This window comes from Protomyctophum bolini (genome assembly GCF_963924005.1).
Source record: "Protomyctophum bolini genome assembly, chromosome: 8".
Taxonomy (NCBI): Eukaryota; Metazoa; Chordata; class Actinopteri; order Myctophiformes; family Myctophidae; genus Protomyctophum; species Protomyctophum bolini.
In genome coordinates, this window is record NC_137869.1 from 25,885,448 (window position 1) to 26,007,876 (window position 122,429).

The 122,429-nt window shown below is 44.1% G+C and overlaps 5 protein-coding genes across 9 annotated transcripts; 2 read left to right on the top strand and 3 right to left on the bottom strand.

Annotated features, from left to right (window-relative positions):
• Window positions 1-688: 688 nt before the first annotated feature.
• suco (SUN domain containing ossification factor) lies at window positions 689-62,578 on the bottom strand. Of its 3 annotated transcripts, XM_080769365.1 has the most exons (24): window positions 62,298-62,578; window positions 39,082-39,196; window positions 36,110-36,232; window positions 30,370-30,776; window positions 29,132-29,287; window positions 28,528-28,687; window positions 26,790-26,901; window positions 25,351-25,478; window positions 24,658-24,725; window positions 23,869-23,976; window positions 22,989-23,094; window positions 20,923-20,943; window positions 20,308-20,363; window positions 17,142-17,233; window positions 16,633-16,698; window positions 15,320-15,403; window positions 13,062-13,149; window positions 10,873-12,261; window positions 10,216-10,303; window positions 10,011-10,115; window positions 9,174-9,328; window positions 8,499-8,587; window positions 5,608-5,663; window positions 689-4,508 (listed from the first exon to the last, which is right to left on the bottom strand). In XM_080769365.1, the coding sequence occupies exons 1-24, from the start codon at window positions 62,348-62,350 to the stop codon at window positions 3,900-3,902; spliced, it is 4,434 nt and encodes a 1,477-aa protein (XP_080625491.1). In that variant the 5' UTR covers window positions 62,351-62,578; the 3' UTR covers window positions 689-3,899. The 3 variants fall into 3 exon arrangements, with proteins under 3 accessions (XP_080625491.1, XP_080625493.1, XP_080625492.1); XM_080769367.1 differs by lacking the exon at window positions 29,132-29,287; XM_080769366.1 differs by lacking the exon at window positions 20,923-20,943.
• A 1,359-nt stretch (window positions 62,579-63,937) lies between these two features.
• tmed5 (transmembrane p24 trafficking protein 5) lies at window positions 63,938-70,954 on the top strand. Its single transcript, XM_080769402.1, has 4 exons — window positions 63,938-64,298; window positions 65,250-65,347; window positions 65,472-65,655; window positions 67,631-70,954. The coding sequence occupies exons 1-4, from the start codon at window positions 64,107-64,109 to the stop codon at window positions 67,847-67,849; spliced, it is 693 nt and encodes a 230-aa protein (XP_080625528.1). The 5' UTR covers window positions 63,938-64,106; the 3' UTR covers window positions 67,850-70,954.
• A 784-nt stretch (window positions 70,955-71,738) lies between these two features.
• Window positions 71,739-74,235, top strand: pigc (phosphatidylinositol glycan anchor biosynthesis, class C). The gene is made up of 2 exons (XM_080770980.1): window positions 71,739-71,791; window positions 72,390-74,235. Exon 2 carries the CDS (start codon window positions 72,394-72,396, stop codon window positions 73,279-73,281), a length of 888 nt encoding a protein of 295 aa, XP_080627106.1. The 5' UTR covers window positions 71,739-71,791; window positions 72,390-72,393; the 3' UTR covers window positions 73,282-74,235.
• A 1,167-nt stretch (window positions 74,236-75,402) lies between these two features.
• Window positions 75,403-121,496, bottom strand: dnm3a (dynamin 3a). 3 transcript variants are annotated; one of them, XM_080770976.1, is made up of 20 exons: window positions 120,940-121,496; window positions 117,834-117,907; window positions 116,260-116,409; window positions 115,707-115,910; window positions 113,481-113,579; window positions 111,943-112,103; window positions 111,371-111,513; window positions 111,058-111,193; window positions 109,993-110,060; window positions 109,286-109,424; window positions 109,045-109,131; window positions 108,855-108,931; window positions 108,708-108,756; window positions 95,538-95,651; window positions 85,801-85,910; window positions 81,456-81,567; window positions 80,184-80,348; window positions 78,746-78,969; window positions 78,261-78,458; window positions 75,403-76,707 (listed from the first exon to the last, which is right to left on the bottom strand). In XM_080770976.1, exons 1-20 carry the CDS (start codon window positions 121,098-121,100, stop codon window positions 76,668-76,670), a joined length of 2,511 nt encoding a protein of 836 aa, XP_080627102.1. In that variant the 5' UTR covers window positions 121,101-121,496; the 3' UTR covers window positions 75,403-76,667. The 3 variants fall into 3 exon arrangements, with proteins under 3 accessions (XP_080627102.1, XP_080627103.1, XP_080627104.1); XM_080770977.1 differs by lacking the exon at window positions 116,260-116,409; XM_080770978.1 differs by lacking the exon at window positions 75,403-76,707 and having other exon boundaries at window positions 78,338-78,458; window positions 78,736-78,969.
• On the bottom strand, window positions 114,910-115,140 carry LOC308319624 (zinc finger protein 706-like; the record flags this gene model as incomplete). Its single annotated transcript, XM_080769729.1, has 1 exon — window positions 114,910-115,140. One exon carries the CDS (start codon window positions 115,138-115,140, stop codon window positions 114,910-114,912), a length of 231 nt encoding a protein of 76 aa, XP_080625855.1.
• Window positions 121,497-122,429: the final 933 nt, after the last annotated feature.

Genomic DNA, 122,429 nt, shown 5'->3' on the forward strand with positions numbered 1-122,429 from the left:
ATTGGGTCCTCACTGAGATGATCTAGTCACTGTGTAGCTGTTCCTATTCTGGGGGGGTGGGGACATTCAGCGAAAGTACAGAGCCCACTGGGACTACTGTCAAGTACATAGGGTCACATACACTGTGACCGGAGGTCGCATTTACTTTGAAAACCTGATTTTCATCCATACCTCCATATATGGTCACGCCTCATGACATCATGGATCCTAAGCAAGCTAAGAACCTAACATCCGTCTAACAGTAGAATATCTGTACATTGAACCTATGAATATACACTATATAGAGTGAGTATAGGTCTATATAAAATGCTATCTAAATTACATAAATTTAGCCTTTGCCTACACCTGTAGGGTTGTCGATGGAGTCTGAAGAGGTGCCCTTTCAGACTACGGCGGACGATTGGGAGTGAGTCTGCAGTTCTGATTGCAATGGGAAGATCATTCCATAGTTTTGGAGAAGGGAGATGAGTCTGGGAAGTGTGGAGAAAAACATTATTTATCTTAAATGTAATGCCTCAAATTCTACAGTTCCAAGTGTTTCTTCTCACTAACCACATGATACTTTAATACCGCCTTCTATGCCGGCTGGCATGTAGGGCAGCAACAAAGGATCTCCACTCCTGTTCTTGCATACAGTACTACAAACTGGGCATGCTGCTTGCATACAAAATAAATGCAGGCGACAGAGTGAAAGACAACAAAAAGTTTTATTTAGAAATTCACAGTTTCTAATGGCACTACAGTTTTATTTTGTAGTTACACTCACTCCTGCTCAAAAATACTGTGCAGCTCTTCCACAAGAGTGATCACAGAAAAGAGACGGAGAGAGAAGAAAGGAAAGGAAAGAAAAGGGAAGCTTGGAAAAAGGAAGGTAGCACTTGACATACACGGTAAAATAGAAAAACAAAAAGGCATGAGGAGTTATACAAAGTGCACACTGGGCTCCTAGGGTTTCTCACCCAAGGATGTTCTCCCTCTTCACCATGTTAATGGTGGAGAAGTAGATTTAAAAAGTAGTCTTTCTCTCAACACACAGACGACAACGTAAGAGCATTTAGGAAACACGCTCACATGCATACATGTTTGCACACTCAACAAATTCATACACATTCAAAATAAAAATAAACAAAACGGGTCATGATCTGCTGGGTGTGGGGAACAATACCGAATCACATTAATATATTGTGTTCCGCTATCACATTAAAATATCATTTTCCTATACGTTCCCTTTTTACATTAGTCCATCGACTCGTGTCCAAACTCCTCAGAAACCACAAACCTTCATTCAAGGTGGCGCAAACATGTACCAATCGAGCAACAAGCCACTGAGCAAGTGAGCGAAGTGAAAGTTTAGATACATTGATGAACAGTAAAATCAGCAAAGTGACTGTGTGTGGTGGTCCAATAAAGCATGACAATCTCTCAATGGGAACTCAAAGTGGTAACTGAAATGGGGGTTTTCACAGCCAGAGAACAGCGTAGATGACATCAATAATAAGAAGAGAGTGAATATGTAGAGGAAGAGGAAGTTAATATGTAAAGAGAAAGGGGGGACCTTGGAGGTTTGTCTTTGGGGAGGTAATTGGGTTCTAAATGGGAGTGTGATTTATTTAGATTGCAGGTTGCAGACCCATCTCTTTGTCTCTCTCTAAGAGCCAGTTATTGAAGCCAATCCAACATAGAGAGCCAGTCAGAAAATATCTGAAATAGTCTGAAATATCCCGTTTTCACATTTGCAACTCCTCATGCAGTCTATCTATTAAAATGACTTTTCTTTGTCAATTTTCTGACGAGGTAAAGTTTATTATACAACACAAGTACGCCAACAGGCACATGACAAACGAGACAAAAAATATGCTAACAAAAACCCAACTTTAGACTTTTTTTCTTTTTTTCATTACTTCCAAGTGTCTAAAAGTTGTAACACTTCAAAAGCAGCAGTCTCATAATCCTCCTTATTAGCTTCAGATGTGTGGCTGGTCGTAAGGTAAAATGCTATTATTTTGTCTTTTGTGTTATGAGCAGTTTGCAGGACAAGTGACTGATACAGCATCCTGCCTGACTAAAATGTCTGATTAAGATGCACACACCAAGTGAAGAGGTTTTGGTGTTCAACAGATTCACAGACTTGACTGTCCAACCGTTTTCTAGCAAAACTGTTAAATAAATTAGAAACACATAAATATATTGACTACTGTGTGTGAACAAGCCACCAGGAAAACCATCCACAAGAACTAGACAGTACTGGTAAAGTGTACTTTATCACTGGAAAGTACATATATTATTATGGACACACACACACATTCCTGGGACACTGCAGGTCTGGGTGACTGGGACACCAGCGTCTGTAGCAGACAGTATACCAGAATGATACATCTGTATAGGCATTTAAATAAATAAATAGATAAATAAAATGGAATCTCAGGCCCCTCTGCCTGCAGGGTCGCAGGTATGTGTGTCCGTGTGTGTTTGTGTGTGCTCGCACACACACAAGTTAGTGAGACTGTAAACATTAAGCAAGGCTAAAACATGGCCTTTGAAGGCCATATTTTACCAGCAATGGGTTGTGTGCTGCATATCCTTCCAACCACACAGACCATCATCTCAGAGCATCATGGCTCATTTACACGTATAAATACAACAACAGGAAAAGGCAGGGCTAATTCAAGTCTGTTTATCGTGGTTTAACCTGACTCACAGTTACAATTTCCACCTTTTATAGCATGCAAAACCTTCTTTCTTCACTAGAGATGTGCATGAATGTTTTGTATCTACACAGTATATGCATGAATGCAAGTCGTTTGGGCCCAGCCCAGAGACGACTTTACAGAGGTCTGCCTGATAAAGGCGAGCATATCTTTGTAAACTAAGAAGGATAACAAGACTGCTTCCATTTGACTTGCGAGGTGGGCTGAACAAACAGAGACGCTAAACTGACAACAAAGAAACACAATCATACTCCTTTAAAACCCCCACAATTTCTTCATTCAGCTCTGCTAGCTAGGCCTAGAGTAGAGTGGCTGACAGAGAGATCCAAAGAGAGAGCAAGTCTGGCGTATATGAGAAGTCATCACTCTGGTCCCATACAAACAACAACATGTCATGTTAGTTTGCCACAGAATGAGTAAACGTAAAGAAATGGAGGACAGAAGAGAAGTGGAGTAGAGAAGCAATGTATTCTGCTCCGTAGCTCCGTCATAATGAAAACTAGTCATCCATGGGAGCAGCTTGGTACTGTACTTGTCCGGGTCCCTGAAGACGCAAAGGGACGAGAGATGGAGCTCTCCTCACCGTGCCCCCCCCCCCCCCCCCCCCATCCCCCAAAACGGTGATGGAGCGATGTGCTTGTCCAGTAATACATCTCATCCACACTACAGTGGGGCTATGTGATTTGTATTGAGGTTCCACTCCCCACCATAGTGTCTGTCCATTTATCTGTCTCTCTCTCCAAATAAAAAGTAAATGAGGTGGGAGGGGGGGGGACAACAATCCTTCCGAAGTCTTGATTTCATCACTAAAAGCTCTAGAACTAAAAAGGCACAAGACCATAAGGGGCCTCTCATGGGAGGGTGTGTGAGTGTATGCGTGCGTGTTTGTGTAGTTTCTCAAAGATAAAGTTTATAAGGATGCTGAGCTAATGTTGCCATTGCAACCGCTTCAGTTCTACGGCACACCTGGGCAGTGGGTGCTCATGGGAAACGCAGTTCAGTGAGAGGCATCTGGGCCTCATCTCTTAGCCACTGGCCCGAGAAAGTCTGCTTAGTCTCCGTTTAGGGGCGAGCGTAAGCTTGTGTACATTAAGTGCCTGAATGGTGTTTAGAGTGGAAACACGCTCCAGTGGTGTGTCAGACAGACACTGTGGGTGTGTGTGTGCACATGTATGTGTGCAGTGCACGTGTTCAGACAGGTCCGGTGACAGCTGTCACTCCTATGGTCCCGACGCTGATCTCCTTGTTTCCCTTCATCAGCTGCTGCAGGCTGGCCAGGGAGCCCATGCCGTCCCCCCCTGCAGGCACGGAGGAGAACTGCAGCTCCACCTGCCGAGACCTCCGCCTCTTCACCGAGCGCTTCTCCTGACGGGAGAACTTGGAGGTGGGGGGAGGGGCATGAGGGGAGGGGGAGGGGGAGGGGGGAAGGGCGTGGCCGTTGCAGAGGCCCGAGGAGGGGGAGACGGGCGAGGGAGGAGGCAGGCGGCTGGCGTAGGACGACTCCTCGGAGTGGGTGGACGAGCAACAGCTGCTGCTCTCCGACGGGAACTCCTTGGAGGAGGAGCACGAGGAGGAGAGCGACGACACCTCCTCCACGGAGGCCTGGGGGGGCGGAGGGAGGGGCAGGGGAGGCAGAGGAGGAGGAGGAGGGGGAGGGGGAGGGGGAGGAGGCAGCAGCAAGGGAGGAGGACAGGGGAGGAAGCCGTTGCACTTGGGACCGCCGTTGGGCAGCGCAGCGAAGGAGGGCTCCAACTTCAGAAGCTCAACCTTGTCCACCGATTTCGACTTGCCGCGTTTCTTCTACAGGAGGATGAGGGGGGTCAGAGAGAGAACTGATCAATAAAAAGGTGCAGAGAAGACTTTCACAAATAGTATACAATATGGTTTTAAGAGCTTTTGCAGTATACAGTTAAATCATAAATTAACAGTCAGGATTATTAGATTGTCTCAGTGAAGATGAATTTTGTCTAAGATGAGGTGACACAAATGGGTCAGAGAAGGGTGGGAGAGAGTACAGTTGGGAGGTGATGGAAAAGGAACACACCGATATATAAATATAATTATATATGGAACAAGTGACCAATTTCATTACCAACCCTTCTCCTTCCCTGTGCTGTGCTGTGTGCAGTTTCAAGACCACATTATCAGCAATTAAGTGGTTAACAGGCAACACTCAACACTCATATGCAGCATCCTCATAAGCAGCACAACTGCTTAGATTAGTGGTAGTGGGTCCCAAGTTGACTGATAGTTGGGAACCAAAAGGACCCTTATGGGCTTTTAACTAAAGAGTGTACAGATTCACCCAAAAGGGTCCATTTGGTTCCATTTGTACGTTAACAATGATGATTACAGCGTATGTAATCAGGGATGAAAAAAACAAAACGAAAAAAACTCAAATATAATGCATATTATTAACTCATTAAAACTGTCTTTTTAGATTTTAGCTGCATATATGTGTTTTTCAGATAACTATTAGGATTTAAAACAGTGGTTTAGAACAGTAGTTCTAAACCCCTGTTTATATTTTTGAATAGATATTGTTTTAATTTCTTAGTGTTTGAAAAACACACAAATCTTCTCTTCTGGGCGTCTCTCTGGCACAAAATATTTTCAGATGGGTCTCTCTGGCACAAAATATATATCCAGGGCAAAATATATAAATTTGGGGGTCCTTCATGGCACAAAACGTTTGAGAACTACCGATTATCTGCCTCGTGTCTTAATGGGTTAAATCACTGGCTTAGAGACACTGTATAGCTCACATCTAACTAAGGGAGGAGATTTAGGCCACAGCATTGAGACCCCTCCCTGCAACTGACTGACAGACAGCAGAACACACAGCACCTAAAAGTCCAACCCTAACTCTAACAGCAGCAGGTTGGAATGGTCACTGTACCTTTTTCTCTGGAGAAAACCTTAGAGGTTCTACAATGTACAAGTCATCTGGACCTACTGAACAGGGGAGAGAGGGGCCAGGTTATTGATGGAATGGTCAAACAGGAACACAAACATGTCACAAGCATGAAACGACCTTGCAAGTAGTAGTATTATTATAAATGTTACTCCTGATTTTTTGTTTCGCACCGGTGTCTTGCATCGAAAATAGACAATCTACAAGCTCACAAGCTTCTAGATCAGCTATTTTCTGTGCGATACACAATGTGCAGCCAAGTATAAATCAATAGCCTAATCTCAATTTCAATATAATGTAAACACTATGTGCCTGTTGGAATAGCCGAGCTACAAGCATCGTGACAGGTTGTGAGCTTGTAGATCTTCTATTCTTACAAATAAAATATTTTGTTCTCGCCGAGAGGAGAGTGGTGATCCCAAATGGTAACACGCTGGATTCAATGTTTTATTCATTAAAATACGTTGCGGATTGCAGCTTCAGGTCTGCGCTTTTCACTGAACTTGAAAATGCAGTTACTGTGTGACTTGTTATTACTACTTGCAAATGTCTACCATTGGCCAGCCCAAAGCATTATTCAGCATTAATACACCCCTTTAGACTGCACACGGACACAAGCTGGCAATGACAACAAGCTCTCAGCCCCAAGGGCAAACACCCGCACCCACCACTTCAGGGAGAGCAAACGATAGGCAGAGTTTTACATTTCATGAGTGAAAAGCCTTTATTTATTTTTTTAGACCTTTGCAGCAGCCACTCCCCACACTTGGCACATGAGTCTCAAATGTCACTTTCCAGAGAGAGAGAGAGAGAGAGAGAGAGAGAGAGAGAGACAGAAAGAGGAAGAGCAAAGAGGAGGCTGAAGCCTAATTTATGCTAAATGTATAATTGGTTGAAGGCCGGTGTCGTCTTGTGCCAAAAAGAACAGATCTACAAGCTACAAACGTGCTCACGTTGTGAGCTTGTGGATCTGCTAGTTTGGGGCATGCAACACCAGCCCACAATTAAATCAGGCATTATACTCCAATGGACGTGGTGAACGTCGGTATCACACACAGATTTCGTAGTTAAAAATGCGATCATGTCTGATGTCACTCTATCTTCGGTAAATGACACAATTAAGTGCAATTAGCCACCTGAGTGCCAGGTCAGTAGCATTGCAGTAGTTTGATGTACGTTCTGGAACGCGGGTGTTTTGTACTATGTAATTCATCTCGACTCTTAGGGCTGGATTTTGAAGGTGCGTTTTACCATGTGGTATTACATAAATTGGCCTCGCTCTGCGCACAATCGTATTATGAAAGCCTTATCGTCCCGTGTTGAACGCACACACATATGGAATACGACGTTGCTGAATATTTTAGCATTGTGGGAGTGTCCATATGTTAATTATTTTCGCTTTGCGCAATTTGCTATTAAGCCCCTTGACCTGCGCATAACGATTAGACGTGGGTCTAGGCACCTCATAAACGCAAAAAGAAGAAAAAGCACTGTTTGATTTTACACTTGAGCGGCTCTGGGACGCTGCTGGAGTGTTGCCAAGTCTGTTTATTATAAGCGGCTTCTTTTTCTGTAAAGTTGCTTGTAAATATTGGTAGTTGTGGTTGCTTTTCTTGTTTCTAAAGGTTTCTCCTAATGTTGTTTAAACCAGTGATCCTCACACAGGACATTCCCATGTCAAGGATCCCCAGATGAATGCTTTTGCCCAACTAAGGACGGCTAATACAAAAATGTAATTACATTTTTCCAAGATTACTTTTGAAAATAGCAGATCTACCAGCTCACAATGCATCACATTCATTCATTAAAACTATGAACTCTGACTGCAGGCGGATATATAATGATCATTATAACAATGTGCAAGAAAATATTTAAAAAGATGTAAGAACTTTATATTTGTGGACAATCAAAATATGTTTTTTATTTTAATGTGGTGTCATTAAAATTAATCTGGATATGGCAGACTCAATATCTAGAAAATAAAAACATGGCACTTCATTTAAAATAGGTTACAGACCCCTGTTATATGCGCTTATTTTGGGATTCTTTTTATAGACCTATTTACTTGTTTCTCTGAGACATGGCAACAGCGTCTTTTTATTGCGTCATTTTATTGGGAATGTTGAGATTAGAAACGGCCATAATTCTTTCATTTCTCAACCTTAAAAAAAAACAAAAACATATGCATAATCCTTGGGAAGTTTGCTTTCATACGCTGTATCACACTTGATTCAAGTCTTCTTCAATAAAATGCTACGAGCGAAGACCATACCATCACGGGACCATACCGCATCACGGGCATACGCACCAGGCATTCAACTCATTACTCATTTCAAATATAACATAATTATAATTTAAATTAAAATATAATTTCACTGTTGTTTCTCAATAGAAACAACTTATTTTGAGGCATGAAGGTGACAGCATGCAGTGCAATAGGAATAATTAACCCAAATGTGACAAAGTCATATATGTCATGTCTTCTATGGTGCCAGCCTGAAGAAATGTAATAATAACGATCCCCAAAGTGCGCATTCCGTATGTGACATCAGCTGACTGGTAAAGAAAATAGTACGGACATGTTGATTGGGTAACTCTCAAACACGCCTTAAACACTCCCATGACTAATTCAAGGCCGTTTTGCGCACTCCACGGGGTGTCGAAAGCGCTTCTTAACATGCTTAAAATTGCAATATGACATACCTCACGCCCCCAGCTCATATTACTGTAATAGGTAAAACGCACCTTCAAAATCTAGCCCTTAGACTCTTAGCTTTGGCCGATAGTAGATGAGGGGGATAAACACAATAGTCGGGGACAATATTCAGAAGGAGAGACAAGGGTGTGTGTGTGTGTGTGTGTGTGCGTGTTCATACCGTCTGTAGTGAAGTGAAAAGACTTGGAGCGAACAATTGGACAAAACTCCCTGCGCTTTAGGCTCATATCATCATAAGAGGAGAAGCACCTGAGAGAAAAGACAAAACGAAGAGAGAACACACACACACACTTTTAGACCAGTGGTTTTCAATCTGTGGGCCGGTGGACCGTGAGATGTCGTCACATTGATATATTAATATAAAATAAATAATAAAGTGGCATGGTATGTTTTTTAATCTAGAACTCGAATTATACTAGGTTAGTTCCATTGATCTAAAACGGAACACAATCGGTTGAACGTTAAAATAAAAATGTGTTTATTTCATTGCCTGCTTTTGAGTTCAAGCCATGATTTATTAACAGGGTACAAGTAATAAATGACTGTCACTTATTACTTGTACCCTGTTAATAAATGAAGGGCCTAAATTGTCTGAGCTGCCTCAGTGCCTCCTTTTCTCATGAAGCAAATGACAATATCAACGTTGACGGGAACCACCAGCACCTTCTATTATTAGAAGGGAGAGTATTAAAAACTGGGCGGAGGGGGGTCATTAAAGCTAAAACAGTGATCTCTCAAAAAAGAACAGTTGACTCACGTGAATGCCTAACACAGTGTTTCTAATTATACGCATCACACTTTGTTTGTGTGCATCATTAGGTGTATAGGTACATACCTCTTGGGGCTGGGATAATGGTTGCTCTTGGGCAGGACAGCGGGGATGGGCTGAGTGCTGGGAGGGGAGCTGCGACAACACTGCAGACACAGCAGCAGACCCAGAGACAGACACAGGACCAGCGACACCACCAGGTAGCTCTGCCGGTCCGACACCTGGGAGAAGAAACACCCAGCACATTGAAACGTCATACCGCTGCTGTCGGGCAGAAACATCAAAAGCATCAAAAGTAGCAGATCTACAAGCTCTAAAAAATACTTACCAGAACAAACTTGCCTGTGTAACCAACCCAACAAGGCTCTCAACACCTTAGGGGCTGGGTGAGAACAGCAGGCTCTCCGAGTAAAACTACATTATTCTTTTCATGTATCCTATAGATGTAGCACGAGAGACTGCGGTATAAATATCTGCTCTGACTCAGGCTGAGTCAGAGCAGATAGCTGTATTGTGTGTCAGTGTTGGGGCTTAACACAGAAGCAAGGCACACAGAAGGATATGTGTCGCCATTGTTTGCTCCGTCTCAATTTGACTTTTGATTGATTGATGGAATACTTTATTAACAGTTTGCAAAAAAGGGTACAATTATAGAAATGGTGCTGAAAGGACAACAACAAAAGCCCTGAGGGCTTATTTCCGTAGTGGTCCTGTGTATTCAATTCATCGAGACATGCATTCTATTGTTGATTATCACCATCATCATTCCCTTCTGAGTGGTTCAACCAACATTGAACCAAAGACAAACATTAAACCTGTATATAGGAGGGGCTAACTGTGTGGTGTGGCTGGCCCACTGTGGTGCAGAGTGAGGTCAGTGGGTGGTGTATGCCTGTATGGTACCTCTCTCTGCAGCTGGCTCATTGTTTCAGTGAGGTTGAGCATCAGCTTGGTCACGTTCTCCAGCTGACTCTGCAGAGCATGAATGGAATCCGTCTGCCTCTGGTCCTGTACACAGAAACACCAAAGCATAATGGTTATCCAGCCATCATTCTACATCATCTCAAGCTGATACAACTATGTTTGACTGTCTGCAGCTCCAACAGACCTGCTCCTCAGCGATACGGGAGGTGTTCTGCAGCTTAATGATGGTCTTGTTAAAAGCTCTCTGCATCTCCTCCATCTGCTTGCGGTACCTGAACACACACACACACACACACACACACACACACACACACACCCTCCCATGAGATATGTGGACTCACAGGTGCAGGAGAACTGGTGACCTACTCGTCAGTACTTTAATACATTAAGACCTGAATCAGTAGTTCTCACACCTTCAATATTTTTCAAAAATGTTCAAAAATAGATGTGGAAAATTTAAATAAAATCAAACAATAAAAACACTGCCCCCTCACGTATTCTAAGGACAATAGTTTTTTGATATTACAATGGGTTTGTATAGGAAGGGGTTGGGGCAGCTAAAATGAATATCAGATATCTAAATACTAAATCAAGCAACTTAAGAACTAACTAGGGTGTTCACAAAAGCCAGAGTAGACAGTAAAAAAGAAAAGAAAAACACGTTTGAAAGTGAAATACCCCTTTAAGTGCAAGCCTTAACCTTATGTGATATTTTTTTAATCAACAGCTAATGTGACAGAGGTGTTCCTGGCTTGAAAGGTATAACAACGTATAGGTATTTCAGGTCTAAATGGATAAAGTATTGTGATTTTCAATCAGTGATTCTAGAGTTGTTGTTCACCTCTGGCTGAGTTCCTCCAGGTATCTACTGGACAGACTCATGTTCATCTCCAGGGCTTTGATCCTGTTGTTGAGCCTCATGAACACGCTCTCCTTCTGACTGGAGCCGTGCAGCCCGCCCCCGCCGTTCCCGCTCCCCATCCCCCCGCCATTGTAGTCCCCGGAACTCTGCAGCTCCGCGTAGAAGTCTGTGGCGATCCGGTGGATGTTCCCGTTGCCGCTCAGAAGGAGGTCGTCCACCGAGTCGTCCCCTCGATGGGGCTCTCCGGTGTGGGCGAGCGAGTCGCCCTGCTCCCCGTGGTGGGCCGTGTGGGACGCCGGGGGGCTGTGTTTCTGGGACTCCCCGGCGCCGTCCGAGGCCGATCTGGTGGCGTCCACGTGAGGCTCTGGCTGCTGTGGGACGGCCGTGGGCAGCTCGGTGGGAGGGGGGATCATGTCTGTGGGCTTGGTGGCCATGGGAAGAGGCTGGACCGGCTGCTCCGTCACGGGAGGAACCGGGAGGTCCGGGGAGGCCGTCTCAGAGGCCAGAGGTTGGAGGGGAGAGCTGGGGCTGGGGGTCGGGGTGGCGCTGCTGGCCTGCTGGGTCTCCGGCACCGGGAGCCTCTGGAGGGTGGGATAGGGGTGAGGGTCCAGGGCCGCGTCCTTGATGGGCGGGAGGTCCTTCTCCTCCTGGGTGGGAGTGGGCCGCGTCACGGAGGCGTGGGAGAAGCTGTGAGGGGGGATGGTGGTGGCCCTGCTGGGTTCCAGCAGGATGGGTGCGTTGGTGTCGGGGGCGTGCTCGCCGGGGTGCTCGCTGGCGGCATGCTCCTCTGCAGGGTGCTTGCCGTCAGGCTGACCTTGGAGAGGCATCTCCAGCGGCGGGACGCTCTCCGTGAGCGGGAGGGCCTCCTGCTGGGTGGGCGTGGTGGTGGGGGCGGCGGGGAGGGAGAGCTGCGGAGGAGGTATGTGCGTGAGCACGGGGGTGGGGGGAGCCTGAGCGGGGGGCGTGTGGGAGGGAGCGCTGAGCGCACTCCGCCGCCGGAGGCTGCGCTGCCGCTCCCGGGCCAGTCGCGCCGAGCACCAGCGATGCAGCAGCTCCGGCAGGGTGGCCATGCAGGAGAGAGACAGAGACGACAGGCCCGAGAGAGGACAGTGCACCTGGCTCTCCCTCCGTCTCCTCCTCGCCTCCCTCCTCATCTGCTCCTCCCGCTCCTCCTCCTCCTCCTGGTCTCCCTCCTCCTCCTCCTCCTCCATCAGGGTGACCGTGGACTGCCTGGACGACTCCTCCTCGTCCTCGTCCTCCTCCACCAGGGTGACGATCTGTCTCTCCTCCGACGAGTCGGGTGAGGAGTCTGCAGAGACGTCAGAGACCTCCTGGGAGACGGACTGTCCTGCCTCTGTTGTGGACAATCTGACGGAAGGAGGAGGTACACAATGGCTTTACATGTTGTCGTTGAGAACGTTAACATTATTTTGTATCACTTTTCATCAAAAGGCCTTTCCATAAATACATTTTGAAATTCCCTTATTGGTCTTGTTTCACAGTGCATTATATCCTGTTTTTGTACATGTTATGTCTTCAGTTTTATGTAAAGCACTTTGTTCTGATATGCACTATAATATAATATATAATATAAATATACATCGTTATGTTGTGTTTTGAAACACAACATGGAAGGAATCTTGTTTTGCATGAATGTTTTGCAAAAGAGACCTTGCAATGTTACGGAAGTCATATTACACTGAAAACAGATCAGCATCAGTACTGTCAGTATGTCTTAGTATGGTGTGTGTGTGTGTGTGTGTGTGTGTGTGTGTGTGAGAGAGAGAGAGAAACTACTTCTCACCCACAACACTAGAGGGAGCAACTGTGATCTGGTACTACTTCTACCACCATTCTACTACTCTGCCACTGAAACGTGGAAGGCCCTGACACCATCCATTAAAGGTTGTGTAACACTCAAAATTGGATGGAAAAAACCCATCTACCAGCGACTTTCAGTACTTTCAGTGCTATTGTATGTATTATTATAATCATCATCCACAAGGGGAGGTAAATGTAATTTGCTTTTGTACATATAGTTTGTATTTGTTGATAATGTTTTATGCTATGGTGATGAATTTAATACAATGGTCCACAGGACGTTTTTATGTCATCCTGTGTGTGTGTGTGTGTGTGTGTGTGTGTGTGTGTGTGCATGCGTGTCTTACATAGCATCAACATCCAGTGTTGCTGTGGGTGATATTGGAACCTCCGAGCTACCTGCCGTCTCATTCTGCACCCCTGTTGTCGCGTTGGCTAGAAGTAACAAAAACACTAATTAGAGTCAGAAGAGGGCTGGTGATATGTCGCACACACACACACACACACACACACACACACACACACACACACACAGGTTGTTGTTCATTGGGGGGGGGGGTTAGTGACTGGCACCTACAGGTTGGTCAGGGCACCTGTTCAGCAGGAAGCGCAGGGAACTGGGAAGTATAGCTTAATTCCTCCGCCTACGTTTCGCCCTCCCGGTTAAACTCCTCATTGTCACATGAAAAGAATATAATAGCAACTACGTATAGCAACTTCAGAGACTGGACCAAAGAGTAGAGGCCAGCGGTGACAGGGGCTATACACAATTACACAGGGAGGACATTGGCATGAGAGTACAACTTGGCAACCAAGTTGTTTTTTATCAAATCTTATGTGGAGTTTAAATAACAGCGAGGAACACTCTGGGCCAGCTCTCTGTGGTTGTTGCTGAACCATATTTGGGAAAAGGCAGGAACAACACTTAACCGGTCTAGTCCAGTTTAAGTCCACTCCCTCCCTCTCCATCTCTCTCTACACTACACTTTCTCTCTGTAGATATAAATAAGTTAACAGGGAACCAAGTTTGTGAACTTTCTTTCAAAACCATGTAAATCAATTCACAGGGAGAATAACCAGGGAAATCAACGCCAACGGTGTTTAGTTAAAACCGCACAGGTGATTTTACCGTCTAATTCTGAGTTATGGTGGTCTAACTGGTCTTCCACTAACATTGGGGTCAAGAAAGAGCGACATTTTGACTGGACTCCCTTCGGGGCGAACAGGCAGAGAAGAGCAAGCTTTGCGTCATAAGCCTCTGTCGGTCTACATAACGACCCAGCTCTGCTCGTCTATCAGGGAGCACAACAAAGAAAGACATTGTTCTGTGGAAGTCTGATGGAGACCTCCTGCTGGCCACAAACACACACTTTCTCTTTCTCTGAAGGCATACCACACTGTATACATATGCTCACAATTCAGGGGAGAAAAAAGAAAATGACCCAGTTTTAGAAGCGAGCTAATTTAAACAAGATGTGGTTTCATAACGCTGGGAGAGGAGTGAACACACTGTGGGCAAATGGAGGAGGGGAGTACAGTTACCCACCGCGAAAGGGAGGTGGACGCCAATGTCCTGATTTATACTTGCCACCAAAACTAGATGATCTACAAGCTCACACACGATGCGTTGTGAACTTGTAGGTGCACGACACTGATGCACAACTGCGTATAATCAGGCTTAACCAAAGCTTAACCAAATCCAAGCATAAATCTTTACATCATATCTATATATGGCCTGGCTGGTATCAAAGCTGTCTGACTCATTTCTGACTGATCATAATCAAGTGAATCATTGTCCAACGTGGGTGAACCAGTTATTTGCGTTTGACAGTTTCTGATGGTGTTGTGGGGAGCTACTGGCTGACAATGAGACTGGATGCCCTGGATGGTTTGTCACCAGGGAGAGTCACAGTAGATTCTAGGGTTTCCTATAGGATCACAGATGTATTGTATGTACGTACGCGCAGTACAACAGCATTATGTTATTTTGAGCGTGCAGGTTGAACTTCTGAAAACAATACACTGACTGTAAAGTGCCTTCTGTGGAGCATGATGGGGGAGACAACAAGTAGGAAAGTGTAAAAGTGTGTGCGGTGCGCGTGCACGTTCAATTTCCGGACATGTTCCTGTTCCACATTACACAAAATTACTATTTGGAAGGCAGAAGTCTTTTGGGTATAAGAAGTTCAAGTTGTACCATATGCCAAGAGAACAAAAAATGTTGACACGATTTAACGGGTGCCGTGGTCAGTATCCATTTAAATTGGTCCCAATGTGTGTGCGTGCGTGCGCTTTACTTTGGCAAGTGCAAATCGTGGTATGCAACTGTGTTTTAGTCAGTCCAAACTGGTGATTTATTTTAGATTTTTTCATAACTTTTTGCTGAAATCAGCCAACAGCTTAGACAAAGTTTAACTGTTTGAATGTCACCATGCAGGCATTTTAACAGCCTATCAAGTGGCAGAGTGGGCCCTGGAGCGCTTTGGTCTGAAGAGAGTAACGTGCAGGGAAGAAAGGTTCAGAGGATGGAGCAAGGTAACGGTAAACATTTGAAGGAGAAGAAGGAACAAAAGGTAAAGGTAAACGTTTGAGGGAGTAGGACTACCATCTCTGTGTGCTCCACCCTCCAGTTCTGGCTTGCCCCCCAGCACATTGGCAGCAATGTTGTTGACCATGTTCAAGATAGCATCTGCAGGAAGACAAAAAACAAACAAACACACCATTTGTTTAAGTACTTTGGAAGAAAGTGGTTCAGGGAAAAGCCGACGGGCAGGTATCGGCATGCACGAGAACAGCATTCTGCGAATACAAGCAAGCTCACGCCGGGTCAAATCCAGCGACCTCGGAACGGTCGCTACCAGTTATTCCTAAATGTAACCTCAGTAAAACTATGCCCAACACTAACCTAATTCCTAAAAGTGGGGGTTCCGGTTACCCATTCTGCAGCCGTGGTTCTCGGGGTTCTGTGAGGGGCTGTCAGCGGGTCCCCAGCTAAAATGGTTAATCGATAGGAACCTAAAGGACCCTTGTGGGTCTGTAACTCCGAGTGTGTACAAATGGATTCCATTTGTGCACTCTCAGAGTTAAATAAAGAATGTAATATAGACACGATGTTACCGTGTAGAATGGCCTAATCTATATCAAATTGGGGGTCTTTGAAATTTACCAGGTTGAGTGAACTGTTCTAACTCAATTTCCCGCCTCCCTGCTTTCTACACGGCTTCAATATACAGTACTCTCTCTTACTTTTCATTTATTCTTCCAGGAACTTCCAGGAACTTGCCTTTCCCCTAATTCCAGCTCTCTTACTGCCCCCTGCCCCCCCCCCCGCCAACCTTTCTCCGAGCCATGCTGAAGAAGAAAACCCAGTCTGTCTCTGCAGCTCTGCTTACGTTCTTACAGCAAACCAAACGTTATGTTTGACCCCTGTGAAGGGGTGTGTGTGTGTGTGTGTGTGTCGGTGCAACTAAATTTGTGTGCAACAAGGTTTCTAAGCCAATCACACGGCAACCTCTTAACCATAATTCTCCTCCCCTCTCTAAATGTGGAAGAGAACACAGGGCCCCTTGTGTACAGTACGTGTGTGTGTATGTGTGTGTACGTGTGTGTACGTGTGTGTGTGTGTGTGTGTGTGTGTGTGTGTGTGTGTGTGTGTGTGTGTGTGTGTGCACACACATGTGTACATGTTTAATGCCATGTGGGGGGAAACAAACCGAGGGAACATTTAGTAGTTTCTGCCTCCAAGCAAATAACTGTCCTAAATCTGTCTTATCCATTGAATACATAAAGTGATGCAGGGTGACACACCTGTGTCAGTGACAAGAGTGCTGCTTTGATGTGGTGTTGTTCACTCACACCCATTATAAGTGTTTTTATAAGTGTTAGAAAAGGGAGCAGGTGTACTGTAACTGTACGTACTGGTGGCTGAGCCAAGCAGATTCTTAGCGGCCTTGTCCTCAGGTAGTTGGTATCCAGGTGGGTAGTCTACGGAGACAGGAAAACAAAGCCGCTAGTTAGACTGTGGCAGCACAACATTCTTGAAGACTATTTTGATGTATTTGAAGTATTACCATGTTTTGTTCTTGCGTACTGTAAATCGCTCTGGATCAAGAGGTTTGCTAAATGCCTAAATTGTAAAACATTGCACATTCAAGGCTGGAACTTAAGCACTGAAATGCTGTAAAGCCCGTTATGAATTTAGGCAAATAATCAGGAAAGTAACCATGTCAAGTCGGTCATCAGCTAACTCTGATTTAGTCATTAATTCTACAGCGCTACCAATACTGGGTGTCTTCGTTGTACAGCTGCAATGAGAATGCTTGACGATACCTAGCTTAGCCGTCAAGGCTGCATACTGTATGCTGCCCTCATGCAACTGTATTTTCATCATTACAGCATGTAGGGGCGCAGACAAAACAGGGTCTTACCAAAGTCTTCATCCAGGTACTCCAGTCTCTCCGAGGGGTACTGGGAGTCTGCTATCTCGTCGTACTCCTCCACCATACTGGTGCCAAACACCCTGCACAGATTACAAACATGCATTCACCGTTACCTCGTCATGCACGACGACATGGTGAAAAAACATCTAGGCTCCATAGTCTACAGAAGAATCCATATTGAAAAGGCCGGCTGTGCACTCAGACAAACAACCTTAGTACTCCCTTTACACAGTACACAGTAAAATCCTTAAGTGTTCACTTGGAGATAAAGCTTTAATCAGGAACTTATTTTAACGAATAACATTTTATTTTAACCGAATTAACTCATCCCTAATTCTGGACATGACAAAATAGGCTGACATTCACTGAAAATAGTTGAGCATTTACCAAAGAAATAATATGTATATAGTATTTCACTGACAACTGACAACGAATAAATTATAATCTGTATTGTATGTAGAGTATATTAATACAAAATAACTAGTACATCTGCAGTTGGTTGGAGGTGGTCTGCCTTCTCTTCCTTCATTGAGCAATGCAGACCCTGGTGTCACTGTCAAGAACTAGTACACCCTGAGGCTCATAATGCAATGTCTCCCTGACGTATTGTAAAAGTCTGTAGAAATGTAGTCTCTCACGCAGGAGACCTGGGTTTGATTCCAGGGTAGCACAATAGGACATGGACGTTATTGACGGCAGCTTTGTATATTAACACTGTGGTTTTACTTTGCAGCAAGGTAATGGGACGAATACACCATGTTCTCTAATCGCTATCTAAGGTAAATAGGACCCGGCCCACTGAGATAGAAGCTCAAGGCTCTCCATTCCACATGCCTCTTCATGTGAGCGTTCTTCAGCAGCTCTTATCTAACGTGAAAGGAACGTCGTAGTACGATGCACATCCACATTCTGAACTACGACCTCCCTTTGAGGGTTTTACGGCTTCCTTAACCTATGCCCACCTCTTTAGTCACAGAGGCAGATACGCCTGGCTGTCATTGTTTGTCAAGTTAATCTATTTTAGGATAACTTTTTTTTGTTACCCTAATTTAAAGTATACGGTTTTATTTATTAACTTTGAAACTGAAATCATGTTTTTCAACGTTTTGCTGCCTGTCTTGGCCAAGACAGTTTTAATCCCTGCTTAGATGGTTAAATTAAAATAATTATTCAACACAGTATATCAGTACCATCCCAGCCACACACACACACACACACACACGCACGCACACAACTAGCCTACAGAGCCACGCCGTAAAAACAAATAGCCTCCACTGAAAGCAACGGTCCAGGCACCTTGGCTGGTAATCCAGTCTGGCAGTGTGCCGCGGGTTCGACTCCCGATACCGACGGCCTTTACTGAATGTCACCCCCCCATCTCTCTCCCCATTTCCTGTCAGCCTACTGTCTGTTCCTCCATAAAAAATATAAAATAAAGGCAAAAGCCACAAAAAATAATAATAATAAAGAAATAAAGATAATCTCTTCACTTCACGAATGACGATTTACATACTCTAGGTACCGCTAAACAAAATGCATTATCCATTAAGTAAGTCTATTGTGCTCAAAACGTCTTGAACACAAACAAGTCTAATCTGCAAGTTAGCACGGAGCCCTGTGTCGCAACGGCGGCACCAGTTCTAGACGGGCCTTTTTTGTCTTTGTGTTGACCTAGAAACCCTAAATGCTCTGCGTGCGCGTATGCTTTCCATATGAGGAGCATTCCAGTCAACCCTGGCTTCGCTCCAGCCCAAAACCAGGCAGAGGAATTACCGCACGGAGCTGCAGGGGATGAATAGGAGGGACTGTGTGTCGAAATGCTCCCTACGTACAATCATGTAACCTGATATCATGATCAGAGACATATACTGGTCTGTAGCAGTGGTTAGATAACTCTACTCCAGGCCGCCACAACTCTTAGTGTGATTCTTGCAATATGCATCTGTCCAACTCCATCTGATGCAAATCGTTGCTTACAGACAGACAGAGATGCACAGAGAGACAGGCAGAATATAAAAGCATGAACAGATCGAGAGTAAAAAGGTGTCTTTCTGTTTTTTCGTTTTGACATTTCACTTGAAGGGAACGAGAGCAGAGAATTCCCCAGCCAGCCAAGTAAAGCATGGCTCAGTTCCAGAGTGAACAAAGGTTTCCTGGAAATCCTATAGGCTCCAAATGACTCCTCCCCCCGAGAGAGAGAGAGATAGACACACACACACACACACACACACACACTTCCAAGAATTACTGTACACTAGGGTACAGTATGAACTATGATTTTTGACAAAGTACTATAACAAAGTAATGGGACAAGTATTCATTTAAATAAAAGTGGATTCTGCATAAGTGTCTCCTTAAGGAGTAGTTCACCCAAAACATGACTTATTTTCTATCAATCACACACCCAATGAAGCCTTAGATTCATGGAGATTTATCCGTTTTCGTGGCATTCCTGAGCCAATAATGTGATAGCATCTTTAATGTGATGACCTTGCGTTGCGGTGTCTCCTACTGGAGACGCTAGCATCTTTAATGTGATGACCTTGCGTTGCGGATTGCGGTGTCTCCTACCGGAGACGCTAGCATTGTGATGACCTTGCGTTGCGGTGTCTCCTACCGGAGACACTAGCATAATGTGATGAACTTGTTGCGGTGTCTCCTACCGGAGATGCTAGCATCTTTCCGCCGGTCATCAAATTATTGGCTTAGGAATGCCACAAAAACAAACAAATCTCCATGAATTCAAGGCTTCATGGGGTTGTGATTGATAGAAAATAAGTCATGTTTTGGGGGTGAACCACTCCTTTAAGCCAGTGTGAAATCACAGTCAAATGACTCCACGGTGTCCAATGTGTTGTGTGACAGAGATTTTAGTCTAATAAAGCAGCGTGTTGTTTGGAATGCTTCAGTTCCTGGTATGCTCTCTATATTTAGCCACCAGAATAACTGCCAAGCTACCTTGAAAGAAAGACGCCTGTAGAAGAATCTACTTGGACAATTTGCCAGACACGTCATGGTCAGAAGATATAAAATGCAGTGCAAGGTCAGACCAAGGTTAGTCCAAGCCAAGGCTAGCTAGATCCTATGACGCTTCTTATAAATGACAGGATTTAGCCAAATAATGGTTCCCTAACTTCCCTTTGGCTGGTCTTACCTGATGAGACTGAGGGGACAGAAGTGTTCCGACCCGAAGTGAGAGAGAAGCTCAACCTGCAAGAGGGACAACAGCAACCAGTTAAGATCAAACAGGCATGATCCCCAGTTGTACAAGACACCAGTCTCAATAAGAATTATTACCATTATACACCCACTCCAAAAACAGTCCATCAAACATGGGTTACGTAATCGTGAACATTGCCAAGCGTCGACAGTCTGTACTCTGTGTGTGTGTTATAATGCAATGGTTCCCAAACCTTTTAGCTTGAGACCCAAAAGCTAGTGAAAATGGCCAATCTACAAGCGACGTGTGAGCTTGTACAATCGGCTATTTTTTCTCTCGAATTAATCATTTTTGTATTTAGAAAACAAATGTTTGAATTTGTTTTTAATTCGTGAACATTTTAAAATTGTATTATAATTAAAAAACTAAATGTAGGAAATGTGGTCGACTCCTGACCCACTTCTTTGGGAAACAGTGTTATAATGGCTTCATCTTCCACATGCATTACACTATGTGTGCTGTGCCACCCAAAGCTCAATAATCGATGCATATTATGCCCATTAAGGTGTGCTTTATTACACATCATATTCATAGAGAGAAGGGCGCTACCTTGATGTACTTGATGAACATCTGATGTGAGAAGAGGACAAGGCAGGGAGAAACAGAGAGGGGGGGGAAAGAGAGAGAGAGAATCAGTAAAAGGTTGATTCATGCCACAAGCAAGTAAAGTATGTGCTCACAGTTTGTCAAATGTCTTTTTTACTCATAACACACAGTTGACTCCGTTTGTACTATTAAAAAAAAAAGTAGGGTAAATGATTTTCTTTGATTAAAATAAGTGTAAAATAGCTCTATATTATGACAGTACTCATTGCTATAGAGTTCAGCAACAGGGGTCCATGTCCATGTCCATGTCCAGTCCCCACCTCGTTTATAAAAAAGAAAATGCATATTCGGGTCGGGATATACATTTTATCCGATCAGGATAGAGACCTCAAACAGGATACACATTAAACAAGTGAAATTAGAAGTGATGACACCAAAACATTTGCAGACAAATCTGGAACACAAAAAAATGGAAGCTGATAAATGGGAAATCTGCAAAACCTGATTGGCAGAAATGTTGTCACCTACCTGAAAATGTATGTTCTGTTAAAAATCTGGACAGACAGGGATCCTGTTACTGAACAAACACTCTAGCCATGATTACTAGCATAATACAGAGCTTTAAACTTTTAACAAATAAAATGAAAACGTTTTGCTTTAACCACAAAATATCACTTACCCCACATTTAAGACTCTACAGGCAAGATACTAGCATCAGTTAAGGTGCAGTTAAGGTTGAACACTGCATGGTTTACTTTAGGCCATTTTACGATATGATCATGACATGCCATGTGAAAAGGGTAAATCGTGATTATTCACCTTATCAGACTGTGCGAGTTGAATCAAGGCCAGCTATAAATTATCCTATGAAAATAGGCTACGACCTACATCAGCCGATGGGGCAATGTTTTACCTTTAGTAAACACAAAAGGAGGGGAGGAAAAGTCTCTCCGCTTGGCAGAAGAGGACTGACATCATTCTGATATCATTTTTATCTGAAAAATGACTGCAACTAATTTATTGGTTTCAAGGGCTAAAGCAAAAGAGCTAACAATTATGTCTATGCGCAGTCAATCTACAACAGATTTTGCCACATCTTTGTTATGAGGTGGAAATCCTAATCAGGGATGAGACAAATTGCAAATGGCCAATCTCGTGCAGTTTGGTCAAGTTTGAAAGAGGAGCACAAAAGACAGAAACACAGACACAAACACGGACGGGCAGGGACAGACGAACAAGTCGAGGACAGACACGAGACATCAGAACAAGACATAACAGGTTTGCGTAGGTTCAGTTCTTTAGAGGCGACTTAAAAGGAGACAACAGTTTATGTAATCAGGTTCTTTTCATGTTGTAACAGATCACACTTGGTGCAAATCAAATCAACGGCCACATACACATCTACGGGATTATTAACATTACACTTTAAACACACAGCGAGCAGCCGAAGCAACAGCGAAGGGACGAATGAGAGAAGGAGGGGACAGTTGAATGCAATTAGTATCCTAATTTGTTCGTAGGAACACTTCAAGGGCGAAGATTCACAAATGGTCAGCATGGCTTGTCCGTCCTTAATGCTTACAAAACACAGCTCTGTCAGAGACACAGCCTTACAAAAACAAACACGTTTCTGTGTCCAGGCAAAGGGATATTATACATGGATAAGTTACCATGAAGTCACGAGCGGGTCCCCTGAGCCATGTAATGTAGAGACTAGAGTATGTGTGGGTGTGAGAATGTGTCAGAGGACTAGAATGCACGTGATGTGTAGTAGGCCTCATACGGTTACCAACTAGGGGTGCACCGATAATGGTCAATAGCAGGCTGAATACACACCGCCGTTACCCATACCGCACTCACACACGGTTATCTACTTTTTATTCTTGAACGTACTCATTTAGAATGTAGGTGATTTGAGAGTAAATACTATACTATACTGAGAAGCATTCTGCCACGTGTCGTCGACTGTAAAAACAACGTATGACTTTTCAGAAGAGCCCTCTACCAATGAACTATAACAGCATACATGAATGTAGTGATCAATTTACACAGAAGAACAAGGCGCTAACCTTCACATATTTGGCATAGAGCTGTTCGTCCAATGGGAAGCTCTGGACGGTGCGCTCGTCGCGGCCGTGGAATGTACCCAGCTTCACCCACTTGTTGGTTGGATATCTGTGGAGAGGAGAAGGACGGTGGAACCATGTGTGGGGGTTAGAGAAGAAGTGAGAGGCTGGTTGAGGTATACCCGGTTGAAACTAACGTCTTCAAGTGTGCAGTATTGTGTGTGTGTGTGTGTGTGTGTGTGTGTGTGTGTGTTATTTGTGTGTTATGTCCAGGGGTGCACTGGTCACTTCACCCGACACCACAGTGTTGCTCCCTATTTTGAGGGAAAGATAACACGCAGGGCAGGCACATGCATAGATGTGCACGCGCATGCACGCTGGAACCAGTTCCCCTTTTCGCCAAGTTACCCAAATGGCTACTTTGCATTAACAGGTTTACAGGCGAGTGTGCAAATGTGTCCTCAGGACTCCTCATACACCTTATATAAGCAACACAGCATTTTGTCTACAATAGCGCTGCCAGTATCCTAACTGCACGCAACAAGAATGCCTCAAACTTTTCAGTTTCTCAAGGCATTCCTTGAGAAGATTTACAAAGACTAAAGCTAAACTAGTACCGGTAATTTAATTTCCTATACAAACATGTTTCCTACTATTAATACCCGTAAATCTAAGTAAAAGTAATCACTGCAAATGTCGTGAGGGAAGTTGAGCGGCGGGGAATCAATGTGCGAATGAGCGAGACAGCCCTCTGGAGCGAGGAACCGCTTTTCCCCCAATCCACTCCACTCACATGCTCTGGTTGTGTGTGTGTGTGTGTGTGTGTGTGTGTGTGTGTGTGTGTGTGTGTGTGTGTGTGTGTGTGTGTTGCATGTCAGTATACCTGTCACTGATTGACACCAGGAAGTCTTTGGGTGTGGATGAGAAGAGCTCAAAGTTAGCAATGTCCAGCTGCTTCACTTGAATAGGCTCACAGAGCTCTATGACAAACCTGGAGAGAGACACAGACAGATACACATCAATGAGTGCATCCTGAAAACCTACGTGCTAATGCAGGGGTTCTCAACCTGTGGGTCGTGACCCCTCAGGGGGTCCCGGAATTATTTTGGGGGATTACTTTGAAATCCAGACGCTTTTCAAAAAAGCATTTCCCCAGCCAAAAACGTTGAGAACCCCTGTGCTAATGTACAGCTTTTTTGCTTACACAAGTTTTCAAAAAGTCAATTTCCAGCACATTTCAAGCACCTTCAAGACAACTGCAAGTTTGTGTGAATCAGTGGTTCAAGTAATAATAAGCATAACAGTACGACGAAAGAGAAGTGATGATGATGATGAAGATGCTAGTTAGTCATCAGGTACCAGGTACCTAAAGACAAGTACCTAAATATTTCAAGTGAGAAAGAAAACCCTTTCACTTGAAATCCAACCACATTCCTGGCGGTTTAAAAAAGATAACATGCAAATATAACTGCCCTCAAGGCTTTCCGGCTCCTGTGAAGAAGAACCCTGATAGACTCGTCCTGTCAAAAGTCCCCTAGAGTGACTGATGTTTGCGTCAGAGAGAGAGGCGTGTGGGAGGGAGCGAGGGAGGGAAGGAGGGTGCTCACTGCTGGTACATGTGCTCTACGTGTGACAAGGTGCTGGTACATGTGCTCGTATACATGTGACTCACCAAATTTTGTTGCTGCAGGGATTCAGCATATAAAGATCCATGTTCTCCATTAGAATAGCCGAGGTACTCTGAAGAGACAAGAGGATTGACACAGAAAGGTGTTCAGTATGGGTGGGTGGCATAAATTATATTTGGCACAACACCTTCAGGGGTTTATGACGTACAGTATGTGAGTGTTACATAACAATACCTGGAAATTTAGTCACTTGACTTTGACTTGACAGCATATTTTGGTTCAACAAACGTGGTTACATAATAATTAGAATACTGTGAGGCTGCCATGACAACTGAAATCCCCTTGCGGGATCAATAAGGATCTATCTGGATAACAGTCGCCTGCATTGTTTAGCGGGACATGCTTTTCATCACACGGGGCAAACCGTCACCATCATGTTTTAAATACACTGTCGCACATCACTGAAATTGTTTAGTCTATCAACAAAATTAACACCGTCTATAAGAGATCCTAAAAGTACTAAATGAGTGCTGGTGTCCACTTCGACAAAACCCCACTTTTTCACGATTCTAGCAGATCTACAAGCTCAAAACATAGATCATGTATTTTTGCTAATTCATCGTAAAGACATATGCAGCGCTTAAGAGGTTATAGAATGCCGGTTTGTTTTGCAAGTGGGTTAAACATTAAGATGTCCTCACGGCAACAGAAAAAAATAGACTTGTGTATTGTCGTACCTTGGCTTCATTGTTGGCCGAGAGTATCTTTGCGCCACACTCCACGGAGGCGTAGTTATTCTTGAAGCTTTTCTGGACTTTCTTCACGGGGTGGGGGCTGCCGTTGGTCGACGTATGGAGAGACTGGCCTAAATTAACACAACAAACGGGGGCGTTAGAGCTGTGTCTGTGTGCAGGAGGTTTATCAACTAGGTTATGTAAAGACATGTCACCTTCCTTTAGGGTGAATAATACATACAGGGCTTTATCACTGATGGCATCGCCTCTACTGTCCCCTCCAGGCAGTGGCGTGCACAGATAGACACTAGGCTAGAGAACCTGCTCTTTGCCCTCTGGACAGCAATGTGCCCTTTGTTTTTGTACAGTGAACACTGTGGAGTATGTGGACCATGGTGACATTGATCAATTCTTGATAAAAAGCTTCTAATATATTATTTATGCGCCAAAATCTATACATCTCACACTATTAAGGCAACCGGCCGGTTCCACGTGCTGCACAAGGTGCCCTTTTTTCACTTCAGCACCTGCCCCTCTAAATGTCTGTGCACGCCACTGCCTCCAGGTATGTTGCCATGTGTACTCAGTTATGCACAGAATGTAGGTCATCTATGGGAATGTCAAGGTAATGTTTGCAAATGTACTTGCTGTACCCTTCATGTCACAGCACTGATAAGATGTTCTTTAGAATGAAACCACACACACACACACACACACACACACACACTTTTAAAAACCTGGTCATCTGGGATGCCATGTGACAAAAAGGGTATTTTTCTGCCAATGTGCACAGCACACATATGTAAACGTACAGTGTGCCAACATCACTTTGTGTGCAAATGAAAAAGATGGTGGCTGTGACAAAGTTTCCTTCAAGACACTGAACCCATAACAGCTCCCCATGATGGCGATACCGTACCTTGCATGGTTGCCTCTGCCGTCAGTGTGTGTGTGTGTGTGTGTGTGTGTGTGTGTGTGTGTGAGAGAGAGAGAGAGAGAGAGAGAGGATGTAATGCAAATTGTACAGCACGTTGGATAAAAGGTGATATAGAAATGCATATATGAGCAAAAGTATAGTTTTTTCTTTGAAAGGAATGAATGCTTCGTCAAAGCATACATCCTGGTGCGTGCGTGTGTACTTGTCCGTAAAAGTGTGTCCATGAAAGTAAGAGAAAGTGTGTATCTATGAATAACATTAAGCAAGTGGTATGTTAGGTAACCGTTTGAGTGTTCACAAGTGTTTGTGTCGCTAAAACCCTTTGATCAGGAGCCATTAGAGGCAGTGCAAAATGAACAATAGTCACGACTCACAACTCACACACCAACACATGCTCCACTGACCACACACACACACCACCGATGCAGAAACATTAAGAGAAAGAGTTGATCAATCAGTGTGTGCGTGCGTGTACAGTATCAAAGTGTGTGTAGTGTACCCTTACTCTTTTCCTTCTCCACCTCCAACACTTGCTTCTTCCACTCGTCAAAAGTGGGGATGTCTTCTTTAGCGGGCACTGAGGGGTCTGCTTCTGTTCCCACGCTGGCATCCACTGCCTGCAGCACGCGCACACACATACATATCAGTGTTAATTTTGACAGCAACTTTTGGGGAAAAAAGATTTCATTTTTGTCACATTTTAGTCTAGTTTTAGTCAACCATATATTATAAGATTTTAGTCGATTAAATCTACAGTTTATTTTGTGGACAGTGTATTTCGTCGTATGGGCTAATGGCTGATTTTACATTTGGTTGCATGCTGACAATAGCGCTGCATGTAGATCTGCTATTTTCTGAGCGCAACACTGAGTGCGACCAAGCATAAAATGACTTTAGTCTTCTACTGGATCTCTTCTCCACTAGTCTCTCCCTAACATTTTAGTCTAGTTTATATTTGTTAACTAAATTCGTTAGTCATCATAGCTTTGTTTATATTTCGTTTATATTTAGTTTTCGTCAGTGAAAAAAGGTAGTCGACGAACATTTTTCGTCATAGTTGGACTTAAAATATATCACTATAAATGATAGAATCAGCCTTCTAATAGGTTTATCTCTTGACGTTGGAGCTACAAAGTGAGGACAGATAATCTAATATGACTAATATGTTACTTCTATTTCTAGCTGCACTGAGTCATGGAGGTAAATTCTAACTCCTCACGCATGACATGAGTCATGACAACACACACTATATGGTAGGGTTGTGAGTGAATAGATGACTGGACTGGAAAAACATACCGTATAAGCGAGTTCGACACAATCTGCTCTGCATACTGAGATGATATTAAAAGGGATGCAGTTTGTGAAAAGATACAAGCCATCAATTGCAGCCGTTATTAAATGGTCTTTAGAGTTTTGCACTAGGTGGATATTTGGTTATAAAACCTTGTATTGAAACTGCAGTAATTCTAGAGACAAATGCCATTCATAGCACACGGCTAAGCTAGCAGCTAGTCTAATGGCCTCTGCAGCATTGAGGTGTGTTGGCCTGTGAGTAATGTTAGGTTGGATTATATAAGCAACACAGCTAGAGCCCAGGATGAACTACTATGAGCCTGCAATGCCATCAACACAGAAAGCTGCTAATGTGAACACAGAAACGGTCAGACTTACAGACCGAAACAGTCTGACTATACCGCTAATTTCAGCACTCACATAGTCCAACAATGAAATGTTCATAATCGCACTACACTTACAGACATGAAGTCCTCCACACCAACCGTCCATTCCAGAAGATTGAAAGCAAGTAGTCAGTTTTTGGCAGCTTAAACATTCATGAGACTGTTCTTTGGTAGGGTGCGTGTGTGACGTACTGTGTGTGTGTGTGTGTGTGTGTGTGTGTGTGTGTGCATGCATGCATGCATACATAAAGTGGTTCATCAGGGCTAGCATCCAAGCAAAGCTCTGCATCCCTCGTTAGACACATACTGTATACTGCAGCGATCATCTCAACTCAAAACCACAACTGCACTCTTCCTTCTGCCAGTCACTAGCAGCAATTTATTTTCCCAGTAGATTAGATATATTTTTGGGGTTTTGGGGGAAAAACATGAAAATGTTTGAGACATAGAAACATTGGTTTTTCAGAAAACTGTCAGGATTTAGAAGGCATTTGTAGAATCTTTTCTCTGGTCTAAATGGGTTAATTAGTAAATGTGAAATAAACCGAGGCTGCCGTAGTGTACCTGCTGCTCTTGGTGTGGGTGGGAGGCGTTGGCTCCCTGGTCCTGGTCCGACAGGCCACCATGGTCCTGGAGCTGCTCCTGATCCACATCCTCCACGTCAGGAGCAGAGCCACCGGGGAGCAGCTCTGACGACTGGCCGTCTATGCTTCCCACATCCACGCTATACAGGGCAGAGGGGGGGGGGGGGGGGGGACCGATGGAGAGAAGAGAACGGTGAGGAAACAGTCAATTTGAACACACACACACACACACACACACACACACACACACACACACACAGAAGAAAGACAGCTCATTGTATTCACCTGACAATATATCAGTTAGTACTTGTTGTGAGCGAGCAACTCGCCCGAAAAAGAAAAGTAAAAAAAAATAAAGTAAAAACTAAATAAATAATAAATAAAAAGCTTATACAGTAGGACAGGAGAGCAAGGCCAGCGGACGATTGGCTGAGCGTAGCAGAGGGAGGTGTGGCTTTGTTGTTACCTTGTTTTACCCATCTCTGTGTTCCGATTGGCTGCTGTGGGGTGGAGGAGGCGGGGGGGGGGGGGGGAGAGGCAGAGGGAGTGGGTGGGGTCGGGGGTGGGGGTGTTCCACAACTCACCTGGGAAATGGGCTGCCAAAGGGAGTGTTTTCACAGGTTGCCAGTTTTGGGGGAATGACCCCGCACTGCGAGTCAGTGAGCTCAGCAGAGACAAAGCTGTCTACAGGGGGGGGTTGGTCTCCAGCACTGGCAACCTCTAGAGGGGCCCACACTGCACTGAGGGAAAAGAAAGGACATGATGCCGTTTACCACAGCTCCTCCGAGAGAGGAGGATGGAAGGGAGAGATAAACGGAGAGAGGGAGAGAGAGAGAGAGAGAGAGAGAGAGAGAGAGAGAGAGAGAGAGAGAGAGAGAGAGAGAGAGAGAGAGAGAGAGAGAGAGATGGGGACAAGGAAGGATTTAGGGCATGAGAATGGAGCGACACGGAAGGCCGATTGAGACAGAAGTAAAGAGCAGGAGGGGGTCACAGTGGATACACACACAGTGAGGGACGAATGACGAGGAAAGAGGAGATGGAAAAAGAGGGAGTTTGGGGGGGGGGGGGGTGGAAAGAAAGGTAGGGAGGGGGTGAGAGTGAGAGAGAGTGAGTAGTGGGGGGGGGGGGGTAGAGAGGGGATGTTGTAGAGGTGTCTGGTAGGGTAGCTGAAGAGCAGGGCTTAAGCTGAAATGTCTGAAATGTCCTGGAGACGACGGCCATGTTGAAAACGCATTTGAACTGTAGACGTTGGTGTTCTCCGTACACCAGGGAGGCATCTCATCTCAACTTTCCACCAAATAACCAGTGAGGGGTCCCGTGTCCGAATAAGTCACCAATTCCACCAATTGGTTACTTGTGTGGGGGGGTCAAAGTCCACAAGATCTTAAGATAAGGGCGGTGCGTGGGAAATCACCGAACCGCGCAGAGACTCCACAATGTCCGAGATGAGGACCAAGATAACACACCTTGAAAGTCCGAACCCAAACTCTTCCGTTTGCATTCAGGCATACTTGCCGGATAAACAGTTCCCCCAGAAAAGTCAATCAAATAAACAACTGAAAGGGAATAAAAGTTAAGCAACAAAAACTCAAAGAAAACAAACAAAAACTCAACAAATGCTAATCATTAAACATAAATAAAATCAAAACTTAAATGAATCGTACTTGGGGGTTGAGGTTGGCTTTAACCACCATAAGAGGATCAGCATCACTCAATCATTTAAAGTGGAAGTGACTCTTATCTGCAGTTAAAGCCAACCTCTTCCAACAGCCCAGAGACCCTACCAGAGGGCCCTGGTGTCAGCAGTCCGAACGCAGCTTACCCTGTGTGGGGCGGCCTGCTGCTACTGTGTGAGGTAGGTGTGTCTTCTTGGTGCTCTTCTGGGTCTGGGAGCGAGGCCGAGCCGGGGATGGGTTGTGTGGGAGGTGGGGCTTCGCCGGGGGGCTCTGCCGAAGGTGGAGTGGGCGGGGGTTCTGTAGAGCCCTGGTCCTCCTGGGCTGGAGGCGAGTCAGGGGCCGGGGTCTGGGTGGGGGTGGAGGTGGTGGGGGAGGCTGGAAGTGCCTGGTCCTGGTCCTGTGTCTGGTCTTGGCTGTGGTCGTGGAGGTCCGAGTCATTGTGGAGATGTGGCTGGGGCTCTGGCTCAGCAGTAGCAGCAGGTACATGTTCAGGTTCTGGGTCAGATTGGACTTCCTCCTCCAACACCACCACAGCCTCCACTGGATTCACAGTCTGATGAGAGATGACACAAACACATGCATGGATTCATAACGGATCAAAATAACTATTTGATCAATGATTCTTTCAGGGTTTTTACAAAAGTTTTTTGTAACCCATTTTTTCACCCAGTGTCAATTGTCTAATCTAATGTAATCCTGGGCACTACACTCCCTCTACCAACCTGGGGAGAGCAACGGACTGACCTCATGCTTTGCTTGTTTTTTTACCCCCTTCTCTATTTATTAGTTATGCCAATGAATTCCTCCCCACACACAGTGTTGTCACTGCCATCATCCTACTGACTCACGTGCCAGTGAGGAGCCCCATCGGGAGGATGTAGACTAGAGCCTTCATCCTACTCCTCCCGCCCAACACTCCCTGCTGATCGGTGCATGCCGTCCCACCGGTCTCTTTATTGCTATAAAGGGTCGCTAGCCCCTCCTACATATAGCTTTTGATGTGTGTGCACAAACTTGGTCCTACACAAACCTTAAATTCCCATTGACAATGAAAGGAGAATTTTACGTCCTAGTGTCTGAGCAAATAGACACAGTGGGCTATATGTGCGTGCGTGTGTGCATGCGTTAAATGCCATGTGGGGGAAAACAAACCGAGGGAACATTTAGTAGTTTCTGCCTCCAAGCTACCGGCAATAACTGTCCTAAATCTGGCTCATACATTAAATACATAAAGTAACCGGTATGACAAATAACTGTCCTAAATCTGGCTTATACATTGAATACATAAAGTAACCGGTGTGACAAATAACTGTCCTAAATCTGGCTTATACATTGAATACATAAAGTAAGTTACCGGTGTGACAAATAACTGTCCTAAATCTGGCTTATCCTGCTACCCTAATAGACAGGGGTACATGAGCACCTGGCCGTTCATTCGTGCTCTATCTCCGACCAAGCCACACTTCCACCACACATCTCTCTATGCAAAATAAAACCTGCACACTCCCACAAAAGACATAGACTACATTGCATTCGCCAAAAATGTCTTCTTTACTGTTTAAATATTACTTTTCTGAAACACGCTATTCTTGCTCAACCTCAACAGCCTACGTCAGAATCGTCATGTTGGCGTCTACTACGCCAACTACGTTCACTTAATGGGGCCAGTCCTTCACAGTGACACACGCGTTAGATCAACCACGCGACCGGGATGGTTTCTACCCCTCAATGTCGTGCCTACTCTACACTGCCATCCGAAGGCCCCTCCCCCTTTCACTGCTCCTGTGTGTGACCTGTGAACTACTCTCTGACTGCACTGTGGCTTGATTTATATGTGCGAGGTTGAAATGTAATGCACATAAATTAATTATAGGTCCAGCAAGCAAATCATGATTGTCTGTTTGTGCTCAATAGGTCACCATCACATTCCGATTTTAGGTGTTGTGTTTTCTATGACATTTATTTGGGCCAGTAGTTTCATATCTATCCTTTTTCCGACCAACACAGAACATGCTAACGGTGTTAGCGCGTTAGCATCCATCTTGCTTTTCATTTATATGTGCGAGGTGGAAATGTAATGCACATAAATTAATTATAGGTCCAGCAAGCAAATCATGATTGTCTGTTTGTGCTCAATAGGTCACCATCACATTCCGATTTTAGGTGTTGTGTTTTGTATGACACTTTGGCCAGTAGTTTCATATCTATCCTTTTTCCTTTGACCAACACAGACCATGCTAACGGTGTTAGCGCGTTAGCATCACACAGCTTACAGCGTCAGTGTTGCATGAATACTTTCAACCATGACAATGCCGACTACTTTTGCTACACACACTTCCCAAGGATTATGGAGATGTCTTTATTTTTTTTTTAAGGTTGAGAAATGAAATAATTATGGTCGTTTCTAATCTCAGCATTTCACAAGAGAAAGACGTGGATGCCTTTCGCTGCGCTGTTGGCGTTGCCATGTCTCATAGAAACAAGTAAATAGGTCTTTAAAAAGAATCCCAAAACAAGCGCATATAACAGGGGTCTGTAACCTATTTTAAATGAAGTGCCATGTTTTTATTTTCTAGATAGTGAGTCAGCCACAAGCTCACATCACAACAATAATCCATGTAATAATCACAATAACAATACTAATAATAATAATCATAATAATCCTGCTACCCTAATAGACAGGGGTACATAAGCACATGGCCGTTTATCCAACAGCTTTCTCCGACCCAACCACACTTTCACCACACATCTCTATATGCAAAATAAATTCGGCACACTCCCAGAATACATATAGGCTACATTTCATTGAAAGAAATGTCTTAATTACTGAATAAATATTACTTTTGTCAACCACGCCATTGTTGCTCAACATCACCAGCCTACGTCAGAATCGTCATGTTGGCGTCTACTACGCCAACTACGTTCACTTATTGGGGCCAGTCCTTCACAGTGACACACGCGTTAGATGAACCACGCGACCGGGATGGTTTCTACCCCTCAATGTCGTGCATTTGCTGCGCCCTTCTAATGCTGCGCCACGCCTACTCTATACTGCTCCATGCGACTCGAACAGCGTCAGCAGCAGCAGCTCCGAGCCTCCGTCAGAAAGGCTGCCCACAGCACTGCACAGCCCCACACCCAAATGAATCGAATGAATGAATAAGGCGCTTATATCGCTATTGCTCAGTGGATGGGACATTTACATTAAAAGCAATCGGATGGACGCGTGGATAACGGCATGGTTGTGTGCAATCGGAGGGAAAGCTTCCATAATCCATATAGCTTCCATGCTAGCTGCTTCAGACACAGGGGAGGGGAGGGAGAAATAGTGCGAAATAGCGCTTATGCAACAATTACCCTAAAACACAAACACCTCAACTCGATGTCATTGTGAATAAGAATTTCGAGCGAAATAATAATTTTTGGAAGGACACTTTCACCCAGTATGAAGCTAAATGTGGAAGCCGTGTGTGTCACACCAAAACGGCTGACCTATAGAATCCTGTAACCAGCCTCTCGCACTGCCTGCGAGTTGGCTCCGTCTAAGGCTCCGTCTTATGAGCAAATTTAGAACTTCCGGTCTGACAGCTAGCAGATTTAAGACATCCGGTTGCTTTCAGAATAAAATAAGATTATTTAATTCGTTAATTAAATAATTTTTACATTACATTATTAGTATTATTATTACATTACAGTTATTGTAAAGACACACATTATGTTTCTGTGTAAAAATAAGTAATTAAATAACATAAAAAAGTTATCTAAATGGATAAATGCTATTCACTGGAGTGCATGGACTTTATAAAGTGGACACTGGACAAAAGACGGCTCCGCCAGGCAACTATCTGGACATACCCACGCGTTTGGGAAGATGTCCTCTACCACCCCACAGTCTCCGCTAAGCGGGAGAGGTGTAAAATTCACAGCAGCAGAGCTTCTACTGGGGTCAATGCAAAAAAATGTACCGTTTCCGGACCCAGAATGGACACTGGACAAAGAGGCCTCCGCGAGGCAACTATCTGGACATACCCACGCGTCCGGGGAGATGTCCTCTACCACCCCACAGTCTCCGCTAAGCGGGAGAGGTGTAAAATTCAGAGCAGCAGACCTTCTATTGGGGTCAACACTCAAAAAAGTGCCGTTTCCAGACCCAGAATGGACACTGGACAAAGAGGCCTCCGCGAGGCAACTATCTGGACATACCCACGCGTCCGGGGAGATGTCCTCTACCACCCCACAGTCTCCGCTAAGCGAGAGAGGTGTAAAATTCAGAGCAGCAGAGCTTCTACTGGGGTCAATGCAAAATAAATTACCGTTTCCGGACCCAGACTGGACACTGGACAAAAGACGGCTCCGCGAGGCAACTATCTGGACATACCCACGCGTCCGGGGAGATGTCCTCTACCACCCCACAGTCTCCGCTAAGCGGGAGAGGTGTAAAATTCAGAGCAGCAGACCTTCTATTGGGGTCAACACTCAAAAAAGTGCCGTTTCCAGACCCAGAATGGACACTGGACAAAGAGGCCTCCGCGAGGCAACTATCTGGACATACCCACGCGTCCGGGGAGATGTCCTCTACCACCCCACAGTCTCCGCTAAGCGAGTAAATGGGTGCTTATATTTCTATGTGAAATGTGGTGATGCTGGCATCACAATAGATGCCAGCATCACGCTGCCTCCGTCTAATAAGCACATTTACAACTTCCTGTTTGGAAACCGAAACAGATGCTTCTGACATTTGCCTGTGCGTGCTTAATCGTTGTACTTCTGAACACATTTCCCAAATCTCAGTGATTTATCCACACATCGCTCTGTGTGTGTGTGTGTGTGTGTGTGTGTGTGTCGCGTCGCCCTCCAGCTGCAATTGCGAGTGTGCGCTGTGTGCAGGGCACACTACTGAGTTTAAAACCACAGCTGAAACATGAAGTGGAGTCTGTCAATTCCCGCAATTTCCTTCTTCCCATATTGCGCTGCAACGACACTAGGATTGAGCCCCCCGAAGGGGGGCGAAATTCTAGTACATTGAATACATAAAGTAACCGGTGTGACAAATAACTGTCCTAAATCTGGCTTATACATTGAATACATAAAGTAACCAGTGTGACAAATAACTGTCCTAAATCTGGCTCATACATTGAATACATAAAGTAACCGGTGTGAAGCAGGGTGAGACACCTGCGTCAGTGACAAGAGTACTGCTTTAACCCATTCTAGGCGGGAACCCCTTTTGATGTTTTAAGCATTATGTTTTGTTTAGCTGTTGAAAAAAAGCAGATCTACAAGCTCATAGCGTGGCACCAAGTGCCACGCAATACGACCTTGTAGATCTGCTATTTTTGAAAAATCGTGAAAATGTGTCACAAATCTTTGAATATATTCTTTCAGAGCGAACATTTTTAACTCAAATCTTTGCTTCTGAGGGGTTCCTGGAATAACATTTTCAGATGGGGGTCGGCAGCCAATTACATATAATTTTTGGGGTCCTTGACATGAAATATTGAGCACCACTGGCACTGATACAGAAACATGAGGAATTTCAGAAAACGGTCAGAATTTAGAAGACTTTTTTTTTTATTCAGGACCAAATGGGTTAATGTGGTGTTGTTCACTCAGACCCATTTTAAGTGTTTTGTACTGTTAGAAAAGGGGGCAGGTGTACTGTAACTGTACATACAGATGGCTGAGCCAAGCAGATTCTTGGCGGCCTTGTCCTCAGGTAGTTGGTATCCAGGTGGGGGGTTAAGGGTGACACAAGATAGGGCCCAGTCTATTTTATGTCATGATGATAAGAGCGCACCTCACTTCACACGGGTGTGATTTATTGTTTGGCATTTAGAATGAATGATGGTTATGTGAAGGCTAGCTGTCTGTCTGTCTGTCTGTTACCTGTTCATTATGGTCTTGGTGTATGTGGTGTGCTGGCAGCTGTTCTGATACAGGTACTTCAGCTGCCCCCTGCTTCTCCTGTCCAACATCGTCTGTTATGTGTGATGCCCATTCTTCCACCGCCTGGATGAAAACAATTTGACAAACCGTCAGACACAAGCACAATATATATCCACCAATACTTTCAAGATGAACAAATCAATTACATTATGCCAAAGGTTGAGTTTCTTCTATATATACACCCCGAGGTCGACTTTAATCCGAAGATAATGGGCCATTTAGTTTAACATTTAAATAACGTGTTCAAAGGAGCAAGACGATCCAGTTGGGTTAGAAGTCACGGGAGGAGATCAAGTGCTTCAGGAAACACAAGCACACATACAGCTACACCTCGACACAAACGCAGGGCATCGAGTTTGCATCTCAAGTTGTGAAATGGCCTCTTGTTGACTGATGGGAGGGAAGAGACAAAGGCAGCGCTATTGTAACACTGACAGCCTGACGGGCCCGTTCGATTACCCTGGAGCGTCAGTTTGCTGCTGGCTGGCCCGCAAACAATGAGCCCCCTTCATGTGTGTACACATACCTATGCATACACACACAGAGAGACCCCATTCATGTACACTGAGGGGACTAAACCCCAATTATTTCTAGGCTACAGCACTAACACGCCTTCATTTCAATATGCTTTTTGCTACATTTATGCCACTCCACACATCCAAAACGGAGACTTTTGAAAATACCCCGACTGCCAACAATTACATTTAGATATTCTTTCTTGAAGTTAGTCAGTCTCATTGTGCAGAATTGCCGATCTGCCTGTAGTCCTTTGCCGACCATTTGTGATACTGGCCCTGAAATCTTGCAAAATGTAATTAAACCACACCTTTGATGATGATCTAAACCTTTTGCCATCAAAACATTTGGTGAGCCATTCCCACCGTCAACTTCCTCTGCAGCTAGGCGTGTCATCCATCTAAAGCTGTGATCACACTACAAAAGCTACAAAGTGTTGCCACTCGCCAGCTACAGTACACTGCTGCCGAGTCACCTTTTGAAGTGTTGCGCAACACACTCATTGACATCCAGCGTGTGTTCCGACATGTGAGAAAAGCGAGGAAAATATCAAGGATTGGGTATTAAAGAGAACAGGGAACTGGCTGACAGCAAGGAATATTTCCCCTCATTACAAGCAGGAATTCTGTGGAGAGGGAAGGTGAGTCGAAATGGTTTAACAGCAGATGTCAAAAGTGTCGGCCATCAGCCAGTATCTTCACTTAACGTCCAGTGGAGTAAAATAAAGTGTTGACAATCTATCAACCTAGCCAACCGGGTAGGAACAGCTGGAATTTCATCCAGGGCGTTGGCATTATTGTCTTCGCCTACGTGGTCTCTTCTCCTATCTGTTCTGAGCCACTATTGGGGATTAACCACCACTTAAAGACGAGCACTGACCTCGCATCAGCTCCACCCTCCCTTCAAGACCTTAATTTGCTTAGCTCTGGAACAGAACCCATAGACGGAGCTGAGATGGATACGTTTCCTGCTTCAGTGGGTCAGTAAAAGCCCAGAGGACTGAGTGGAGAGCAGGGAGAACTCGCTGAACCGTGATCCCACAGAGCTAATTATGACCCAATACTGCCACCGCCGGAGTCACTCTGAGAAGTCGTGATGGCAAATCTTTCGCACCTTTTTCTGGCTTGCCATTGGAATTGTAGTACATTAGCGCTCTGTGTACGTGATTTGTCACATAAATATCTAATGTGTATGTTATATGTTGTGATAAAAACATATTTAATGGATATTGGTTACCTTTAAAAAAAAGTATTGTTGTGCTGGGCAGAATCCCTGGTATATCAGGGAGGGTCTTTCATTTTTTGGTGGGCATAAAAACACTTTACATTAAGTCTGTCATTAAAAAAAAACTGTATAAGAGAAAATAATACATACATATTGATATTGAAGTTGTACGATAATTTCAGGAAAAGGGATTTTTTACCAACATGGTGCAAATAAGGCACACTACATGACAGCCTCTCTGATGTACATGTCAGATAAGATGTGTTACCAGTGCCTTCTTGTTTGCATGTGTTACTACATGTTGGTTAGAGTTACAAAGACTTAAGTAACCTCCCTCTGCTAGTGCTAACGGAGCAGCTTGCATGCTGCTCCCAAATGAATGAATAGAATCAACACACACACACACACACACACACACACACACACACACAAACACAAACACACCCCCCATCATCACCGACACATCTGACACGCGCCCTTTTCAGTTTTGCTACTCACACCGTCACCACAGGCAGCCAACACGGCAATGTTATGAAATCAGGTTGCACACTTCACAATTTGGGCCATGTTGTTCATTACATCCGCAGTGTGATAGGAAAAAAGGTCATGACATGATGGATAATAAACCATTTTCATTTCAGACGGTGCAAGTTGAATTGAGTCTACTGTTTTGTGTGTTTTTTCAAAAAAAAAAATCATAAATGAACGCTGGTGTCGACATTGATATTAACCAAAAATACCTAAGGGCTTCTGGTATGACATTATTATTACCGGTACATAATATTAATTACACTTATACACAGCAGAAGGAAAACAATGTTCCACCCACCCACACAACGTAGTACTATAAATAAACAATACAGTGTGAATGCAGGTGTTTGTATTTGTAAGTGTACATCACACACAGCACAACAAAGAAAGACATTGTTCTGTGGAAATCTGATGGAGACCTCCTGCCGGCCACACAAATAAACATGTGGACCCCCCCTCCATCACACACACACACACACACACACACACACACACACACACACACACACACACACACACACACACACACACACACACACACACACACACACACACACACACACACACACACACACACACACACACACACACACACACACACACACACACACACACACACACACACACACACACACACACACCTTGTGCTGCGTGGAGTCCTGCTCCTGGTGTTGGTCACGTGGGTCAACGTCGCCAGCAGACTGACCCGGACCAGTGGAGATCTGCTCTGAACAATGCACATGTTGACTGGGGTACCTGAAGAACACACACAGTACAGAACGTTAGCACGGCACACACACATCACACACAGTTATTGAAACCACAACTGAAGCTGATATGCAACAGGAGTGTGCAGGAGGCAGACATGGCAGAATTCCCACAGTGATAATTAATCTCAGAGTGTGAAAATCGTTAACAAAGCACGAGAGGGAGTGCGTTAAGGTGAATAACATCCCAGCTGGCAGGTGCAGGGCTGCCAGAGAGTTAAAGCGACATTGATAGATGTGGTCGTGTGGCAAACAAGACGACACTGTGAAAGCTGCTCTCCATCATGCTCGTTTGTGTACCTATACTTCAACAATAAGCAGAAACCGGCACATTTTTATGAGTTGCAAGTAAATATCCCCTGTCCTCTCTCTCTCTCTTTATAGACGAATCCAGGAACGGGTCTCATGGTTGCAGCTTACTTATTTCCTGTAGGCGGACTCAACGTAGCTGCGGGTTTAAATCCTCATCAGGCGGCAGGTGCACCTCTTCTACTACAGTGAACGGCAGAGTGACTGATGTTAGTCTGCCTCAAACGTTACTCTTTTACCTGCTTTTTACTAACACCAACATTATAAAGATGACCAGAACATCGGGATGAACCTGTGTAGTTTATGGCTGCTCCAACAGTAGTGGCAACATTAAAATAAAATAAAAACGGAATGTCAAAATAACCACGGCGTTGGCTGAGACCAGAGCCATTGAGTAAGGAATGAGATGAAGCAGTGAAAGGTCCTGAAAGATACATAACGTCAGTCTTACCCAATACCCAATCTTTCCGTTTTATGAAGACAAGGCTGCTGTACTTTATACCTCATACTTTAAATGGAATGTTCCAACAGGCTTTGTAAAGAGATATTTGTCCTTTACCATACCTATCTCTCTCTTTTTCCTTCTGTTCAAATTTAGAAGTGCATAAGCGACAGCGTCATAAGCAAGTAAACTAAGGTGTCCACTTAAACCTGCTGCACTATGTATTAAACCTTCCACTTCTACCCCGGATTTGAACCCGGTTTCCTGCACAAGTCCTGACATTTTTACCATTGAACTTAATAGAGCTTGCTCAGGGGATAAATTGAATTGGTGTCAGATCCTGTGTCTAGGTGAGACATGACCTTTGACGCAATCTAAATGTCTCAATAGAAGAGCAGGGAGACCAAATACAACCACCCCAATTGTACAAGTTATATTGTATTAGCATACTCTACCTTAAAAATTGGACAAAAACAAAATTACATTTTATTCATTAAAAAGTTGCATAGTCTAATGCGCTCTGAGTTGGAATAAACTTGCAGACATTGAGAGACCTGAATTTGAAAACTCTACAGTGTAACCTTCACCTACATACAGTAATGCAAAAACGAATTCATTAAGACAGAGGAGAGAGAGAGAGAGAGAGAGAGAGAGAGAGAGAAATGGCGCAAAGGGGAGAGGAGACAAGGACAGGAGAGGAGACAAGGACAGGAGAGGAGGGGGGGCATCAGAGAGGCAGATAAGGAAACAGAACATATTGAAATAGTGACACAAGAGGGAGGAGGGCATAACAGGTTCTGTGTTTATCTTATCTTTGGGGGTAAAGGTAGAATGATGTGGAGAAAGGAAAGGGGGTCTGTGTGTGTGTGTGTGTGTGCGCGTGCGTGCGTGCGTGCGTGCGTGCGTGCGTGCGTGCGTGCGTGCGTGCGTGTGCGTGTGTGTGTGTGTTTTGGTGGTAGGGGAAATAGATGTAAGGTTTTGTCTAAACTTGCCCAAATTGCCTTGATAGTGACACCCAGCATGTTTGCTTACTCACTGCACTTTAACGTACTGTTGCTCAACCTTTAGCCCAGTCATGCCTCAGTAGATACGGTAGCTTTAGGCACTTTCAACCTAATCCCCATTTTGAGTATGTCAGGTGAAAATACAAAGTTCAAATATTTTCAGGGGCAGCGGTGGCCTAAGGGTTAGAGGAGCGCCCTTGTTGCCCAAAGGTTGCCGGTTCGATTCCCCGGATGGGCAGGAAAACTCTGGGTCGGGAAGTGATTGGTCATCACTCAACCAACACCGCTGAAGTGCCCTTGAGCGAGGCACTGCTCCAGTGGAGCTAGTGCTTAGTGACCAAGATTGATGTCGTACTGGTCAGCTCCCAGGTTTTAATGCGTCTGTCTGTGCGTTTCGATGTGCAGGGCGTTGCTGAAAATTAGCTACTACCCTGGGTAAATGAAGGGAAAATAAGAAATAAGACAAATCGCGGTCACTTCATGCCGTACATCGGCTGTTTATATTTTTGGCGTTATCTATTGAAAAAAAAGCAGATCTACAAGCTCATAGCGGCGCGCTACGAGCTTGTAGGTCTGGTATTTTTGAAAAATCGAAGAACGAGTGACATAGAAACATAGCTTTTTCAGAAAACTGTCAGGAGGTAGAAGACATTTTTCGAATCTGATCTCAGGTCAGATCGTCAGAATGGGTTAAGTAAGAAGTATGCGAGTAGTTATTGCGCTCTGTCACTGTCACTGGCAGATTGAGTTAAACAGAAAATATCCATCTTGGAACAGATAGGTCTCTTTAACACACACAGAGTACAGTGGGCCTATTCTCACCAGCTCTTACCAAGTGAGGCCAAGTGAGGATACTTTCAAACAAGTTTCTTATTCAGAGCCGGTATAGATTACCCACTTCTTGAACCGCTCTCCATTTATTGTGGAATGTAAACTTTACTTTACTACCACATGTTGAAATTTGCCTTTGGCCCCACTGTTGTACATTTAGATACCGACTAGGTAGGCTACAGTAAACTGAACGCATGATTAAAACCCCACAAGACAAATAGACAATATAAGCCAACAGAGGGTTCAAGGGAAAGGCTTTTTGGGCACAATTAAGTAACGTTTAAAAGAAACAAATCAAGGCTCATGGGGTGTGTAACACTGCCGCCAATTTACGTATTTCTCCTCTGTAAATATAGAATTTCATTGATTGTATCAATGTGTAAATTAATAGTCGATTGATAGTTGCAGGCCCGGTTTACAAAGCCAAAACAACAAGTAAGTAACAACAGCTGAACAGCAGCTGTCGCCAGCGGCTGTCATCTCCAAAGACGGAGTAAGAGCCACTATAGAGGCTGCGATGCAGACGCCATGTGATCCTGAAACCTGATCACTTCACCTTGACTGTCACTGGACTGGACACACATCACTGTCTGAAACACAGCAGCCTCACACATGAACATGCATGTCAGCACCATGCTGATGATGGCCCCGCCCCCACTGGGCACTGGCTACGCTGACGCACAGTCACACACTACTATACTTGTGAGGAGGACAATCGTCAACATTAGGACAGCAGTTTTATGAATACTTGAAACATTTTGGGCTTCTTTTTGTTTACAGTGAGCCTAAAACACTATCTCTAATATGTGTTATCAAGCAGTCTCTTCATGAATTCTGTCAAATTATCTTCAACAGTGACACATCATGGCAAGTTAATAAAACAGACTATACATTAAGATGAGATCACCTACTGTAACGCATGAAATGGAGGAGATTAATTGCACAATACACACCGACCAACCAATACTATGGGAGCTGTTGTGGCCAATTCACCGGCGTGTTCTCCGCCAAAACAAGCCTTGTCCTTGGCATTTGGGTTAACTTCATGACCTCAACACCGGCCTGGTATGCTGGCCGGCGCAATGCACACATCAGTGCTAACTATCTCATCTCAGTAGCACATGATCCAAGTATCCATCCCTGCTGATGTTGCAATGCGGACAAGTGCCCATATGCTTAACACCTTATAATGTACACTGTCCATAGGGGCCGGACAGTGAGAGAGGGCTCCGCTGAAGGAAACCCGAGAGCCCTGAGGCAACGCACAGATATTTGAGGGTGGGGGCGAGGTGTATAATATGAACCGTGGACACTGGCTAAACTTAGATTCATAGCTTTGAACTATGTACCGTTTCAAATGTCATACAGTATATAGCATTAGGAAGAATGGGGGTTATATATGGTCGTATAGTGGTGGTCAGGGGAGGGGGGGGTAAGTTAACTGGCCTAGGAACAGAAAACACTGGCGTCTGATACTCTGATCACATTACCAGTTCCCAATACCCAACAGGACCTATGGTTCGACTCGGACCATAATATTTTGTTATCGTTGGGTAAGATTTTGTCCACAATTCCATGCTGTATTGATATGGTATCATAGGAGACATAACACTCAAACAATCAAAATAATTGTGTAGTCTTCTTGTACATTAATCAATTAAGTGATCTATATAAGGGTCCATTTGGTTACCAACTCTCCGTCATTTAGCTGGGGATCCTGTCCAGGACCACTGTTGGTTCCAATACCACTGGTTGAGAACCACTGTTATAACCAATTGTACTAAAACACGGCATGCAAATTGCAAACCCTTGCCCAAACTAGAACGGGGTATGGTGGTGGTGACTCTACTTTTTCAGTTAAAAAAATAAAGGCGTAGGCGTAGGACGGAGTCTCCCGGTGGGGGCTCCTCAGTGACAACACACAGAAATGTGTGTGGGTTGGAAATAATTGGCATAGCGACTAAATTGTGGAGGGAAAAGGCGTAAAAAGTGAATGTGATGACGAGGCCGAGGGAAGATCAGAAAGAGGATGTTAGGCTGCATTCCTGCTCATGTAGGTTGAAAAGATGGGCCGATCCGCGGAATAGCAGCCTTGGGGCTGCATGGCTTTGAAAATGGAAGTTCAAACAGAGGACCAAGTGAAAACAGATACAACTGAGCTGAAAGGAAACAACATGCCACCTGAATGTGGAACGCATAACCATTGCCACTACAAAAAGTTAGTGAGACTTTTTGGGCTATTTGCCCATTTATTTTACCTATATTTTTTTAACTTTTGTTAATTTCAGATGGCCTTTTTTAATAACAAGTGTTGTCATAATCTATAATATAATAATATCCAAATTCACTCTGGCAGATTAGCCTACCCGGCTAGTTACAATCATAATAAGGAGGTTGGTGTATCCCCAGATTCCCCACTGCCAGCCTCCTTCAATGACCCAGTGACACACATACTCCCTGGCTCCCCTTCAATCTCAGAATATCTCACCACACTTCACCCCCATTAAAGCTTCACATAAGGTTTCCAATTAGTATTGGGGCTCATATTCCCGATGCCCCGATTTGACACATATATTATACGGCCAGTAGGAAGCAGAGAGAAGAGACTATTTGAATACGTAATATGTTTAATTTGACCTATAGTCAGAATATATAGTAGTATACAACTATACATACTAGTAGATCGTTCAGTTTAGTTGAGTTCAGTGGTTGTAGAACGTATACTATACAAACAACACAGAAAGGTCCATTCACTTATCAAACGTTACCTGCTGTAATCACAAATAACAGTTCCATTAGTGTGTCACAAAGTGATAAGAATGTGATAAGATTCAGCCAATAAATATTTGAGTAGTGATTGAGAGTGTGCTTATTTGTATATAAAATGTATTATATTTAGGGCTGCACGTACAACAAATTGACCCATTTTGGGTGGGAACCCCTTTTGGTGTTTTAAACATTGTTATAATTTAAAATATTTATTTCAGAAGGATCTTCAGAGGATTTAGAAGATTTCTTTAAAATTTTGAGGTCAGGCCTAAATGGGTTAAACAAATACATTTGATCAGTTATCACCATGCCCTCATCTCCTCACCATTATACAAGAGATAACACATTGTACAACCCATCTACCCATCCAGCAGGCTCAGAGGCACAATAACATCACAAAAGTCATCGTGATTAATAATTGTAATTACAACAGACACAAGTTTTAGACATTTTAGCCATAAATGCAGTACTGAAACGTGTCGTGTACAACTGTGTGTACTGTACCTACATTATACATGATTTAAAAAGGAGATGCGAGTCTCACTCTCAACTGAACTTCTGCCTACTGTATCTGCACTGGTCAGCAATAAACTGAACACTCAAATAATTGTACAACGTTTTATAGACTACCTGTGATGTCCTTCCTTTCAAGCTGAGGCCCCTAGGTCTCCCAATTTAACAAAATGAGGAACAGATGAGGGTTTTGCTGCAACCCTGCACCCTGAACAGATTCTGCAGGACTTAAGGAAAAGAAAGAAATCCATTTGACGGTATCCATTTATCTAAGCCCATTATTAATGCAACCCACTTTTTCTTTCCGACTGAAAGTAAACTCATCATTAACAAGTCAAATTACCCCAGTCAGTGCCTTGTACAGAAACTTGCACTGCTAGCTTTGCCTTGAACATCAAACTGTATAAGTGACATAAATAGGTCACATACTGTACTATAATAGGTGTTTGTGTATGTTGTTTAAGTTAGTAGGTCACATACTGTAGGTGTTTGTTCATGTTTAAGAGAATAGGTCACACAGAATCAACACTCCACTAAGAGCTAGCTTCTACAGTATAACAACAGATAAAGCTCTCTTGACAAACTTCTAAATTGCAGCCTGCTTGTCGGTCACAAAGCCCTGTCCAAATGTCCAAAGTATTCAAATGGTGATTAAATCAAGCAGTGGTGCGAGATAATAGCACGCAAATGCCTTGCACTGTACTTGGTGCGCTGCCTGTACATCCAATACAAAGCCTCATCTTTGCAATGAAGTGAAACACAGATGCCCAACCCCCCTGTGCAGTGCACCCAGGATGGAATGAATGGCTAAAGAGCCGAGTGTTGACATTCCTTTGGATGAAGAAAAGGAAGAAGATGGGGTGGTGATGGGGTGGTGGATGAGTGGGACGAAAGGAGCCATTTTGCGGGGTAGAAACTTGACCTAGTTCTTCTATAAAGTTATGCAACACACTGAGGGGGGATGTTAAGGCAACCGCAGCGAGAGGGACAGATAGACGTTAAGTAGAGTAGTAGAGAGTCGAGACACTGAATTCAATATAGACACAGATAAAATAAAATAGAAATCACCCACGTTGAAGTGAGGGCCGCTCATACTGTACATCATCTCATTCTGGCCAATCATTTAGTATTTTAATGTTTGCGTTTACGCAAACACTCAAAACTGGCCATTCATTATCAATGGCATTTAATGTTTGTGTTAGGATAAAGTTGGCGTTTACACACACACTAAAAGCTGGACATAGGAGGGGCTTATCATCATGTGAGGTAGATGTTCTGCTAATAAATAAGCCAGTACCAGGCCAGCCTAATGGAGGATTCAGGATTCAAATTCAGAAATGGCAAAAGTAGCAGATCTACAAGCTGAAAACATGCCGCTTCGCACCACGGTTTGAGCTTGTGGATCTTCTACTTTCGATGTGTGTGACGCTGTAGTAGTATGATCAAGTATATTATAGGGCATTCATTTACGATAAAACACAAATACTATGGAGATAGGAGGTTTCTGCCCGACGAAATGTCGAAATGCCTGAGGCTTTACTAATGACTCAGCGGACAGCGTATAATAGCCTACACAACTCCCCTTCTCTCACTGGATCCATACATCCTTTCCCTCACCCCGTCTCTGCTTACTGCCCCGCTTCAGAAGCACATGTACAGTAGATTCTCTCTCCGTTTCCCTGTCTTTCAAATGTACAGTAGATTCTCTCTCCGTTTCCCTGTCTTTCTCAGTTGTGCTCCCACTCAGACGCGAACCCCGGCCTGTATCCACTAAAATATCAACAATAGCTGGAGGAGGTGTAGACAAGACGACAGTATATATCCCATTTTGACCTGAGATCAGATTCTAAAAATGTCTTCTGAATCCTGACAGTTTCCTGAAAAAGCTGTTTCTTTGTCAGTCGTTCAATTTTTCAAAAATAGCAGACCTACAAGCTCGTATGAGCTTGTAGATCTGCTATTTTTAAATAGCTAAAGTATAACATAATGCCAACACCAAAAGTGGTTCCCGCCCCAAAATGGGATATATGCACAGTAACAGGCATACAAAAACAATTCTTTGCACTGTCCCGACTCGAACCCATTTTGAGTTCCTAGCCAATCCCCCCCGGGATTATTTCCTGTTGGTTTTAGAGCCTTTCAGTAGCAGGGAACCGGGAACGATGCTACTGTATCAACAGGAATGTACTGTACCAACTGACCCGGTACCGGACTCACACATGGTCCAGACAGAGCTGCAGAGAAAACAGGATGAGAGGGGCTTAAGATAAAATACTATCAGCAGACATGACGTCTGGATGGGGCAGAGAGAGAAGGCCTCGGATCTCATTGGATGCTGCTGGCGCTGGCAGTGACGCAGAGGTCTGTGCCAGCCCAAGGGTCTTCTGCCATGACGGTGCATGTGCCATGACGCAGTGTTTGTGTATCTATCGTGTGTGTGTGTGTGTGTGTGTGTGTGTTTCCTTTATGAATAATAATGCTGTCGTCCTCCAGCAAATCAAGTCAAAGATGTGTGGAAGAGACAAGAGGGACGGACGACGGACGGCATCAGAAGTGATGGTGACTCACGCAGGGCAACATCTGTGATCTCTCACAACTAGGGATCACGTTTTTTTTGCTCCCGATCCGATTCCGATATTTTGATTTTGAGTTCTATAGAACACTTATGCCATATCACAATAGTACAACATCCCAAATCACAGCCGACATCAAGTCTAACATCATGATATGGATATAATATTGATGCTAGGGATCAGTCCCGATCACGTTTTTTTACTCCCGATTGAAAATGACGTGACCCTACCCTACTCACAACCTCTCCCTGTCACTCACTTCCTTCTTGACATTTGACTCTTTGTCCCTCGTCCCCTTCTTCATCTCTCTTTGTCTCTGACTTTCATCACTACGGGATTAACCTGATGAATTAGGATTTATTTACAGATCCCCTTCTCCCACACGTACCGACTGGGTCTTAAGCACAATGCCATGCTTCCGTGGCAGCGTTCAGATGTCATTACCTGTGAGTTGTGACAGGGAAGATTAGCCTGGCCTACATTCTCTGACATGGCTGCTGCAGCACCACACAGTACACCCACACCCCCACAGCACCTTTGCCTGCCATGCACACTAAACACCTTAGTGTCCTTTAATCGAGTATTAAAATGAACCATCTGCCAACTATAGCATGGGTTTGCTCTCACCATGGTGCGCCTAGCATATGATACACTTTAACAGGTTCATTAGTTCCTACTTAGGCCTGACCGATGCCAAATATTTGGGCCAAAAGCCGATTCCAATTTTGTCCTAGACCAAAGACTACCGGTGTTTTGACCAATATTCCTACTACTGAAGGAGAGGGACAGACAGTTTCAGAGGATTTCAAAGAAGTGCCGGGTGATGTCATCATACTGGCTGGGTATATATATGTAGAAGAGTTCTGGCAGTCTAATAAACAGTCGCTGTATACTGCTGTGAGACAGGTGGGAGTCTTGTGATGATGAAACACGGATTAGAATAGACTACAAAAGGTAATGGCAGCAGCAGATAAAAACACAAGCACAAGGAAAACTTTCCCTTTCTGGGATGAGCCTCATCATGTGCCTAGAGTAAATATACACACACACACACACGCCAAGCCAGAGGCCAAATAAATCCAGCTGTGCCTGTTCCCTCTCAGAGCCACGTCCTAAGAATAAATCCTAAAGTTGGGCAGAGGATCCAGGTTGGACCAGAGCATTTCTTTCCTTTAGAAGAACAGACAATCCAAGAGAGGGGGGGGGGACCGTTAAAGGGAGAGGATCCACGTTGGCAGCGGTGGAGTGTAGGGCAGGGCAATGTGCCAAAGCTCGCTTGCGCTTGAAAAAGTAGGGCAGCACATCGGTGATGGTGAATTAGACAAAAACATTCCGCCAGCATGCTAGAGGCTGGGGGTGGGGGCGGCAGAGCCAAAAAGCTATCTGCACTGATGTGTGTATTTGCCTGCCCTGCACATGAGAGCCGAGGCAGAGAATAATGTAGAGAAGGAGTCTGTTCCAAAGCCTAACTGATCCTCCATAATCCCCCTCATTGCTGCATCCTTTCGACAGCCAGGACACCGCTAATACATACCATTTGAAATAAAGAAGTCTCACACACAGATAATAATAATCAAGCCAGTTATTTAAGTGAACCAGACAGAATACTTTAAATGGCCGACACAGCCTTGTTCAGCCTTGTACAGCATGATGTTATCATGCAGCGCACTGCTATGGTAAGGTTTTAACATCAAAGTGGAAGAGAATTTAAAGGGTGGCATGCTCTTTATCAGAGCATTTATCGACTTACCATCATTGTAAACACACCGGCACATGAGCCTATGACCTACCGCGTCCTGTCTCTCACTGAGATTAGAAAGGCCTCGGGGCACTGTGGTTAAGTATAGTTCCTACTACCACATTATAGAAGCTGCTGACGCAGCCTGACAGCAGGTCCCAGGTTTGATTCCTGAGACTGGTGGACCTTTGCAGCGTGTCACTGCCCAACTCTCTCCCCACTTGGACTGCATTTATATAGCACTTACGTATATGACACTACCTGTCAATCTACACTGTTCTATCGAAATGAAGACAGAAAAGCACAAAAAAAAATCTAAAATCTTCAAGAAAAAAAGTTAAAAGCCTTGTTTTTATAAATCAGATTTTAAGGGTTCATATTTTGTGAAAGTTATTTTCTTTGTCAATCAACTATATTATAAGAAAGTACCAGAGACATAAATGATTCAACAGAAACCTAGTTAACACATCCGGTTGTTGTTTACATACAATATTACAACATACAGTACACAATGCTGTGTGCCACTTCACTTTACTGTACCACAGAATTACAGCTTTTAAAAATAACAGGCCAAATCTGTTTGCTGAGGCCATCTTCTGGGATGGATGTGTTTTTTCTCATGCAAAATGCAAAGGAATGCAAATTGGGAGTCCAACCATGCTGTGCATGTGTGGTCTGCACAGAGAATTAGATTATCACTGCAGACATGAGCTGTAGAAGCACCATGCTGTAGTAGGCTGACTGTCGCATACATGCATTTGGGTTTGGGCCCTTAAAAAACTACTACTACTAATCACACCAGGCTTCAGTTCCTCACAGATGAGTGCAAACTCAAATTATGTCTTCAAAATGAGCAGTAAAACCACACTTAAAACATCTAAACTTACATGTACAAACATGTTGCTTTTTTTGCCATTGTTTGATTGTCTAATCTTCCAGGATCTGCATTTTGCAATTCCGTCCGAGTGTGTCTGACGCACTATTAAACCTCACTGAATAGAGTTTACATTAGACTCTCTGGGCTGTATTTTGCGTGTCTTAAGTACCGGGTCTTATTACCTAACTTGAGTAAACTAAAGACCTGGAGGCGTGATCAATGCTCTTTGGCCACTCAGAATAGCCAAATGGCATTGATCACGCCTCCAGGTCTTTAGTTTACTCAAGTTAGGTAATAAGACCTGGTACTTAAGACACGCAAAATACAGCCCTCTCTCTCTCTCTCTGTGGTGCAGACAGTACAGTATGAACGAGCAGACACGCCTCACCCTGGAGCACTGGAGCAGGCCTTCCACATCACACAGGCCGACTCACCAGGTGACACTCTGACATGTCATGTATGTGCAATCTCTACACGTATGTGTGTGCAATCTATGACTCATGTATGTGCAATCTCTAAACACAGCTACATGAACGAACACACACCCACACACCACGCGCCACCCACCCCCCCCCCCCCCCCCCACACACACACACACACACACACACACACAATTATATCCGTGTGCTTCGGCTCCTGGTTCCTGTTGATTTTCCACATTCAAAGAGCAGAGGTGATGATGGCGTCACCAGCTAATCCTGCTTGATCACTATCAGACCAGTTCCCACATACATACAGTATCTAGGAGCACCAATGGAGGGCGAGGGCAGCTTTCGTGTGAGCTCATTAATCGTTCCTCTTTTAGTATTTTTTAGCGTTTCTTTTTTCCATCTACATTCTACACTGTTTGTTGGAGACAGTATAAAGAGTTATAACAGACAGATAAGCACTATAATGCACAGTATACACTTGACCTGCTGCTATGATCACTCACCTTTACCTTATCTCCTATACGTTGATCTCCTTTCCCCCTTGCCCCCCACCCCCTTCTTCTTCCCTTTCTTTTCTATGGAAAAAAACGATACAGGAATTTTGTAAATCTGTGATGTGACAATCTGTGATTCACACCGACAGGCAGGGGAGAATAGGCCTCTATGGCAACTGTTTCTTGGAATTTGACACAATCACTGAAACACTGAACTAATTCTACCGGTTTAAACAGTATTGTGTTTTTCTATCAGGACATGAGCCTCACCTATAAACCTAAAATGTACAAATGTACTGTACAGATTCAGCCTTTGTTAAAGTGACTGAGGAGGAGACAACATGCAGGACTAAGGCTATGGGATGGTCAGTGGAAGGAGGAACAGATCGCTTCCTGTAATAAGCAGAGGGGACCCACACGAAGAGCCTATTTCTGGAACTTACAAAATCCCGCATCCCCTCCTCTACTGGCTGCATGCTCTCTTGAACAGGACAATGAAATGAGAATGAGTCAAAATAACAAAGGCATAGAGAGCTGCACCCCTGAGAGTTTTCAACCTTTTCCCAAAGGATTTTCAATTAATCTGGTTTAAAGATTATGTTTCTTGAGACCACACTTCCCTCCCGGGTGATTATTCTTTAGCTGAACTGAGATCAGCGCTATACGAATTATATACCGTCAGGAAAAGACCCATACGCCCCGACAGTGCGGTACGGTGTGTAAGCTGTGCCAGTGGGAAGCGGACCAGCCCCTCTCAGACCAGGGATGAAAAGAGGCCTGGGAACGCCAGTCCGGGCCCGCCGCCTCATTGACAGAGGATCAACAGACCCATGCATGTGTACTAATGACATCAGATAGAAAAGGCAAAGCCACTCGGCCAGCGTTGTCCGCAGACTGGGACACTGCACGCGTTTGCGTCGCGTGTATATACTCTGTATACGGTGGGGGGGGGGGGGGGGCAACACGGGCAGAATGCATGCATCAGCAGACACCGCAGGGGAACAAAAACTCATAAAACATTCACGTCCACCTCGGTACAGTCTGTGCCGAAGAATGCCGATGTACTGATGGCTGCATAGCACGTTTACTGTAAACAGGCTAATGCACACTTGAGTGGCAGGCTAATGCACACAATAGTTAGTGGTGCACCGTGCAAGGAAACAAATCTACCACTATTGTTCCCCACAAAACTGGCCTAAGTAAGTACTATGATATGCATAAGGAAACAGGCTTGGTGCCTTGACCATAATGCCTTCTGAATGCCGGATTCCTCAAAAGTCAAAACGTGGTGCAATTAGCTAATAGTACACAATGTTCTTAACAGCATGCGTCCTGCGACAGACCAGCATCCCACGTGCACGTGTCACATACGCACGGGAGCACAGTGAAGCAAAACAAAGGGGACGAGAAGAGGGAACTTGACAAAGAAGAGGGTAAACCAGAGTGTAGAAGAGAGGTTGGCTGTGCTAGAAAAAGGTAAACATTCAAGACAGAGCAGCAAGTGAGACGGGGGAGGGGAGGAAACGGAGCCTTTTTACAAGGAGAGCCGGAACGGAGCCTCTGTCAGGGACAAGGAAGTCAAGAGCAAAGCCAAGTTAACCTTGGTTTAGGACTAGTGTGTTAACTTGGCCCATTCACAACTGTACTAGTTTAGCTTTGAAAACTTACAGCATGATACATGAACATACATAAAAAAAAATCTCTAACAAAAAATAATAATAATTACATAATATGTATACATATATTGCATATCGAACATTTAAATGTGAGTGCTGCCCTAGATGTGTCACAGGGACTACATTTTTTGGGAGCGTTTTACCCATTGCTGGCTGTCAATACAAAAAAATAAAAAAAAAGGAAAAGCAAGGTCATTACAATTTTGACATATTATTGTTTACATAATGCAACTGAATGCACAGTTCTCACATACAGTAGTTTATGAAGCACAAGCACACCCACCTACATTACTGTGCTGCTTACAAAACACTCCAACAATCTCCATCCATAAAATGCTATTCATCACCTGCACAGTAAACACTGTAATTTTGCATCCAACATCGCCTGAGGCCACTGGCAATAATTCAGCTCTCACCTCACTCCCTTCAGGTCTCTTCAGGTAAACTTAAGTTCCAACCTCTTTTCAAAAAACTACCTCCACTTGATTACACACAAATCTGCTGGGACACTAACTGCACCAAAACAAAATAAGATAAATGCACTTTCAGAAAAACAAGACTACAACAATCGATTATTTCTGCTGCACAATACAGTTATAGAGCAGAATACAGACAACGGTCTGCACGCTTTTTAACAAGTAAATTCCAGATCTCCTGATAAATGCAATGACTAGTGTAATCTTTACAATGGTAGAGATGCTTTATCAACACAAAAATGCATAGTAGGCTAGGCTGTCACCAAATCAACAACTAATTTGACTCTTATCATGTCAGGCCAAATCTAGATGGTTTCCACCCCTTCTTGCAGCTATCTTGAGGGCACAGAATGGCAGCAGAAGGCTGTAGTTTAGTAGTTAATAGTGATACAACGAGCATCCTTGACTCAGTCTTACTCTTAGTCTGACCACCACAGCTCAGTCAGGCTTCCGTGGGAATTTCCCACGGCACCCAAGACACCACAGCACAGGTGACAAGAATATATGAAAGGGTTTGTGTCAACAGAAATTAGTACCTTTAACCAAGAAACTACTGCATGTCAAAGCATGGGGAATCAATCAGTATCTATCTGCGAGTGTATGTGCAGCAGAGAAGGGTGTGATGGGGTGTGGAGATGGAGATATGATCTCCCTTTGCAGAATTGCCATGTCCTCCTCTGCAGAGTGCTGTGAATCACAAATATACCCTATTCCCATCGCACAGCGTGACTTGGTGGACTCAATTCAACTCACTCACACAGTCCAACAAGGTGGATAATCACAATTTAACCTTTTTTTCCCCCCATCGTGTGACATCCCATCGTGTGGCATTTAATGAACGTAGAAGATGGCCACAATTGTGTAGTGTGCAAGCAGCTTTACAGAGGTTATAGGGAGGGACTGTCAATCAACTATATAGGTTAATAACAGGGGAGAGACAGTGAGCCAGTCGGGCAGTCATTGGGATCAGTGTGCCTGACCGTCTCCATGGCCAGTGGGCAGGGACAATAGTGAGCTCAACAGTGCCAGTCCAGCTCTGTCTCTGTTGATCAAAGCAGAGATGCCAGCCTGCCCTGCAGCACTGAGCCCTGGTCTACTAAAATAACACCACACCAATGGACCCACACAAGTACTAAGCCTCCATCTTATGAAGGCCTGCAGAGGGACAGAGAGAGGCACTTTGTCATTGATGAATTTAGAGTCTTAAAATGATATGAGAACAGAGAATCTCTATTCTCTGAGATACAGAGGAAACAAACAACACAGGCATCAACTAATATAACTATAGTCACCATTGGACAATACTAGTAATTTGTTGGGAGTATACCTCTCCTTTCCCTATTGTACCAAAAGGAGGATATGAAGTTAAGTATTTGTTCAGTCATTCAGTGGCCAGTTTGTGCCAGGGGTAAGAGATGAGACCACGTCAGAGACTGGCAAAGCAAGAAAATCACACCCGTGTGAAGTGAGTGGTGCAACTCCGTGTGGGGGTCCCCAGAACATCCAGAATTCCAGACCCCCAGGAACGCGCCCAGGGGGCCAGGCCGATTCCAGCGAGCCGCCCCACATCCAAAACGGTTGAGAAATTACAGTTGCGCCGTGTTGGGGTCCCTCTATTGTACTGTACTGTCACTGTACTGGCACACTCGAAATCATCATATATACAGTTAATATGTGCATGTGTGTTTGTGTGTGTGTTAGGTTGCGCACAGGTGGTGAAAAACACCATGCTATTTTCGTGCTCATACGCAGGCAGGCACCCAGGCACCCAGGCAGGCAGCCAGCTACACACATAGCTCCGTAAGGGAGTGGTTGCACCACTCAAAAATAGAGAGCAGGACCACAAAATTCTATAGAATGAGGAAGCAGGAAATACAATGTCTCTGCAGAGGAAATAATTGTTAGCAGCGTTTAGAAAACAAGCCAAAGGGACTTCCCCTCACAGACAAACTGGGCCATGGATACACTACAGCTATGATAAATAAGGAAATATAATTTATAAAAGGTTCATATAAATCGTTCAACTAGCCGATCTACATCAACACGTTGTGAACTTGTAGATCGGCTATTTGGACTATTCAAAAGGTTTTTCAAAATAGTAAAAGGCAAAGATGTTTGGGGATAAGGTGTTTAGCACTGACAAAAATAGAGCCCCATATCTTTTAGACTAGAAAGATCAGCATCACACACATTAGCAAACACACTTCAAGGTTGGAAATGCAAGTTGATGAACCTGTATGGCTCTGACTGGAACTATCAGAATGTGACCGTGAAATTAGCAAGAAACAGGCAACTAGAAGGTTGAATACCAAAGATCCACAAAGCTGTCCAACTGCACAAAATTTAGAACCTCTCTAACAGACTTAATCTTGCCCATGTAGGTTAATTGGATAATTGAGATGAGAAGCAGTTGTATTTCTTAATATCAACCAATCAGCGTGAAAACCAGATTGTTTGTAATCGCCTAAATCGATTACCGGTAGTCTGATTAACGACTTAATGCAAGCCCTGTCCTGTATTATACTTTGTTGTACAATAGTGGGCGGCATGCAAAAATAGCAAGGCCATAATATTGTAGTAGTACAGACCTTGTCAGAGAACTGAGGGGCAGTTTTACAAAAGAAATATATATATAGAATAATCACTCAATAATCTTAAACAGTAGAACAGTGGGAGAGCAACAGAGGAATTGTGCAATGACGACGAGACAACAAACAGGAGGGACATTATCATAAGTGTTTATGATACTGACCCTGTGTAGGGAGTATAGGGACACGATGACATAATGCCATAAATCACAGCAGAGCCATAACAGCCCAGAGAGCATAGATACTGTAGCTGGATGGTATGGATAGCTGAGAGGAAGTAAACAACTGGGGTGTTCTGTTTCCTGTAGGGTGGTGGTGGGCTGGCTGCGCTCAGATCAGTCTGTGCATATTCCTAGTCCTTGTAAACAGACTACAGACGGGACTACTACTAGTCAAAAAGATTGGATCGTATTCATAACTGACTGACTGGGCTCTCTAGCAGTTCATGTCTACAACGGCATGTTTCCTTGCCATCCCCCAATCCACTGCTGGAGCTGTGAAACAGTGTGCGGCCCCCTCTCACTGTCTTTGTCTCTCTACCCTTGGCCCCCTCCCATGATTAACCCTATAATATCCCAGACAGTACACCCCTTTTTATTAAAAAAAAAGGAAAAAAAGTAATTGTGGAAATTGCAGCTTTACAAGCTCAAAAAGCTTAAGCTTTAAGCCTGTAGATAGGCTATTTCCACTATGCATATATGAAGTATAAAGTTATTGAATTGTATAAGTTATGTCATTATCTGCCCTGTGCACCTTTTGTTTACAAAGCCTAAAAGCAGAAATGAAAATTTCACACATAATGTCCCAATGTTCAATAACAGAAACACAATTAAATCGTTAATCTTCATTATTTGAGCGACAATTAATCATCAAGTCAAATTTCTAAATTGTGACAGCCCTATACCCTATATACAGTATAGCCCTATACGCCTCCCAATATCAATACTGCTGCTTATCAGCAGAGTGCCAGAATCCGTGGAACTGGACATTTGAATGCCCACTGCTGCACATGGCCATGAGAACAAGAAAGCTGTGCTTATGCAATGCCACTGCAAAGTAGGAAGCATTTACGACGGGGGCGTGGCCAAGAGTTGCTTAACTATGGGGGACCCTCTCTCTCTGCCTTTACCTTTACACTGCCTTGCTTGACTGCACTGAATCAGAATGCCTGCCTGGTAGTATGTCCACATGCAAAGAATTTGACTTTGTGCATTACTAATACATAGAAGGGGGAACAAACATCTTATACTCAAGGACACATACTGTATCGATGACATATTTCCAGCCTTGGTTTGTTCACAAAATGTGTGTACGTGACGTGTGTATGCGTGCGTGCGTGCGTGCGTGCGAGAGAGAGTGTGTGTGCGTGTGTGTGTGTGTGTGTGTGTGTGTGTGTGTGTGTGTGTGTGTGTGTGTGTGACAGTGTGACAGTGTGAGTGAAAGTTAGCATGCAGTATCTGATACAAGGTCGAAGAGCTGAAGTAACTTCAAATTGGAATTGATTATATCATATTTTACAAATTCATCTAACCTTCTTGGGATGATCCTTCTTTGGCTTATAATTTAAATGGACATTAAATATTTGAGTGTTGCAAAACACAGGATCACGTGGAGGATTGCTCAATAGCTGTGGCTGTGCATTCTGAACATGATATAGGAGCAGCAGGGACAAGGGAAGCTAGGTGGCAGCCAGGCCATATAGAGTAGCTCATCCTAAACATCTTCCAGGAAAAGAAACAGGTTGGGCTGGGACGCTGGGTGTTATCTTACAGATCACTGTCCATCATGTGGGTGTATACGTAAGAATCATATCCAAAAACAAACACAGCAGCCTAAAGTCAGTTATTCGTCTGTCAAACAATACATGTCCTGATCAAAACAAAAACTGCTGGCACAGAATTCCAATACACTGTCTGGTATTGAGGGAACAAATCACCACAACATTCTAAATATATGCTCAGAGAAATGCTCTTATGTTGTCAAGCTTGACTGATTATGAACTAATAGTAAGAGAGTGAGTGATACGGTAGGCTCAACTGAGCCAACGGCTGCTGCAAGCAGACAATCACAATTACATTATATAATAATTATTCCTCTAACAATCTTCAAGTGGCTGACAGAATGCCATAACAGGCCTCTTAACTACAAGTATATCACCTGTCCAAATGTGGCAATCACCATCAAGTGTCCAACAAGGAGCCGCACAAAGTACTCCGGACAGAGCTAACTCACAGTGCAAGCAATTTCTGGACTGAGAGAAGTATGTTGCAGAGAGAAAACTGCAGCGCTTAGTGCCATGACACGCACTGGCAGGCATCTAGACACAAATTTATAATCTAATGGACTGGAAGATGTATGCATGTGGCAGCAGATGGAAAACCTTTAATCTGTAGAAAATGTCCCTTTGCACACACACCTACTGAAATGGACAGGTGTGTAGGAGGTCGCTCAGACCTTCATCAGGCAACATGATGAAGATCGGAACAACTGAAACGTTCCATCTACATTAAACTACTTTTGCTATAAGTTTTTGCTCTTCTCAAAACCTTCTTTGAAAGTCATGTTCCACAAGAAGCCAGGAGGAACTGTGGATCAAACCGGGAACCTTCCGGTTCCTAGATGTCCATTCTACTTCTCGAGCCACTGCTGCACCCACAAATTGTGCACGTGTCCATACACTCGAAATGTGAACACACACCATCAGTGCTGCAGTGCTGATGTGAACAGCCCTGCCCGGGCTAATGTATACCGTCAGACTCCTGTTATTGGCTCTGTGACCAGTGGAACATTACCTACACAAACATACACGTACATACACTGCCGTGCCCTGCAACATAAAGATCTAGCTGGTTACTAAGTGACCAGAGAGCCTCACGTCTAACCTATAGAGGACAAAAGTCCATGCTGCCATTTCTGAGCATAGGTTGTCTGATTATGGATTTTTCAAGGCCGATCCTGATATTTTCGACAACAGGATGGCCAGAAAACTATTTTGTCTCCCCTCTCAAAGATTCTGATATCCATAATTAATGTAGAGAAATATGTAGGCTTAAAGGCAACGGATTCCCCTTTGTCTGTGCACTCTTACTGACTATTTAAGAGTAGTGCTTGAAACGTTTTTGCATTCAAAATAGATTTTTCCCTATTACATAGGATAATTAGCCTTTTCTTCAACAATGTTGATCAGCAAAATGCCCAGGGAAAGTGTTACCGGGTAACTTAAACATGCCTCTCTTGTTGCCAGGTGAATTATGACGACAACCTCAGCCCCCTTCTATAGGCCTCCCCGCCCCGGTCAACACTGGAAACTGATGCAGAAACTCTCAGAGCCTGTACTACTGGAAATGGCTGCATTGATCAACTACAGTATCAGTTCCTTCTGGGAGGTGTGAGAGTTCGCACTGGGGAGTGACAAGGTCAACGGCACGCTATAAATGAGTTTACATTAGTGATGAAGTCCAAGCATGTTTGTGCCTGGCCATTTAGTTTGGCTGTGGCTGGGAAAGTGAAAATGTGTACCACCAGCATAGCAAACAACTGACCACTGTTTTCTAGACTGTATAAGTCTGGTAATAGTGTACTACTACTCATCATTGCAGTGAACAGTAAATGTTGAAGGTCTCACCATGAAAGGGCCCAACAACGAAAAAAGATTTCAGTAAAGCATTGATTATAGTAAGTAGTAACTAGTCCCATACGATATTCGTTATTTCACTGAATGCAAACCTACAGTATGTTGATCCAACTTCTCTATACATAATAGATCTATACGTTTTCTCACTTTTCTGGACAGTGAGCAGTTCCCTGTCCCTGCTTTGCTGCCATTACTGATGTCTTTACTGTGTTCCCCTTCCTTGTTCACAATCTCCAGGCCCAGAAGGCCTGTACTACTGTGGTAGCACTTAAAACCCCTTAAATGCCTGCTTGGTTGAGAAACTATGACTTATACTCATGTTATGATGCAGAATCAAACAAACGGGTGGATTTTTCATTTGGCATGTAAGCATTTCACAACAAAATATCAGCATTGATGGTTCAGTATTTAAGAAGAAAATATAAGCCTTGGTGGCTCATAAACATGGACAACCTTTTTGCAATGCAATATCAGCATCGCTGGCTCATCGTGAGTAAGGTCTGGAACGAAAGATCATGCTTAGTGGCTAATACAGCACAGAAGTACTGACACACAGTAAATGCACATCAATAACAGCTAGGCTAATTCCTGTGCCTACACATTTAACTGTACATGGCAATATCTACACAAAGGTATAGGTTTTTCATCTAATTGACATGCAAGTAGCACATTGCCTTAAGTTACTGTAGGATACATTTGCGGCTAAGCTGTTCTGTCATCTAGTCCAAGGAGAAAATCACACCTGTGTGAAGTGAGTGGTGCAACTCCGTGTGGGGGTCCCCGGAAGTTCCAGACCCACAGCCAGGGTGCCAGCCCGGTTATGGCGAGCCGCCCCACATCCGAAACAGTAGAGAAATGAGAGTTACCATGTGGGGGTCTCTCTAGTCTCTACAGTACCGTACTGTCACTGTACTGGCACACCCAAAATCTTCATATATACAGTTAATATGTGCGTGTGTGCGTTAGGTTGCGCAGAGGTGGTGAAAAACAACCATGCTATTTTCGTGCTCATACCCAGCCACCCACACACATAGGTGAAAAACATTAACAACCATGCTATTTTCGTGCTCATACACAGGCACCCACCCAGCCACACACATAGCTCCGTAAGGGAGTGGTTGCACCACTCAAAAGATGTCTGCCTACTTTTGAATAACTTGGCAAATAAATATATGCCAATCTTAGAATTCTCAAATATACAGTCAGTGTCATCTCCAAGTAGGAGTTGTCAAGAGAGACATATGTAGTTTGACACCCGGTTAACCACTTTCAACCTGGTTTGGTCATGTCATTCATTCTAGACAAAATTCTCAATATTTTCAGAAATCACAAAAATACCAGATATCACAATTGCATGCAACATGTTGTGGGCTTGTACATCAGCCATTCCCCTAGCCTGGTTTCCAGCCCATATAGACCCTGCACACTCCACTGAGTGCACTCAAGAGCAGGAGGCTCAGAGTCTGACAATCGGGCTACCTACAATCAGGCCCCCTATTCCCTAAGTATATAGGGCTTCAATTGCATTGAGAAAGGATTGGATCACCTCCATTGAAACCAATTTAAGTTTGGTATAACATAACATTCCAAGACCAACACCTTAACAGTGAGTTCAACATCAGATTCTGCCCTTGCCAGTTTTACTTATTGATGAAGACATTACAGAACACTAACCTAATCCATGTCGTGATCTACAATACATGATATGAATATTGGCAAAAGAATAAAGCTGTCAAAGTCTCTATTGTTTAAATGAAGGGAAACTAAATGTCTGCCACTGAATAATGAATAAATTAATTATACACAGAAATGAATCTAAATAAACTTGATTTGCTAATAGCTTCAACCTGGAGAGGTAGCTCGTCCCTGTAACTTAATCACTCCGCCAGATCACTCATCACATGTCCTTTTTTATTCTCGAGTCCTTACTAGTGCTAACCCCATGTATTGTTGTGTAATGTTAGTGCTCGTCTTATAGACTTAACAAATCCACGACCACTGACAGCTGTCACCTCATATGAACATCTAGTGGAGAACATGCAATAAACTGGCCATTTCATGAAACGTATATGCATATTAGATTACAATACATTGAAGTATTTGATTCCATTCAAAAATATGTTTCCATATTCCATTTAACGTATTGCCCATTCCTGTAAAATAATTTAACTTCTAAGTGAAGGTTAGGTTCATGTTTCCATCCATCCAATACTTGTCAGCATGCTCGCCAACATTCAACACACATTCAAATCACCGAATTTTGAGATTACAGAGGCTGCCAGTGAAAATATACAATAGTTAATGAGTTACTAGTTGTAGCATGGATACTTCAATAGCAGTCAACCGTTACGTTACAAAATATATGGATAAGAGTCCGTGTCAGGCTGTCAGCCATTCAATACCTACAGGTACATGTACTGTTCTTTGGTTTAAAGCCAGCAATGTTGAAAACAGCTGGCTAGTTAGTAACAAGTTAACGCAATCACACAACACTGGGTTTTAAGCAAGGCCAAACCACTCCACAATGTGACAGGCTGGATAGCTGGTGATGCGATGCTCGTTTAAATGACATGCATCGATGTGTCAAAAGATGGAACAAGGCAAAACGACATGACACAAAAACAGTGACAAAACTGCTGTTGACGAGTCATTTCAAATGTCTCCTTTTTGTCATAAATGAAGTGATTATGAAGGGTTCGGAGATTTTAAAAAAAAAAGGGGAATTTTTAGCTTACCAGCACAGGAGAGCTACAATGAGGCACACCAACAAAACGCGCAACCTCTTCATTATCTTCCCGCGGGGACCAACATCCTCGCTCTCGGTGGGGATGTTTCTACTCTCTCGTTGGCTTTTACAAACAAACTGCCAACAAAGACTGTTATGAGCGAAGGGCCTGAGCTAACTAAAAATAAATAGTAACAAACAGCGAGGTTATGCCACTTGGAAGAAGTGGAGGTGTTTTAATTTTCATTGTGCGGAAAACCTCGCTGCCTCTTGTCTTACTGCTCGGCCGCTTCTCTCTGCTGTGTAGATGGACAGCACACTTTTTGGCTAGCATTAGCACCGCTCCGCGCCGCGACCAATAGGATCGAGCCTGGAGACGGACCGACCAATGAGGTAACAGCGCGTCACCGACGTTTTCCATACATTGCAGCGCCTATGGAAACCATGGTTCAGTTTCGGCGCTCGAGGCTCAGATCCGGTCTCTAGTCCGCCTACTGTATCCGGTGGTCAAAACCACACAAATAGATCCACATGTCTCGTATCCGCTGTAGACCGCATCCGTAACTTTGCAAAGCAAATCGGTTTCCATGTCTATCAGTGGATCCGTGGATGCAGGATCCGTGACGTTTTTGGACAAAGCACCGCCCTGTTTACCTCTTATTATTTCCGAGCTGAGCTGGAAGCTGAATGCTGGCAGGACGCGTCATCTATTTTACTGATAGCCAGAGAAAATCGTTGAACTACTGCAATAATGACTAAATGTTGCTCAACTGACTGAGTCACTGATCGTAATAAATGTCCAAATGTAGTGATACTGACACGTTTCTTTCCTGTGATGATAAATATCAAATGATTTGATCAGCTGAGCAGCTAGCTGGCAGGGATCAGTGGACTGGAAGAACATTGTGTACTTTTTGCTTTGACATTGAAATCCCACCTCGGATTGTGATCATTCATAATATTTAAAGGCTTTCACCTGAGCAAAACACGGCTGCCTAAACCCTAAAAGCCTGCAGTTGTATCAGATGCTTCACAGATCTTTTTTATTTGTGTATTAAAATATGTATGACTGTCAGTGTCATGTATAAAACATTATAGTTCTATAATGATTGACAGAATTGTCATGTTTTAAATGTATGACTGACTGTCATATTACCTTACCTTTACAGTTATATTGGTCGAACAATCTGTCATATCGTAAGGTTATTATAACACCCCACCATTGATGTTTCTTTGAAATATTAATTATACAATACCATGATATTTATATTGATCATTTTGTCCAATAGTTTTTTACAATGTTGAAAATGTTTCTATAAGTTAACATTAGAGTTTATTCTTAATTCTTGAACCCCCTTTCTATAGATGTAAAAAAGGTATTATTTTATTTATCTATGCACATGAGACAACACGTACAACTCCATTTCCCAGAGTTCAATTCAAACAGGCGCCTGTAAAATCGCCTAAACAGAAATATTTTCAATTATTTCTTACAAAATAGGCTTAAAATTACCCCAATAAAACATGGCGCTAATTCTGCCATTTTTAAATGATTTTTTTAATTTTTTTAAAAGAATTATTTTATGCAAATTATTAAGTTCTAAACGGGCGGGGTCTTTCTACAGCAGTGTTTTCCGAATGGGGTGAGCTCGTGAGCTGTCCAACAGAAGTGAAGTTTTGACGAACACATATAACGCATATTTTCACATACAACAGAAGACGAGGGTATTATCGATCATCAAAACCCCTTTTGGTCTGTTTTAAACTCTCCTCTCTCTCCATAGCTAGAGATCCAGCCGTGTTAGTTTGACTTTACACCATGCAGGTGGTCAGGGTGTTTCTAAGTTTACTGTCCGTGTTCATCGTAGCTCTCCCCCCGGAGAGCTCCGTGGTCTTGGCCGCCTTCTCACAGTCTCTGGACAGCGACTTCACTTTCACTCTACCCGCCGGTCGAAAAGAGTGCTTCTACCAGACCATGAAGAAAGATGCGTCCCTGGAGATAGAGTATCAGGTAAGTGAATAACAACCTTGTTATTACTACAGTATGAGAATGTAGTGTACAGTCTATGACAAGTTTGACAACACAACAGCTACTATGTCTGTCAGCTCTGACAGTTCAGAGAGTCAAACAACACTTCATGCTTGGATCGAGACAATCATAGATGTATTTTATAGAATCAGATTTTTGCTTTGTATCTATGATAAGAAGATACAAGAAAGCAAAAAAATACATGATTACAATAAGGCTACAACACATAACTTTGACGTCATACTCAGTCTCAACCTGGCCCAGTGGAATTATTAAACTGACTTTGAGAAATAGTTCAAATTAAATAACACATTTTCCCCCCAGTGCCTTTATATTCTTATTATTGATTAATTTGTGCATATTTATCCATGGGCTTAGAAACAGGTTATATTATCCTCCAGTCTTCATTGAAACCAGTTTTGCCTGTCCGGGTGTAACTTTCATATCATGATTGATTTGTGATATACAAATGTATGAAAATACCTATGAATGCCAACGCAGCAACGCTTCTCATGTGCTTAATTTATGCAATCATGACTACTACTGGTGCATTCTAAGCACATTTTGTCCCCAAATCTCATTGTTGGGACTACAGTATATGAGGATGGACAAAATCAAGATGCCCAGGGGGATACTTCAGGGAGAAAGCCTTTATCTGGCTCACTGTCTGTCTCCTCCATAGCCTATTAGGCCCACTGTCTGCTGTACAATGGTTTGAAATCGGCTATTGAATCAATTCACTTCTTCTTAGCTTGAACACAACAGTGAAGAATGCTAACCCAACTAGAAATGATTATTGTGTGTGTGTGTGTGTGTGTGTGTGTGTGTGTGTGTGTGTGTGTGTGTGTGTGTGTGTGTGTGTGTGTGTGTGTGTGTGTGTGTGTGTGTGTGTGTGTGTGTGTGTGTACATGCATGTGCACATTATGTTCGCAGGTTTTAGATGGTGCAGGGCTTGATGTCGATTTCTTGATTTCATCTCCCTCTGGGCATGTGCTGTACAACGACTACCGCAAATCAGACGGAGTACACACGTAAGTCACACACATAATCCGAGAGACTCTCACACACACACACACACACACACACACACACACACACACACACACACACACAATCAGACGTGTGTCACACTCACTCAGCCACCCTTACCTACAGAGTCGAGACAGAGGATGGGGACTACATGTTCTGCTTCGACAACACGTTCAGCACGGTCTCAGAGAAGATCATCTTCTTTGAGCTGATCCTGGACAACATGGAAGCAGAGGGAGAGGACCCCGAGGAGTGGAAGGAATATGTCCATGGGACGGACATGCTGGACATGAAGCTGGAGGACATCATGGTGAGCAGCCTAACTTATTTAAGGCAGATTCTACAAATGCCTTCTAAATCAGAAGTGCTCACAATTTCAGGAGGACACAGATTTACTAAAGGGAGTTTTACACGTACTTGGTTGTGCAACACGCACTGATGCACAATTAAGTAAAAAAACAGGTAGTGGCATCTGGTATTCTATCTTTATTCAAAACAGTCTTCTGACTGTATTATCACAAGTTACAGGGGAATTGTTAGGTCACATATTGCGGCCAAAGGAGAATGTTGTAAAAATAGACAATGTCATGAACTCTTACCCATTTGAGAGAACCATAGTGCCCTCATTCACTCCACCCCTACAAACAGACCGTATTTGTGTCAGATGTCACATAGTGATAGTCCAGTAACTGAACTGTAAGCAGGAAGTACATGACGGCAGACCTAGTAGGGAACGGCGAGTAAGTGAGTCAGGGTCACTGTCCAGTTTTCTGAAAAACGTATGTTGCTATATCAATGGTGCGCAAACTTTTTCATGTCAATGACCAAGTTGTTATTAACAAAGTCGTTTTTGTTTTTTATGATTAATATTTGTTGTTGTTTTTCAATAAACAGGGTACAGAAAAACCGTTTGCAATAGAGACAAATACTTAAAGCAGAAAAAAAGAAAATCGGAAGGAACAAACCAAAAAATAAATAAATTATGAAAATAATAAGGCGATGGTTATTCTGGTTATTCAGGCAAATTCAAGTACAGTTGTTCATATAATAGTCTGCTCAGTTCACAATTAGACAGTGCCTCCAGTGTGCGCCTCCCACTTATCCCATTTTAACAGATAGTTGTCTACTTTGTTAAGTAGTCTGAACGTGAGTTTTTCCAGCGCTGCTACCTGACCAAGTTGACTACATTCACAGAGGGGTCAGAAGAAGCCCCTTGGATAGCCCCTTGAGATGCTTCATCTCGTTTTAGAGGGGGTCCTCGGGCACAACACAATGAATACAGTACATGGACAACACAATAAAAACAATACATCAAGCATGACAACACACAACACAATGAATACAGTACATAGACAACACAATGAATACAGTACACAGACAAAACAATACATCAAGCATGACAACACACAACACAACACAATTAATACAGTACATAGACAACACAATACATCAAGCATGACAACACACAACACAACACAATTAATACTTACACCGGCTGACCGGCAGCAATCACACCAGCCCCGCTCACCACCCGCACTGGGGAAGAACCAGAGGTCCGTCCCTGTTGCTGCTTTTAATTGCATCCGTTGGACTGTCAGTCTCTACAGAGACAATCGGGTTTCTATCAACTATCAAGGAGCTACCAACAACACGGCTAACAAAATTCCTAGCTACTGGAATCAATTTGCAAATGATGCGCATAACATGCAGCTGCGGTATCTTGGCCTGCCTACCTCATATTGGCTGTGCCCTCCTCCTGGCAAACAAAATTGTTTTTGATTTCTTCATGTTCTAATGATAAACATCAATAACAAAGCCGATATAGCTAGTAGCTACAGTACGAATAATACACTTGAGGTCATGCTATTGGCACTGGTGTTCTGATATTGTAGGCACAGTGCCATATACCACAGATCAGCACAGCACACCAGTGCCTATATCTCATGGTGCAACACTCTCTCCTGTACTAAAACAAACAAGGACATTTTCCAGCAGAGGATGATGTTGTCTTCTAATCAAAGAAAGAATACCACACACGCCTGATTCATTTCAGAAGCTTTGTTTGTAATTTCACGCCTGATTTATACGTTGTTGTGCATCATGTGTCACACAACTTAAGCACAAATCAGGCATCAGATCTGCCCTTAGGGAGACTTTAGTAGTTTTCATCTGCTACAGCTTTGAATGATCTTTTATTGCTGGTTAGTTTTGCTTAATGTAGGCGGCCAGGCGTTAGCTGTGTATTCAAATCAAAATGTTACCTCCCATGTCTCCTCCGTTTGCAGGATACCATGAACAGCGTGAAGTCCCGGCTGGGGAAGAGTCTGCAGATCCAAACGGTGCTGCGGGCTTTCGAGGCTCGCGACCGGAACATCCAGGAGAGTAACTTTGACCGGGTGAACTGGTGGTCCATCACCAACCTGGTTGTCATGTTGCTGGTGTCTGCCGTTCAGGTCTACCTGCTCCGCTCGCTGTTTGAAGACAAAAGTAAAACACGCACGTAACCCGCACCACCCGTATGGGGAAGAGACAGAAAATCAAAACTAACGCACTAGCCTACAAATCTTGGAGGGTGGGAGGGTGGGTTCTTTTTACTGACCTGGGGGAGTCTTGGCTTGTGACTTTTTGACACAGGACCATAATGTGAACACGTACACACAACAAATGCACAATGAAAATGTAGATGCTCATTTTCTAACTTTTTAACTAAAGGTACAGGAAATGAATCGAACGACAGACATTTTTAAGGTCCAAGGCATCCCTTCTTTCTCTGGTCTGTTGATTCACTGGTGTTAAAGGGACATTGGGAGACTCTGCCCTGGAACAGGAACTAACAGTTGTCATTAGATGGCCAACCATAGAAAGAACGGAATGGAAGTCCCATCAGAACAGCCTCCCCAGGGGACGGCTGCACCATGTTTCTGCAAGTCCTTACTAAATCTAGTCATCATCACGTAAGTATGCATTAAGTAAGATGTCGCACCACACCTAAAGGACCACTTCACCACTTTTCAACCTACCTTCATATAATTGGTCCTCACTAATGTTCATGATAAAATGCCACAAATGTGTTCTACTCGGTCTGTCTCTCATAGGAGGGCTGTGGGCAGTTCAGAAACCTGTCCACCAGTGACCTCATCGGTGGGAGAAACTGCAGGCTTTCTATTCCTGAAAAGTTGCAATGTGATAATGGAAGCTATCATTCTCACAATAATAAAAATCTAAATATTTTTTTAAGAAAATAAAATCTGTCTAACGATGATGTCACTGGTCTCCTATAAGATACAGACTGGGTAGTAAAAATTGTGGTATTGTTATTTATCATGAACATTAGTGTGGACCAATTATATGAAGATAAGGTCCTTTATTAAGTGGTCCTTTATTAAAAACAGGTTGTGCCAGTCTTACTAGTTATTCCTGAGACCTTTCTCGTTTGTGAAAAAGGTTGAGCTGTACATTTTCATTAGATTTGTGAGGATGTTGATGTTTCAGTGCTGCTCATGATGCTGCTGTATAGAAGACGGTTTGCCACTGAGGTTCTGCTGAGGTGATTCAAGCTTTAGCTATGATGACAATCACTACGTATGAGTTATGCAACACTAGTTTACATACAACTTCTAGTTATTACTAAGAACGCAGTTACAACATTATACATGTTTAAAAACAGATTTAGGAATGACTGCCAATCAATTACCCTATTTGTAACCACACCAAACCTATATAACCTTAACGTTACAGTGCCTAGCCTTAAAGGGAAATTTCACAGATTATTTTTACCTAAATCCCGTTGTTCTGATGTGAGTATAAGTATATAGTGTGGTAAAAATGTATTCTAAGGCATTTGTCCCACACTTTATGATCTCCTCACATAAGAACAATAGGATTTAGGTTCCAAATCTGTGAAATACCCCTTTACCTAAAGTAAATCAACCAACCCATGCCTAAACATAAGCTAGATGGTATGTCTTTGCAGCATTAGTCTTCCAGTCATAGTGTGGGAGGAGGATTGACTCTTCTGTCTGTTGCTAGTAGTGTTACTATGACATTTACCATCATGTGTTATTGAGATGCCTTAGGTTTGAATATAGCTTCCAGCCTTTAGTGATTCTGTGTGACCTTCAAATGAGTCAAATTGCCAAGAAAACACATTTTTATTCTAGATGGCACAGTCACACACAGTAAAATCTTCAGTGTTAATTCATCCATTTGCAACTCTGAGAGTGTACTCTCTTCTCTGAGACAAATGGATTTTACTGTGCACATGCAGACACGGCAGGTCTTCAGATAAGGGACCATGCCGTTAAAGCTGGGATAGGGGAAAGGAAAATGTGGTATCTCCAGATCTCGGCAAATACTGCCCTACTCTCCTCTGCCATGATTCATGAGCTTGTGTTGGCTCAAATGGCAACCAGCTTACACTCCACATCCCCACTCTCGACTGCCCAGCCCCCAGCTGCTGAAAAGGGGTGTCTGGTTACAGCCACCTTGCCCGTGGAGATTTTGTGCCTGCCTGCCTGTCTCTAGTAATGACAGTAAATCTATGAGTATAGATTATAAGTAGTCGATGCCAACAGGCACAGGACCTTGGCTTTTAGAACAAAATGAATTTGTTGTTTTGATTTATCCGTTATATACAGTTGCACCTCCTGTAGCATGGGTTTTTGTCTTTTCTTTTGTTTTTTTGTATTTTTGCCTGCAACGCAAGATCCAGATCTATCTGTCAGTCTCTCCCTGTAGTCCAGCCTCATGGCAGCATGCTGTGTATGGGAACCTAACAGATAATTCTGCAACCTGTGTGTGCTGACATCATTTAAAGATTTATGTTTTGGAGGTATATTACTCGTAATAGTTTCTGATACAGTATTAAGACACCGCTCTGAAGTTGTGATTTGTTTTATTTTTTATTGTATTCGACAAACGTATTTAAAAACCCAGACTTGAAGCACCATGTCACCATCTTCTGATGAGATTTTGAGTTGCCCCCTGTACTGCGAAATGAAAAGTGCTAAGGCCTTCATTAGACAAGCCATTTCCTTCATAGAGCGCAAAATGCTGTTTGAACAAATATGTATTGTATTTAGATTTTACAGTTTTGAAGTATATCATAATTATGTTGCACTGGCTATTGAGTCCTTGCAGTAACAGACACAGCCACCACAAAGATGTGGCGGGGAGGAGGGGTCACCATTCTTTTTTTTTACCCGTTAAAAATAGCCCATTAATTACCACCTATACATTTGTTACAATTTTAAATGGTGTTAAATTCAAGGTACTGTATGTTGAGATTATGTATGTCTTATACTTGATGGGTTAATAATGATTTATGTTCCCTTAAAGTGCTTTACAGTTACCCTGTAATTCTTTTTATAATTACATAAATAAAAAATCCTGTGGGGATTTAAACTTTTAGTTTATTGGAATGTTCAAATCAATCAAAAGCCATGTTGTATATTGAGATTGGAAATATAACTAATAATAATCATAATGACGTGTCTTTCTAACTCAATGGATCAGTAATGAGAATAAACTCTGTTAATATATTCTATAAATTATCTTAAGTTATGCTGTCTACTTTGAAATGTGAGAAAATTAAACGGTTATATACATTGTTTGATGTTTGTGTCCGTCCTGTTATGTTCCTACCTGAGAAGTGACATCCTTTTGTTGTTTTGTTCAGCGTGCCATGGTACTGCTCTGTCCTGCCATTGTAGCAATCTGCAACTCAAGTCACCAATAAGCTCATGATAAGTAAAACATTGAGTACAATTATCAATACTGCAATGTAGATATACTACACTCTGTTACAAGTAGAAGTCCCATATTCAAAATGTACTTGAGTAAATGAAGTACAAACGTGTCAGTGTCGTAATCAAAATATACTTAAGTAGCCTACTCATTGTCCCATTTCCCAAGTTCAAAATGTTTGTTGATTTACAAGCTCAGAATGTGTCGCATCGTGGCACATTTTGAGCTTGTAGATTTGCTATTTTCAAATGGCCGATATATATATAGGGCTGAAGTGGAATAATAATGAAAATCTACAAAGTAACTAGTAACTAAAGTTTTCATATAATTGTAGTGGAGTAAAAGTACAATACCTCAAAATGAAGAAAACAGCTCACACCTTTTGACAAGCATAGCTGCTGTTAGACAGACCTGTCAGTGTCTGTCCAAGGATGTCAGCAGAGGAGGAGGAATTCATTGTTCACAACAAATACATGGCTGCGCCACTGCCTACTACTAGCAAACTTTTATACATCCGCACTCCAAGTTCATTAATCATCTGGCATAATGTAATGGATAAGTGTTATCGAAGAATTGATCAACAGGGGGCGCTGCTGTCACATTCATGGCTGGATCTACTGGCTGGATCATTCTCACGCCTCGTTTCCGGTATCAACACTTGGATCGAGGATGCGCTTGTGGTAACGACCCGATTTACTCAGGTAAATAAAATGCATTTGGGTGTTACTGTTACCTATAGTAAACGTTTTATATATAGTTATTTTGTCGTGAATAGCATAATGTAAGTGATTTTACTTTTAGCATTAGCCGGCCCCGGTAGTCTGTAGCACTGATCTCTCTGTTGAATGGAACTGACAGACACGGAGCTGTCAGTGTCAAATGTCAACGTTGTACTTGTATCGGTACGTGTCCGTTTAGTCCTGTCACTTCTGTGTCTTCACAAACGTGTCCTTATTTTAGAACTTCTGTTTTTATATTAAGTGTTTTGGGTTGTGTAAGTGTTTCTCTTCTTGATGTCGAAATGACAAATGACACGAAAGCTCAGACTATTAGCTAGCCCATGATGATTGGATCAAGACTATTTTATAAGGCTAACTAGCCTTGGATCATGTATTTTATAAAATAGTCTTGCATGCTAGCGTCAAGTCAGGTTTCAAAACTATTGTCAAGGCTAATAAAGTTGTTTCTCTCGGTAGGCCTATGACCAAATATGGAGATCACTGATGTCATAGTATAAGGTTGCAGTGCTGTTATAAGTACACTATTTATATACTAAAAGCTGAATGTGTCTGTGGTCAGTGTGATGGGAGCGGACAGTACCCCGGGTCCAGACGTCCCATGGCGGAAGGTTCTGTGGGAGCGCCAGCCGTTCCCAGACAACTATGTGGACCAGCGCTTCCTGGAGGAGCTACGGAGGAACGTGGGCATCCGGCAGTATCGCTACTGGGCGGTGGTCCGGGAGGCAGTGCTGGTCGGACAGCAGATCTCCTGCGTGGCCATCTTCCTCACCCTCTGGCTCTACATGGAGCAGGGTCTGCTGTCCCCAGGGGCTCTGCTGTGGACCAGCCTGCTCTGTGCCCTGCTGGGCTACGGGCTGTACCAAGCCCTGGGGCCGCGGGAGGACTCGGGCGGTGAACCCCGCACACCCCTGGCTGACCTGCTGAGGAGCGCCGCCATCTTCCTCTCCTTCACCTTCGGTTTCTCGCCGGTGCTCAAGACGCTGACGGAGTCCGTGAGCACCGACACTGTGTATGCCATGTCGGCCGTGATGCTCCTCGCTCACCTGGTGTCGTTTCCTTACGCGCAGCCCTCGCCCCCGGGCAGCCTGTCCCTGAACGCGGCTCTGTTCTCCTCTGTGTGTCTGGCGTCGAGGTTGCCCGGGGCTCTGCACACCTTCGCCATGCTCAGCTGTGCGCTGGTGGTGTTCGCCCTGTGGCCCTGCCTCCTGCACAGGATCAAGGAGCACGCCCCGGGCCAGTTTGCCTGGGTGTGTGTGGCAGTGTGTCTCGGAGGGGTGGGGGGTCTGGGGTTCAAGTGGCTTGGGGGAGCGGTGCTCCTGGCCCTGGCCCTCGGGAGTGTGACCCTGCTCTGCCCCCTGCTGCTAGTCAGGCTGCAGAGACACAAGGACAACATCCAGGGGCCATGGGACGAGGCTGAAATCCGGGAGGACCTCAGACACTTTCTGAACTGATGGATAACCATACAGACATTTAATGACTTGAGTGAGCCCAATTTTATACTTTGGCTATTCAGAAATTGCTCACAAAACATCATGATCTTGCAGATCTGCTATTTTCTAAATAGGTGTAAATGGGATTAGCTGAATTTATAATGTAAAATGACACTTTTTTATTCACCTTCTATATTGAAATATTTAATGTTTACCTTTATGGGCTGCCCAAATTTGGGCACAGATGATGTCATCGGCTAGCTAGACTCTTAGCGAGTCAGCCAAGCCATCTACAATAAAGTGAACGGCACCGGAACTGGGCTGAAACCTTGCACAACTTAGTATAGGCCATACGTCATCGATGCGTCACAGTTGACTGGCCACACGAAGGTCAGGATCCACACCGTTATTTTAACCAGTCTTGTTTTACAGCTCAAGCTGCTACTGTTTGTGGCATTGCCCTAAATGTGTTGTGCTGCTTATGTAACCTTTTCTTTGTGAGAAGGTTTGTCAGCCAACACTGGGCTATAATTGCCAACAAGGGCTATAATTGTGTTTCAAAAATGTGTGGCTAAAATACTGAAGATATGATTTTAACTTTCTGTTTAGTTTTTGTCTTTGCTCTTAATGAGTCCCTTTTTCTCTCCCCATTTGTTGCCTTTGTTATATAATCAGTTGAGAAATAAGACATCACAGTTTGATTGCACTTTGTTTCCTGGTCTCTTCTTATTCCATGTGTACACTATATAATTGTGCTGAGGTATCTAAAGAGCACAGATTACGTTTATCGTTCACTGGGCTGCACTCGTTCTGGCAGATTAGTCAGTTTTGCTCTGTGCTCTTAAGATACAAAGTTGGATTATTTGGTGTGCACAACGAGAAACGAGACCAGAACACGTGACATCTTATTCTTATTTTCCTGGAGCGATTATCTGACAAAGGTCCCAATCATTAAAAACTGTGTTTATTCTTAAACTGGTCCAGCCGGCTCTCATTGACTTCAATGCATTCCATTGAACTTCAGGCTCCAGTTTGACTTCCAGTGCGTCTAGCGCTATTGCTATTATCATGTGCCCCCTCTATATTTCCCTGCCTCACGTGTATTGCAGACCCCTACAGTTGGTCATGTGGGAGAGTGTGGACAACCATGTCTCTCATACACATTCATTTGTCAACTGCTTAAAATAGCAATAGAAAAATAACATGCTTTCTCTCAGTTCATCGCAATTGATTAAATCGTTCCAACTAGCTTTACCCCTGTGCCACCTGGATCTTAGTTTTAATGGGGTTTTTGCAATAAACATGGTTTTGACTTAATAATGTCCCCGGTGTAAGTTGGATCATGAACAAAATGTGGTTAATCACAAATAGAATGTACTGTGCCTAAACATGAAGTGATTTGAGTATCATCATTTTGTTAACAAAGGCTAAATATTGCTTCAAGAAGAGAGTAATGAATGCCATAGTGGGCACTAACGGCACTCATAAAAGCACTGTGACACGAAAAGTGAGGGGCGCTCTTATCATACAACGTCATACATCACATTCCATGCTCACTGCTCAGCCAATCAAATCATTTCAAATTTGGCACACACAAACAACGCTGGGCTCCAAAATCACACTAGTGTGAAGTGGGGGGCACCCACTACATCATGATCGTAGTAAAAAGTCCATAGACTTTGCTGCCACATGACGTCACGGGGGACACAAAGTCTGGCATTGGAAGAGCTAGTGCCACTCGACTATAATACAGAATTTTGAGATTCAATGCTGTATGGCTGAAGTCTGGTTCCCTATTTTACAACGTTTTGGTCTTCTTTTGACCAAAACGTTGTAGAAAAAGCGAGCTAGACTCTCAAGAGGGGGAAGTGCACTGGATTGTCTGGTTGAGTCATTATTAGGAAAGTATTAGCAGTCAATGGACCATTGGTTTACGTAACAGTGTGATGTATACACACGCGGGATGCATAAGTGTTACAAAAGCAATAGCCCATTTCCCTACCCACCCAACCAACATAACAGTGGTCCCCAGGTTGACTCTAAGTCACGGTGATGGTCCTTGGTTCACAATCTGTTAAAAAGCCCTGCTATAAAGGACTGAACAGGAGGCAGAGATTGAAGAATGATGCCACAACAGTGGGGAAAAAAGAGAGTACTTTATCTATATAAAATTTGAGGGCAACTGCTTTCGCTGTGTTCAGAAATAGGCCTACTCTTTTAGATTTAAACTTTTTGTTACTTTAACTTACACAATGAAAAACATGCATCACAGCAAAAGGGATCATAGCAGGCCCAAGACAAGACTTTGAATATATGAATATTCAGTGTGAATGAAACTTATAGAGGCATTTATCATCATTTGTTTCTAGGAGTGTTGAGACACCACTCTGGTCTGCAACAAAGGCATTGAGTGATACTGTACTTAAAAACCCTGACTTAATGTACCATTTCGCCATCTTGTGGTGAGAATTCGAGTTACCCAGTGGTGCATACAAAGATGATATTTTTGAATATTTAGATTTGACAGTTTTGCAGTATATTGCCGACTATTGCAAGGGTTCCCACACTTTTACATGCCAAGGACCACAAACACGCATAGCCTCTGAGTATGGCTATATCGCCCAAAAAAAAGTGAGCTCTCAATGCATCACATTGAGAGCTTTTAGATCAGATTTTTTTTATATTTCTTATACATTTATTTTAGTTAAAAAACTAAATTGATCTCCTGTTGCACCCTGGCAGTCCCTATACTTTTAAAGCCTGTGGACTATAACAACATTGGTTTTAATTTATGAAAAAGCAAACTATACAATGATTGAGTTTCTGGTTCATTCCTCATAGCTGTGTTTGGTCTCCTTGGCTACAGAATCATCATATAGGAAGCCCTGGTAGATCTTTGGTTCTGTCTGTGACAGAATGTTCCATTGTCTGTCTGTTGTATAAAAGGTCGACATGTACAAGTCACCTCCGTGCCAATGTGAATGCCAGGAGAATAGCTACATGGTCCATCCATTTGCATTAGGTGATTTTTATCAACAAATAGATAATGACAATATTGGACATTTGCTCCAAATTACAGCAGCAAATTTGTGAAAAAAAAGTCTGATTTTATCAGCTTAATGCATACAATGATAAAATGACCCAAAAATAAATTTCTCAGACGATGACATGACTAGAACACGTGTAATGTGGTTAAATATTAATACAGAGGACACATTGTCTTCTCTTACTCAGAAGTGTTATCTTCATTTGCGATATGGGCTTTGGCCCCCTGACTAACCAGACAAGGGCTCCCCAGTGGGGCAGAGAGGAGCCTGCAGCTGGATTCCACATCAGGCAACTTCTTGGCCTCTCTGGGCAGTCGGTTGGAGTGACTATAGACGGGTGATGGAGTTCTGGTGGAGACGTTAGTGTGGCTTTGCAGCAGGGGTGTGTCGAGGCTGTCTCCTGAAAGACAGGACAGCAGGTAACGGTTTAATACAATACTACACATAGTTTGCACATGCAAGCACAAACAGTACCGCATCACACCACTTGAAACAAGTCTATTACATGCTATAGTGTTAGGTGCATTGCAGTGATACTAGAGAATACGAGAAGGTAAAATGGTGGGAAACACCCATGTGTGGTGAGAGAGAGTAGCTGAAGCCTAATGCATACTGATACTCAATAGTACAATGGTGTCGCTTGCCCTGCAGAAAAACAGACTTTCAAGCTACATCGTTTGTTGGCATCTCTGTGTGTTGGCTGTTGGGATTTTTTTTAGGTAAGCGGCACCATCAAGCGATGGAGTATTAAATTCATCAGATTTCCGGTCAGATGGTATAGAGGAGAGAAAAAGGGTGAGAGACTGGGTGGTTGAGGGAACAATTGGTAGCTGGAAGGAAGAAAGAAGGTGGGCATAGCAGTGGACATAGAGAGGCGGGACTCGGCTTGAAATATTCACTCACATCTTCTGCTCGCAGATTCTTATTCAAACCCACAAATGTGTGACAGTACATAAAATCAAAACAGTCATTTTCGTTAGCCACGGACTTTGGTACAGTAGGTAGCCATAGTGATTTGGATTTGTCTGACACGACTGTAATGAGAGTACAATGAGCTAGCTGTGACCCATGGGTACCTGGACTGCGTGCATGCGTGCGTGCGTGCGTGCATGAGTGTGTGTGTGTGTGTGTGTGTGTGTGTGTGTGTGTGTGTGTGTGCATGCGTGGGTGCATGCATGAGAGAAAGACAAAATACGACAAGGGTTGTGAGACAAGGAGAGGAGACGGTAGGGAGCGAGGGAGAGGAACGAGAGAAAGGACTAAGGAGTCAGGGAAGGAAACAGAGAGAGAGAGAGAGAGAGAGACTGGGTGTAAGAAAGAGAGAGACTGGGTGTAAGAGGGAAAGGCCCTAAAGAACCGTTGGAGAGCACAGAGGAAATGAGGCAGAGAGAGAAAGGAGAGACGGGCCAAGAGCAGGGGAGGAACCGACGTGAAGAAAAATAAAAGAAAGCAGTGGAGGAGGGAAGGGAAAAAAGAAAGATATTGCATGAGGGAAAATGGGGGAAGGCAATAAAACAAATGCATGCAAGGAGAAAGAAGGGGAGGCGGTGAAGAAGGAGAGATGAAAAGTATAGGAGAAAGACAGAGCTCAGCCTGTTGTCTCTGGCTCCGGTAGAAAGCTGGACAGAAAGAGAAGGCCTGTCTCTGCTGTGGCTGATGGGAAAGAGAATATGAGAAACACATTTTCCAGTAGACCCCCACCCAGCTCAAATAACACACTTTTCTCCCCCTATGTCTTCTGTAGCCCAAAGTCTGCTGGTGTGTGTGTGTGTGTGTGTGTGTGTGTGTGTGTGTGTGTGTGTGTGTGCATGCGGTGCGTACACATATGTACGTCTGTGCACGAGTAACATAATGGGTGGAGAGAGGATAACAGAATCTATAAAATGGCGGGGTTTATAACAGTGGATGTTGAGCACAGCGGCTGATCCAAAATGCGGTTGCACGCAGACGTACCTCGTTCTCGGCACGCCGGGCGGAGCGCGGCTGTGCCGGCCGACGTGCTGCTGCTGGAGACCGTCGGCGCCAGCCAAGGGCACAGGGGGTCCGGAACGAACGGGCACAGCGGCCGCGGGCACAAGCGGAGCAGTCGGGGCCAGGCCACGGGCCGTAGCTTTGGTGGCACCGGCTATGGGGCTGGACGGAGTAGTGGACCTTGGAGAGAGAGGGAGAGAGAGAGAGAGAGAGAGAAGGGAAGAGGTCAGTGGTTTTTGAAGTGACTTGCGAGATGTTCCGAACAGGGTTGGGTATATGAAGAGCCACTGTAACGATGAAATATGGTGTCAATTAAGATAAGGGATTCAGTCAATGGACATTTTTGGATCCTGGAACCACTGAAGACCTGAATTTCCCTCACTGACTGACTGACTGACTGACTGTCTGTCTGTCTGTCTGAGTGTTAGGGGGCTTAGGTAACAAGGGTTTTGTCTACCGTCCCCTACTTGCAGGCCTGTATCCACGAGGAGTCTACGGGCGGAGGCAGAGGGGTGGAGGAGGTGGATGTGGAGATGTCCCCTATGGTGGAGAGCGCCTCCTTCAGGGCAGCGTGTGTACGCAGCACCTCCTCCCTGCGCTGGCCCTGCTCCGGAGACTCATCCATCAGCTCTGTGTGTTCTGCTAGAGCGTAGAGCTGAGCCAGGAGTTCTGAACCAATGAACTCCTTCACCTACAGAGAGCGATTACAAACAGAGTGACAGAGAGAGGTATATGGAGGGAGAGAGACAGAGAGAGGGAGGGAGGGGGAGAGACTGAGAGAGAGAGGGAGAGGGAGGGAGAGGGAGGGAGAGAGAGGAAGAGAGAGGAAGAGAGAGGGATGGAGGGACAGAGAGAGAGGGGGGAGAAGGAGAGAGAGAGAAAAAGGTGGGGAAAGAGACAGAGGGGGAGAGAGAAGGAAAGAATGACAGAGAGAGACAATATAGGAGACGGTATTTCCCTTAAAGCAAATTTATATTCTTCCGTGGTAATAGATTTAAGTGGATAGAATAAACATAGTCTTCTGTATGTGTATGTACTTAAGTGGACTGACTAAAACTGATATGAGATTTAATTTTTTTCCTACGGTCTGTTTATTCTCTCTTTCCTTCCTTTTTTTCCTTCTTTTATTAAACGATAATTTTCCCTATTTGAGACATGGAACACACAAGGACCGGGTAGCAGATGACGTAATTTCATGCTAACATAATACTGAAAATCAAACTGGAGCAAAAAGATGACAAACCACTTTAAAGTGCAGAGATAGAGATAGTAGATAGAGATGTGTAGAGCTTTTAACTTAAAAGCTAAACGGAAAAAGAAAACAAAGGAAACAGAAAGAACATATTTGTTCTTCTGTCAGTATGGGTATGTGTAAAGTAACTAAGTACATACACTCAAGTACTGTACTTAAGTACACTTTTGAGGTATGATGTTTGATTATTATTAAAAAACATACATTAATCACTTCAGTCTATATACTTTGGCTATTTGAAAATAGCCGACATAAGCCCACCACACACCGGCTGTGTCCGCCGCGCGGCGCCGTGCGCCGGACACAGCCGCCTCCATTATTTTCAATGAACCTATCGCACACCGGCTCCGTCCGCCGCGTCGCGTCGCCTGGCGCGCCGATAGAACACAGTTCTATTTTCCAGACGGCGCCGCACGGCAACGCGTCACGCCGCAGACGGTCGCAGACGGTGTGTGATGGGCTCTACAAGCTCACAGTGCAAGCTTATAGATCCGCTGGATTTCTTTTTTATGAACATTTTATACATTTGAAAACTTTAGCTTTTGGTACTTTAAGTATATTTTGATGACAATACATTTGCACATTTTACTCAAGTACTTGTAACAGATTTCTATTTCTATATTACTTGAGTAAAAAAAATATATATAGCGTACATTGTTGATAATGAGGTGCATGATGATCTTGGGCATGAGGTCCCTGACGGTCTTGTAGATGATGTTCATGTAGGACTCCACCAGGTTACGGATGGTCTCCACCTGACGCTCCAACTGTGGATCCGTCAAGTCGCCAGAAGAACCTCCACTCGTCTCCCCGTCCACCTGAGAGAGAGGAATATACCGTATATATGCAAATTATATCGTCTCTGTCGGGTGGGAACCTCATTATGTCCAAAACGATTACTTTTCAAGGCCAGCAACAGTAGCAGATCGAGAAGCTAAAAAATGCGCCTCTTCCGCACCACATTTCAGGCTTGTATAGGCCGTTGATTTATGGAAAATCTTTGAATATTTACGGCAAAAAGGTTGTGAAGACTTTGTTTTTCGCGCTCTTGGTTACACTGCGAACATGAACTTGCACATTACATGGTAATGCTTATGGTCCGAACTGATTGTGGATAAGCGTAATTTAATACACTTCATCATCACACAAAGGTGTCAAAAAAAGAACCGACCTACAAGCGAACAACACATCACCATGCGTAATGTTCTTTGCTTGCAGGTCGTTTCGGAAAGCGAAAAGCGTCATTCAGGGACCTTGAATTAGGCATTTATCTCGCCACAGGCAGGTTAGAGTTATATCTTATGTCATCTGCTCTTGTACTTGTGACTACTGGGACGAAGTAGGGAGCAACCGGAGAGCAGGGGGAGGACGAGGAACAAACACAAAAGGAGGGAGGTAAGGAAGGAGGAGTGGGGGGAGGAGGAGAAATAAGGGGGTGGGTCAGGGACGCGGAGGGACGGAGGAGAACACTGTTGATTAGAAACAGACAAGCACCGCATGCACACTCAATCACACACACACACACACACACACACACACACACACACACACACACACACACACACACACACACACACACACACACACACACACACACACACACACACACACACACACACACACACACACACACACACACACACACACAGTGACATCATAGGCCGAGAATGCAGCAGTGAGGAGCCAACGACAGAACGGGATTGAAGGGGTGGGGGACTCTCTCTCCCTCTCTTTCTCACTCTCTCTCTCTCTCTCTCTCTAGCAAGGGGATGAGAGAACCGAGTGGAGAGAGATGGGCAGGGAGGTTTGGGGGTTAACGAAGGCTAAGCTTGCATTATTAGAGCATGTTTAAGGTGAGGACAGGTGCATGGTCCCCCACAGCTAGGGTCAGTGTTGGGTTTAATTGGGGGTCACAGGGTACTGACAGTGACTCTCTCGGGGTAGACTCCAGCCCGCAGGAGAGACGCCTTCCAGCTGTCCACCTCTTCCTGAGTGCCACAGGCCAGCTCCAGGAACCTGTAGTCCTTGTACACGTTCCTGCAATTCATTTCAATGCTTGTCAGAGGTCTCAGGAAACTACATATCCCAGGCGGCAACATCAACACTCAAATGCTTTCCACATTGTCGAATGTGCACAAAGTACAACACACAAGGCAAGGAAGGCTGCGCGGAAAAAAGTCTGGTACACGATTTTACAGCATGCGTGCACACACACACACACACACACACACACACACACGGGATCTGCTCTTCCATTGAGACATTTAGACTGTACGGTGGTTGGAGGAGATGGTCTCCCTGCTCTTCCATTGAGACCCTTGTGTTGGGGAGGACCCCTTCTGTCTGACAGCTATGTCGTTGCTGTCGGGCCGAAAACTCTCTTATCTTCATAATTGTAACCTTTTGTGTTTTTTCGTAATGAATGCCCTATACTTCACACTACAGCATCAAAAGTAGCAGATCCACAAGCACAGAACGCGGTGGGGCCAAGTGGTGTATTTTGAGCTTGCGAATCTGCAATTTTCGCGGCTTTTGAATTTGAATCCTGAAAAGTAACAGTTTTGGACAAATGAGGTTTCCACCCGACAGAGACCAGATCTCAACCTGGACGCCTTATTGGCAGAGTGGTAGAAATGTGGTCCCTCACGCAGTGTACACCCGGGTTGGAATCACGGGGTCGGACATGAAAGTTATGGACTGCGGCTTTAAATAATTAACACTGACTACTTTACTGCACACACACACACACACACACACACACGCACACACTCAAGGCAGGCACACGCGCACACACACACACACACACACACACACACACACACACACACACACACACACACACGTACAAAAAAATAACAGCCTTACATTCCTCCCCTAACCGCTGTTCTACACATGACCTTTCTTTCATGACTACTACGACTCCTCTTCATCACTGATCTATTCATCATTTTCTCACTCTATCATTCTCTGTGGTGGAAAAAGTACTACAATGTTGATAATGCATGTTTTCAAAATCTGCAAAGTAACTAAAGTTTTAAAATAATTGTAAAAGAGTAAAAGATGCCTCTGAGATGTAGTAAAAGTAGGCTACAGAAAATTGAAAATACCTAAAATAACTAAAAAAAAGAAAAGTTACTTAAGCACAGTACTTGAATACGTAAGTAGTATATATCTATATCTATATATGATATATCTATATCTCAGGCAGCTTCTCTGCTGTCTCTTGTCTCCTGGTCCATCTCTAGTGTCTCCTGGTCCATCTCTATTCTCTAGTGTCTCCTGGTCCATCTCTAGTGTCTCCTGGTGGTTCCCAAACCTTTTCATGTCAAGGACCTTCAAAATGACACTCATTCGCCCGTAGACCCCCCATTTGAAATATATGCCAAGGACCCCCCATAAGAGGACCCCCCATAAGAGAAGATTTTTATGGCTCTAGTAGTATTTCAAGGGTCCCCACGGTTTGACCTGAATAAGGTCCCCTATTTAATGGCATTTCTATCTCTGGGACCCCAATGTATATTGTAAAATCACTGTTCATTTAACTCTGAGAGTGTAGAAATGGTATTGTGCGTAACTGTGTATACTGTAGGTAGCGACGTCACTGAGAGCGGGAAACGCACGAGAATCCGGAGCAGAAAAAGTGGTCTGGTCCCCCATCTGTTAAACATTGTTTCTTTTAATCACTCTGTTGTTCCTCTCTCGTCCTATTGTTGTTCTCCGCTCACATTCATAACAAGCACGCACGCGCAAACACACACACACACACACACACACACACACACACACACACACAGACAGACAGAGAGAGAGCGTGAGAGAGAGAGAGAGAGAGAGAGAGAGAGAGAGAGAGAGAGAGAGAGAGAGAGAGAGAGAGAGAGAGAGAGAGAGAGAGAGAGAGTGAGAGACAGAGAAGGCAACACATGTTTGTAACCACAGTGAGCTGTGCTGTGCAGGAGGGTGAAGAAAATGGCTACAGATTTGGGAGTCTGTGACTGCATGGACTAAGCTAGGATGGGCTAGGCTTGGTCTCACGTAGGCCTAAAACAATTCAGAGACGTAATGCAACGACAATGGATGACTAAAAGAGTTTAGGTTGGCAACTTCATATCCACGGGCAGAAACCCCTTTCTTTTTTCCTAAATTGACAAAAGCACCAAAAGTAGTAGATCTTCTACCTTTGCTATTTTTTTAATTGAATCAGAAACAGTTTTTGACATATTATGAGGTTTCCACCCGACAGAGACGATATGGGACGGTAATATGATTTGTATTCAAAGCAGTAGAGCGTAGGCCGTTTTCTCTGCTGTTCTATCCACTGACTACATTGCATTTAGATGTCAACCAGATGCATCGGTATGAGATCTCCTCATCTGTCTACGTGAGACTGGACTAGACTAGGCCTGGCTGGACCATAGACTAGGAGTGAGGCAGGGTGCGGTGGCTAACGGCAAAGGAGCTGCAAGCCAAGAATGACCATACCAGAGTGCAATTGCACAAAGGTCCATGACTCGTAAGAATAACACACGCACATGTAAACACTCAAGAGCACACATGAAACTGCTGTCTGAACTGAATTATTACTCAAATCAACCGTTTTTTTTTTTTCTCCAACGTTTTCTTTTTTTTAATCTGTTTCCTCCTCTGCTGCCTTCTCTTCTGCTGAACTGCAGGGCAAGTGTGTTTTCCCTCATTCGGAGGAATTTCTGCACACTACAGCCTTGGTTGCTTTACTGTAGGTTTGAGGAGTTTCCTGAGGTTTTTGATTACTGTCAGACAGGGACACAGTCACAAAACCGCTGCAATGACACACACACACACACACACACACACACACACACACACACACACACACACACACACACACACACACACACACACACACTCACTCAATATGCAGGGGAGAGAGAGGAGTAGGAAGGGGGGGCGCCATCGGACAGACTTTGACACATTCCTGGCCGATGGCTCTAATACGATCTCCCCTCTTTTTCTCCCCTCAAGCCTTCCAGTCCAATCCTTCTCTCTCCCTCCTTTTTGTGGTGAGTCGAGCAATTCTTTCCAAACAAGAGCAGCCTCATCTCTGATCCAAGCTCTCTGGCTTTGATTAGCTGCTTAATGAGCCTGCCGTCGGTATGCTGCGGTTTCTGCATGTGCGCGCGCACACACACACACACACGCACACACACACACACACACACACACACACACACACAGTTTGCTCCGAGAATACAGCATAGCATAGAATTATAAACAAAGCCCACATGCTCTGGTACAATCAGCCAGGCTATGGTTTAACTCCAGTTCCTAAACACACTCTCTTTCTATCCCTCACACACACACACACACACACACACACACACACACACGTGCGCACGCACACACACACACACACACACACACACACACACACACACACACACACACACACACACACACACACACACACACACACACACACACACACACACACACACACACACACATAAACTCTCACCATGCCCAACCCTGTCCTCAGTTGCCTGGCACATACCCACAAACAAAACAACAAAGGCCCTGGTTTCCACTAAACATCTTTGAGGATATAAAGATAGAATGAAGAGAGGTCAGGAGGACATATTTTACGTTAAGAAAATTCAAAATGATTAAGACATTTTAATTTTCAAGATTTTCCGAAATATTTCAGGAATAGCAGATGTGCAAGCCAACTACTTTATGTGCGTCTCCTCTGAACGATGTCCCTGGTGTTCAGGAGTTGGTGCGTTTTGGAAGGCGCTCCAAGTTGAAACCATCTCAACTTTAACCATGAGTTAATGTCACCCCTCTGGTCGACGGACCAATCAAGTTGCGAGAGAGGAGGGACTTTATTATGTTATACACTTAATTACGTAGATTTGGTATAGTGGTCCGAGTACAGACACTAAAAACCGTTTGACTGAGACTAGAGGGTTTAAGTGGTTAGGTTTTGTATCGCCTAGCAACAGGAATGATGTATTGTGCCTTGTGCTCTTGTCCCCTCTGTGTACTATAGCGACACACAGTGTTTTATTGTATGTGTTCATGGCCTCATGGATCAAACATCAAGGCTTAATACATCAACGTAGCTCCAGTAAGCAAACTAAAGAGGAGAGAATTCTCATTCATTCATTCATTCACTCACTCACTCACTCACTCACTCAGTTCCTCAACACTTAAATCTCTGATGGGTGTTGGCAGTTGACGGTTTGTGCGGGTTGATAGCTCGTGAACACATGCACGTACGTCGCACGCACAAACCTGTGTTCTGTGTTGAAGATGGCAAAGCTGTGTTTGCTGGACATGAAGCCCCGCTCCACATCTCTCAACTTCAGATTGTCCAGAGGAAGCATGAACTTCTTCTCCTTCTCCTGAGGGAGAGAGAGAGAGAGAGGACAAAAATGGAGGGAAGGGTGAGGGTAGGTGGAGGGATGGAAGGTAAGAAGAAGATTAAAATAGGATACTATCATACTATATACTACTGCAATTTATCTTGGAGAGAGAATATGTACAGATCAATTTTTCCTTCCCGATACCCATAACTTGCGTATCGGTCCGATAATAAATTAAAACAATCTAGGACAGTGGTTCTCAAAGTGGGGTCCAGGACTCTCTGGGTTCCTTGAAGGGGTTCCAAATGGACCCTTACAGTTCTGTAACTCTGAGAGTGTACTAATTGGACCCGTAAATGGGGGTCCTTGAAATGTAAAGTTTGAGAACTAGGAAGTTTTGATCTAGGAATAAATATACATTTAAAAATATATATGAATGAGAGCTTGAGGAGAGTTTGGTTCATCCTGTTGAATTGAGAGATCTGATCTATTCAAACATAACGAATAATCAATGCAAAGTTCGCTTTGGGCCAATCATTTCTCAGTTAGTAACAGTATGGAGAGCGGCTGAAAAATTGCGCAAGATTGATTTGAAATGGAATTCGTTTTCCCCAGTGTTCAACAATGGTGGTTTGCTTTTGGACAATCGTCCTATTCGTTTTCCCAGATGGAGTTCCAAGGGGATTCATACTTTGGGTGATTTATTTGATGTCAATGGTTTACGTTCTTTCCAGAATTTATGTGATATTTTTAACTTGCCTGGTAACTCTTTCTTTTTCTATCTACAATTGAGAACTGCCATGAGGACATACGGGGTTCCATGGCAGACCCCCCTTGCAATGCACCCTTTGCATAGACTTATCTGTGATGTTAGGTCAAGAGGTTTTGTTTCCATATTGTATGATTATTTATTAGAATCTAGTTATGGGACCTTGGCTGTCGATACTGTATGGAGGAATGACATACCAAATCTAGATCCAGATTGGAGCTGGGATACAGTGTGGTCTAATGTTGCCCTATCTTCTAGGAATCCTGATCATCAGCAAATTCATCTAAATTTTGTTCATCGGACATACTTAACTCCCCGCAGATTGTGTGCTATGCGGATTTTAAATAACCATAACTGCACTTTCTGCACTCCGAACACCATAGGTACATTCTTTCATATGGTGTGGGAGTGTCCGGATGTCCTCACATTTTGGAATCTGGTTGCTGCTAAACTTTCGATTATACTACAAATTAACATCACACCCTCCCCATCTCTATTCTTATTAAATGACGTATCCCAGTTGCTATTAAATAATACCCGTATTCGTGTCTTCTTTGCTGGCGTAACAGCCGCAAAGAAGATGGTTGCTTCACGCTGGAAACCGCCTCATACATTGTCATTTCGCCAATGGGCTTTGACCTTTCTAGATATCATTTATCTAGAAATGTCTACAGCAAGATTGCATGGTGCAAAAGAGGAAAACATCGAGATTTGGTCTAATATTGCAGATTTGGTTACGGGCATGATTTAATCATTATTATTATTGTTATTATTATTTTCATTCATTTATTTATTTTTTGTTCCCATTTGCACAGTAGTAAAAGTACTGACATTTTTTGGCATCTTTGGTCTCGGGGGGAGGGGTGGGTGGGATTGTTTGTTTTTGTGTTTTTTGTTTCTTGTTTTCTTTAGTCATTCATGATGTTAACGTATCTTATTGTGATTTTTTGTCTTAAATAAAAAAACATTTGATAACAAAAAAAAATATATATATATGAAACAGTAGCAACGTCAACTGAAGCATTAGAAATCCAAAATAATTGATTGCTGTAATGATGATCATGTGATAAATGATGTGGTATGGGCTGAATGGCACAGACTGACATGCTCACTGATACCAGGATTTTAGGAACAAGTCTACTAAAATATTGACAGAAAATCACAGCACAGTGAAAATATGATACATTAAGATATAATTATAACATCAATGAGCACAGACAAGAAAATGTCCAGGACAGTGTGAGTACTAAACGAAGGGAGGGAAGGAGGAGGAGGAGGAGGAGACAACAGAAGGTGTAGAACACTTTGCTAGCAAAGCTTGTATCAAAATAGTGTGTGTGGGCCTACAGCCTGCCTGACTGTCTGACTCACATTAACAAGCCACTAACAACGAGAGAGAGAGAGAGAGAGAGAGAGAGAGAGAGAGAGAGAGACACACACACACACACACACACACACACACACACACACACACACACACACACACACACACAGAGAGTGGCCATACGTCTATAGTCTGTCATCACCAAGTGGACGTTATGAATGACAGAGAACAGTTGGAGGAGTGATGTGGACAGAGTGAGGAGGAGAAGCAGGCTGCATGGAGGCAGGGGGAGCACAAAGAGTGAGGGAGAGAGGGAACGAGAGAAGGAGTTAAAAAAAACAGAAAAAAAACGAGGGAGGGCGGCAGGGTCCACATGTGAAAGTCATTACTCTGACTCAAGCTCTCTAACACAACATTTCTCCTAACGGGGAGCCCCCCCCCCCTCTTTCTCCTCTCTTCACCAACTTGCTCCCCGTGTTCAGGAGGGAGACTCGGCCTGTGAAGCTGCTATGGTGACAGTTTGTAGCATCCCATCCAGGGAAGGGTTGGAGAAGAGAAGGCACAGAGAACAGGAGGGAGGAAGAGAGCAGCAATGGCCCTCACTATTAAAAGAAACACCATGCAACGAACCGAGGGCATTCCGTCACTAAAAAAAGCTCAGCTGTGGTCAGTGCGTGCATGCGTGCGTGCATGCGCGTGTGTGTGTGTGTGTGTGTGTGTGTGTGTGTGTATGTGTATGCTGTTGCGGTAACCGACGGTGATGTGAGTGTACTGGTACATTTCGGTCTCCCCTCTCCCAGTGCTCCCCTGAACCCTACGACTCTCTTCCTTCGTTCCTCTTTCCCTCTCTCTCCCTCTTTTTTTTCCAGAGGGGCCCACTTCCTGTTACAGAGGCTGAAAAAAAATGACAGAACGAGATTGGCGCTTGGACAGCAACATCTGGTATCGCTTTAGACTAGCGAGAGAGAGAGAGAGAGAGAGAGAGAGAGAGAGAGAGAGCGAGCTGGGAGGAGACTTGCAGAGAGTGTAGCGTGTTCTTATGGGGTAGAAATATAATGTAGAGATCAGGAAGAGAGGAAGAGGAGGGATAGAATAGGACCTGTGGAGGAGAGGGAGGTGAGGCTGTGCTAAGGAGACGGGTGGGACGAGGAAGGGACCTGGAGAAGATGTGGAGACGACGAGGCAAAGTGTGGAGAAACTGCAGACCACTCCAAAGTTGATTCCCCAAGGGTCCCATCAACCCATATATGGCTGCTAAGGTCCTCCCTAGCCCTCTCTCTCTGTCTCTCACTCTCTCTCTCTCCTTATTTCCTTACGCCGTCCCTGAGTGAACGTGCAGATCCGGAGTCGAATGAGCGAATGTGCCACGTCAAGACTGGATACCGCCGCGCCTCTGGACAGAGCCCCATGGACGTCCCATCGACCAACATGCACCAAACCTCACCGGATCGTTTGTGTGTGTGCGCGTGTGTGTGTCGGGGCTTTGACACCAAAAGGAGTGGAGGTCTGCTGCTGAACCCCATCGCCCTGCCACCCGCGACCCCGACCGACCACCACCACTGAGACGGGATAAAAAAAAAGAAAAAGAAAAAAAGACACAAAAAAGAGAGAGATGAGACATGGCACAAGATGAGGACCTTTCTGCCAACTTTGCCAAATCCACCCTACGCCGACTGACCTGAGAGCGGGACTGATTCCGCTGAGAAACGGTAAAAAGCTGAAGAAAGTAAAGGGTCCTGCTCCGTCATCCCAGTGTTCAGACTACCTGTTCAGGATACTACTGGTGTACAGTAGTCTGCACATTGGTTAGACTGTGCAAGGAAGAGCTTCCACCGCTGACATGGACCGCTAAGTCTGGACGACACGCAGCACACACAGGCCTGATTTATACCTAGTAGTGTGATGGCGTCCCACGCTGAAAATAGCTGATTTACAAGCTCCCACGATATGTCACATTGTGACGCGTCGTGAGCTTGGAGATCGGCTATTTTCAGCACGGGACACCGTCGCGCGACTAAGTACAAATTGGGCATCACACGTATCACACGTCGCACACACACACACACACACACACGCATGTACTCTTCTTAAGCTATACGGGGAAACCTAGGTTGTTTTTTGTAACTCTGTCAAATGTTGAAGTACAAGAAAATGAAGTAAATGTATACTGACTGACACTGAATTGGATCTCTTCGGTTGGCATGAACAAATTGGCTGTTTACGTGTAATGTTTCTTAGCTTGGGTCTAACATCTGGTGCTTGGTGCATTATGTTTTAGGTAGAGAAGGTATGAACTAACTTCTGATTCTTCCTTCCCCCAGTGTGGCCCTCACACGTCTGGGAATACGTATGGTTCTTGTTTAGGCGTCTCAGCTTTTTATGGGCCTGGTATTATCTTATGTGGCCTCAGCGCAAAGTCATTCTTGAATAATGTTTATAGACACCATGGCACCACTTTTGAATGTGTGCATGTGCACGTGTGTGCACGCGTGTGAGTGTGTGTGTGTGTGAGCGCACACACACACATTCTAGCGGTGTCAGGGTGGTCACGGAGAATCATAGATCAGTGCTGCTGTGTCTGAGACTGTCTCCTCTCCCCACAGACTAATGGATCTGAGATATGGAGCAGACCTGACACACACACACAAACTGACCCACACACCCGCACGCGCGCGCGCACACACACACACACACACCCGCGCACGCGCGCGCACACACACACACACACACACACACACACACACACACACACACACACACACACACACACACACAACTTTAGGTGGTGGGGGGGGGGGGGGGGTAGAGTGTATAGGCGCGCAAGTGGTCTGTTTTTCTTCAGGCTCTACGGTGGAGTCCTGGCAGTTGAGGGGGCGCAGGAATGTACGTCTGCTCAGTGTTGTATGGAGATTCAACTCTGTAAACTATTATGGTGCCCGGCGGCCCGGCGCTGCACACGGACGGGCCTAAACGCTGCTGCACGGCCTGTACGGCGGCCCATGTTCCTGTGCATGAAAATGAGTTCAGAGCAGTGGTTCTCAAAGTGGGGTCCCGGGAACCCCCAGGGTTCCTTGAGGGGAGATCTAAATGGACACTTGTTATACGCGTCCTGTTGTACCATAACTCTGGTGCTAGAAATGGTAAAAGTAAGAGAACCACTGAGTATTGGCTAAGGCTATAACTAGAGGCGAAAGAAGGGGTATTGGTGGATGGATGGAGGTGAGGGGGAAGAGGGGGGGCTATGGGGGAGGGAGACTTTGGAGGAGTGAAGAGGGGGGGGGGGGGGGGGGAGTCAAAGGGGGAGGTCTGCAGTGTAGAAACAGCCATGTGGGATTTCTCTGGGCAGATCTTGGAAGCTGGTGTTTGGACAAAGCCTCAGATTTTCCAGCCAGGAATGTGCACAGTCCCAGGGAGACTGCCAACCACAGAAAGACAGAGAGAGAGGGGGGGGAGAGAGAGAGAGAGAGGGAGAGAGAGAGAGGGAGAGGGAGAGGGAGAGAAAGAGGGAGGGAAAAGAAAAGAAAGGAATATAGAATCAGGGAGAAAAAGAGGGAATGGCGAGAAGAGTGAAGAAAGAGAAAAATGCAGAGGGGGGGAGGAGGTAATAGCAGAATAAGTAAAGTCTGTAGAGGTGGGGAGTGTGGGTGGAGGGGAGGGGGAAGAGCGGGAAATGCAAGAGAGAAGAAGCAGAGGTTTGGCTTGGTTCTGAGGCCTAATGAAATGTGTAGAGGTGTGTGTGTGTGTGTGTGTGTGTGTGTGTGTGTGTGTGTGTGTGTGTGTGTGGCGGGGCATGCAGATCAGATCAGATCTGATCATCAGTGAGATCATATGGATGACTAACATGGCTGCGGGGCACAGACAGTGTAAACACATTGTGAAGAGGTGTCCAGCCCGACCCAATCCAAATTAGCATCATGGCATCCTAGCAGCAGGTCCATCCTATAGCAGCAGGTCATCCTATAGCAGCAGGTCATCCTATAGCAGCAGGTCCGGACGGTACCAGTGCTTGATGCTCGTGGTTAAGCATGCATGTCCTCTCACATCAACATCTGCAGAAAGAAAGCCTAATCCCATTACTCTGAAGCAGATATGTGCTTGTGTGTGCGCCAGCAGTATTATTTGTTGCAGATGTGCAGTGTGTGCGCGTGTGCATGCGTGTGTGTGTGTGCGTGCGTGCGTGCGTGCGTGAGTGCATGCTTGCGTGCGTGTGTGTGTGTGTGTGTGTGCGTGCGTGCGTGCGCGTGCGTCTGTGTGTGTGTGTGCGTGCGTGCAAGTGTGCGTATACTGATTGGTAACTGCTTTGATAGAGAAAAGAAATGTAGGCCACGGTGTGTGTGTGTGTGTGTGTGTGTGTGTGTGTGTGCGCGTGCCTATAATGTGCATGCCTGGAGCTGTGTCTGGGAACACCGCGTTCAAGTGATGCAGTGTTTATGTGAAGAGTGACCATGCGTCTGTCTGAGTGACTGTATATTTTTTCTCTGCTATTTGCAAGCCAGTTTGTTTACATCAGACTCTGTGTGTGTACTGTATACTGTATATACAAGTCTGGGCACTGTAAGGCCTGTGCAGCGTGTGCGTGCATGGGTGCGAGAGTGCAAGTGTGTGTGTGTGTGTGTGTGTGCGAGAGTGCGAGTGTGTGTGTGTGTGTGTGTGTGTGTGCGCGCGCGTGCGTGCGTATGTGCAAGCGCGCGTTTTAGTTTGGCTTGGGGCAGCTCCAGCTGTGTCAGAGTGAACCGTTCCAAATGCCTGAACTCCCAGAAGAGGAAGAAGAGGGGGAGGAAGGGGAAGAGTGAACGAATAGAGGGGGGGAATGGGGGGGTTGGAGGGGGATGGTGAGAGGAATGAATGGGGGAAAACGGAGGGGCTCAGTTTCAGGGCCCAGGTGCTGCTGGGAGAGAAGAGCAAGGGAATAGTGGGCTGACAGACAGACAGACAGACAGACAGACAGACAGACAGACAGACAGACAGACAGACAGACAGACAGACAGACAGACAGACAGACAGACAGACAGACAGACAGTCTCAGTGGGCCTCAACTAAACACACTGAGCTCTCATTGGACTCATTAAAGAAGAGAAGACGTTTCAGTGGTTGGAAAGAACAATGATAGTTTGATACGCTGCATTCTGGCAGACTTTTATACAATTTGCTCAATAGTCAGAAAACACCCAACTCAACATGGTCCAGTTTGGTCCACCCTATAGCAGCATGTGTGAACCACGTACGTATATCTGACATACGGGTGCACACGTTGCACAGGTCCATGTTTGCGATGCAGTCACTGTGCACATACATGTGTATGATTCCTATTATGTGTCCCATTTCCTCTGACCTCACTTCCTGCCTACGTACAGTATATGACAGCGTCGGTGAGCAGTGCTGTGCCAGGCTGAGAGTGTTGTGGTGTGTCTGCCTGTCTACACTTGCTGTGCAGACCTTCTGCTCCTGTACAGCAGGCACAGACAGGCAGACAGATGGCAGCCCCGCTGACAGACCCACCGCTCAACCTCAACCAATCAGAGCGGAGGGCCCGCTGGAACAACCTCTTCCGGCCGCGTACTAGGATATAAACCTGGACTGGATGCTCTCTGGCGATAATGTGTTCAAATTAAAGTTTTCTTTTTAAAAGTGTTCCGTGCCTCTTGTGCCATTTTAAAGTAAGATAATATGTATGTGTGTGAAAATAAACTTTTATCACAGCCTGAAACACATACTCGTATATGTTTAATTGTCCTCATTTTCTGCAGTTCAGACATCTGTTAATGTCACAACGTGTATTGTGTGAGCATGAATTATAAGAGACGAGAATAATAAGAAGCAACGTCACCAATATCCACTAGTTCTCTATCTCTAGGTCCCAGGTTCAAATATGATTATTTTGGGGGGTCCCGACCCACAGGTTGAGAACCACTGAGGTAATAGGACACCAGCTGGTTGACAAGTAGTACTGACTGGAGCTCATAAGCCCAATATCTCCCCTGCAATACCACACATGCCCTCTAACAATCTCTCTTACCATTTCCTGTCAGTCTACTGTCCTATAAATAAAGGCATAAAAAAGCCCCCAAAGTTTACACTGGATGTAAACCGTGTAGTGAGAGCCTCACCTCATGGTCCTTATACCAGGACAGGGTCTAAGCCTCACCTCATGGTCCTTATACCAGGACAGGGTCTCACCTCCTGGTCCTTATACCAGGACAGGGTCTCACCTCCTGGTCCTTATACCAGGACAGGGTCTCACCTCCTGGTCCTTATACCAGGACAGGGTCTCACCTCCTGGTCCTTATACCAGGACAGGGCCTCACCTCATGGTCCTTATACCAGGACAGGGCCTCACCTCATGGTCCTTATACCAGGACAGGGTCTCACCTCATGGTCCTTATACCAGGACAGGGTCTCACCTCATGGTCCTTATACCAGGACAGGGTCTCACCTCATGGTCCTTATACCAGGACAGGGCCTCACCTCATGGTCCTTATACCAGGACAGGGCCTCACCTCCTGGTCCTTATACCAGGACAGGGCCTCACCTCCTGGTCCTTATACCAGGACAGGGCCTCACCTCATGGTCCTTATACCAGGACAGGGTCTCACCTCATGGTCCTTATACCAGGACAGGGTCTCTACCGTGTAGTGAAAGCCTCACCTCATGGTCCTTATACCAGGACAGGGTCTCACCTCCTGGTCCTTATACCAGGACAGGGTCTCACCTACTGGTCCTTATACCAGGACAGGGTCTCTACCGTGTAGTGAAAGCCTCACCTCATGGTCCTTATACCAGGACAGAGCCTCACCTCATGGTCCTTATACCAGGACAGGGTCTCTGCAGTGCAGTGAGAGCCTCACCTCATCGTCCTTAAACCAGGACAGGGTCTCTACCGTGTAGTGAAAGCCTCACCTCATCGTCCTTAAACCAGGACAGGGTCTCTGCAGTGCAGTGAGAGACTCACCTCATGGTCCTTAAACCAGGACAGGGTCTCTGCAGTGCAGTGAGAGCCTCACCTCATCGTCCTTAAACCAGGACAGGGTCTCTGCAGTGCAGTGAGAGCCTCACCTCATCGTCCTTAAACCAGGACAGGGTCTCTGCAGTGCAGTGAGAGCCTCACCTCATCGTCCTTAAACCAGGACAGGGTCTCTGCAGTGCAGTGAGAGCCTCACCTCATCGTCCTTAAACCAGGACAGGGTCTCTGCAGTGCAGTGAAAGCCTCACCTCATGGTCCTTAAACCAGGACAGGGTCTCTGCAGTGCAGTGAGAGCCTCACCTCATCGTCCTTAAACCAGGACAGGGTCTCTGCAGTGCAGTGAGAGCCTCACCTCATGGTCCTTATACCAGGACAGGGTCTCTGCAGTGCAGTGAGAGCCTCACCTCATCGTCCTTAAACCAGGACAGGGTCTCTGCAGTGCAGTGAGAGCCTCACCTCATGGTCCTTATACCAGGACAGGGTCTCTGCAGTGCAGTGAGAGCCTCACCTCATCGTCCTTAAACCAGGACAGGGTCTCTGCAGTGCAGTGAGAGCCTCACCTCATCGTCCTTAAACCAGGACAGGGTCTCTGCAGTGCAGTGAGAGCCTCACCTCATCGTCCTTAAACCAGGACAGGGTCTCTGCAGTGAGGACGAACCAGTACTCCTTGGCTCCCCCCTTGATGATGCCGATGTTGCTGATAGTTAACCAGCCCTTGCGGACGACCTGCACAACAGAGGGATGAGGGGGGTCAGCTTCAGCGGTGTGGACAGAATGACTTAATGAGAAGCTAGAGGGGTATTCTTTTAGAAAGTTCTCCCAGTGGAGACATGCAGATGCAGGCCAAGGTAAGCCGATGGAGACTGCATGATGACAGCAGTGCTGCACAGTAAAAATCCTCAAGGCTAATCTACAAATCGTCATTGTCGAGTGGAAACCTTGTATGTCCAAAACAAAACAAAAATTAACTTGTTCCAATTTGTTTTTAGTAGCCAGTGCGGCTGGTCAGATTGGAACTTCCAATGGATCCAATGTCTTCCAATGAAGCCAATGTAGTCATCTAGTCACAAGCTCTTTTTTCTTTTTCATTGGTTGAATATTTATACAACCACTTTCACTGAAAATAAAATACCTGATATTGTATACCAGCTCACAACTAGCGTAAATTGTCTATTTTTTGCAAATTTTGTGTGACACAGGGGTATTCATTTACGGACAAAAAGAGAAAAACCATACAAACGTTTCTGCCATCAGCGACGAAATTGTTACATTGACATTTTTACTGTGGCTAGAGGACAGAAGACAAGCAAATAGACACTGAAATAGAGATTCCCGGAAAGCTGGTTTGGATGAGTTTTGTATCAAAATAAAAGCTGGTTTGGATGTTCTGTATAAAAATATCTGCCTATAAACACACAAATACAATTCACACATTTATACCACTTCCCATCAGAATGAGCTGGGTAGGCAGAGAAAAGTGGACAGGAAGACTAAGAACAGACAAATTGTGTATATCGTTACTGCCTGACTCAACAGAAACGTAAATGAATGCCCTACTTACTACAGCATGCCACATTGCCACACAGAAGCATCAAAAGCAGCAGATCCACAAGCTCAGAGCATGTTTTGACCATATAGTTTTGCTATACTTTAGAATTTTAATCATGAAAAGTAACAGTTTTGGACATAATGAGGTTTCAGGGACGATATACAAACAATGACTGGTGAAACCACAATTGTTTTGGGGGAAACACAGTGGCGGAGAGTATAGTTCTCAAGTACTGTAGTTTACAATTTTTGAGGTAGCCTACTTGTATTTTCGTTATTTCTGTAGGCTACTATTTACTCCACAAGAATTATTAGACAGCTACATTGAGTTGAAATGACAACATTAATACAAAACATACATTAGATGATAATGTTAAACTACCCAGCAGCACATAAAGCTGCAAAGTTATAAACACATTAAAATGCATTACTGCATAATGTTATGTTTGGTATTTTGAGGCCAGTATACGTCTGTACTACTCCAGTAACATTTTGATTACAGGACTTTTACTTCCAACTGTATTGTGATATTGTGGTAAATCTGAGTACTTGTTCCACCACTGAAATTGTGTACATGAATAACACATCGTTCTGTCGGCTGGAAACCTTGTATATCTGTTACTTTTCAGAAGTAGCATACAGTACCTACAAGCTCAAAACGTGTCGCTTCACGCCGCATTTCAAGCTTGCAGATCTGCTACTTTTGATACTTTTGTGTGACACCGTTAGTATCATCAAGTAGACTCTACTTGATGATACTCAATTAGTAGAGAATTGATTTACGGAAAAACAGAAAAAGTTAGCAAAAAGGAGAGAAGAGGTTTCTGCCCATCAGCGACAGCATAGCGCTTGACCTGGGCTGGAGGGAGAAGCGGTTAAGGAGGATCAGAGGAAGGATGAGATGACATGAAGAGAGTGTGTGATGACACCTCCATCCTGCCCGTCTGCATGTAAGAAAACACTTGGCCTCTGTGTGTATTTATGGAGTGGCGGAGCAGAGTGTGAGTGCCGTACGCGATGCAAGTCTGTGAACTGTGAACGCTATAATGCGCTGTGATTGATAAGTAGAGTGTTTGTGAAGATGTTAGCACAGCAGACGGTGGCAGCTGATGGCAAAAAAACTAAAGGGCTGCATGGCCACAGTGAAACAGACAGCTGTGACAGAGTTGGTGAGGTTAGCCAGTGGTCAGCGGTGTGTCAAAAGCGCCAACCCTTTAGCGTGAATCCTGAAAAAACGTGTTATCTCTCCAGAGTGGGGAGCGAATGAGCGAGTATAGGCTTTTAAGAGAATGGTCTCCTACTATTAAACGTGAAGGAGGAGCCATACCACCCTGGAATAGGAGAGAGAGGAAGGAGTCATTTCATTTGTAAAGATGGAGTGCCGTGATCTTTTTACTTTTTCTGATTTGTATGCGTCTATGGAGTTAACATTACTCGAATTCTAATATACCCTCAGGTGTGGTTACAATATTCAAATATGTCTTAAATGTCCCTGTGTATTTTTGGTTTCTTCCTGGAAGCTGAAAGCGTTTGAGCCAGAAGGCCCAATCGAAAATACACATCAAAACCTTAACCCCATGCCCTGACCCCTCCCCCATTATCATACAACGACAGCTGTGGGTGAGGCTTAAGTTCAGGTGGGTGGTGCTAAGGTGAAAACCAGGTATACTGGTGGGTGTGGCCACATAAAAACATAATTTTAACTCTTTCTGTACACTTTTTTTTTAAAATAAATCTTCCTCCTAGTATAATCATAGTACCTGTTGTATTATAGTGTTCTGATACTTGGTACTGTGTTCGGATACTCGGTACTGATACGTGCAATGTACTTGTATGTATGGTGTACTGCCTGCCGTAATGGTAACATAAGAGTGGAGCTGTGTTAGAGCACGCTGAAGGCCGCGGCTGGCAGGCAGTGATTGTGATGTCTAGTCTGTGACGTCATTAGGACATGAAGTATCCAAGATATATGCTGCTGTAAGTGGAATAAACCTTGTGAACGTTTTGATGTGACCAAGTCTCGTGTCATGTTAATCTTCTCCCGGGCCGGCCTGTCTGTCTGTCCGCCGCCGAACCACGGAAATGCCAACCGGGTCATCACACACCAGAACCAGACGAGGGTCCAATACGTAGAATACGGTGTTTCATAACAGTTGGTGTCAGAAACGGGACAGATAAGAGGTGAGTCACTTCATATTTTACTCTTCATTAGAGAAAAGTGTCTCTCCTCTTACCTGGTAATATATAGGTTATGATGCAGGGTTTACCTTAGTTAAACCTTGTCTTTTTGTAGTTCCCACATATGTAGTACATGCTTCCAAATTTCACTGATTAAGACCCAGTTAATTCAACATTTAAGTGACTTATACAGTTTTTGTTTTTTTTTGTGACGTGACAGAGTTAAGAGATAAGACTGTTTGGGTTCAAGCAGCAATATGGTTAGAGTCCATATATAAGCCTAATGAGGTTCATTAGCAAAAGACTGCGTAGTTAGATACGCGCAGCAATATGGTTAGAGTCCATATTTAGTCTGACGTTTGGTACGCCAGCAGAGATTATTACACTTTCCTTGTAGAGGTCAGTGGCCTCAGTGATGCATCGCAGCTGAGGTTATAAGCCGGATGAATAGCCTACTTTGTCCGCACAACAGCTGTGAGTATACGCTGCAGTCTGTTGTTTTTATAAATCTGTTAGATGTTGTCTAACAGGGTACGTCTGTGAGATAAGCGTACTAAGCCTGTGGTGTGTTTCCCACAGCAAACTTTAGTTACACTCTGGTCATAGTCAAAAGTCACTGCTAGATTTAGCTACCAATTTCAAGGTAGCAGTGATAAGGGCTGGTGTGTGAACAGACATCGTTTGAGCATTCCATGTGGTTGTCCATTCTTTTGTGTTGTGTATTGTTTGTCTTGTCGCAAATGGAAAGTCAAAGTTAAGCTACCCCCAGAAAGAGGGGTGGACATGTGCAAGTAACGTGACGTTGTGTTTCCCAGTCACGCTTTAAGAATACACAGTAGTTGCCACATTCATCCAAATATGCCATGATGATATTGAAATGGGCATATAAGAGTGGTTTAACGTGTTATCCCTGGGGTTTTCATATAACACTGGCATGCTGCTGAGCTACACTCTGTGTATTGAGTTGAATGTTGGCGATTACAAAGTTAAAACAACCCCTAACCTAAGGGGGCTGATGGATTGAATAAGTGAAATATTAATCAGTAGTCAGTGAGACAACGGCGCATTTCTGTTTCATTTCACTTAAATGAGTGTGCAAAATAGCCGATCTACCAGTGCTATAAATAGCCAAAAACGGAGTGTTAAGAAAGGTCTCCAGCCTATTAATCAGAAGGCAGCAGAAGCTGCTATATATATATTGGTGGTTATATAAATCAAATATAAGCGCTGGAGAATCAAGTGTAAAATGTACCTTGTATGGCAGAAATATAGTAATCTAATGTTAGTGTAAAGTGTCTATTTAGCCTGCCCTGTGAGCTGGAAAAGTCATTACACCAAAACGTACTCGAAAGAAAAGGAAGGCCTTAAAGTAAGGACCAGAAGCGCATAGAAAGTTCTGAGAAAGCTGTAAGCGTTTTTGGTTGGTAGAGCCCGTTAGAGACGAGTATTCATCTTTTCTGATCAACGGGCCATACTCTCGCGACGGGAGAGCGCAGAGGCTTGCGTAACCATAGCAACTTGGTGATTTCTTTCACCAGCACACTGGCCTAATCAGAAGAGGAGAAGCTATCTCTTTTCTCACTGGGCCAAGGGAGGAAAGCTGAAAGAGCAGTGTTGTGAACTTGTTTATAAACCTCCCCCACAGCAGTCAGCTAGTAAGAATCACTCCCTCACGAAGCCCAAGGTCAATATGTAGCTCTCAGTATGAGAGCTAATAATCACTAAAAAAGCAAATATAGGCCTGGTATGATTGGGCACATGTATTGTGCGTATAGAGAAATAATATAATAATAAAAAGTTATCCTCAAAATAAGGATTAGAAGTGCTATAAAGTTTTTTTGAGAAAAAGTTTGCAACTCAGTATGAACGCTGTAGCATAGAAGCGGAGACGTAGAACTCATCGTTTCTGTTCCGCACCTCGGGCGCTCAAGATGGCGTAGCCATGGTAACTTGTCGAGACCTTATCAGCAGAGACAAGCACTCTCTGACCCACAGTTGAGAAGAGAAATTCTTAATGGGCCAAGAGAAAAGCCGGGAGAGCGTTGGCGCAGATAACTTCCCCACACAGCAAAAGAGTCCCTTCACGGAGTGTGTTATCTCTTATCTCATTAAGCCAAGGTCATATACATGTATGCTCAGAGAGGAATAGACCCTTCATTATGCCAAGTTAGGAGACTGAATGGAATTCAGTCAAGATATTAAATGGGACAAATGAAAACATATTATAGCCATAAACATAATGCCATGACATTTAGGAGCATAAGGAACAACGTGGTGATGAGACATTGACCACTGGACATAAGTGAAGTAAACAAATAAACTAAGTGTATTTATCTGGAGTGAAATAGATCTGCAGTGAAAGTTAAATAAGGTTGGACTGGTAGTTCTTGTGACTTGACAGAGTTTGGAAGAAGACTGCGTTGTGTTTGACGCAGCAATATGGTATAGCACAGTAGCTGAAAGTTGTCCCTGCTGTGTTTGGTTCATTTAATCTGTTAGATGTTTCTAACGGGGTACGTCTGTAATACAGGGATATTCACAGAGTGCGTACTAAGCCTGTGGTGTGTTTTCTCACAGCAAACAGTTACACTCTGATCATTTGTATTACAAAGTCACGGTAGATAGAACATATTAGGGACCCAACTGAGGTATCAGTAGAGAACTAAAAATAACAGATCTACAAGCTCGATAATGGCCGTAACATATTAGGGACCCAACTGAGGTATCAGTAGAGAACTAAAAATAGCAGATCTACAAGCTCGATAATGGCCGTAGGGCCTCGTTCACTAAGTGTCATAGCTCAAAATTGGCCAGGTTAAGTACATTTACTTCAAGTTTAAGTAGTATGTATCAAGAAATGTAAGCCAATACAGGAAGCAAAATTAGTAATTATTCCATTATAATGCAGTAATTGGTGGAGTTCCAGTCAAAATACAATCATTAGACAGCGTTTTAGGTTGCACCAAATCCATGATCCCAAATTTAGAGTCCCAATTATGGAGGGGGGGTGTGTTGAATATGAATCAGACAGGCCTGAAGCATAGAGCCTAGGTATTTTAGAACCTAAGTAGAGACCATAATGGAAATGACTCAGGGAGGTCAGGTCATATCTTATGTGTAGTTCAGCCTGTTAAGTGGATATTCGAGGCAACAGTCAGCCTTGGTAGGTCAGTTCATATTATAGGTGCAGTCAAAGCACGCCATGTGTGTACATGTCTCATACAACTACACACACAAACACACTAAAAGGAAGTGTAAGTTTAGTCAACATTTATGTTCAAAAACATTTTAGTAAAACTGCCACATTCAAAAATATACCCAGTGTATTAAAAATATTTATAATTCCCATTTTTTGTCACATCTAAAAGCTGAATCGTCATCTGCCCACCCAGCCAGCACCCACCCAGCCGAAGGGGGGGTGAACTTCAACCAGAAAGACAATTAGGGAGGGGGATTGGGCTCCCCTGAACCTAGTTGTCAACAGGGGACGGTGGAATCGTGAGGTTCCGAGGGCACGTTAAAGATTTTCTATAGTGCTGGGGAGAGCTACTGAAGGCCTCCGTGTCTGATGAAGGGTGAGTACACCCTACCGTGGTATCCTCTAGTCAGCGCACTCGTCGGCAGTAACTCGCAGGCGATGCGTGGTACGTGGGCGACAGCCCACACCTAGCAGAGGTTCGTACGAGACGGCCTCTGTGAATAGGCAAGGCCAGTGAAAACGGTCAAAGTTCGAACAACCCATAGCTACGTGGGATTCGGAGCAGACCGTCGGATTCCTCCTGGGTGACTAATCATCACTACGGGACCAAGGAGCTCGCTATCGACTGCGTCTCTGGCCGGTGGGGTCACAATGGAATTAAGTCCAAGCCAGTTGCTTGAAAGATAGAACTGGTGGCTTCCGTGCTCCGCTCAATGTACAGTCAAGCCGTTGTGAGCTGAAAGCGAATGAGTTAGTAGGCGAGCAGCGCTCTTTGTGATCGGCTGCCTTTGAAAAGAAGGGGCCGGGAAGCAAGGAGGCTTGAGTTCTCTGTCCAGGGTTGCCTGGGGGGAGACCTCAGGCGGAAAGGGGTCCAGCCCTGGACAGCGCCCTTCATCAGGGAAGTCCGAAAGACCTAAGTGACAATGACTTTTTGTCCTAAGAGTGGATGCCGAAAGACATTTTGTGGAGTTTTACCATTGAACATGTGTTTTGCACTGAACTTTGAAGTGTTGTGTCGGGGGGACACATTGATGTCATGCGTTTTGTGTGTTGAGACCACACTAAATTGAACAATGAACATTTGGGGTTTTTGCATCTCACTTCTGCATGTCACTTCCATCACGTGACTACAGGAAGTGTTGGGGTCATATCTACAGCAACAGCGGAGTACGATGTGGAATGGGAATCCTAAATATTTATTTTACCAGTTTTATGATGGAATTAGGCAAAGTGTGGCAAGTTATTTTTCACATTTAGAGGTGGAACAGCTCAGGGGCACATACTAATGTGCACACACGCACACACGCACGCACACAGAAAGATAGACAACAGGGTGTGTTTGGTCTAGGAAGAAGTGCCTGTTCAAAGGGAGGTACGCGCGTACGTGTGTGCATCAGGGTAGAATTGACATTTTCAGTATTAAAAGTCAATGAATCAAGTATATTATGACTCAAGTAAGGAAGGGCTAATTCATTCTTTAGCCCAGAAGAAGTTGGTTCAATTTATAAGCTCAGCTGTAATCCATTTGGAAGGGAACTCCAATAATAAAAATAAAATATAAAACCAATACTGCATAGATCCTAGGCCCAGTCAATAGTGAATTACAAGTAAGGGTGTCTCATTGGGTTAGACCAACTTTAGTCCTATAAAGTCCGGATAAGTAAGGGCAAATGTGGAGACTAGGGGGAATAGAAAAGTTTAAAATAATAACCACAGTGTATTAAATTAGTACAGGACTACAGCACATACACCCTATATAACATATACCGGTAGGTCCCATTCAGTAGATACACCTGTGAAGGAGCGGATATATGCTCACGAATAAATCGATCTTGAGACAGACGATTTTGTTTTGGTGTTTTGGGACAATGTTATGGTAAGGTTAGACAAAATAGGTGTGTAAGCGTTTGTGTAGTAAGATAGTCAGTGCACTAATCTAGTCAACAGGCCTGAAATAATTTGTATTAAACATTAAGTGTGGTTAGGAAAAAAACCCAAGTCGAGTTTATTAATTACTAAGTTCAAGTTGTTAGGGTAACCCCAGAAACGATGCTCAGCAGAGTAGGCTGTAGAGTAGGCTGAACGGGCGCTTCTTGTCAACCTACAACATGGACGCATGTTTTGTGGGAGGAGTGAGAGAAGGGTGCGTATTCAGTTCAAATAAATATTTAGAGATTTAAATGAAGTGTGATTCAGCATAGAAAAGGCCAAATTATGAAAGGTCCGTCAAGCTATAAAGGACCAGGGAAAGAATATGGTCAAAAGAGTCTGAGGTATGGACTGGTGTGTGTGAATTGTTCATTAGATATTTTAGGGGGGTCCACCATGAGTAGTCCATATAATATTCTGTGGTAAAACTCACGAGCGTGTTTAAGAGTGGACTGTCTAACCCCTAACCCTAATATATTTCTATTTTCACAGAAACACACAGGAATGCAGTCATGCTGAACCAGGATCTGCGTCAGGCTGAATAACTATCATTCATGTTTCTATCTCCCCAAACGCCATTTTTTGATGAAATGTGTCTGATTAATTGTGTTTCAAGAGGGCAAATACAAATTGTATGTGCATGTGCAAGGGCAAATGGTCTGAAAGAATTAACAAATTAACCCATAACAATTGAGTGTCTGTGCTTGGTGTCTTGTTGTGGTAAAGCAAGGCCCTGTTAGCTTATCTTGTTTTGAGAACACAGAGAGCTCTGTAGAAATTGTTTTACACAGAGCAGGTGGGCAGACACGAAGCGGAGGTGTCAGGAAAGCACCAGTGTCAGGGGTCATTCATGTAAGTAGTAGACACGTCACATGCTCAAAAAATACACATTTAGAAATTTTAATTGTATTATTATTCCCCTTGGATGGGTGATTGATTGATTGGCGGAATATTGATGAAGTAAAATCAATATAGTATGAGGATGGGATATGAAGCTCCCACGCACACACACACAGTATGCGTGTGTATCTTTGTTCTGTTTGGGGGGGGGGGGGGAACCCAGTGCTTTTCAGTTTTGTCCACAGGAGACGGACAGCAGACGGGAAAATACAGAAATTGAGTGGGTTTCCGGCCCCAGGACTGGTGTATCACCAGGTCCAGAAGGCCTAAGCGTTCAGCCGGGGAAGGGAGATCGCCTCGGGCATAGAACACGACCAAGGGCCTGCGCACGGCCTACAGCAGGGCCTGCGCACGGCCTACAGCAGGGCCTGCGCACGGCCTACAGCAGGGCCAGACCACGGCCTACAGCAGGACCATCACATCGCCACTACGGCCTACAGCAGACCAGCATGACGGTACTGCAGACCCCCGGTAGGTCTGCAAGAGGGCCAGACCAGCCACCGGACGCAGGCCGCGTCCTGCAAGGGTCTGCATCTGACAGGTCACACGTCGGCAGGCCAGGAGGGTCTGTGTCGGCCTAGACCGCAGTGACGCAAGTGTGCCATTTGAACAACGTCCTATGACCATTTTCCAGGTCTTGAACTCATGAAGGAAATAGGAAGTAGTCACATTGTGACGAAGACCTATTTTGCTCAGACTATATGAGACAAGCATCCTGGAGCAGAATGTGCGCGAGATTTGTTTCGCGCGCGCGATGTTTATGGAGTAAGCGGGATGCTATATCATCAACAATGCACAGCCAGGTCTATATGACGCATGCTGGGGCGGCCAGGGCCATATGCATCTGCGCACTATCTGATGGATTCGGTACAGGACAATTGCGCGCGGTCGCCGGTATGGAGAACTGTTGCTTGGGCTCTGTGCCATATCGGTTCCAGTGGAGTAGGGTCGTAAGAGTGGACTGTTGGAGTAAGTGTTGGACTGGTGGAGTAAGTCTTGAACATTTTCTGTTGAGTAAGCCAGTTCGGGAACATTTTCGGTTCGGGAACATTTTCGGGTCTTGAACGGATGGAACATTTTGGAACATTTTATTTTTATTAGATTAATGACTGGTTTCTTGTGTCTCAATGTCAAATATGTGTTTATTTGCTGTCATTACACACTGTCCCTATACATGACACCCACACATTCCACTGTAGGATAAGGCAGGCATAATGCAAGTGGGGAGTGGTATAAAAGAGTGGTTAGTCAGTTATAAATGTCAGAGATGGTTGCCTTGTTCCAGTCCAGGTAAAGACAGGCTGTACTTCCGTCCCAGACAGATCAATAACATGTGCCAGATAGGACGACTGAGGAGAGACAAGATGTACTGGGAGAGAATGTTGAGTAATACAGGCTAAACCTGCTAGACTGAGAGAATAGATTAGAATGAACTAATCCTGTGGTGTTGAAATTAAGTGTGATTATTCATTATTCAGTGTGATTATTCATTAGTTAGAAATGAACTAATTTAAACATAATCAGTGATTTCAGGATGATTTCAGGTTGAGTGTATATTTTAATGTACCCTGTCCTATCCCCACGTGTATATGTTGTATATTATATAGTATATATTATATATTGTATTTATTGTTGATTTCTCCTCCTCTTTTCTTTCTGTGTTTCCTATTTTATCTCTCTCTCTCTCTCTCTCTCTCTCTACACCTATGTCTGTGTTTCAAGTGTACAATCAGGTGGCGTGCGCGTGCTTGCTCAGAGATTGATCAATGATTATTGATTAAGCAAAGAGATCACATAACGAGAGGCTGGATACAATTTCCCTGGCGGAGTCCAGGTTTTTTGGTATCCATGCGTGATTGTACACTTTTCCGCATTATAAATACAGTATCAGATGACGTTGTCCTTATAGGACAAAAGAGTGGGCTGTTGTATTATAGTGTTCTGATACTTGGTACTGTGTTCGGATACTCGGTACTGATACGTGCAATGTACTTGTATGTATGGTGTACTGCCTGCCGTAATGGTAACATAAGAGTGGAGCTGTGTTAGAGCACGCTGAAGGCCGCGGCTGGCAGGCAGTGATTGTGATGTCTAGTCTGTGACGTCATTAGGACATGAAGTATCCAAGATATATGCTGCTGTAAGTGGAATAAACCTTGTGAACGTTTTGATGTGACCAAGTCTCGTGTCATGTTAATCTTCTCCCGGGCCGGCCTGTCTGTCTGTCCGCCGCCGAACCACGGAAATGCCAACCGGGTCATCACACACCAGAACCAGACGAGGGTCCAATACGTAGAATACGGTGTTTCATAACAGTACCTGATGATTATGTTTAAGGCGGGGGGGGGGGGAGATCACGACAACTGGAATAGTGGAAATAGCTGATCTTGGAGCTGAAAATGCATGGCGCTGCAAAGCGTTGTGAGCTTGTAGATCGGCTATCTCCACTACTTTATGAACATTCAGTTTGGGAACATTCAACATGCTATCTCCACTACTTTATGAACATTCAGTTTGGGAACATTCAACATGGAAACGATTACGATGATATAATGATATGCAACATTATTGCGATTATCTCAATGAAATTACGATCAGGCGATGTAATAATTGTGACAGGCCTAATCTTCACCATGAATTAAAATTCCTGATGGAGATTCTCATGTGATTGAAACGTTGAGACAATAAACAGTGAGGAGTTTATTTATTTGCCAGTGTGTGCAGACCTTATTTTTGTTTGTCTGCCTTGTTCTATCCAGGCCCCACGGTCATGGAATGATTTGCAGTCAAAAATCAATTCCTAGGACATTGATGTACTGCATATCAACATCTGCCAGGCCCACATTTCCACTGATTTAACATTTGGACCACACACAAATCTCCCTATTATATGCAGATGTGGGTGGGGAAACTGCAGCTGTCTACAATCAAATATTAGCATGATGTTGTGCAACACAGAGTATGTATGCCCACAAAAAAATACCCATGATGTCGATCAGATGTATCAAAAAACATAATGAAGACCGTGTCAAAGATGCATGATCCATAGAGATCCCGTAAAAACATACCTACAGTACTGACTATGCGAGTATGCCTATTCACTGTGTAGGCCGAGGTAAATCAGTATGTATAATACAATCATTCTTAAGCTTTTCTTGGCTTTAGTACCGCCTTTCCATGAATTCTGAATCCAAGTGGACCCATTATCCATTTACATTTTGCATAGAAAACTGCAAGAGAAAAACATAGCTAGCACATGAGTCAAAACACACTTTTTGACAAAGAAATGGGGGGGGGGAGGTGAAAGAGTTGCAATTAGTGGCTCCCGAGAAGATATCGCTGGCCACAACATTTCAGTAAGTATAAATTTGTTATGACATAATTATGTTCAGATAACGTTCAAACAAGTATGGCTTTCTATTCAATAAAAGTTGTTCTGGTCACATAAATGTTTTTAGTTCAATGTTTGTTTTAAAAATGCCATTGACAATGAAGGGAAAATTGACGTCATCTTGTCCCTAACACAAACATTAAATACCATTAACAATAAAGATAATTTAATGTTTGTTTTGTCACTGTTTGTTTTTTCAACACAATTACATCACCTAATCAACATGAGTTAGACTTTAATATATTAGTGCCCCTCAATTCACACGGGTGTGATTTTTTTAAACTAATTTGGTTTTAACACTTTAAGATTCACACTGAGTCCGTTTGATTCAAACTGTTTCTGAATACGATGGTCATGATTCACATTGGCCTTGATTCTTCCGCACCCGAGTACACTTCATTCAACTGTATTCAATGCTTTCACATTGCAGCGATCCGTATCCTTGTACACGATCGCGAGACACTACATCCATGTGGTCCCGGGAACAGTTGGGTGATCAGCTCCCGGGAACAGTACGCATCATTCACACTACCACAACATCTGCGGGACAAGTGGTCCCGAGTGCGCATGCGCGACCATAGTGTGAATCTGCTCTAAAGCCAAGGTCAGCATGTATTCAGCAGCATTGCAACCTCACCTGGTTTCCGAAGGTCTTCCGGTTGTTCCCGTTGGTCTTCTGCTGGGCACTGAGAGAGAGAGATAGAGAGTTTGTTTGTGTCACATTCTACAGCATCATACTCCAACAAGGGGATAATGAGACGTAATTGAAAAATAACTAACTCACTTAGCATTAGCAAAGCCAATAAAATCATCATGATTGGTGTTGATGTAGGCAAGTTGTACATCAATTAACAGCTGGACCTGAACAGGACAAATGTACAGTAAAACTGGTGCTAATTAACCCAATAGGATGAACATTGGACACACTACACATTGATTCCGAAACATTGTCCAAAATTGAGTGTGTGAACAACCTGGTCTTTGCATTTACTCTCTTTTTCCCGGATTTCTGTGGTCACGATTCTCTCTGCCTCTTCTCGCAGTTTGGGAAAAGGACTCAGCTTTAGAGAACAGATACCAGACATTATATCTAAGGTGTTTCGACATGCCAACATGCACATGCATAACACAGTAGAGATATACACATACTTGAAAACACACTACTATTGCATACATACAGTACGTATTACGTACACACATACAGTAGTTTCTTACCATGTTGGTACACTGGCGCACGGTGACAATGAGTTCTTCAGAAACCATGTCAACACATTTAATGCATGGCATGTTCAGATTTACAATCTGTCTTTTCACAATAGCTTCAAATGCCGAGTCAGGGGTGAACAGGCCTGTCCTATGGAAACAGAGGCAAGTGGAGGAAAAGGGACAAAAGAAAAGAAACAAAAGTGAGAAAATGAGACATATGATGGTCTAATAACAGTAAATAAATGTGTGCATTGTGCAATTTGTGAACAAATCTGTACAAGTCACAATGCAGTGTTCAGTAGGCTTGTCATGATCTATCTATGCCTCAGTTGGACAATTAGAAATAGCAATCTTTACAAATACTTCAATAGCAATCTTTACAAATACTTCACCAATAACGACAAAAGTGCTTCACAGATTCAGTTTTACTTTTACTTCACCTGGCATTTCAGGCTTTCATGGTTGAATGTGATTATGTTTTGTCACTTTGTGACATCATGCATGTAGAGGTATGAGCTGGGATTAGTTTACATGTGGGCGGGACATGCATACATATTTGACATAATTTACATAGTGTTGATACACGCATACAGACACAACCTGTTCTAGAAGCCGTGGTTTATGGCCATGCCATCTGGCTGCAATGAATGAATGAATGATAAATAAATAGAGTTGTGCAATTCTTAAAAATCCCACATAGCCAGTTAGCCACACACCTGACACCGTGGGTGTTTCTGATAGCGTATGTGATCTCCCGACGCAATTCAGTCTCATCGAGATCAATCTGGAGACAAGCACAACATGTCATCAGTTGGGGACAGGCAAGGACGTGGGACGCACACACACAATGTGAAATGGGACATTTGAAGTCGGTGGGGGCGCACGGTACCCAAGTTATGTGCATTACAGATGTCACACGTACAGTACAGACATACAGAGATGTGTCTGTGTCCCTTTTATGCCCATATAAGAAGATTATGGAGTGTTGTGATGTCAGTGTTGTGATGTCAGAACAGGCCAGCTCCATATATGGAGCCTGGGCAGGGGTCCTGTCCAGAACCCAGTCAGAGGCCTTTTGTTGTGGTTCTGGACAACTGTGGATCTGACCGACTCGACACCGGGAACTGCAGTCCTTGTGGGGGTGTGGAACGAATGTGACTTTGAATGTGAAGTCGGTGGGGCGAACGGTTCTCGAGTTACAGACATACACACGTACATAGTTCTATGTCAGACCGTGGGTCCGACTGACTCGTTGTACCCGTCTCAGAGTACCCGTTCCACCCATCTGTCTGTGTCCCTTTTATGCCCATATGGAGTTTTCTGTATCCAACTCTCTGTGTCCCTTTATTCCTATATATGGAGTTCTGTGTCAGGCATGCCCAAATATGGAGTGTTGTGCAATGTGATGTCAGAACAGGCCAGCTCCATATATAGACATTGAGCAGGGGCCCTGTACAGAGCATGGGCAGAGGCCTTTTGTGGCGGTTCTGGACAACCATGGGTCCGACTGACTCGACACTGGGCACCCCACACACACCCCACTCCTTGTGGGGGTGTGGAACGTGTGTGTGTCGAATTTGAAGTCGGTGGGGCACACGGTTCTCAAGTTACGTGCATTACAGACAAACAGAGATGTGGTGCGTTTATAGATATAGAAGATTATATGCCAATACCTTTACTCAAGTACATTTGGAATACCAGACTTTTACTTGTAACAGAGTGTTTCGACATTTATATAGTATTGATACTAGTGAGGAATTCTTCCACCCCTGCAGACACACCTTAACCAGTTCGTAGGGGAAGCGTTCGTGGAAGATCCGGTTGATCTTGGCTCCCCCTGACAGCTGTGCAGTGTTTACATTATCACCAGACCCTTCAATGAGCTTCTCAAAGGCAATCCCAAACTTTTGCATTAACCTGGAACACAGAAGCAAATAGCTGGCTCACTCACGTCTGTAAGGCAGGGCAACACGACTGATTGAGAAATTTGACCAACACTACAGTCCAGAGTCACTTTATCCATTTGTAAATCAGGTGGACATGCAGTATACAAATAAAAACATCACACAGTGACAGTTTGAGTAGGTGACTGACTGTAGCAGTGCCTTGGTCTTGCGTGCGGGGTCATCGGGTGTATAATGTCTGTGGATCTCCGCCTCTTTGTCCAGGGCCAAGAGCTGGCTCTGTAGATGGATACGGAGCGCTGGCAGAGTCGCCCTGATGTGGTTGGTCAGTTGCTACGGAAAGAAACAAGGAATTTTGTGTGCCCCACATATATCTGTAGGTGTAACTCTCTTTTTCTCCAGACTTTTTTCAGTTTTCTCCAAATCTTTGGTCATTATGCCAATTCCCAATTTTACACACACACACACACACACACACACACACACACACACACACACACACACATGTAGTTCCTGTTAACGGCTGACCCTTATAGTTGGTCACCTCACAGTAAGGGGTTTCCCTGGGAGGGTATAAGTATAATGCAGAGGAACAGGGTGCCCTTCTGAACAGGCCAACAGACCAACCTGTAAGAGTCACTAGTTGACACACAAGTTGACAGTATACAGTATAGTATAAAACTACTGTGTGTGTGTGTGTGCGTGTGTGTGTGTGTGTGTGTGTGTGTGTGTGTGTGTGTGTGTGTGTGTGTGTGTGTGTACCTGGTTGAGGACATTCTGTAAGTGTGGCGTGCCCATGTGGTCAGCCATGTGTCTGTAAGCTGGATGTGACTCAAAGAACTTCTTCTCTGCCAGTAAAGATGTTTTGATGTCCTTCTTGCCGTTAATGTCCTTCTGACTGCGGTTCACTACCCCTATGTAACCTGGAGATGGAAATGTGAGTGTGTACTATTATGTCACGTATTCTCAGAAACAACGTCCACACAGCGCTGGCCATAATACAGTATACACATAGACACGAATTACTTTAGATTTCATGTATGTTTTCTTCATGATCGATAAAATAAACATGGGGGATAAACAGGGATTATTTTCAACTAGACTTTTCAAATCGATTTGTACTTTAATTGCTATAAAGTCCTTAAAAAACAACAATAACAATAGTATAGTAACAAAGTAACTGTCCTTTGAAATTTGGTCTAAAAGTCCAAAAGAATGCTAACGGCATGCTTTGGTAAAAGGTCAGCACAGCAGTAATGTCAGGAATGCTGTGAGACGTAAGTCATACATATAGTTTATGAGCTAAACATGCCAGACCACCGCTATGGTTCTTTAAGATTGTAGAACTGTACAGTATGGAAATGCTGTATGTCTCTGTGTAATACCACAGCCCTCTGCCAGAGCAGGGCGAGTATCCATGTCTCTTTAGCACATTAATGTGGGCTAACAGCGCTGGGCTCCGTATCTAATGGCTGGGCCCTGCGCCGCTACTAAAGTAGTCATATCAATGGACTTCCGTGGCTAATGCATTAACACTGCAGAGGAGGCATGGAAGAGCTGCACCTGGTGCTACCCTGCCCTGAACTGTACTGTATGTACACACAAACATACAGGGACTTAATTATACTGTACAAACATACATACACACACGCACGCACGCACACGCACACACAGAAACGTTCCCACAGATACCATCTCTTACTCCCCTCCCTTTCTCTTTCACCCCCTTCTCTTTGGCTTGACTTAAGCACTGAGATGTAGCTATCCAATCTGTAGACATATTACATCATACAAATACCTTGTGTGTGTGTGTGTGTGTGTGTGTGTGTGTGTGTGTGTGTGTGTGTCTGTGTCTGTGTGTGTGTGTGTGTGTGTGCGTGTGCGTGCGTGCGTGCATGCGTGCGTGCGTGCGTGCGTGTGCATGCGTGAGTGTGTGAGAGAGAGAGTTCTTTATTGAGCTCATGAGTTTATGTTACAGTTTGGACTGTGGGAGTAGATTTGGGAGACTGGTGCCAGCCAGCCCAGTGCCCAGTTATCCTGTGTGTGTGTGTGTGTGTGTGTGTGTGTGTGTGTGTGTGTGTGTGTGTGCGCGCTCAATCACGGTTTCATTTCTCACGGATGCCTTTTTATCTAATATGACACATGTCAACACAATACACAATACAATATACACACCCACATGCACACGCACGCACGTACGGACACACACATACGGACACGCATGCATGCACGAGCGTGTGTGCACACACACACACACACACACACACACACACACACACACACACACACACACACAGCACCTCTGCGTAGGGGAAGCAGTCTGTTCTCCAGTATGTTGCGAGCATCCGTCCCTTCATCCATCAGATCCAGCTTGGTAATAACCCCAATGGTCCGCTGGCCTGTAGGACATGGATATTAAACAATTAATACACAAGCACAATATGTTTAAATATATGCATATAATTTAATTTAAGTCATTCATTACAAGCTGGGTTTTGAATGGTAAACATGACATATACTGTATGCCAAAAGCATAGAAAATAGGTGCTTTGAAGCATATACAGTAAGGCCATATATATGGCCATTACTGCACTGTACAGTAACTTCTACCTACTGCTGTGAATGCCGATCCCTCAAGTTTACCCTGGATGAGTGCTCCAACAGAATGACAAAAGAATAAGGGTTGCCGGTCACTGTCATAGACACCGGGAGCTCCCAGCCAGCAAGATTTACTGGATCCTGTTCGTAGACTGTAGCCCTGTCCTCATAAGGCTTGTTTGGACTGCTTTTATTATTTATTTGTATGTATTTTATGGGCCAAGCCCGAAGGGGTAAAAGGCCCCTATTGTTTTTATACCGTCTTTTCTTCTTCCGCTGAAATAGCACAAATTTATGAAAAAAATATAAAGAAGAAAAATCCTCAAAAATGGAGTGGCTTCCTCCCGACAGCAACGAATGCTTCTACAGCACTCTGTGTTGAACAGCAAAAAAGTATTATAAATATGCATAGTATCATTATTTACTCATTTATCATATCTATGAATGGATCAAAGCAGAAATTGGCCAAAACATATTGATTCTGAATTTTAGGCTGCATGTGTGCATGCATGTATGCACGTGCTCAACCGTGTATGTGTATGTTTGAGATGTTACATTAACATTAATTCAGAATATCAGTATGTGCACGTGCCGACATCTTGGAGTGATGCATCATCTAGAGGTGATTCCAAAAATATAAGGGGTGTCATCTCTTGTTATAGAATGTCTTTGTCCGCAGCTCTGGCAATTCTGGACTGTCTCTTTCCACGAAATTCGGCAATATGGTAGAGAGTCATCATGGGAAACGGTCAAGAACTGAAGCTCAGAGTCATTCGTCAAAGGACCTCTGACCTTTAGATCTCCCAATTATATGATTGTATGAATTATATGATTGACTCTATCAACTCCTGGGATTTCCGTAGCCTGGTTATTGGTTAACCACTACCACCCCCTGCAAATGCATTGGTGGCTGCAGGAGGACATCGTTGCGAGACAACCCCTTCGCTCAGTCAGCATTACCAAAAAAGTTGATGTCATCTCCAGTCTCCAACCTTTTTCTTTATTGCTTTATTGCTTTTATGGCTTGACCCGTCTTATTGCTGCTTGCAGCTATATTTTGTAATTGTTTTCTTGTATATGTTTTCTATGGACCATGAATGTGCAACAAAGACTCCAGTGATTGCAGACATGTTATGCCTCCACTCCCTCCAGCTCCGGGGGTAGAAGAGACTTGGGGTGCTTGCTCTCAAAGTGTTGCTTGAAGGTTTTGGGGTCAGGCATCTGGGACCTACAGACGGGACAGGTAAACACCAATGCTGCCTTGGCTGATGTCTTCTGGTCTTGCCCCTTGGCCTTCTTGGCATCTGCTACTTTCTTGGCATTCTTCTGTTGTGACTGAATCTTCTGGTGCCCACGTGCCATGATACAACTTACAGTAAAACTACCAGTGTTGTTTTTAATGGAGATGAAAATACTATTCAAAGAGGACTGGTTGTCGAGTCTAGAACCCGCCGGCAGTGGTGTCTGGTAAGAACTTAACCGAGGTGTCTAGACCCCTGAATAATGCAGAGATAGATATCTGGGTTGTAAGGCCAAAGATCCTGACTCGTATGGAAGGCGATGGTGTCTCTCTCTGCGAGAGCTGGTCAAGGTATTTGAAGGTCGAACGTGGATATAGAATTGAGTAGTCGCACCTGGCGAGGAGCGTAGTAAATACTGCTTGCATCTTGTGATGTCTCGGAGTGATGTCAGAGCGTTACATCATCAGTGACATCATGGTTTTGTCTGCGCCCCAGAAGAGTCTCCATATATGGCATTGGGCACGTTACGTTTGTGACATCAAACAACCAAACAACAAATGAGAATCCCAGGGTTATAACGATATCGAAGAGTGAAACATAGGTTTACAAAAGTGTGTGAACTCTACTTGTGCAAAGGGTATTTTGAATGAAATGACACCTACCGACCACCGTACACATACCACTTACCCTGTGGGTCGACATCTTTGGCCAGTTTGAGCGCGTCAGAGTTGGCCAGGTCGATGTTGGCCGGCGTCACGGCCAGAATCAGACAGTTCTCCTTGCAGATGAACTGCATGATCATGTCTCTGATCTGGTACTCAATGTCCACTGGCTGCTCGCCCACTGGTACCTTGGTGATGCCAGGCAGGTCCACTAGAGTTAGGTTCAGCACTGAGAAAATGCGCATGCACGCACGCACGCGCAAACACACACACACACACACACACACACACACACACACACACACACACACACACACACACAGTCAGTACAACTGAACATACACAGTACTGTTGATTCTGTCAAATAAAACTATGAAGCTGCGAGCCTGCGACGTGTTGTGAGCTTGCAACCAAGTGTAAAATTACGAAGCCATCAAGTACCGACAAAATATGTTTTCGACAAAATAAACTGTAGATTGCTGGCAAACTGCAGCAGCAGGTCGCATTATTGTCGCTGAAAGGTAAGCAGACATGAATACACCACCACCAACACCATCTCCAAATGCCACAAACGTTACCATGTGGTGAGTAGATGCGTAGGCTGATTGGAACAGGAGAGATGCCCTTATTACATCCTGTAAGTCTCTGTGTCTCTATGTCGATCTCCTCGCGGATCTCATTAAAGTCTGTGAACTTCTTCCCCTTGCAATGGAGAAATTCACCATGTTCTGGAAAAAGATGGCCAGAACGGGAAATTAAAAACAACCCTTGGGTATAAGTACTATTAAATCACCAGTTAAGGCAGTGTTCAGTGTACATGTTATTGTCCAAGAAACCACTCTGGAAGGTGAGCAGTGGTCATCTGTTTTTCTCCTGCAGCTTTTTTTTGCTTTATTTTGGATACAGGAAGCTGTGGACAGTGTGGAGGGAACGACATGCAACACACGTCTCTATCTGGAATTAAACTGGGAACATTGTAACCACACACATCATCTGGTCAACCACAGACGTGATCGTCTCTATGGATATGGATATTGTATTCTAGAATTCAATTAAGTTGTTAAAAGGCAAGCGCAAGCGTGCTGGTGAGCTCTGGAATCCACCATCCAATTTACACAGATGTTTCCTTCCCTGACAGTCAGGCCACAAAGCCACGTAATGACAGAGCACGATTTTTAAATCCTATTTATGTTTTTTTTTCCAAGCCTCTCTCTACACAGTGTTGACCCATACCACTCCAACCAAGCTTTGCAATGTTAATTACCCATTCTGTAATTCTGTAGTGTACAAACGGAATAAAATGGACCCGTCAGGATTTCATTGTAATAATAATAATAATAATAAAACTTTATTTGTATAGCACCTTTCATGACATGAAATGCAGCTCAAAGTGCTTTACAGAAAAATGGAGAATAAAAGAAAAGCAAGGCAACAACATTAAAAAAACAATCAGTAATGCAATACAGTGAGGACATGAATAACAAAAATAAAAAATAAAAGATCAATTAAAAGCAATGTTGTAGAAGTGGGTCTTGAGCTGAGCTTTAAAAATGTCTACAGAGGCTGTTGTACAGCGTAGGAAAATATTTGAGGCATGCCACATGCCATCCATCCCGCTACCTTGTAACTCTACAGCTGAGGCAAAGATGCAGAACACTGTCTAGGTGCTGCCAGACTTACTAAAGAGCCGCGCACGTTCTCGGCTGTGCGCAGCTTCTTTTTCCGGGTTTTTAGACAGCTGGTGGATGGAAAAAAAGCTCCACTTCCGCGGACGACTTGCGCGACGGCCAGATTCCCGGAAACGCTCTCCTCCGCGTCAGTCGTCCGCGGAGGTGGAGCTTAATTTCCATCCACCAGCTGTCTAAATACCCGGAAAAAGAAGCTGCACACAGCTTCTTCTGTCCGCGGCTGTCGGCCGTTTTGCGCTTAGGTGTGGAAACAGTGTCTCTGGTAGCTCCACACATGAGCTGAATGTGTTCAATTGCTGTCACAACCACTCTCCCACCAGTGTTAAAGGCCCTATACTGCCACCTGCTGAAAGCCAGTATATAATATGAGTATTGCAGATCTATACACTGAGAAATGATACTGAACAAACTGTGTGTGTTTGTGCGTGCATGCATGCGTGCGTGTGTGCATGTGTTTTAGCTACCTGTGCTTGCAGAAACAAGCTGCAGAATTAAAGGCCGGCGGGTGACGATTCCTGTACCCCGGGGGAGGAAGTCCCTAAGTGAAGAAGAAGAGACAGGGGAGAGAGCATGAATGAGGAATACAGCATTGGTGGCAAACAGCCAATGGCAGCCACTGTCAAAATGTCAATGTGCCAGCCGATGGTCGGAGGCTCCAAGAAATAGACAGGTCCACAAATTCATCTTAGGCATTTTATTTACCTTCAAAGGTGCAGTGTAAGTCGGCAACAATACAAAAATAAATCAAAAATCAAAAATCTAATGAACACTTGAAAACTATACTCAATAAACAGGTTACAGGCTTTTTATCCTACAATGAGGCCCTGGCTTGCAGTTCTCTGTGACTACTGTAATGCACTTTATATTGATGTTACCCAAGCCTGTCTGTCACGACTACAGTTAGTCCAAAATGCGGCCGCTCGCCTTTTGACAGGGGCACGGAAGTATGACCACATCTCCCCCATCCTTGCCTCCCTACAATGGCTCCCTGTGCGTTACAGGATCCAGTTTAAGATTTCAATGTTTGTTTTTGAGTGGTGCAACCACTCCAAGGAACAGCAATGTCTGTGTATGTCCAGTATGCAATGAGAAGTCAGTTTGTTAGGAACACCTATAGACCAGTATGCAATGAGAAGTCAGTTTGTTAGGAACACCTATAGACCAGTATGCAATGAGAAGTCAGTTTGTTAGGAACACCTATAGACCAGTATGCAATGAGAAGTCAGTTTGTTAGGAACACCTATAGACCAGTATGCAATGAGAAGTCAGTTTGTTAGGAACACCTATAGACCAGTATGCAATGAGAAGTCAGTTTGTTAGGAACACCTATAGACCAGTATGCAATGAGAAGTCAGTTTGTTAGGAACACCTATAGACCAGTATGCAATGAGAAGTCAGTTTGTTAGGAACACCTATAGACCAGTATGCAATGAGAAGTCAGTTTGTTAGGAACACCTATAGACCAGTATGCAATGAGAAGTCAGTTTGCAAGTTGTTAACCCATTTTGACCCGAGATCAGATTCTAAAAATGTCTTCTACATCCTGACAGCTTTCTGAAAAAGCTATGTTTCTATGTCAGTCCTTCTTCGATTTAAAAAAAATAGCAGACTGTTATTGGGGTTGCATTCACAGTACATTATTTTCTGTATTGTTGGTTACTCTCATTTCATGTGAAATTTGACAGCTTGGTTTAATGTGTGCAGTATAGAATACATTACCAATCAATGTTCTTTTCCTTTTTTTGTAGTTTTACTGTGTGTATCCTGAGTGAGTGGAGAGGAATAAATCCATTGCTTGTGAGAAACAGTAAAAGGACTCCCAGTACTGACACACCGTCTGAGAAGAACAAATGGAGGACAAATGGTCCAAATGGACAACATTTAGGGTATGGGGGAATGAGGAACAACGGTAAATGCCTAGGAATATGTGATGTAGTTCTTTTGATACGCAATTATTTTTATTTTTCATGTTTGTTTGTACTGTATGTGTGTTCCTTTCTTTTGCTATTGTATTGTCTGGTTTTTGTTAAAAAATGTATACATTTTTAAGTGACAAAAAAAGGACTCCCAGTTGTCTGTCTGCCTAGTTATAAAAGGGGGAACTTTTTGACGAGGGCAGAATAGTTGAAGATGGATGATAAAAACTGTTAATTAAAAAGGAAATTTGCAATGGCTTTATCTCAAGAATGAAAACAAAACTGTGACTGCTCAGCTGCTGTAACAAAAACAATAGACCACTAATACATAACTAATGCTTATTTAATTTAGTTTGAGACTTCTTCCCCTACAAAACTTTGTAACAGGAAGTTTACGCTTTGGTTGGCCTTGCACAGATCAAAACAGCAGGCACAGGAACCGCCAGTTGTCATAGCGCGCACACACACACACACACACACACACACACACACACACACACACACACACACACACACACAGCAGAGACCAATAAAGAACGTTGTTTCATTGTTGCACTTAGATAGCAACACACAGTCAGGAAGGCAAACACCAGCAACATGTGGACACTCTTACCAGAGTTCACTTCTATTGTCCATGGGTTGGACACAGTGGGAATTAAATTATCCTTCAACTTGAACTGCTGGTTTATTCACTAGCATTCCTTTACGCTAGGCTGGCCTGGCATGACCTAATTGTCCTATTCGACGTCAACATGGCATTATTCAAATAAAACCAACTCGGAAGGGAAGGCATATTGTAGATGCAATAGAATTAAATTATTCTTATAGTTTCCATTTGCCATCAATGATATTCCCAGCATTGAACATGATCACAAAGCAGTGTTCAGCTCAGATCTGGTTGCCTTGATGGCAAGCTTTGCAGGTTAAACACTCTTTTCATGTTGCAATGTATACCTTCTCCCTCCATTTCCCTTTGAGCCGAGGCCCTGGTCTGCCTCACACTCACAGACACCTCACCACAAGGAACCTTGCCAGGCCCTCCTGTGAGATAAAATGCTGGGCTGGCCATTGTCACAAAGACAGATTGCCAGATTATCAGGCATCTACCACTAGTCTTCTAAAGTCAGCCATAATTAGGAGTTATATTCATACAGTTGTATGAATTAAGGGCGCCAGGCCCTTAATTCTGTCAGTGTACAAATGAAACTGTATTTCTAGCTGTCAAGAGTTACAAATTGTAAGTGTACATTTTGGTTCCAATAATTTAATAATAACCCAACATGTCTATCATCATCACCACACATGGTCTGCCCAACAAATCTTCTTCATAATAATGAGATCTCTTCCCGTCTCCATGACTGCAATAAACAACTAAATGTTTAATAAGCCACTGAAGCGAGTCTGTTATAGCCCTTGATTTCAATGATTTGTTGACTATTGATAATCTGATCTCTCAAAACAGATTCGGATTATTTTCTCTTTTTTTGCCTAAACGGGTTCCCAGATTGGCAAGTGCCTGGTAGCTACTATAGTCTACCATTAGGCTACAGACAGAGCAGCAGTGCTATATATATTTGAGGTCATTTTAGGAACTGTATGTGTACACTGTACTACAGTATAACTCGACAGAACAAGTGCGTGTGGTTTTTTTTACCTTCCCACAAAGTTTTCCAGGACAGAGGTCTTCCCTGCGCTCTGGCCGCCCACCACAGCGATCTGCGGCAGGTCCAGGTTGTACGGCTGTCCGATGGAGCTGAAGGCGTCCTGGAGACGGTTTACCAGCGGGATTAACTCCTCCATCCCATGATTGCCCATCGCAACGCAACCTGACCTGGGGCAGGTTGGCAGTCTGGCAGATAAAATAGCGTACTGTCTGTAAATAGTATTTAAATAGCCAAAGGATTAACATTAACACGTTGATAAGAACTACTTCGAATATGTAGTCGATAATTTGACTTTAAAAACAGAAAATAAAGAAACATAATTAGTCGCTCATGAAAGAGATCTGTCCAATTTTAAGAATCTACACCGGCACCGTGCGTCTGGTCTATCCGGGCGGCGGGGCTATTCGAGGTTGTGCCGTACGTGTTACACACCCAAAGTTCCTAACATCTCTCAGATAGCTACTCGAATCTAAACCGGAAGACCGATAACAGTATATTTAGATTTGGACTGTTTTCATTAAACTTGAACAGGCTAGTTAGCTTCGAGCGGCAGTAGTCGTACGGTACAGTCTACAAGACAAAGTTTCTATTTTGACAGCGCTGTAACGGGCTGAAGTTTCCTGGCCCGCGCATGCGCAAATATCAGCTGTCAACTTTAAAGTGCCTGTTCATTTTCGGCAACGCAATGCAAAACAAACATAGACAGAAATTCTGAATCTTCAGCCAACTAATTTGACTTGACAAGAGTAAAACATGTTGTTGTACTCCATGATTGACCATGGCATGGCCATAGCCTGACAGGCCTGCCCTACACGAGTTGCACAGTGCACACCCACATCATGACTGAAAGTCTGCAACTGTAACCATGGGACACTAGTATACATCTACTGTAAATAACACTGCTGCATTCTTTGGCAATGACAGTGTGCACCGAGTAGTACACTACATTCTAAACTCATATTAGGGAAGGGTATATGTATGCTTCTGTATGCAATCAAAGGAACAACAGTTTTCACAGTGATGACTAAATCTGCATGTTAATGAGGTAATATAATTATTTACCCTTCATGCACTAACCGAAAAGTTGGTTAAATAGAGACGGGCTACTATCTCACATAAGATATTTTTTGTTTGTACCGTGAGGGTGAGGGGAAACGGGCAAGAGTAGACAAAGATGGAATGCCACATGAGTCAGGATCCGAGCCCATGACCTCGCAGTTACTGTAGGTATGTGTGCCTACAACGAATGTACACATACTAACAGACACACCAATTACATTCAATTTAGTAGGACAAAGTAATGCATGATTTAGAATGACTCACTGCAGTATAGCAGAGTGTGTATAAGGCTGAACTGCCCCTGAACAAGACACACGCAACTGCTGCCATCTTGTGCACTGAAACTGAATTTCCTCTGATCAATCAAGGTGTACCTTTACTAAAGGTGAACTTTCATCATAACATCTGTTATTGTATTCCT

What these genes read in the sequence shown, in the direction of transcription:
- suco (XM_080769365.1), bottom strand. Translation starts at nt 62,350, where the DNA reads ATGAAGAGGTTGCGCGTTTTGTTGGTGTGCCTCATTGTAGCTCTCCTG. An exon ending in AGGACTCCACGCAGCACAAG is followed by an intron (nt 36,233 to 39,081) that starts GTGTGTGTGTGT and finishes GTTTTCATCCAG; the next exon opens with GCGGTGGAAGAATGGGCATC. An exon ending in AGCAGGCCGCCCCACACAGG is followed by an intron (nt 29,288 to 30,369) that starts GTAAGCTGCGTT and finishes CTTTTCCCTCAG; the next exon opens with TGCAGTGTGGGCCCCTCTAG.
- tmed5 (XM_080769402.1), top strand. Translation starts at nt 64,107, where the DNA reads ATGCAGGTGGTCAGGGTGTTTCTAAGTTTACTGTCCGTGTTCATCGTA. An exon ending in AAATCAGACGGAGTACACAC is followed by an intron (nt 65,348 to 65,471) that starts GTAAGTCACACA and finishes CCTTACCTACAG; the next exon opens with AGTCGAGACAGAGGATGGGG. An exon ending in TGAAGCTGGAGGACATCATG is followed by an intron (nt 65,656 to 67,630) that starts GTGAGCAGCCTA and finishes CTCCGTTTGCAG; the next exon opens with GATACCATGAACAGCGTGAA.
- pigc (XM_080770980.1), top strand. Translation starts at nt 72,394, where the DNA reads ATGGGAGCGGACAGTACCCCGGGTCCAGACGTCCCATGGCGGAAGGTT.
- dnm3a (XM_080770976.1), bottom strand. Translation starts at nt 121,100, where the DNA reads ATGGGCAATCATGGGATGGAGGAGTTAATCCCGCTGGTAAACCGTCTC. An exon ending in AAGACCAAGGCACTGCTACA is followed by an intron (nt 111,194 to 111,370) that starts GTCAGTCACCTA and finishes TCTGTGTTCCAG; the next exon opens with GTTAATGCAAAAGTTTGGGA. An exon ending in AGAAACACCCACGGTGTCAG is followed by an intron (nt 109,425 to 109,992) that starts GTGTGTGGCTAA and finishes CTGTTTCCATAG; the next exon opens with GACAGGCCTGTTCACCCCTG.